The sequence below is a fragment of the Leptosomus discolor genome, chromosome 15, assembly GCF_034619465.1.
Source record: "Leptosomus discolor isolate bLepDis1 chromosome 15, bLepDis1.hap2, whole genome shotgun sequence".
Taxonomy (NCBI): domain Eukaryota; kingdom Metazoa; phylum Chordata; class Aves; order Leptosomiformes; family Leptosomidae; genus Leptosomus; species Leptosomus discolor.
Window position 1 is genome coordinate 15,764,801 of NC_141405.1, and position 121,896 is coordinate 15,886,696.

General features: G+C 44.6%; 1 protein-coding gene across 7 annotated transcripts; it reads right to left on the bottom strand.

Moving 5' to 3' along the window:
• Positions 1–55,395: 55,395 nt before the first annotated feature.
• SPAG9 (sperm associated antigen 9) lies at positions 55,396–120,829 on the bottom strand. 7 transcript variants are annotated; one of them, XM_086473756.1, is made up of 31 exons: positions 120,524–120,829; positions 113,928–114,048; positions 102,285–102,355; positions 93,601–93,695; positions 88,663–88,816; positions 84,397–84,607; positions 83,772–83,871; positions 82,515–82,636; positions 79,885–79,899; positions 79,344–79,401; positions 78,619–78,771; positions 78,480–78,531; positions 77,936–78,066; positions 76,605–76,661; positions 75,561–75,734; positions 74,735–74,864; positions 74,375–74,467; positions 73,928–74,095; positions 72,983–73,154; positions 71,681–71,908; positions 70,756–70,951; positions 69,794–69,916; positions 69,155–69,235; positions 68,592–68,659; positions 67,283–67,431; positions 65,951–66,122; positions 64,876–64,989; positions 63,078–63,116; positions 62,030–62,206; positions 61,104–61,241; positions 55,396–59,100 (listed from the first exon to the last, which is right to left on the bottom strand). In XM_086473756.1, exons 1-31 carry the CDS (start codon positions 120,827–120,829, stop codon positions 58,985–58,987), a joined length of 3,984 nt encoding a protein of 1,327 aa, XP_086329882.1. In that variant the 3' UTR covers positions 55,396–58,984. The 7 variants fall into 7 exon arrangements, with proteins under 7 accessions (XP_086329882.1, XP_086329881.1, XP_086329880.1 ...); XM_086473755.1 differs by lacking the exons at positions 63,078–63,116; positions 79,885–79,899 and adding exons at positions 85,606–85,613; positions 87,506–87,541 and having other exon boundaries at positions 88,659–88,816; XM_086473754.1 differs by lacking the exon at positions 79,885–79,899 and adding an exon at positions 101,072–101,104.
• Between the last annotated feature and the right edge of the window lie 1,067 nt (positions 120,830–121,896).

The window sequence follows — 121,896 nt, forward strand, 5'->3', positions numbered from 1 at the left end:
TACTAGGACTCTCACCTTAGGGGCTTGTCGTAGCCCTCCCCGTGACCAATTCATTGGTCCTTCCCTCCAGCAGTCTGCCATATATACATAATCTTCCCAAAGTAAAGATGCTCTTATGCATTTAGGGGGTCGCTAAAAGACCGAGCACATCTATCTCTCTTCAGGCTGCTGCAGACGCACCCTCTGTTCACAATTCGCAGGTGCCGTTCCCTTGCACTGCAAGGGAGGCAGAAGTTCACAGCAGTGGGATTTATCCACATCCATCCTCTCGCTCCGGAGGCATCACTGCTTCATACTTGGAACTGAAGGGCAGCGTTTCACACTTGTACGCAGTATAGGGCTTATTTTCATAACAGAGTAATTTGGACTCTGCCAGAAGGCCATAGTAAATATTAGCACTAGCCATTTCCTAATAATCTGTAGCAACCTAGAGCAATAAAAACTTATGGTCATCTAAAAAAAAAAAAATCCTTTTCCATTCCATGAAAATTATACAGAACAGGCTGCCCTGCTGAATATTAATGATTTTTTTTCCCCCCTTATTTCATCAGCTCCTCCCACCTGGTCCGTACGCAGCTGTAATCGAGTCCACGACCCTCCTGAATTGCGATGAAGCATGATGGCTTGTGGCCATAGTACTGAGAGTACCGGAACGCAGATAGCTCTCCAACACGCCGTCTGGGAGGCAGCTGGAGACCCTATCTGGTGACCAGACACTCCTGGGTTGTAATGTGGACTCAGTAAAAGCTATTTTCAGCTTAAATGATCTTTGATACTGAAACTAGAGTTAAGCCGTGTGGTGAGCGGAGGAGATCGTCTGCTCTGAGAAGTACACCAAGGGAGAAGGGTGCAAGGAGAAAAGTAGGAAGATAACAAAGGAGAGGGACTCTTTGGGGAGGGGGAATTAAATTGAAATCGTGCACTGATGGAAAAAGGGAAAAAAATATGTTGTTGCATCTCCCCGTCACTACTGATCAGGTCCCTGTCCCCCCTCAACTGCCAGCCGTGCTCGTCATTTGTAATTCTCAGCCTTCTTAGATAGATGGGGCTAAGCAACAAAAGCTGTTTCTTAGCAGCTGTCAAGCTTGTCTCACCTTGGTTGCAGCCAGTTTTGGTAATTTTTAGGCAAATTGGTTTGGTTGTGAATATGGGCTTGATTTTAATTTCGCCATGTACAGCAGTAACTTGCTAACAAGCTGCTCCAGGAGATCTTTATAGGACAGTGGAAAGCAGGGAAAGGAAATAATTGCAGCTTTTCCACCAGGTAGTCTGCTTCAGGGCAGGTATAAATAGATCCATAAGTGTTTGTTCACTTAAAAGCGAGTTCAGCCTAACTGGTTTTTCAATTGCCAGCAACAGAATTGATGTTTTTTTTTTTTTTTCTTAAAAACGAGGGCAAAGATCATCTACTAAATATCACCCTCTCTTCCTCCAGACTACAAGTAGCATTTAAAAAGTTTCAGTATTTTCAGCAAATCCAGATGTCGGGTGTATAAAAGTATGGGCAATTTTTCAAAACCATTAATTTGTTTGGGAAGGGAGCGCTAATTAGATCAGAAAACTCAATTCAGCTTCAGAACTGAGAGAATTCATGAAAAAAAATAATAATTCACATTTCATTCACTTGGTGCATCCAAAAAAGCTCAGGACTGACTCGCGCAAACAGTAACTGCCCTTGGAGTCCAACCACAAGTTTTGAGAAAGCACTTGGTAAAATGTCTGAAAACGCCTCATTTCTTGTCCGTAGGCAGCTGAAGAGCAGAGCGGGCACAACGCAACGCCCAGCTGGGATGGGACTGGGGTCCCAGCAGGTCAGGGGCGGGGATCGATCCGCGAGCAGGGCAGTGGGACCCTTGCTTCTGTCTTGAGCACCCCAGCACTAACGTACCTGACTCACAGAAGGTTAGGAAGCCTCTCCTGGGGGCCCAGCGCACCTTGGTGCGGGAGGAAGAGGAGCCCAGTGCGGGTGGCCCACCCAGGGTGCCCTGGCCCTCCCTCCTGGAGCAGCACTCCCACAGCTCCATCTATCGTCCCACAGCTCCGGAGCCCAAAGCCCTGCTGACATCCACCCTTCCCGGCACAAAATTGTTTAAATAAACTTCCCCACTGTGGGCTCGCGGAAATGCAATAAACATCGCTTATGCAGTCTCCTCAGTAGCTCTGCTAATGGGCCGGTTATAATGGCATTACAAGGGCTTTCTAGGCAAATTCGCTGTACTCTGCCTCTGGCCTTGCGTGTTAAAGCCTCACCTCGGTGCTCCGCAATAGCCCGTAAGCACACAGAGCACGTACTCTGCCACTGCCTATTGTTCAGGCTACAGGTACTATATTTAACCGAACAATAGCTAATAAACAAAAGACATTTTAAGTGGTTTGTGGTGTCTGCTGAGCACCAGCTGCCCTTTTTGTGTTGTACTCTGTCTTCAGTCCTGATGCTCGGGTCTCCTGGGTCCCATTCAGCTGCACAAGCCCAAAGCTACAGGGAGAGGAACAGACTAATCTGATAGGGAAATAAAACAATTGATGGCTCATAAAAGCAAAAGGGAAAAGGAAAAAAGCAGAACAGATTCAAATCTAATTGTGAGTCCTACCACAGGAGTGCTGTAGAAGCAGCAAGTTCCTCCACATTCTTCCCCTCGTGCCCCAAGCCAGCCAGCTTCACGAGTGCCGAGACTCAAACCCGTGAGTCCAGGTACCATTAATAAGGTTTAGAGCTGAATTAAACCACTCCTCTGCATGCCTGGGGACGTGATTCAGAGCTCCGGCCCTGTGGTGTGAGGCAGCCTTGGCTGCTTCAGGCTGTGCTGAAGGATCTGGAGGTGCACATTTGTGGGTCCCAGTCCAAAGCACCGGCACAGGAGGTGCGTGCAACCGAAGGAAGCAAGGTCTGCTGGAGTCTGCAGACAGCCCGAGGCAGGGGGAAGGAGCTGCTCTCAGGATTCCCGTGGGCACCTGACTCCAAAAATCAACTGTTTTGAAGGCAACGACAGCGCAAGCCCCCGGACAGCACAGCGGTCTGTGATGGCTCTAGGAGAGGAGGGCAGGAGGCTGAGCCCACTTACCCAAACCCTCCTTTCCCCCTGGAAGGGTGGCATGTAGAGTCAGCTTCTGCTCTTCAGGGGAAAGAGGACCCTGGGACTGGTTCAGGCACCCCCATGACAGTGGGGGATCATTCCTGGAGCTGGCGGGGACCCCTCCGCCTCCCAGCTGTGGCGCTTGGGGCTGTCACCTCCTGAGTCCTTCCTCTCTCCCCAAGGCAGCGTAACGAGGCCAGTGGAAATCTGAAGTAGAGAGATTCACTTTGCTCAAGGATTCCTATTCAAAGCTACAGCTGTTGACAGGTTTTTTTCTATTCCTACGCTTGGTGGGAGGAAGCTGATAGTATTTATTAAGCTGATCTCAGGCACCAAAGCTCGATCCTAACTCCAGATACACAGGCAATCATCAGAGCCTGTTTTGTCTGCATGAATATACTAATCCTGACTCTGCTTTCTGAATACATAAAGTGATGTATAGGACCATTCATCTATCATAGAGTCTTCTAGATGGCTGCAGAGGACAAGACGGTATTTTTAATGTGGAGAACTCTATGACAAGCTATTTTAGTACCTTAGGATCATTAACATTTTTGAATGTCTGAGAAGCTGCTAACATTTATAAGACTTTACAACCAAGATCCATTCTCCCAAATTGAGAAAGAGCTCGTATTTTTCCCATACACTTTAGATATTGATAATTTTCTCATTTTCTGATATGACAGGGCTTGGGGATTTTTTTCCCCACTGAGGCAAGATGACTGACAGAAGGAGATGAGAATTTCTCATAAAGAGAAGCAATGCATTTTTACACAGCCGAGGCTGGAAGAAAGCAATAATTGTCCTAATACGCAGGCACGGTTCTCCAGAACGGCTGATGATTTATTTCGAGAGACACCGCTGACAAAAATGCCAGGCATGTCATCCCAAGCCAAGATGTGAGCCAGGGCTGGTTTGAACAAACCCTCGCCTCTCTGCCTGCCTGCCAATGCTGCCGTTCGGTGGTGAACGTGCTGTGGCCAGTCTGGAGTGGTTGCGGTGCCAGCCTGGGAGCCCCTGTCCCCGATGGATGTGGATCAGCAGAGCTTCACCGATACCTCTGCCATGGAGAGTCCAACCTGCTGTCGCAGGGGTGGCCCTCGGCACACACTTAGTTCAGTTTTGGGGTCGTTCTCAGCCAGGGCACTCTGAGGTCCCAGGGAGATTTGGGCAGAAGTTAGAGCTGCCACTGCTGAACTCATCTGGGCTCTGCTTTAAAAAAAGAAACCCAAAACAACCACAAACCAAAACCACAGAGAAGCTGCCTCCAACACTTGGGCCAGCACAGAGCCTGGCAGCAGCGGGGGTGCCCGTCCTCAAGGTTCTGCTCCCTACAGCGGCCGAGCAGCTTTGCTTTCTGCACGGCTCCTCTGTAACCATCAGGCTTTTCCCCGTGCTTAGCCAGGCCTTGCAGTGGCTGTAGCTGTTTCACTGCTGCACACAAGCCAAAATTTCCCCCTCTCTACCTGCTTTTCTCCCAACCTCCTCTTCCAGCTGTTCTCTGTCTCCTCTCAATATCTGCATCTCATGTTCTTCTCTGCTGTTCCTAATAGCTTTTATCTATGCCAAGTCCCATCCTACTTATCTCTCATTAAACCTCAGACCTTTTGCAGAGCTTTTCTGCATTGATCTCCCAGCCAGCTTTTGTCTCTGACATCTAGGTTCTCTTCATTTGTACTTTTCTCTCTGGATCTGGGAATAATTCTGTTTCTATTGATGTTACCGAATCCAGGCCCTTATATTTTATTAAACTCCTCGGGGCAAGGGTCATGGCTTCCAAGGGATAGAAGCGTATCTTCTGCTTTGCAGATACGACGGCGGGTATGACTACTCCCTGCACCAGCAACACCCAGGGTGTCACAAAAGCCTCAAGAGGCTGATGTGTATCACAAACAGTAGGAATTTTATCCTGTGCTAGATACTGGCTTGAGAGGGACATTATCCTGGCAGATACCAGCTCCAGAGAGACATTTTCCATGGCAGCCCTGCCCAGGAATAGATTCTGACTTCATCTAAAAGAGGAGCAGGAGCTGGTTGTACAGGGTTGTGCCGCTCGCTGGAGGACGGCACGGCCAGAGCGAATGGGGCAGGGGTGGCCTCTGCCATACCCGTGGTGTATCTACCTTCTCCTCCTCATTTTCTGATGGCATGTTTTGCTCTCCTGCAGCCTCAGATCAGTATCTCGATAGAAAGCTGCAGACAGGAGCCAGCCCTGCCAGCAGTGAGTGCTCCCCAGAGCACGAGGGGTCGGGGAACGCGTGCTCTAAGCAGATCTCTTATTTGGAAAACTAGATGGTATTGACTATTTATAAACCTAAGCTTAGAGCAAGGCAAGGGCAGCTGGAAAATATGCCACTGTGGGTGACTGAAGGTGCTTAGTTAGGAGCAGAGCATTGGAGGTTTTCAGCCCCGAATTACAGAGCAGCAGTGAGCAAGCGGCTTTGCTTTTTTTCTTTTTCCCCTCCCACTGATTTAGTTTGGAAGCATTTCAGAGGGCACTTTCTCCTGTTATATGGTGATAAAACCCTGGGCTCAATAACTGAGATCTGCTGTTTGGCATCAGAGCAATACAGATAACAATAAAAGAAACAAAATAGTGGTGAGTCAGGCTGGATTTGACTTGGAAAAACATCAGTTACCCTTATTACTCACCAGCTCTGTTGTCTCCTCTGGGGGACTCTGCCGGCCACCGGCGAGTCTGCAGTCTAAGAGAGGCTGTATTTAGCTCAGGCCCTCCTAGAAGTGGTTTTCCCTGGGGTTTCAGTGGGTCAGCAGTTGCATACCCACATCATTGGGACTGTGGGCGCGGGCAGGCTGAGAGCAGGGCAAGATGCATTTTGCAGCTGAGCCCAGTGGGATCACGGGGCTGTAGACCCAGCACAGCATGGAGGGGCCACAGCCCAAGGCTGGGTGGACAATCCTTGAGGTGTGTCTTCATCTGGGTGGAAAAAGCAGGGGAAGAAGCCAGGAGGGAGGCCACCGCTGTCCCCAACGCTGGCTGTGGTCACCCACGGGCTCCTGAGCGCTGTGCAAGCCGTGGCTCTGTCGTGCCCCACAGGGCATCGTACAACAGCCCAACACGTCCGAAACATGCACAAGGGGCCAAGTCCAGCTGGAAGCTGATTTTTGCTATTGAGATTTGTATTTATTAGTTTCTAGCCCATTTGCTTTCTTTTGGCACCGTTTTTCTCTGCAAGTGAAAAATTTACCCTGAATCACAGCGTGTTATTTCCACTTGTCAAGATAAAGGTTAATGAAATACCAGTAACTGCATCACCAGTCTAGCTCTGTATCTACCAGAGATTTTATATAGCACGTTATACTGCACAGCCAATGCTTAGAAAAGGCTGTGATTAAAAAAGTCCAAACTGTCAGAGGTCAAGAAATTCACAGTTTGAGCAGCTGAGCCACTGCCCTTCGCTCCTCACCTCTCACCTGTACGACGAGGAAAAAGCCCTCCTGCAATTGGCACAAATAAGCGTGGGCCGAGATTTAATCCAACACACAAGTTTCTGCAGGACTGCGGTATTTAAACAGCATTTTCCTTTGCAAACATTGTCTGCCTCTGGATAATGGTTACTTGGATATTTATACACTATGTAAATAATATATAAATTACATATGTCATAGAATCATAGAATACCTCGAGTTGGAACGGACCCATGAGGATCATCGAGTCCTATAAATATATATAGGATTTAGAAGCAACATAATGCTATTTTTGACACATAGCTGTCTTCAAAGAGGTTTGCACAGAGGCGCAAAGAGAATTTTACATACTTGCTGCAAAGAATCTCCCATGCCCTGAACGTGAAACCGGGCCTGGCAGAAGGACGCACCGCGAGCTGCTCTGTGCCCTGGGACTCGGGAGCCGAAATGAATTTTACAGCGACAAACTCCCCTGCGAGATCCGCAGGCGTAAGACCAGACCTCGATTAAATACGTGGAAACACAGAAGATGCACCCGCTCAGCAGCAGGTTGAGCACATGAGCTCTCAGAAAGGAAGGGAGGAGTTGTGTTGTTTTCTTCCCAGGGAAGGCCGGCAACGGATGGGATGAGTGTCTGAAGCTGCCGTTTGGGATGAGTCAGGAGATTGGCATGGGGCGGTTTGCATTAATACCAGCTTGAACACATGCCAAAGAGGATTTCCAAAATTCACAGCCGGTTATTTCTTGTCATAGGGTTAAAAAAATCCTATAGCCTGTTCTTCCACTCCAAGGCGTGCAATCAAAACCCTGTGGAGATTATTCTGAGCAGGTTGGTTTGTTCCGTAAATATGTTTTTAAAATTTTGAATAGAGATGACTAAGTTTAAAAAAAAAAAAACAAAAAACCCAAGAAGAAAAAAAATAAAAACCAACACAAAAAACCAGCAACCCAAAAACTTCTAACAGAGCAAACCCTCTCACAGAGAATCTTCTCCCTCCTCTGAGGTGGATTAAAAAGCATTGTTATGAAATCCCAGTGCAGATTTTACTATGGGCTAAATCAAAATGCTTTGGAGTTTTTGGAATTCAGATCTGAAGTTCATCATTTCAGCCCATATGCTCCGTATAAAAGTAGGATAAAGAAAGGGATGTACTTTTCTTCCTTTTGATATGCAAAGATTTAGATGAAATACTTACTTTCCAATTTGCTTTTTTTGGTAGAAATTCACTACAGATCCTACCAAACATGAAATGCCCTGTGAAGCCTGAGGAGCTCCTGAAATGATGGGTGACATCAAGAGCCAAAAGAATACGTGCAAAGCATCTGAAGAAAGAGATCCTTAATCACTCTGTGAAGCCTGTTGATTTGATGCCATCTACTTAACTTAAGGCTTGTGTTGTCATATATCTAACTTTAAAATTTAATGAACCATTTGGAGAAAGGAAACCTCTGTTAAAAAAATCAGTCCTGTCCCATCAGCTGAAGTGTGAGCAATAACACACTTCATCGGATGTTCTCGGCAAGTCCCTCATTAAAACAGTAGCACCAGATGAGATCTAATTTTCCTAATATTTGCAGATTACGGTGCAAGAAGGGAAATATTTGAGTTTTTATTCCTGAAGAATAGTAAAAAAACTAGTTCGAGCCCTGCCTCTGCCCTCCCCCCCCACCCCGGTTATTTACTAGACCTCTTTCTTTTACAAGTATTTTACTGTTGAAATTGAATATCAATATTTTTATTTTAAAAAAAACCCTTTTGCCCACTAGATGGCTGTAATTGTTACGGCCATGCTTAATTTTTGGTATCAAATTCCCATCTTTTAACAAAGTCTATACTTCCTTTTTGTTATTCTGGAGTACACGCTCTCGATCTCCAGCACAGCGTCTGAAGCAATGGGCTCCTCGCCTTGCAGTTTTCAGCTGCCTATAGAAAGTTTAGGTGTTCAAAATGGCTACTGCAATGGGTTTGTGTCACATCTGAGGCACAGAAGCCCCCGACCGTTTTGAAGGATAGGGTGGGAATTCGTTTTTCATTATTGAAAGAAATGCTTTGTTTTCTGCTAATCCAAGGAGCGATCAAAGACTACGAGCCCTTCGGAAAGGCTTTTCCGATAGCACGCCATTTAACGCAAGCAGCTTGCGATTACTGCCGTATCACAAAAATGTTACAAATCTGATGGACGGGAGCCCAGAAGGCAGGATTGAACATCTCCCGCGTCCTAGATTCAGTAGAGGAGCTGATGTGAAAAAGAAGCAGAATCTGCTGGAAGGAAAGCTTGAACGACATATCGCAGAGAATACAATTTCCCTGCTGTTTGCCTAGGCTCTAGTCCAGGAGAAGGAGTGGGTCTGCGTAGTCAATTTGCACAGTGTTGGCTGGCTGCAGTTCCCCATGGCTGCAGTCTTCCAGAGGCTCCACCTAAAGGGAATGACCATGTAGGCTCAAGTGCAGAGAAAGACTTTCCTGATTCCGCTAGCGAGCAGGAGACTAATGCTTCATCTAAACAGCCGCCTGAATATAAACATCTCTAGTATGTTTGACAGCTCTAGACTACAAGATACGTGGAAAGGGAATCAGCTCTCTTCTCACTTTCCAAGTCAAATGCAAGTTTGAAGCCGTCTGCAGAAACATTTGCAGCCTCTCTCTACCAAGCATGAGCCTGTACGGGTTCACGAGGCCTCGCCGTAACCCCTCAGCACGGCGCGCGGTTCCGCGAGCAGCTTTGCAGCCCCTGCCCCCTTCAGCTTGCAGATCAACCTGCCCTTAATGGGAATTCTTTGTTACCCGATGATGAGTTTGCCTCCCGGTTCAGTACTGCACCAAAGGGGGTGACCAGGGTCTGTCGGGTTTCATAAAACTTAAGTGCAACTTCTCAATTAAGTGTCTGTAAAGAGGGTTTCTGCTCAGCCGGGGCCTCATAAGCAGCTTGAAGGGAGCAGTGCCTTTGCCGGGGTTAACAGCACCACGCCAATAAAGAGTCCACACCCAGCACCGCAGATAATCTGGAAAAGAAAGCACCTCTGGCAAAGCGGGGGCTGTAATAAGATTTGGTTTAGAAGAAATTCAGGGCTGCTGTACCAGTTTATTATTGGTCAAGTAGATAATTTCACTTATTTCTTGCCCTTGCAGAAACACCACATCAAAGTGCTCGGAGGGTACAGCTGCAGTCAAACCAACGTGTCCCCCTGCTTTAACGGTACTTCTCCCTAATCCAATGCGGTTAAGCACTCTTTTTGTGTGTGTGAAAAGGTCCATGCCAGAACGAAAGCCTCGCGCGCCGTGAGTCGGTCAGCCAGATGCTGGGCACACCTGAGTCCCTGCTTCTCCAGACAGCAGCACCGGGTGATGCCCTCAGCCCCACCTCTGACCCAGCTGCCTTATCGAGGTGGGGGTGTGGGTCAGGTTTGTCTTCTGCCCTTCCCGGTGGATGCAAATCCAGCCGACCTGTTCGTCGCCGTGCTAGCTGAACACCGTATAAAGTGATGTTAGTCAAGAAAGCGTAATGAGCCTTCAAGTTCACCTAAGTTGTAGGTAAGGACAAAGTGCTCAAGTAAAATGGTTCTCATGCTAAACTGGTCCTTATTTCTAAGGCTTCTGCATCTACAAAACAGAATAAAGTACTTTTTATTCTGTAGCAGAACACTCTGAGACTAATGGATGAAAAGAGCTAGGTACTGCTCAGGACAATGGAGATGGTTTTTACCCTCTCTTCCTATTCCCTTGAAAGTAATTCCTGCCATCATCCTTTGAAACAATCTGAATAAGTCCCTAAAACTGAAAACACTTCTTTGACATTCTCTGACTTGCAGACATTTTTCTGTCTGTCTACAGCAAATCTTGCTGAACAGGTTTACCCAAAATAATCTCCATGCAAACATTCTGCAAATAGATCAATTCCATATCCTGTATCAAAGGCCCTACTTGGAGCCCACTGACTAAATGGATGTCACTGCTATAAAATTATAAACCAGAACTTCGTGTAGCGTCATAACCATATAGATTTGAAATAATTTAACTTTCTGAGCGTTGCGAAAGGACAAGTGATTAAGGTCAGTATCCACACATGAGTGGTTTGGCTTTGGTGCCCAACTGAAGGCTATCCAGAGCAGACTACAAAAGGTGCAGAGTGCCTGAGGCTGCCGTTAAACTGTGGTGGTGTTGTGGATGCTTTGTGTTTTGCAGTAATCTCTCTGGAGAGATTTTAAGCTGTGCACACAAAAAAAACCCAGAAGTATGCAAACCTGCAAGATACTTTCAAATAGCAGCAGCTCGCTTGCAGAGAGGATAAGGCTGGTTCAAGACCATAGCATCTGCTCTAGCAGGTAGCAAAGCTCCCTCCAAGCTCCACGTTGTCCGGGTGGAGCACACCCTCCCACCGTCTCGCCTTCACAAAGCAAACCACATACCACAGGGATTTCCTGGGTAAACAACCAGTCACCCCTGCAGTATCAGCGCTGGAGAGAAATAGAGGAAGAGCTGTAATAGGTGCTCCTCACCCCGTGTACTCACCATGGGAAGATGCTCAGATATTTGGGAGGGTGACACGCACAAGACCCTAACTGAGATGCGTTAGGCTGTACCAGACAGCTGTCTGAATTGTGATAGAGATCTCCAGCTCGGAGTCAAAGAGCCGGAGGAAGCTGTGAAGGCTGAGAGCAACCAGGTTGGGTCAGATGGCCGCTCGCTTTTTTAGGCTGAGGCACGTTAGCTCCCGGGTCCGGAGCCAAAGCCCTCGCAGCCAGTGGAAAGGCTCCAGCCGGCGCCCCCGGGTGTCGGACCGGGCCCTGGGGTGGGTCACAGGCTTTCCGAGAAGGGACGTCTGTCACCTTCATTAATCTTATCTGGGGCTTGCTCCGAAACAAAGAGTTTCGTGAGCCTGAACAAAAACACCGGGGAGCGCTCGGCGGCGAATTCTTTTGCACGCTCCCTTTTTGTTTTGTATGATTTCCAACATTTCTGGCAAAAACATTTCCTCTGACTGTTTTCCTTCTAGAAACAGCCTCTTCCAGACAGGGCTGCTCTGCCACTATTTAGCTGGGTAGACACGAGGCTATTTAAAACACAGAGCTGGAACATTAGCAAAACACTTGTCTCATTCCAAGACAAGCAGCGAAGGGGAGGGTGCGCATCGCCGGGGTGCAACCTTGCTCGTCCCCAGGAGGTTTGTGCCTGCGTCACGCCGATTTGTGCTGAATTTAAGGCTTCTGGGGATGGAGTCTGTGACAAAATCTGACAAGATTTTTTAGCAGCCGCTAGTTCACAGCCTTGGGTATATATGATTTTTGGCTGCCGGCTCTCGCTCGCTCCGCGGTCAGCAATTTAATTATTTACCAGGCTATATACAGCACCGTCCAAGCAGCAACCATCAAACCCGACATTTTGATAATGCGAGGATAATTGGGTTACGGGTTCGGGTTTTTTTTTTCCTCCCACCAGCTCAGCCCCCCGGGTTCTGCTGGGAGATGCAGAGTCATAGCTCTGCTGGATTGGCTTCCCGCCACCTCGCTGCTCCTTTAAAACCCCATACCTCCCATTGAAGGAACTCGGTGTCCTGTTCGCCAGGAGGACGTCAATGTTTCTATGGAAACTCTTCCCAAAGATTCTCGCTCCGCGCTGCTGCCGCTGCGTATTGTATGACCGGCTTTGTACACTGCAATTCATTATCGAGGCTGTGACGAAAAGGGAGCAGCTTTCTGCCCAAAGGGAAAAAGCATTAAAAAAAAAAAAAACACCAAACAACAAAAACCCTGAAAAAAACCCACCCACCTTAATATTAATAAAATAAGCCACTAAAACCAAAGGTGCTAAAGCTGTTTGGTATTTGAGTTATGAATGGAATCTGCTCGCCTGTGCTTCTTGCAATGAAAAATTCCCTTTCCTGAATAATTAGCTCAGCTGAAGAAGCTTATAATTTCTACGTAAGGTCCTCTTTCTTCCGAGTAGCTAGGGGAAAATTTTCCACCTCTCACCATGATAATCACAACGATGGATGAGTGTCACGTAGGTAACAAATGGGCCTGAACAGAAAACCTGTGCCTGAACTGCTTTGAGCACAGGAGAGACTCACACCCAGGTTCAGATTTCACGTTTGAATTAATGTCTGCAGAGGGAGCACAGAATTAATAGGCTGAAGGAAGATTCACATTAATTTCCCATTTCCCTCAATAACAGGAAATCTCTGGGACCAGTGGAGAACGCGTTGGTGGCATTTACGTAGTTGCCCTTTCTAATTATGTCCAAAGGTGGCCGGGTCGCTAACCCTTCTGCAAACGTACACCAGGTATTACATGCTAGGAAGGCAAAAAGTCTGGATGTTCCCACTTCTGTCACAGATATGCTGTTGTTTTCTATTCAGAGGTAACACTTAACTTTGAAAATCTGAAACTTGCTGGTCTGAAGGAGCCTGGGACCTGATTTTCAGCAGGACTGGGAAACCATAACTCCCATTGGAAGCAGCGGCGGACTCTTGGTATCTCAGGAAATCACATTGCAGGTGTCCCAAAGCAGATACCCCGAAACCAAGGCACTCAACCAGTGACACTTGCAGAATGGCAACCCCTTAACCCAGCAGAAGCTTGAGACCTCTTGAAGAAAAACATTATGTTCATCTGCCGTGCTGAGAAATGGCACTGAGTAAAAAACCTGAGTAAAGATGAGGATGAGAGGAGACAAGTATTTTATTTTTAAACCTTATGAATTTCTGAGTAGGGCTGCTTTGTCGCTTTCTTAGGGAGGAAGGCAGGGTTGGGAAAATAGGAATTTCAAACTCTGCTAGCTCCCTGATACTGTGCTAAAGACTTGTATTACCTTTAATTGATGTTTCTGAGTGCATCCTCATTGATTTACTCCAGCCGTGCTCTTTATGCAGAGAACATTCTATTCTCAGAGCGTAATCTAGACCCATGCAAACAATATAGATGTTTCCTGATAACATAATTTAGAAAGAGGAGATGTAATTACTGCCTATGCCGAATACACAGCATCTCTGTGCTTGCCAGCGCGCTGCGAACCCGTGACCCCTTTCGGAATCCATACAGGGAGAAACTCCCAAATCCTTCAATGTGGTTCTCATTTTGCTGAAAGCCTTTTCCATCTTATTAAATATGCTGGTCCTCTTGCCTTTGATTTTAACTTCCTAACGATAGCTCATGCTGAAATTATTTAGAAGGCTCTCAAAGGCTCTTACAGATGAAATTCAGGGATCATTCCTGCGGAAATGTGTCTATTCGTGGAAGAGGGGACAGCAGCAACGTGGGCTTTTGCTGCAGAGGAATGGGGAGGGGACCAGATCAGTTCTCCCTGGGGTAGCTTGTTCTTTTAAGTGCAATGAAGCAGGTTCTTGCTTTTAAGGACTTCTCCTAAATACTTGAAGAGGAGGTTGGAACTCATCTGACCTGCTCCAAAAAAAAGGTCTGCTTGTCTATACGCAATCCAATTGCTGTGATTTAAGATGAGTGGTTGGAGTGCTTTGGTCTTATAAATCATCCCGTAGGCACTATGTTTCACTGTCTTCTCACTGATGGAGGGATATACCGGGTGAGACGTTACAATCTGAATTTTCATCTCTAGGGTCAAATCTGTCTCAGTTCAGTAGTGGCTGGAAAGCATTACCCCGTAGTGGGGGTTTATGTGAAAGAAGCACGTGTCCCTCCACTGCATGGTCAATGGAGATCCATATCACAGAAAAATCACTACTGTAATTGCTCCCTACATCAGCTGCCTCAGGAAAAAAGAAGATAAAATAATAAATAGAAAAAAATAATCAGTGACTGAATTGGCCCTGGAGACTCAATAACTCTCCTCTCATTTAAAGAGTGGTCCCTCCTGAAGACTTTTCCACATTGCAAAGCCACCACATAATGGAACAATTCAGCTCAACTGACAGCCTGGGCTAAAATAGCCCCGGAGCTGCACGGGGAGATAGGAGAGGTGTTGTAGGTTAGCGCCGAGGTGCTTGGCAGGATTGTCAGCGGGAACCATGCCCGCACTTAAAAGAGTTTTTCAAATGACTTCAGCGAGACCAGAATTAGCTCGTAAGCCTGATGCAACGATTCAGTGCAAAGCCCTTTTGTATTTTGAGTTCCTGCTCATCAAGTGTCGGCTTCTCCCCATATTCTGCAGCAGCGGTGGCAGCTTCCCCATTGGCACCAGCAGTTAACGAGCAGGGACGCGTTGAGTCTGGGACCTCCTGCCAGAGGAGAAGCCCCAACTCTTAAGTCCGTTTCCTTGCTGGGATCTGATGGAGCCTAAATTTAATTTGTCCTGTGACCCTGGGTAAAGTCCAGCTACAGAGAAAAAACGTGGTCCTAAATAGGTCTTAAGGACCAAAGGTGCCTATTGCAATTATACATCAGTGTCTGGATTGGACATGGGGGGAGCAAAAATGTCCAGCAGCCACTGGGACTAAGAGAGAGTAAGGAGACCGACTTCAGGGGAAATAACAACCATCAAATATGTTGTGAGCCAGCACAAAATATGAGAAAAGAAGAAACAGTTTACACAAATGAGGGTAAATACTACTGGCAGAGTTAATCTTTTAGTCTTCATACCACTATACAGCTGCCCAAATCCCAAGTCTGGTGGTACTGGACAACCTAAAGGGTTTGGTTTAAAACCAGTTCAGCTTAATTCTGCAGAATTAGCCTGGGTGAGACTAAACCATATCGCTCATGACATAACAATTTTACCCTGTTCACAATAAGAAACGAAACTGAAGTTTAATCTGTTAAAAAAAAAAAAAAAGCCATTTTCTAATAAGGCAGAAGGGCAGACAAATCAATGACAGAGAGGAACTAGAGGTGAATGTTGAGAAAAATATATAAAAATGCATTTATTTGTAAATGTTTTAATTTAAAATCACGGGAAAATCATTCACTGTGTACAGTTCCTAGGGTTTCTTTAAACAGGGAAAGAAGATTAAAATACTAATCTCCACCGATTTCCCTGTGTAGCAGAAAAAATGAGCATGGTTAGAAAGACTGACCTATGAGAAAAGATTAAGAAGAGCTAAATTTGTATAGCTTGGCTAAGCAACAACAGCAAAGGAGGGACACGCTGGCAGGGTGCAAAAACAGAGAAAATGGAGTATTATTTGGAAAGACAACAGAGTTAGGGGATGAAAATTAAAGAAAGGTCAGGCAGAACACTAGAAAAATGTCCTTTAAGACTCTGGCATGTATTTTAAGTAATGAAAGCAGCGGTAGTCCGAGCATACAAGCACAGAACTGAACTAAATGCTGGTGTGAGGATTGTCGGATGCGACCAGTGACTTCAAGCACTTCTATCCTTGAATTTCCAAAGCAAATCACCTTTAGAAAAGTGACAGCTCAGCTTATACTATAAATCATTTCTTCTCGAGCTAGGCATCCAGCAGCCACTGATCGGTTCTTAAAATCTTGAGCAAAAAAATAAACCACAAGGAACAATCCTGCGCTCTGAGGGAATGGACAAGCTAATCTAATACATCTTTGTCATCTCTGGTTTCCATGACAGTTGCATAATCAGACATTTATGTAAGTAGAGGTTTCCTCCTTAAATAGCAGCCTGTGATCTCATGTGCACCTACGGTATAACCCATTTGAATGGAAATGACGTGCCAGTCATGTGTAAAACTAAATTTTTAATGCTTCTGTCTTATTTTTATTTATTTATTGTGGCAAATCAGCCTGGAGAGTACTGCTCACACATGACTAACTGTTCTTGTTGTGGTCTTCTTGCGGTCCAAAAATAACCACGGTCCCCAGGTCCGATGAACGCCTGGGCTCCACGCTTGCTCAGCAATTCAGTATGAAAAGCCTGAGCCCAGTGCAGTGCCGAAACCAGCAGCTTTCAAGCAGCTCTAATCTGCAAAGGTTCCTGGTTGCCCTCAGACGTGGTTTCAGGTTTGCCAGGAGGTCGGGATTTCCTCACCATATCCCTCCTGCAAGGGGCTGGAGCGAGCGCTGTGGTGGGAGAGCTCCAAGGGTTTGCCTTGGCCAATTTGGGATTTCTCAGGGCAGGAGGAAAACGCCCAGGACAGCTCCGCTCCAACTGCGGAGAGTTCCTCAAGGCTTCTCTGAGCTCGTGCCTATGCAGAGTATCATAAGCAATGCCAAAAATACAGATGTCTTCCCATATGTGGTATTAATTGAAATGAAGAAGAGCAGAACCGGTCTGTGAAATCTCAGTCCTACTCCCACCTAAGTTGATGTAATGAGAGTGAAATGCAACCAAAGTAACTGCAGTTAAATCTGCTTGCAAAAAAAAACAACAACAACAACAATTTTTAAAAAAATTCAGCTACCTGGAAGAAGTGTCTTTTATCTAAAGGCTGCAGACATCAGCAGTCTAGGGAGTTGATCCTGGTAGGCAAATAGTTCTTAATATGGATATTCTGGGATATCAGAGACTCTTCAAAACCTGTTCAGAAGCCGTGTCCAGTTTGTTGATCCTTAAATGTAAGTGGTCCTATTTAGACGATCCTCTTACTACTTTTTTGCATCACTGCATCAGCCACTGTATGCAAAAATATCCTCTCAGAAGAGGAAAACAGGCAAGAACAGAAATCTAATCCGTTCTGCCAGCCTTCACAGCCTCAAATTTGTGGGGCTTTTGCCAGCCTCTAAATGTTGCAGTGCCTTCTCTCAAAGATCCTACTGTTAGAATAACAGAAAGTATATTAGGGACTATTGTTCCCAATGTCAAACAATCAGCAAAAATATCTCCGCTTCCTCCTCAGCCTAATCTCCCTTCTCCCACTGAAGCTGATTTAGTAAACAAAGACACAAAATAGGGTGGATTGGGGTTTGCAAGCGATTGTCAATTGGATTTTGTAAACCCAGCAGTATCTCGGAGCAGACTTCAATTTTCCCTCAACCCCCTGCAGCTCCTATTAGCCTTGATAACTGGTTCTAATTTTGGCCAGGACATTTGCCCAGATTTTGGAAGGGGGGGTGGGGTGATGGTGGTGGTGTGTGTTCATTTGCTTGTGCAAGACGACTCCTACCTCCGTGCAGCAAACACAGGCTGTGTAATGGCTTAATTACACCGAGCATTACTGCTCCGTGTAGCTGGGCTCTGACGCACGTTACGTAACTGGATTGTTAATGCTTTTTATATGTTGGCGGAACTGAAATTAAAAGAGGAAATTATTCTCCTGATGCTCAACTCTAATCCCCATCTGTCTGTGTTTTTACTTTTCTGCACTTGCAAAGCTCCCTGATCAAAAGGTCTTGAATAGATTCCAGATTTCCAATTTAGTTTGCTTATGCAACCCAAAATATTATGGCAGTCTTTCCTGGGGGCGATTAAGCATATATTTTCAGTTCCTTCAATTCTCTCTGTTCCAAGAGTGCTAAAAATGGCATAAAGCTTTAGCTCATTCCATACCGTTAGCACCACAAACAATTTTTATTTTTTTTTAAAGACTTTTAAGAAAAGATAGGAATAGGCAAGAGCCTTGTGGAGAAGGAATATATTCTGAAAAAAAAAAAAAAAGTGATTTGTTAAATGTCCCCCATGCCTTGGCAAAAAAAAGCAGGGAGTCTGTACTGATAGAGCTGCACAGCCAAGGCAACCGACGGGGGACTAGACAGGCGAGGAGGAAGCGGCATCTTCAACAACCAGGGTGGATTCCTGAATCCAAAAAAACTTGAGAGCTCTTTCAATCTAGACTTTTGCTTTGCCCCATCCTAAGGATGAGCTTCGGCTGGACAGCTGGGAATAGATCTGATCTTTCTTGGGGTACTTGGATCATCCCCATCTGAAAATCAGCATTGATTTTTTTTTTTTATCCTTTTACTCTTCTTTCCTGGTCCCCAGCCCTTTGCCTGGCACTAGAACTGTGTGACCAACAGCTGGTTGAGAGAGTGAGGAGACTCTTTAGGCTGGAAAATGTAGCGTTTTACCCAAAGCACCAGCAAACGGGCCCAAAAAGCACCACTGCAACAGTTGCGTTTCATCGTCCCTTCGGTTGGCAAGCACAGGGTGGGAGCTGGCACCCACAACGCTCATCCGTGCCCCGCGCAGTCTCGGTGCTGCACCGCGGGAGCAGATGGCAGGGAGGATGCTTGGTGCCATTTGTGCTGGGTGTACTGTTATTAAAGAGATTTTTTATTTTAAATACAGGAGGAAAGCCTTTATTTACACACGGCTGATGAGCGCCTGCGCGCATGATGCGTGATGCACCAGCTAACAACACCCGGGGTGGTGCCACCCCTTCTGGCCACCAGTGCTGTGTTTATGGCAGCTATTAAATGGCTGCATCGTGGTGCGACTCTGGATCAAAAGTCTGAGCGGCACTTTTTCCAAATTTGGATTACAGCAGCTGTGATTTAAGGCTGTTGCTGAATCCCAGAAAATACCGATTCCTGGCTCAACCAGGGCTTTGAGCCTTTCTGCTTTCCAGGATAATTTGATTTGAGAGTCCAAGCGTTGCTAATCTCGCAGGTTTCAGAGGAACTCAGCACAGGAGATGCCCGGGAACCAAATGGTGATCTCAAGGGAAGCCCCGCTGATCCCTACCTGCCTGCTTTTGCTGGACTCAGCTTCAGACCGTCTCTGCTGACTATTTTGATAAATGGCCGATCTCTACCCAGAACATTCCCAGCCTGAGCTCTCCCTCCAGTGGGGTCTAGCCTTAAACACACCGACACGCTTGAAGCCTTCAGACAGAAAGGCTGTTGTAGAAATTACCGCCACAACAGCCACATCCAGCAAAGCGAACAGGGCTCAGACGTGCTCAGCAAAGCGGCTCTGGTCGAATCTCACAAGCCATTTATTATCTGTATTTCAGCAACACCCACAGGCTTCAGGCGGGGACCTGTGCTCTGCCCGTACAACAACATCCAAATATAGAGCCAGACGACAGCCAGCACAGCCACAAAGCTTCTCTCACTTGAAAAGCGTCCCTCCCTTCCCTGCCCTGGCTGTAGTCCCTCCAGCCCCAATCTGGGGAGGACAGTGTGGGACAGCCTGTGCCACCACGGAGGAGCTGCCTTTGCTTTTACCAGAAATAAGACATTTTAAGGGATTTTTATAATGTTTTTTAACAGCGTGACAGATCCACCAGCTCTAGAAAGGCAGGAGGGTAATCATCTGCCAGAGCTGCTCAGGTTCCAGGTTTGGAGCATATGCTAAAAATCCCTTGTCTCTGGTTAAAGCGAAGCACGTGTTTAAATGCTTTGCTGAGCAGAGGTGGACTTAAGGACATACCTAGCTTTAGGCATGTGCTTAACTACCTTGTAAAATTAAACTGAAGATAATCAAGTGCTTTTGCTGAGTCAGGCCTGAGTGCTCCTCAAACCCCCGTCCTCTTAAGCAAGGCGTCTTTCATAACATTTAGTTTGAAAACATGCTCGAAAAATACCATTAAAAAAAAAGTTAAAGAACCAGGAGCTATTAGAGAATGGAAATAAATAACTAAAGAAATATCCGAGGAAATCATTAAACTGCACAAACCAGCAGTGGGCTTTAAAAAACCCGAAACTTTGCCTTGTGCTAGTTCAGCATTTGCACACAGATGAAAGATGCTTCAGCTCTGGGGACCTGATTTGCAATGGATTCCCGCCCCCCCCCAGCTCATGTCACAAATGCTGCCGCCAGGTCGGGCAGGTTCAGCCTCACACGTTTGCCCCTCAATCCGGCCCAAAAGCAGGTTATTTTGCAAACCAGGATGGGAGGCAACTTGCCGGTAACCGCTGCGCCCTGGGACAGGCTGCGTGTGTGCCCCTGGGCGCGTGGGGGTTCCGCCTGGGAGAGGTCCCTGATCAAACGCTGCTGCTCTCAGCGGCGAGCGCCCCGCGTATAAATAATCCCAGATCCCTTTACTTCGTGACCTTCATTTCTCAGCCCTGCCAAACCAGCTCTGGGCAAATCCAAACTCACCGTATTCACGCCTCCATCCCAGACAAGCATCCCCGTGGTTTTTGGGCTCCCGTCCTAGCATGGGGTGATGGTGATGCCCCCCCATAGCAACCAGCCCTACTCCAAAGTGGCTGCATGGCAGCGAGGGGACTCGTCCCCAGATGAGCGTGGCTCAACCGGATTCAGCTTCGGTGCTGTTGGGTGGCTTGCAAGGAAATGGAGCGAACAGGAGGGTTTTAACCAGCACGGAAAAGGTTTGGAAAATGGGTTAACACTGTCTCAGAGGTCTTAATACAAAATAGTAAAGTTTAGATAGAGTTTACATGAAGTGAAGCTGTGCTTTGCAAACCTTTACTTTTTTTTTTTTTAATGGGTCTTTTAAAGCTAAACTTACTGCAGATAAAATTATCGACGTGCACATAAGACACAGATCGTGCCCTCTCCCCCTCCCCAGACTTTCATCAAGAAGAGATTTCCTGGTTAGACTTAGACTTTCAAATCTTAGGCCAGGCTGGCAGCGATCCAAGGCAACTTGGGCTGATTTGGAGCTTGGATGCAAAAACTCAGTGACCCGAAACAGAAGGAAACGTGGCTGTTCCCGCATTGGTCTGAACCTAAACCACACTGCTGACCCGGCCACTGAGCTCTGGAGCGAGCTCGCCGTGAGCACGCTGCGAAAAGGCATCCCAAACCCCAAACTCCCAGCCAAATATCTGCCTGAGCACGCACACGCCCTCATCGTCATTTATGGTCCGTGCAGTGCTCCCCAACAGCTCGAGAAGAAAATGTTATTTCTTTAGGAGACTTTGCATTTCCTATGAACTATAATTGACCAAATAAATCTCAAGTGCCAGCACAGCTGATCTGGCTTGTTTTACTTGCCATAAAATGTCTACCACCAGGTGTTTTCCTCCAAATTGGTTTTTGAAATTTTATCAAAACAGCAATGAAAACAGATAACGTATAATTCCTTCCTGAGCAACTTGTTGTAAATGTTGACAGGCTTTAAAAAAAAAAAAAAAAGATTTACCAAAAAATAATACCATTGGTATTGCTGAACCTCACGCCGCACTTCTGTCCCATTGCTGGAGCAGCATAAATCCCCGATTTTTCTTTTCTTCCCTTGTTTTTCTTTTTTTTTTTTTTTTCTTGGCACAGATGCTTGAGGAGGCGCGGTACTGGTCAGCTCTGCGAGTAGCAGAGCACAACGCTCGAGGGCATTTTCACATTTGCCACTGCAGGAAAATCCTCTTTTGAAGTCTGAGTGGTGTCTCACGGAAAAGCTTTTGAGAAAGGTGCTGGCTGAAGACAGCCCTGCTTAATTTGGGACACAAGACCTGTCCTTCAGTGACCCTTTCCATACAGAACATGAGCTTCAACACCAGGGCTCTGGTAAACCCACGGGCCGTCATCGCTTCAGCATCCAAACCCGATAAAAAGTGCTAGGTATCAGACTTTTGAGTATGTGGAAAAGTGAAATATCCAAAACCCGGCCTTGAAAAGTTGATGGACTTCTGGGTTTGTGCCTTCAGCCCCCGCTAACGTGTAACTTGTGCTACATGGTGCTGATCCGAGCAGGGAACGGCTACAGCCGGGCAGCGTGGGTATGCACGTGCTGTTCGGCAGGGCTGCAGTTAAAACCCTCACCCTGGCGACAGGAGTAAGAGCAGATGGTGGCGTTTCCTCCCTGCCAGCAGTTCTTGAAGGCTTAAAAGCTTTGCTTTGGTTTTAAAATGCTTCTTTCAGCACTGTCAATGCCCAGGGACTTGTTTAATTTCTATTTATTTATTTATTTATTTTTAAATAAAGCTTTTAAAAGTTGAAAGAAAAAGGGCAGAAATTCTTTTCCTTCATTAGAATTCCTCATTCAAGCAGTAATTCCTCACTGAAAGAATAATATACACTTTTTTTTCCTTTATTATTTTTAATGGAATGCTCTAAGCACACCATACTTTTCAGATGATGTTTGTTCACAGCCAGGGCTTTAGGGCTCTGCCTGTTTAAGAAACCAGAGCGTTCAGGTGAAGCCTGGGTTAGTCCGTATTTATTTGGACAAGTAGGTTTCAAAAACAGGTATTTTGCAACTCTTCATCACCGTCAGTTTGAGACTGAAGCTGTGCTGTGTTTTGGCCGTGCCTGCTTCTGGCAAGAAACATCAACTGGATTTGGGCAAGCTCTGGTTGTGCTTTAAGCACAAAGTCTTCTTTGCGGGGCTCTTAATTTCTCTGTGGTGGACAACCTTCTGTCTTGATAACACTGATCTGCTGCTCAGTCCCAAACAGCGTCGGGGGCTGGACGGGCCAGAGTTGTGCTCTGCAACTTCAAAGTCATGCTTAATAGCGAGGCTGCTCGTGCTATTTGGGATCTCAGAGGGAATCCCAGCTCATCCCAAAAATATTTCCAGCGCTTGCTCGTCCTGACCACACTGTGAACCCGGGAGGGCTGGCCGGTCCAGCGGGGTTTTTGTGCTAGTGCCAAAGCGGAGGTCAGCACAGTGACACCTACCCAGAGATCGGGTATCGTACAGGGTTAGTTAGGAAAATATTTTCACTTTTTTTTGCCCCAGATAAATAATGAAGGGTCTGAGTTGGAAGCTGTGGCCATCCTCACTGGCTCAACTGTGACATTTTTAAAACGGAACCATGACTTCAGAAAGCTCCCCAAACCCCAACATTATTCAGTGTAAACCTTACTTTGGGGATTTTTCATTCTTATTAAAAACTGCAAAATAGCGATATCTCAGGTCAGACTGTGACAACTGGAAATACTGTGCAGCTGTATCCCAGGTCATTTAAAAATGCTTCCAAAAAGAGATATACAGGATTGAAGCAAGCTATGAAACTTCCTATCGAAGAATTTCTTTGGGTTTTGCTTTCGTCCCCAGGACCGCCACTTTTACCCGGCACTAAACCAGCAGTGAGCAGAACCCCAGCAGCCGATGCGGCGCAGGCACCCCTGCGTTTCCCGGGAGGGGTAACCACATCGCACCCCCAGGGACCTGCCTTGGAAAGGCTATATTTGAAACAGAGCCCTGAAGTAGCGCAACCGCTTGGATAAATATAGTTGTGCAAAGACAGTTTATTCTCCTGCAAGAACAAGCGAAGTTGCAGCTGCCCTGGGGACTTTTCACAGGCTTCAGCTCTGGATTCATCCTTCATATCCAGGCTGACGGGAGCAGCGTGTCAGCGCTTGGGTAAAATCTGTGATTTCCCGTAGGAAAAGCACTGATCCCTCTGGAGAACCGTGATCTGCTTCACACACACCTTTTCTATCAATACAAACCATCGCAGCTGGACACGCAAGATTTGTCACCACCGGTTTTATATATATGTATATCTATATATATATATATATGGAGAGGCAGTTAAAAAAATTCCACACTGCCCTTTGCTGCTGTAAAATAAATATGTCGCTACGAGCTTCTTTTTTTATTTTTTCTCCTATCCCCACTGCCATGTGCACACCAAGGTTAGCAGGAATAGTTAAAGTGGAAGAAAAACAATCTTTTTCCTTTCCTTTCTTCTGGAATTGATTTCCAATGCATTGGGGTTTTAAATTGCTTGGTAGTGAAGTCTAAAAGAAGTATGTCTTCAGGATGGTCTGGGTGTAGTCTAACAGTATGGTAAATCTATCAAAACCAACATAAACTGTTATTTGTATTTTTCCTGTGTTCACAGGGAAAAAAATTATATGCTACGATAAACTGAACTCTTCTCTTTGAACTTTTTCTTTGTTTGTATTAAATACTCTGGAAGCCAGCAAGTTAATCGTACTGCGAAACGCATCAGGTTTGCAAGCTTAGATTTATTTTTTTTTTAATGAGCAAGTGTTCCTTGTGATAACCTGGGGAATTATACTTTCTGAATGGTGGGAAAATACACAATTTTGTCACACCCCCCCCCCCCCCCCCCCCCAAACTAAACACACTATTCAGGAAATACAATTTAAAAAAAAAAATCTTTTTCTTTTCTTCTATACTGGAGAACTTCAGTTGGGATTATAATCCCTTTTGAAATGTTCCTTCTTAATGGTGTTGCTCCTATTCATGTTTCTTTTACAGCATTTTCTGGATTGTTTTAGGTATTTACATCCGGTTTCTTGCCTTGGAAAATGTATTTTTCCCCTTACAGAGTAACACCTTATCTTCACCGAATCACAGACTGTTAGGGGTTGGAAGGGACCTCAAAAGCTGATCTAGTCCAGCCCCCAATCCTAAACCCCTTTGTTTTGATGTCATGAAGCGGGTACTCCTGACATATCTATTAATGCCTCGCGGTGCAATTAATCACCTTGCTGCACTTCCAAGGATAATTGTTATTTCTGACATAGAAAATCACTCGTTTCCATTGATCAGCAAGACTTGGGTGGGCTGGACGTTGGCTGCTCTCCGTTCCTGTCTGCACAATCCGAGCCCCAGCACTGCAAAACCTGCCTCCGAGCCTTGCAAGGAGAGACCAGAACAGCGAGTCCAACCTCTTCCAGTGCCTTCATACCTCTGCCTTTATTTTGTGCCCTTCAGGCACTCCCCTCCTCTTCTCTTGCCGTGTTGACAGCGTAACTTTTTCCCCATAAGAGCCTCAGCTAGGATGCAATGTACACACAAACCGATAATTGGCAACTAGGCTTGATTAGGGCTGTGGGAAAAAGCTGAGCATCTTTCTGCAGAGCTTTCCACGCAGCAGCCGGCATTGTTTAGCTTTGAACCTCTCGGATTAAACTTTTCGGCAAAATTTATTTTGCTGGGGATTTTTCTTGTTGCAACAAAAAGCCATGCCAGCTTCAGGAAAAGCCAACCCGTTCCAATCGGAGGAGAAAAATGTGCAAATTGCAAAACATGGCAAGTTTTTCAGGATGGAACGAGCCCAGATGGATTCTCCTGTTTCCTTTGCCAGAAGGAGGAGTGACTCAGAGCTCGTGCGGTTTATGGTGAAGTCTCGGCACGCTGCCATGGCCGTGGGCCCCAGGGACAGGACTGGGACAAGACGGCTATGGCAGTGTTCAAAATCAGGCACTTTTCAATGACAGGAGACCAAAGAACAGACCCCGTCACATCAAAGTTGAAGGACAAGTAGGGCTTTTGTTGCTCATTAGAAACGTCTGCTTTTTTCCCCGAAATTGGCTCCTTGTTTCCTTAGTAACCCCTCTTGGTAGAAGTAAATGCACCTGAGCGTAGCTTAGCAATGGGAACTTTCTACATACGTTGCCGCATCCATTTCCACCCACTCGCAGTGTCTCCATAAGCTTCCCTGTCAGCCCTGCCGTTACAGGGGGTACGGGCTGATCGCTCGAGGAGTAGGTGCAGTTAGAGACCGAGAAGCCCGTTAACCAAAGTCTTAGTGAAGAACAAAAATAAACCCTCACCAGTCACCGTTGCGAACGTTGCTCCCAAGGGATGGGAAAAATTGTACGCCGAGACGTATGTGCATCAGCCTGCCTACGCCTCTGCGTGGGAGGGGGTTTAATAGAGAGCCGAGAAAGAGCCTGCACGTAGGAGGAGAAAAGAGCAGATGTTGGCAGTGCCTTTTTGTTTTCTTGGGTGGCATGGCAGGGAGGGAAGATGGAAAGGAAAGCTCCCCTTCTGCAGAGATAGAAGCTGAAGGCGCTAGCTGCAGGATACGGGGAAGGCTTTTTCCACTTGTCCAGGTTGGGCTCAAAGGTGTTTGTGACAGCAGCATCCACGAGATGAGGACTTGGGTCTCACTGGCAGGACCGTGCATTGACCGTCCTGGAGCACCAAGGATGGCACGAGCCTTATTCTGAGATGTCAGGCTTTGAAATGACTTCTCACTGCGCTTGTGGGGACTGGAGCAGGTCCCCTGCACCCTCCCCCGGGGACTCTGGAGCTGGACACAGCCACAGACTGCCAGACTCTGTGTTTTAAACCAACAGTTAGGGGGCATCTCCCATCAGGAACCCGTTACTAGGTTTCTAAATATACCAATGGTTCCAGTTCCACTACAAAAACTTTGGTGACTTTCCAAAGAATCATCTCTCTACCCAAAATAGCTGAGTAGGATGCAAGTACATGTGATTTGACGGGTAACACTCGAAGCAGGAGAGGGCTGGATAATTCCCCGCATCAGACATGCACGTTATGTTGCGGGGCCGTATTACTGCATTTAATACCTTGAATTTGATGCCAGGCTGTTTCACGCTCTACAATGCAAATCCCAGGTCGATGGCAGTGCCTGGTGAGCCGCCAGGCACACAACCCCACTTGTCCTGCAAGCAAAGAGACTCCTCCTCAGGAGAAAGGACTTGCAGGTCAGACACCAAGTGCAAAAGTAAGTCAGAAGAGGAGCGAGCTGCGCTGGTGTGGAGCACAGGACTGGAAGTTAGGAGGGGCAGACAATGTTCAGGCTTGCCACAAATACCCTCTGTTACTCAGTTTGCAGTGCAGTAGCTTTTAGAAGCCCTGAAGTTAACCCCCAGCACGGTACTGCACAGAAAATCCCTGCTCGGAAGATTTTTGACTCTGAGTATTCCACAGTTGGTTTCTCTGTGCCTCTGTCACTCAGAGAAGGTCTGGGGCCGCAGAAGTACTGCAGGAGTGCCTAGACTCTACATGCAGAGGCCATTTGGATGTCAAACTAATTGCCCTAACCATATTTTTATATCTACTTTTGTTAACTGTCGAAGGCCGAGCAGGCTGCTCGCCCCATCGTTGGGTGCAGCGGCTTTGCAAGGCAGAGATACAGGGGCCCTTTAAAACGCGCATGAACGAGGCTCTCACAAATCCCGTATTTGAGAAACTCTGGCTGTATCCTTTGGTCATAAAAAGAAATTAAACCTGAATATAACATTCAGTACCCTGTAATCCCGCTGCGCAGCCTTGTGCCTGCATAAATCAGAGCTTCTCATGAATATTGCACTGTACCTGCAGCTGCCTGACCCACATGTTTAAAAAAAAAAAAAAAAAAAAAAGATAAATAAAAGGAAAACAAAGCGACAGTCACGTAAAGGCTTCACAAACAGCACCTGCTTTCTGAAAGCCTGAAAGGTCACCAAAAGCAACCTGAGAAGTGCACGGGTTTCAGGGACCTGATCAAAGCCTTAAAAGGAGGAGAAAGCTTATTTTTTTTTCTTCCTCTCTTGGAACAGTGAAGAAAGCCCTGCAATACATGGCAAATCCTCTGGCAGGAGTTTTATGGTCATGCAGAGGGACAAGCTGCAGAACACCCTGAGGATGGTGAGGAGCAAGGGAAAAATGCTATTTTATAAGCCTGGGAGAAGAAACAACCCAAGCTTCTACAGTAAAGTGCTTTTCCACTGGAAATAACTCATATAAATTTAGGATTTCAAATTTTTGTCTTGGTTAAAGATAACAACACGCTCCATCATTTTTTTTAATCCCAAAATTTTAAAGAATAAAAAATCTACCTTCTTGTCTAGCTCCGAAACAAAGACCAGGGATAGCTGCTATGAGCATCTTCCCCAGAGAGCTAGAAACAATGCGGTGCTCAGGGGGTGGTTTTTGCTGCAGAATCCTCAGTAATGGGCAGCAAAAAATTGAGCCAAGACATCTCCCTCGGTCCCCTCGATCTTACGCGTTTCTCTGCCCAGCAGGTCTCATTCCCAGAATTTGTGCATTGGAACAGCACAAAGGCAGGGAAGAGGCAGTGAAAACCACAGCGTAAATACGTCTTCTCTGAACGGATCGGAGGCCTCAGGCCAAGATTGTCACTCTCTGGCCGTTTACTTGCTTTGCAACCTTTGCCAGGTTAGTTTGCTTCTGCCTCAGTTTCCCCACTTGTGAAGAGTAAAGCTTTAGCTACTCCAAACTCCTTGGTGTTCGCCAAGCACCCTAGAAGATACCTGAGCTTTGACCTGTATGCTTTTCTGTGGTGGTTTGTACAGACCTATTGCATGCTCCCTTCCCACCCAAGAGTGGATTTTTATCTTTAATAACAGCAACCCCCTTTCACCTCCTCACTGCTACTCACATCGCAGCTTCTCCTACATCAACCAGAACCACTGTGCCCTCCCCATCGCTGTCTTGCAAAATCCTGCGTCTTAAAACACGAAGCAAAGGTTTGCATCGTAGCCAGTGAACACTGTTAAAAGGGTATTGAATGCTTTTTCCACTGCCATTAACCGCGTGAAGAGAAAACAGACTCCACTGCTGTCATATCACATCAAAATAATTAGCTCAACTATAAATAGCTCGGCTTACTCACTTTTTTCTTTTCCTCTTTTTTTTAAGGTCAAGACTGCAGCCAAAAGGAGTAACAGCGCATCCCAGAAGAGCATCCCTGTCTTCTGCTTGGATTCAGACGAAACAGTGAGACAAGGAAGTGCATCTGTAATCAATGATCCCAAGGCCACACAATTACATCATAATTAGAGAAATAATTAGTCCCATTTAGGTAAGAAGAGGGGGAAAAGAGCGTTAGCAAGCCCACATCTATGCAGATTTACATTAGCTTAATTAATGAGCATTTTCCAACCCATTTTAGCTAAACTGCCTTTGTTCTCGTTGGGTGATGCGTCTGTATCAAGTTAGCTCGTACTTTAATCACTTCAACATTAGGTAGAGCTTCTACATGAGTAAAATGCATAGAACAAGCTGTGCCACCGAGGCGTTTTCTTCACCTTAATTAAGGGGTTTCAAACCCCAAGCTGGGGGGAGCCCTGCCCTTGCATTTGCTGCAGCTGACCCTCGTCCCCTCTGTCACTCGTTAGAGGTTATATCCTGAATATCCAAGTACCTCTGGATGGCATTATATCAAGATACTAGAAAGAGCCGTAGGAATAAGCAGTTGTAGCAACACTGAGCACGGCGCAGGCTCTTTTACTCTGTTCCTGGACGTACAAAATAGGCGCTGCTGTAAGAAAGATATTTATTGCTTGACCCAAACAGCAGCCGCGCCGTGTGCTCACACCTTTCCTGCGAGATATTAGCTGTGCCATCGTTTCAGAACTGTCACCGTGTTACAGCAATTAATATCAGCAACCAACAGATCAAATCCACACGCTAGGTGTGTGTATTTTATAGATGCATTGATTAGAAGAGGTCTCAGAAGTTTCTGTAAGGGTGCTTTAAGAGAGCTGTTTGTGTGAGGATACTGTTATCCCTGGGGAAGCCCTGGTGCTTATGGCTGCACTTTGGTATTAAACTCCTTTTGAGAGATGTTTATTTTGTGCAATACGCAGTCTCAGTTCCAGTCCAAGGGTTGCACAACGATATATTTGGATCCATCTCTAGCCACTGGATGAAACCTGAAATATTCCTTTTCTTCAGCTTCCCAACGCCGTATAACATCACAAATCACAGAAGCCTCCCCGTGCTCACTCAGGGCCTTACTGCAGCAGCGTGCAAGGGGGAACTGAAGCCTCTCTCTGCTGTTCAAAGCAAAAGAAGATTTTCTGCGATCACTGAGTTTTCGCAGGAGCCAGCGGGAGTTAAATATCCAGCTTGAAAAACATATTTGTGCTCAGGCAGGTCTGGCAGGTCTTCAAGTGGATCCTGACCTACTCACAGATATTTTTTCCTGCCTCGTCTCACGTGCAACCGTATTTTCCAGATACGCTTATCTACCTGCCATATGCAATGATGTATAACCCTGAAGAAAGCAGAGCAGGTGATTACCTTTCCCCAGTCAAGTGCAGTAGAAAGGTCAGATTTAATATGAAGCTGAGGGGCGATGAAATGACACAGAAAATGCACAAAAATAGAGCGTAGCCACGCTGAAAGGCAGGCGGGTCTGCTCGTCCGGGTGAAACGCCCGGCAGCACAAACGCACCATTCATCTCCACAGAGGCTCTTTATTGCACCCTGGTCTTCAATTCGGGACACGGCTCCACGTCCACGGGAGACAGGTTTGGGGGAAGATCCTGTGAATTAAGCAGGTGAATCATTCGCTTCTGTGTGGCCTTCAGCCCCCGCCGCTAGCCCTTTCTGCCAGCGTCCCCCCCGGCCCTGCCGCAGGGCTCCGCGCAGAGCCAGTGACATCCAGCGGCCGCCCGGCTCCCTCGCCTCTCCCCCAAAGGAGGGGACCTGGATTCCACTTGGTTTGTCCCAGCATTTTACGATGGAAAGGATATTTTTCCTCAGTCGTACCCTTCCAATGGCTGGGGAGCTGCCACACGTCGTATGTGCAGTCCTACGGTTACTTATTTTAATCTTGGTAGTGCCTTTGAGTGCTGCTGGCCTCTCGCAAAACCAGGCAGATTGTCCACGTAAATGGAAATGAATGCACAATGCAGCAGCTCCCTACGTTTGGAGGAGTACACTGGCAGTCCCTTTCCATGCCCTAAATGCACTCGGGTATTTCACAACCTCTGTATCTAGACTGGATTTTGCTAGGCACATTTTTTTCTTCAAGTTCCCCCTAAAGCAGGCAGCAGATTTCAAGGAGAAATTCTGACCCCTCACTAGGGTTCAAGCCCCAGATCCAAAGCACTTACGTTAAAGATCCGAGATCAGCCGCAGAACGTAGGAGTGCCTTTCAAAATAATTTCACAGTTGAAAACTAGCTCGTGCTTTTACTCTCCTGCCTCATTTTTTGAGTTCAGGATGCAAAGCGCCTTTCCAAACTCAGCTCCACGCAGACCTGCTTGGGTGGATAAATGCCTTGAAGGTTATGGGTGAGACACCAAACTTGAAAATGGTTGTTCTTAAAGTTTCGAAAGGCAAGTTTCTGAAGCTCTCTATGATAGGCCGATGAGAAATAATGGAGAATTGTTTCTTTTAAATACAGAGAACAATTCAGTCATAGCATGACTCGTGATAGAGACGTTATGAAAGTTATCAGATGAAAGTCTGCGTGCTAAATCTTTTTAATATCGAAGAGAAATGTAACAATTTACTGTCTGTGCTAAAGCCTAGGCTTCCTGGAAGAGTACCCTGCCTTGCTTCTGCTGCTCTGTGTTCCCCGTATCTGCCTCTGCCTTTTAAATGAGCAGCGTGAATCACATTCTAATAATAATTTTTTAAAGAATTACTTCTTTCCTAGGAAGTCAGACCAATCCCAGTTAAAAGTGAATTTTGTGAACGTGCCAAATATTTAGAGAATAAATCTGAAAACCAATAGTGATCTGCTTCCTTTATCTACAGATATTGGGTGTGATCCAGATACCAGAGCTCCCATCATCTCCTGCGGGCTAATGGTGTGCAGCTTATCAGGGGAGTTTTTAAGGAGGAAGAAAAATTACGTGTAGAATGAAAAATGTATTAAAAAAAAAACCCTAACAGCTAATTCTGGCCAGATAGAAAATCAATATATGAACTAAACCAGTCATCTAGACCTTCCCTATCGAAAGCGCTTCCTAGCAGGGCCCCTCTGAGCACAGCCCCCCCACATCCGAACTGTAGCGCCGCTAACCAGCGAGCTGGTTTCAAACCTCTTTAAGACCCATATGAAGAGTCTATGCCCTGCAGCAAGTTTGGCAGTCAGCACTTTAAAAAATAAACTCAGCTACAGAATGATGATTTGCATAGTGCATGGTGACTAAAATTAGCCTGCCTCGACTCCATCTCGAGAGGAAGTCTGACTTGCCGCTGCAGTTTCAGGTTTCTTGGCTTTAAGAGAAATTCATAGCATCCAAGGAACACAGACGTGTCTTCTGTGCAGTCCTGCTCCTCCTGGCTGGCACTATTCTCCAACCCGAGGCGATACCCACCTCTCAAAGCCGTCCTACAGCACCAGCAAAAGCCACATTCCCTAACATGGGAAACCAGAGTACACTGAAACCTGTAAAAGCCCTATTTTCAGTATGAAAATGTTTAGAAGGTGATGTAGTGAGGAGAGAACGTTGCAGGCCACAAGATGGTCTGTCCTGGATATGGGAAGGATAAACCTCTCTGAGAGTTAATCACCACATGAGACAGAGGTTTCTTAAAGCAGAGGTGTGCGGAGAGGCGCTCTGCAGAAGACACACACAATGTCAAGTTGTCTCAGGATTGGTAGGTTAACCTGCAAATGTGAGATACCCCGACTCGATTCTCGATCGTTGCCCCACATCATCCTTGTGTAACAGCTCGTGTCCCTCTGTCATAGTTTAATACTGTGATTTGGCTGGCCAAGCCGCTCACACGCTTGCTCTGTCTCATTTAATTCTGCAGATGAATGGATGTCCATAGGAGGTCATGCTAGTCCACCGTGGATGTCTCTGATGAATTTAAATTATTCAAAAATCAGTCATCAGCTAAGTGCTAAGCTGTTGGGTTTGTTTTTTTTTTTTTATTTCAGCTTGTGATGTGGCTATATCTTCTCTCCCTGAGATGTATAAATAATTCATTTAGTTATGTAGCAGGATCACTGAGGACCTGTGCCGCGGAGCGCTGCACCCACTGCACAAACTCAGCTCGACCATGTTTCAGCCACCCTCCACAGCTGACATTTGGGGTCAGGATCTGGGCCCTTGGACCGAGGTTCTCAGGGGTTTGGTTCCTCTGTCCCCATGAGGCTCCAGATACCTTTGAACTCCTAGCTCCCAGGGGTTCGTAGCTTAATGCTTGTATTAAATTTGTGCAAAATAAACTTGCTGTAGCGACAATGCAGTTATGTATTGGTTTTTATTTTTTGTGTGAATGTAAGCCAGCACCTAATTTCATTTTCTGCTGTGTTGCAGCATTGAAAGGTAATGATTCACTCTTAAAAATACATTTATAATGATTTAGTTAGTACAATATATGTCTTATGGAAGGAGCCCAGAGTAACAGCTCACCGATGTGCAGAGTCCTGGCTGGTTGCAATTAGAAACGGAACAGCCCCATGATACGAAATCCAATGATACATTGAACTTCTGACCTGTAGGAGAAATCTGATCATCACAACCCGTATTCTTCTTCATTTCAGCTCTGTTCAGGAAAACAAAAGTCTTCATTCAACATCCAATTTTCTCCACCCTTCACCACTGGAATTTTTATATGATCTGAATTAAATATGCCAGACATTGAAGGTAAAAGTTATAAGTGGCCAAGTGAAATCCATGGTGTCTTTCTGTTTCTTTAGCTATTGTCATTAAGCCTTGTACTGGTTTGATGAGGCCCTACAGGAAAATGAGGTGCTACTGCGTCCAACTTCACTGTGGTTTAAGCAGAATAAAATACTGCCTCTAGTATTACTGGTTTATTTTTTTTCTGGACTGGAGGCCCTCGTTTCTTTTTGCCAACCCTGGCCACGTTCTCTGCTTCTAAGTCTAAGAATCAGCCCCGAAGTCCTTATTCAGTATTCCTAATATCCAAGGCAAAGTTTGAGCAAGGCGAAGACTGCCCAGAGTTTGATTACCGTGCAGCGGTGGTGAGTTGGGGTAGAAGCACCCAATAATCTGCAGTGTGTCACGGCCGTGGAGCTGACACCTCTGCAGCGTTGTGTGAAGATAATTAGGTCTTAAAAGCCATGCCACCATGCTGGATGGAGTCCAGTTCAGCAGTCCTCCCTATCTGCGTCTCTGCTGGGTTTTACGCGGGAGGCAGGAGCGGCAAGAGGACGACAGCTTTACCCACCCGCGCTTCTGATAAGCTAAAACCAGACTGAAGGTCTAAGTCGATTACTCTAAAGCATGTGATAAAATTCTTTTCTAAACTGGGGCCTAAGTCAGTGTGATCGTAGGGTGGAACTCAAATAACTGCTCTCGGAGGAGGAAGAATGGGCACAAGAATGGCGCCAAAGGTTCTCCTGGGGTGACGGACTGGGGTGAGCGGCAAGAGCCCGAGCAAATGGGAAAAAGGCGTGATCCAAGAGAAGGAAGGATCGTATGACTGGCTCCGTGGCTACGGCCTGGGAGGAGGAATTTCCTCGTGGGAACCTTGCCAGGAGGGTGAGGAAATTGCTTGCTGTTCTAAGCAGAAGCAACTAATAAAGGAGGGCTGAGAACAAAGGTTCTCGCCTGTGTTGCAGGCAGTGTCACTAAGACATGGTACTAGTGGCGCTTTGAGTTGTGTTGTCTAAAATAGCATGCTTGCTTTAGGCTTTAAAAGTAGGGTAAAGTGATAGAATTTGTCTCTCGTAAGCATCTGCGATCGCCATTCAGGAGGTCCTTGGCAATGGCTTGTGTAGTCGAGAATAAAAATAGCCCAGGTCTAAGATATCAGTCCCAGATTTCATCCTAAGTTCTGGAGACCAAGTGTTAGCTGAGTCGCTGGAGCTCCTCATCACACCGAGCTGCTTCTGCTGGGCTGCCTGCTCCCTGTTTCTGCACGCACTTTGGGGCGTTGGGGCCACCTCTCAGTTCCTTGTTCTAAAATACGCTGAAACTTCATCACGAAATAAGGGAGAGTTTCTGTCCTTCTGAAAGAATTTGTGGGGAAGGCATGGAAGGACGAGAACAGATTATAAACACATGTTCCGGCTTTGGTCCCTTTTGGAAAATAAGTAAATTGCAATCTGGATAGAGGTGACCTTAGCTTCCCTGGAAAACATTTTAATACACCAGAAACTAAACGCTGAAATTGGTAGAGCTGTGTGTGCAAGAACCCAGCTTCACCACACACAAAGACACATTAGATAGAGCCAAAATGTCTATGAAAGACAGAACCAAACAACCTCCCAAAAATGACCCACTCCCTCCAAGGGGGCTTTTGGCCACTGTGCTGGCTGAAAAGAGGCTCGGAGCTGTGCAGAAAAGCTGTTTCGGGAGATATTCCTACTACACAGAGGGAAAGAAGACTTCGTGCCTAAAGGATCTCTGTGATTACATCTCCGTTTCGTAGGCGCCATCTACAACTGCTTAGAACCTAAAAATGGTAACTACTTCTGCTCAGAAGAGACAGCAGCATCTTTTCTCCCCTTATACCAGAAAAAATTGTTTTGAACTGACTCTTCTAGATAAATAGCACTTAGAAGTACGCGTAGCGCTCATGATGAGTCTAGTGTAGGGGTTTGCAGTCACTTTTCATGCCAAGGATCACAAATTAATTAAGAAAATCTTGTCGCTTGGAAACTCTTCTATTCACAGTCGCATCAAATCACTGTAGCAGTAACTTACATGGAAAAATAACATTAGGGATATTTTTATTTTTAGCTGCCTTAATGAAATATAGCAGATGGAAATAAAGAGGAGAAGCCTGTCCTATGTGACTAGCCATCTGTCTGGGGATCAGCAACAAGTATCTCATGGATCACAGCTAGAAAATTACTGGGTAATTAATGTCAGTCTTCAAGCTACCTTACAATTCTTCACTCTTATTATTCTACTCTATAGAGTGGCTTTCAAATGCCACTCATAACTTAGCCAGCCATGAGGGACACGCTCACAGCACCACCCTTAGCTTTAGAGTACTAAACCTTGGGTTGAGCACCACCGGTTCCCTGCAATCCCTCCCTCCTGCAGGGATCTGCAATGCTGTCAGCCATCACGTAGCCATCCACTCGCCATGAGCTAAACTACCAGGATCCTAAGGACTGTTCCAGTTGATCTAAATTTGCCTTAAAGACATTCACAACCCACCCTTGGTTCTGTAGCACACTGGGAACACTGGGACTGGCACAGGACCGTCATCCCCCGTACTAGGCATGTCATGGAAACCAGCTTACTAACTGGAACACGGAGTAAAGCGCTATTATAAGAACTAATTTTTTGTGTTGTGTTTCTTCCTGACACGTAGCTTTTCCAAGTTCGTTAACTAGCTAGTTTGGAATCTCGCTCTCCAAACCCACTCCAATTACTTCTGCGCACTGCTCAGTTGGAGGAAGCCTGTCTTGTTTAATGACATCCTAAACAGCCACGCAATCCTGAAGGCTGCTAAAGGTCACGCAGCCCGAGCTTTTGGAGAGGAGATACTTATTCAATGTTGTCATCGTTATACCCTCTCAGTGCTCACTCATGCTGCATTACGGTTGCAGTTTGTTCTCCCTTTCCTTTTGGGGAAAATCAATGCCTTGTCACGAGGAAGTTTTTCTGTTTCACCATTACAAGTATCGCTTATTCTTCTCTGGCAACAGGATATTGTTATCAGCCTGTTTTAACTTTGTTTATTACCTCCATTCTGGCAGCTCCTACAATTCACTTGATACTGTTTTGGTTATTTTTATGCTTCGATTTAAGGACAGCGTGCTCCAAGACTGCACTTTAAGAAATGCCCCAGGGAACAAAGCCAAGGGAGGCATCAGCTTGTTTACTGGACTGTCCCGAGCCCTACACGATGCCTTGGGAAATAACCTCTCTTCCTGGAAATCCACGGCTAGCTGGTAAAACTCTACTATATGGCATAAAAATAATTAATCTTCACAAAACCCTAGACACGCAATATCTGAACCTGACAGAGCGGGTGAATATTGTGTTATTCCTCATACAAGGAAAGTGGCCCCACTGACAGAGCTTATGTCTAGGGAATCCTGTTTGCAGACCTACTAAGTTTTTGGCTATTACTTTTGTGGCCCTTTTTTTTTTTTTTTTTCCCCTTCTGAACGGGTGAGCAGACTCAGTTTGCTGACAAATACCAAATATTTGCAAACATGTTTCAGCCTACCCTTTACAAGCGTGTAGGTACATTTACAAGTCGTGGAAATGTCCCCTCGACTCCGCGGTGATGATTTCACCGTCTCATCCCTCTTCCTTTCAGCTCATCTTAGATCAGCCGCAGGTGCCAGTGGAGGCTGTGCTTGGCAGCCGGGCTTTTCAGCATCGCACCCGCCGAGGGCGCTGGGGTGGGATTGGGGTGTCGCTTGGAGGGAGGCCATCCATCAGCCCCTCCCTCCCAGCTTTCCTCTGAAAATACCTGTAAGGAAATTATTAAAATGCATCCCCGCTGATCCCCCCTGGCCTCACCTGCGGAGGTGTAAATTAGAGGAGATGCGTGAGTGAGGCGTGCGCTGCTTTTTCAGACGAGCCACGGCGCCAGCTCCGCGTCCGTGTGCCGTGCGGCGGCTGGTGGCAGGGCCAGGCTCGACCTCGCGTGCTCCCGGCGAGGGGAACGTGTGTGAGCGAGCGGTGGTGTGCTGTGATAGAGTTTTGTCTGCCTAAAAAATGGGGACTGTGTAGCTTCATAAAGACATCACGAAGATCATCTAGTTAACACGGGGAAGGGTTGCTAGAGAGCTGTGAAGCGGCAGCTCATGAGACGTAAAGTGTCATTTGCCTCTTAATGACGAAATGACGAAGAGAGGATCCTAAAAACAAACACATATGCAGTCCCATGTGCCTTCTGCGTACCCTTTGCTGTAGCCCAGTTTCTGTCGTGGCTGCGTGTGGAAATCCGGGCGCGCACACACCAGCTGGAGGGGGAGGGACTGAGCATCTTCTGCTTTTTGCTTCCTGGAGGCTGGACAGACATAAAAGCAACCGGGCCAGAGATGCTTCCTGCCCAGAGGAGAGCGATCCCTGCTCTACTCCTCTGCTGCGCCATTGGCTGCACTTTGAGAATATGTACAGCCAGCAGACTGGCTTCCCTCGTATTTTATATCCAAGTTAAGGCAGTAAGATAACAAGGTGGCTCCAGATCTCTCCCTCCTTTCCTCTCCTCCTAAAATTCCAAGCAGCCAGAATGTTGCACAGAGGCCAAGATGAGGAGGATTTCTGCATAAGCTTCACCTAAGCCAAATCCTCCAACCATTAACTCAAAAGTAGTTTTGGAAGAGCCGATAGCCCTTCAGCGTGGTTTCCGTTTCGACCCCAGGAATCAGGCTGAGCCTTTTGCGATGCAGGCAGCGCCCCGCTGCCCAGGGGGCTCCAACAGCGAGGCCGGTGCTGCCGGCAGGTCGTAGCACGGCAGAGCTCAGCTCAGCCTGCAAAACCTGCCCGAGTCCTGCGGGGAGGCTGACCCGCCCGGCCGCGCCGTGCCTGTTGTCCGAAACGGCTGGTTGGGAGCCCATTTGGGGGTTTAGGCACACACGTGGGTGCCTGCAGTGCGCCCATCTCCAGTTCGCCTCCCAAGGACCACGAGGATCCTTTGCCAGGTCTTGCGTTACCTTCTTTCCCCCCCCCCCCGTCTCAGCCTGCTGTTGACAGTACTCAGAGGAGCAGTCAGGCAGCACGGAGCTCGTTTCAAAATCCACCTCTGCTTTCTTGGCCAAATTAACCTCCCAGCTATCCAGGAACCGGTAACAAGACCTCGTGGCTTCGTGGGCTCGATGGTCTGTTAGTGACGCACAAAATAATTATCTTCCCTCTCTACGCTGCCATCCCACACAAAGAAATCCAAGCCTTTTTATGGTGTATTTAACCTGGAGCTCTACCTCCCTATAGGGAGGGCTGGGATTTTTCGAATAAGACCACTGGGAGTTTGTTGCTCAATTCCATTTGTGTTTCAGGGGATTTGGAGAATAACTCACAGCCTCTTTTAAAAACTCACAGAACAGCAATGGAGATAATTTGCAGGTTATCCACTGAGGCAGACTGCTCGAGGTTCATTGCAATGCCGGCTGAATGCTATTTATCCTGTTCATTGTCTCATTCTGGTTACTCATTTCCCCTGGAAAGCCAAAGACTTGGAGACATGATTTGGCTGGACAAGGTTCTTCTTTCAACTGTCATTCTCCGTTTAGAAATAATACCTAGAAATATCTTTTTTCTACAGAGTCTTAAGCTGCCAGCCAGGGCAAACAACTGCTTATTACAGGAGCTCAGATCCAAAGTTTACCACCATTCATGGGGAGCTGGATCCAAGGTCTTGGTTTGGCTGACGATGAAGAGAGGCGAGCAAAGCCGAGCAAACCCAGATCCGAACTCCTCCTGGTGCCAGCAGCCAGCGACTGGTCTGCTTCCAGCTTATCTTCACAAAAGCCCATGGCCTGAGCTGCAAAATCAGTTCTGAAGCAGCAGAAGAGAAGCGTTTGGGGAAAAAATACGTTGCTGTTACTAACAATAAATAAATATACGAAGTAAGACCTGCTGGGGTAAAGAAAACTGCGCCGGAGTGGTGATATTTCAAGCACTGAGCTGCACCCCCAGGATCTGCACCCTGGGTTTACCAGGTAGCTGCCACCCCGGGAAGGCAGCCAGCACCCATCCCAGGCTTTCCTGAAAGCTGCAAGTCCTGGGCTGTAATCCAGCCCAAAGGGCTTTGGTCACTGGTGTAGGTGACATGCGGCACAGCTGCTCGGGGCGCTGGAGAGAGGCAAGAGAAACGCGGACGGTGCGTATCGCGCTATTTGATCCGAGGAATCCCAGCTGACCCACCAGCAAGCCCCGACAGGCATCGCTGCTGCTGTCTGTAAAAGGGCAGGGAAAGGCGCTCGGCAGGGGAGAAGATTACCCGGCGCCTCGGCTGGATGCTGCTGCAGTGACATCGCAGCCGCCCTCCGCCGCAAGCCGAATTCTCTCCCTGATCCCTCACCTCACTGCGCAGATACAAATACGAACTGGCCTTTGCAGCTGAAGGAAAAGGGCAACTGGGTTTCTTTGGTCCACCAACCCTGTCCTGACCGTTCAGAGGTTGTGAGTTAAAAATCCCCAGTATTTTTTGAAACTGGAAGGCTACGGAGGTGCAATCAGTTCCCTGCCATTGACCTTTTAATATTAATGTTTTCGCTACGGTTATGGCAAGAAACTAAAAAATTTTTTAAAAATCCCAAACCCCAGATTTTGTTTTAGTCACACGACGCCAGGAGGCAGATACAGAAAACCGACTGCAAGCCTTTCACAGATATAATTACATTGCAGAAAACTCCATCCTACTCCTCAGCACTTAAATTCTCTTCTCCAGTAAAACGTGCCCGCTGAGCTGGGGTGTTTCCCAAACGAAAGCAAGTTTCTGAGCTGTGTTTTCGGATGCCATTCTGATGGGCACGCGCCTGAATGCTCTGCTGAACCTCTGTCTCCCAAAGTACCTCTCAGCTAAATCCCTGGTAGCTGCTGGAGCTGATAGCGTTGAGGGTCCTTATGGGACAGGTCTTCATAACCCACTTAAAAATCGAAACGCGAGGAAGTCAGCTCCTGCTGGTGTTGATTTTACCTGCCCTTCCTGAAACCTCGTCTTCCATTCCTAAATTGCTGCCAACTTTCTTAGGACCAGGAGGATAATTAGGTTCACTAGGCTGGAGGATTGGTGAGTCCAGGCTCTCATCCCTCTTCCTCGGTACTCAGGAATTTCACTCCGTGGTCTGTTTTAGTCATACTCTAAAATAAAAGAGGTAACATATGAAAAAGGTGATAAAAGCAATATCCTTATCCAAACGCCCTGTGCCTAGCAAAGCACGAGGGTCTCCATGTACACACCACTACACCGGCTCTTTGGGAGTTTGGTTGCTGTTTCTCTGGAGATGGGTGCCACAGCAGGTCCCCTTGGTCACCCTCTCCGTCCTGGGTGACAGGCTCCTGCAGCAGTACCTGCTTCCCTTCAGGGCATGCGCATTTTGGTTTTACTCATTGATGAAAAATAGCCAACTTGCTTTATTTTTCACATCTGATTCAGCAGCGAGGGGTCAGGTGGGCTTTGTGTCCATCTCAGAGTGTTGGAGACGAGCCAAAGTCTGGAAGGCTTTGTGAATGTTCTGTGCAATGCAAAAAGTCTGGGGGGGTAAGAGAAGGAGGGACCAAGCCAGGACAAACTCACTGCTGCTTCCAAGCGCAGCTCGGGTGAGGTCCATCATGAACATAACTCTTACCGAATGCTTTTTGTGTTTGGTTTTTTTTTTTCATTTTCAGCCCATGAGCAAAAGTTGGAGTTGTGTTTCCAATCTAGAACAGAACATCGAGTCAGTGCTCGCTGCAGCGCAGCTCCAGGTTGTCTCACCTGCCTGTTTGAACGTGGTTTTCTTACCTACTTTGTACATTCGGAGATACAGGGACATTCTTAGTGGCAGTCATAGAGTGGCTTGCCCAAGGGGTCTGGTGAACCTCCCCGTACTAACCGAATACACATAGCAAGACCTTGCCTCTGCGTTTGATGTGAACCTCTCACGCAGGGACTCTGTGTGCTCAGAGCCCCCCACCTCCCTTCGCTATTTGCAGGCAGACACACGCGTGTGTGTGTGTTTGTGTAAGTCCATCACCAGCCTGCGCTCTCCAACCGATCAGCAGAAACACCACGGTACTACATTTGCTATGATCTGCCTGTCAATCAAGGAGACTCCCATGGACCTTCCTGATATTCATCCCAGGATCGCAGCCGTCCGCTATTTGCTGCTAAATCTTGGGTCTCTGTCGATGAAGACCGATGGAAGCGTCTGGCTGGTAGTGTCTCGCACAGGAACGCTGGGCTTGGTCTCCCCCCTGCCTGGAGTGGCTGTGACAGCAGCCAGCAGCAGGGGAGTTAGATCATAAAAAGCGCCGTAAATAAACCCAATCTTAGCACCAAGGTTGATACAAAAAGCCATAAAAAGCAGGGACAAGAAAACCGAGAAATGCACGGCAAGAACAAATCCTAGACGCTGACATGAAGGGATTTCGTTTGGAAAAGGCTGCCTAAAATTCCCTCTCCTGAAGGTGATCGGCACGTCCTGTCCTAGCAGGATGGTTGCGTGCACACACATGCATACATCAGCTTGTATTCGTAGCCCTAAAACGTTCCTGTCGGTTATACTCTCCACAAACACCAGCAAGATTTGAGTTTCTGCTTCCCTCCTGCCCAACCCACCCCTGTTGTTGTTGCGTCTGCTTGTTTCACCTATCAGTGGTCCCGTCCTCATCTTCACCTGAGCATATGTTGCAGGGGGAGAGATATAATTAAGTTTGGAAAATTCATTTCGAGGTAACCAGATGTCTTGCACCACCTTGAACATGTTTCCCACACCTTAATTAGCAGAGGGAAAGTCATCGCCTGTGGCTGAGCGGCGCTGACTGCAGCGGAGGCCGCGGGCAGCCCCTGCCTCGCCGCAGAGCAGACGGACTTCACTCGGGGAAGGAGCCTCTCTGGGAACGCATCCTGCAAAGGCTTTTGGAGTGCTGGCATGGATTTGGAAAGGACTCAGTTTCTGGTGCTCATCTCCTCTAAGCATCCTGGTTGCCCATCTACGTGCTTAAGCTGTGACTTCCCTTTGTTTTGCCTCAGGGCTCTGTGCTTGATATATTACTGTCAGAGGGTTCCTACACCGAATCTGCATTGTTAATTTGTGTAGTTACTTCTGGATGCTTGCTGGGTGACTTGGTGGTGGATGGGCAGGAGTACAACTGCACCGGGCAACGCGCAGGAGCTGCATGCGCTAAATCCGGATTAGCTGTGTACCTGCAACACAGACATCCACCAGCAACCTGTGAAAATGGCATTTCTAGACTGCTGTTTTACAAGAAATGCCTTGTTATTCTGTAAAACGTTGCAGAACACTCTAGCTTGCCAGGCAGGGCCACATATTTACAGACCAGCAGTTTGCACAGAGCAGCAGAGCTGGTTTAACTCTCTGCAAAGACCTGTCGCTCCTCTGATGAGGAAAAAAGCCTTAAATCCCCCTGATGGCCTTCAGATGAACTCCTGGCCTGCAGAGAGGGAAGGGATTGTGCGGAGGGGATGGAGCTATGCTGGGAAGCCTGGAGACAGCGGGGAGCAGCTGGGAGAAGTGGCGCTGCCGGGAGGGAGCTGGACCTTGCCTGGGTCATTTGCTTCAGGGGAGGGTTTTCCTATCTATGTCCATGCTGTGTGCCCGCTCTCTAGGGACCTGGCTGCCGGCTATTTCCGTACCCCCGTCAGCGGCCAGCAGCGATGGGGTATTCCTTTCCCGGCCCCGCTGTCACCCCCGGGGCCAGGTTTCCTCCTCCGTCCCGTCCAGCTCGCTGGGTCCCTGCCAGAGGCCCCCGGTGCCAAGGGAGGGGTGACGCAGCCCCGGCCTCCCCGGCTGGAGCGGGGAGGACTGGGAGGCTCTCCTCCAACTTGTGCCCTGGTCAGCCCCCTGCTCCCTCGTCTCCGCACGATCCCGCTGCGCTCGTGCCAGGGGGACCGTGCCGGTGTTGCATTTGCAGCAGGGATGCACCGTCCCTCGCCGAGCGCTCGCCGAGCTCGCACCTCAGCGGCGCAACCCCCAAAACAACTCCCCCAAAATGACACGACACCCCATTTCTTTATCCTCAGCCGCGCTGGGAAACAGCCGAGACAGACCCACCGCAGCCTCTGTTTCCAGCAGGAGCGGCTGTGCCCGTCCCCGTGGCAGCTGTGGCAAAGCCGGGCCGGGGCGGCCGGAGGGGCGCGGGTGCTGCCCTGGGACGGGGCCCTGATTTGGGGCTCAGCTGCCACACGCCGCCTGCAGCCCCGGCCGGGTTTCAGCTGCTGGCCGAGCAGAGCTGTACCCGTCCTCCTGCGCCCTCAGAGCCGTCTCGCTGTGCCGCTCCGAGATGAAAATACTTCCCCAGCTGCTGCCCACCTGGTGCCTGAGACAAGTTTAGGAAACAGCAATAAGAAACTGAAAATAAAAGGCTGGGAAGAGATAGATACAGGGCTTGCACCAGAAGTGAGAGAGCTAAAAATAGTGGTGATATGATCCATCAGAGCTGTAGGTCGTAATTAATCGCTCAAGTGTCTTCGGGCATTGAGCAAGTGCCTCTGCAGCAATAGGAAACTCACACGGGTTTAACAGTCGAGACGGCGTGTCCTGGGCGCCCGGCGTGCCACCGCCGAAAATAGAAGATGCGCGGATAGTCCCCTGGCTGGCTGATGCCAGGCACCCGTGCGGCATTACCCCTCTCTGCCCCGCCTTGGGGACCACCAGGCTACTTTCACCCCCCTTCCATGGAAGTGAGGGATGTCCCAGGGGATGAGCCAGCCCCTCTTGCAGGGTGAGTGAAGGCCAGGGAGGAGCGGGCAGGCGCCAGCCCAGCGGCGCCGTCACCCCTTTGGGCACAAGCCCGCTGCTGTATTCCCGGTAGCTCTCAGGAGCTGCTGGGAGATGGGTGCTGGGGCAAGCTGCAGGAGCTGCTCGCAGGGAGCCTGTGTAAGCCTCAGGTGCACCAGCATTTCCCTCACGGTGGTTTGGAAAGGAGAAGCCACAAGTCTGGGCCATCGTTGAGTCTGAAGACAACGCGATCAGTGCTTTCTCGACCGCCCCACGCCAGGCAGCAGCACCTTTTTTGGAGGCTTCCCAGTGCTCCCGCACGGCCGTCTGCCCCTCACTGGGACCAGCACTGGGCGGTTAGCTTGGCTGCAACCCAAGCTTTTGTCCGAACCCTACTTGGTGCTCAAGTGACCGAAACGACCAAAAAGCCAAAGCTCTGGATGTGCCCTGTCCCCCCTGAATGAAGCCCCTTGGGCTGTGCCAGCTCTCCAGCTCCAGCCCCTCAACGCACCCGCGTTGTGCAGAGCACAGCAACGTCCCCCGGCCCGTTCCTCGGGGTGCCCCATTCCACCCGGGAGCAGTGTTTTTAGACCAAGTTGCTTCACCGAGGGATGTGCAGGAGGAGCTTGTGAGAAGCGAGTGCAATAACGCTGCCGCAGAGGTGGGGGTTCAGCACTCAGCCCTGCTGCTGCGCTCACCCCTGCGCGTCCTGGCTTCGTCCAACTGCCTGTACCCGGCGACGTGTTGTAATTGTCACAGGGGTGGATCTGGCAGATCAAAATACCATGGTCAGTTAGAAGGCATCTCTCAAAAGAATTTAGGCCTGATATTTAATTCTGTAAATATAGGATATGGTGCATGAGATCGAGTGGAAATTTTCTTCTTTAATTCCTCCAGAAACAGAATTATTTAACTGAGCTGCTATTCCCTGGAAACATTTGACTCAAACATTACGGCAGCGTGATAGAGGAGAAATCCAACACCACCACAACAACCCTCAGTTAATCCATTTTCTTTTCTGGGAGCAGGAAGCTCTTAGACTGGGAGAAGGATAATTTAAAACCAGTTCAGCTCTACGAACGAGCGGTAGTTAAAACCAGAACGAAATAGGTAAGGATTTTAAAAACAAATACATGACTTCATGTGTCCCTACCCATGGCAGGGGGGCTGGAACTAGACAATCTTTAAGGTCCCTTGCAACCAAACCATCCTATGGTTCACCGGTCACGATCCTCAGTGAAGTTAAAGCGACTACAAACCATAAAGAACGCGGCGGGTTTTGGTGTTCCCTATTACCCGTGAAGAAGTCTGACGTAAGCTGTGTGCTGGGAGCAGCGCCTGCGCGGCAGGGCCAAAGCTGAGCTGCACAGAGACAGCCCGAGATCCAGCCGTGCCCAAACTGCCCGTGACGGCCGAGGCGAGCCCTGACACCTTTGCAGAAGCACATTTCGGCTCACTTGGGCACCCAGGCAGTTGCCAGCCCCCCAGCTGCGCCCCCGGCTCCACAAGCCCGCTTTAAATCCTGCGCGGAGCCTCTCTCCCCTCTCGCGCGGCCGGCCCAGCAGGAGCCCGTATCCCATCCGTTCCTCGGGGTAACGTCATACGGTGGAGACCAGACGTAGCCCGAGGCCTCGGGAGAAGGGCCGGCCGCGGGGGCGAGCCGAGCGCCCCAAGGGAAGAGGGCGGCCAGCGGGGGCTCCGGCGGGCAGATACACAAGGGATTTATCCTGGGTGTGAACAACCCAACGCTTCCTGATGGGCGAGGACGCGTCTTGCTCTCGCGGCTCCTTGTCCCTGTCCCCCCAGGTCCCAGGGCTGCTCCCGCACGGTGTGCCTAGGGCGTACGAGCAGGCCGAAGGGCACTGCAGAGATCTGGGGCTGAGGTTTAGGAGAACTTCAGGTTTCACGGCACAGCCAGCGCAGTCCTGACCAGCACGAGCACAGCACGGGAACTGGGAAGGGGAAACCGATGTCAGCTGCCTGGCCCTGGCTAAGGGTGCAGAGCTTAGACTGGTGCTCTGCTGCGGCTGCAGAGCTAGACTGGTTTGAGTCAGAAGAGCTTGGAAGTTATAATTTTATTTTCTCCCATTCTCCCTATTTTTGGCTTCAGATCCTTGGATGTCTCCTGCCTACTCCCCAAGTATGTGACAAGGAGTAGGTTTGAGATAGTAACAATATTAAATTGAGTCAAAATGCAGCATAGCTGAAAGTTAGCACAAGTGCAGAATAAAACCTCTCAGCAAAAACAACAGCCAAGGAGCAGTCAGGTAGGCAGGAGATGCCCAGGAGAAGACCAGGGAGCAAGGGAGGATCGCAGGCTCAGCACAGTCCCCTGTGCTGCGCTGTTTAGGAAACACCGTGGGGACTGTCACACGTTAGACGTGCTCTGCTCAGGCTGAACAACCGAGGAGGCCAAGCCCAGAGAGAGATGGAAACGATCGGAAAATGGGCTGTGAGGAGAGAGGAAGACATTCCTGGGCCGTGGAGGACTAAGGGAAATACGTTAACAGTCTTCAGAAGTTACTGCAAAAAAAGAAGGGAATAAAACTGGGTTCTACATGCACTGACAGTGAAAAGAGTAAAACTGCCCTGACTTGCTTTGCATGACCTCCTGGAAAGCTCCAGATGAAGGAATGTCTTGTCTGTGACATTTAAATCTGCTCCCAAGACAATGGTGAAAAAAAAAGGTGAGCTGCCTCAGGCGTAACATGGATCCCTCCCGAGCCTCTGTAGGTCCCTCTTCCAGCTTAATTCTCCTTCAGTGAAGCCACGGAGGCCTTCCAGCCAGCTACTGCTGCTTTTAACGTGTCCTCTGTATCATGGTGACCTGACCCAAATAAAGCCCAGCTGTGGCACCCACGGAGAGCAAGTCAGGACCTGATTTCTGCAGAGAGCAACCAGAGGAAGAAAGGAACCAACAGGCTGAGAAATGCTCATTTGCTTCGTGCTGATCCCTCAGCCGGAATGGGTTTGGGGAGGAGGTGAACCATTTTCAGCTTCCAAATTAAAGTGGTCTGTGTTAACAATCACAGTTATTCATCGTCATCTTTAGGGCACAGAGCCTTAGCTATCGAAAATATACGTTCACGCCGAGTGACCCGTTTAAAGGCTCTGCTCTTGAGCCAGACACTGGAGCACGGAGTACTTGAACGGGCAGGAGCTACAGGGCAGCGCAGGGCACAGCACCAGCCTGGGGGAGTACAAAAACTTCATGAACAAAGTGGGGAAGACGGGAAAAAAAAAAAAAAAAAACGAGCCAAATGTTAGAGGGATCGATCAGACCATGGAACAGGCTAAAACGAAGCAGCAGATGTCTCATGGTTTGTGCAGTGCCAGTCGAGTGGAGAAGATGGCAAATTCATAACAAAGTTGGCAGCTCAGACAGGAGAAAAATGGCTTAGAAACCTCGTGGACTACCTTGGTGTTTGCTGAGACGTGTATAATGCTGGGTAACGCCCCCTCACCCCTGCACAGGGCAGTGACACCGCCCAGCATGCTCACACACAGCGAGAAAGAGCAAATCTAGTGTTCATCTGCTGGGAAATGATAAAGCACTGGCTTGTGAGGAAGTCGTTTCATCGAGGAGGAGGAAAGAAAGAAGATGTTTCCCCCATTTGCCAAAGTTTCTGAAGTCTAAAGTCGTTGTTGCTGCCCTTGTCCTTCCTCCATGGTAATAAAGGAACTCACGGTAATTTGGGGGCAAATCCGATTTCTCTCTTCCCTGCTCATGCCCTTGATTTAAGGCTTGCAGCATTCTTAATCCCACAAGAAGCCAAGTGGATGCTTCCCATGGGGACATGAATAGTCCCATTGAAGTCATGTGCTGCGACTTTACGGACGTGCTTAGAAGTTTGCAGGATTGAGGCTGTTGAGCCCAGGGGTCATTTTTGGGAGAAGAGACCCTGAAGCCCCAAGCACCCCACAGGAACTGAACGTACCCAGACCGTGGTTTCAGAGCCACTCACCTGGCGGGTACATTGAATTTGAAGCCTGCTCCAGGAGGCTGGATGCACAGCCCAGTCTGGGTCTCCATCCCTGGGCCACCTGCTCAGCTCTTCGCATTTTGCTCAGCTCCAGCACTTGTCACAGTCCCTGAACGGACCAGGTTACCAACAGAAAACGTTTAACGTCCCTCAAGTGGGTACTTTCGATAAAGACATGTAAGGGCTATACTACCTTAAGCATCCCAGAAAGCACAGTGCTGTCGAGCAAATAAAATCTCTCAACAACTCCAAGCTATTAAAAGCCAATAGGTTCTTGCACCCTCCACAGCCATAAAACCTGCAGAAATAAAGATGCTGACGCTATTTAGAGGGAGGGCACCACCTCGTGTCACCACATGGCGATGTGGCACTGGCCAAGTCCCTCGATTACAGTGTGTATATATATATATATACATGGCAGCGCCTCATTTTTTCCTTGTGCCCAGCTTTCCTCCGGGAGCATCCCTGGGCTTCCCGCAGAGCACACCCCCCTGGCTTGGGGGATGAGGAGCTCTGTCCAGCACAGAATTATTGTTAAAAGACGATCGTCTGGCTTACTCCAATCATGTAGTATTTTTTATGTTTTTAACCAGAAGCTATAAAATCCAGGAAATGTGGATTTATGGCCTATAAAGCCTTAGTTAGAGCTATGACCTATCGACTTATGTAACTTTATTTACCACTGGCCTTGGTTGGGGCTCCTAGTCCAGTGCCCTGCTAAGCTCATGCTGTAGCACTTCTTTATTATGGGCTCTCTTAAAGACACAGTGATTCGGGGCTGTTGGAAGGTTCAGAGACGGGGGCTTGGAGGGCAGGTGGTGCCTGCAGAGTTTAAGCAGCTGGGGCCAAACCACCCTGGGGGGTCAATAAGCCTTGGGACTTGTAGATTTGGGGCGTAGTGGCACAGTCCTGAGAGGAGGGCACTGATTCGTGTCATGGGTACGGTCCAACCGGCGGCTTGGTGTCTGCTCCGAGGCACAGGAGCGGGGCAGCTCCGACGTTCAGCTTCGCGTGAAGAGCACGGCCGCGCTTAGTGGGAAAAACCCACCCCAGTCTTGGCCCGCGGTGTTTGCCCTGGTCCCGAGGTGTTTGCTGGGAGGGATGGTGGGAGTATTCCTTTCTTAGCTCTCGTCCATCCTCTTAGGTGACTGCAAGTTAAAATCTTTGAAGAGGTAAATGCAATGAGGGGGGCTGCATCTGCCTCCTTGCTTGCAGAAGGAACTGGTCCTGCAGAGGTGACCCTGGGCTTTGCAGCTCCTCTGCTGCGACGCCAGAGCTGCAGGGATGACCCCAGAGCATCTTTCCATCACAAGCTGCTGGGATGCCGGCATCACCTTGGAGGCTTCCCTGCGGATTCGCTCCTTGTCCGGCACCAACGTGTTCTTCCATTAAGGAGCAGTGTCCCCTGATTACAGCCAGTGCTGGTGGCTTTGACCCGTGGGGTGTTTCTCCATTTGCCCAGACCTTGCCCAGCTTTACCACCAGCCCTTACCAGCCCCGCACGGGAGCTCTGAGCACTACAGCAGCACCGGGGCGTGCAGCCAGTTGGTCCGTACCCATGACACGAATCAGTGCCCTCCTCTCAGGACTGTGCCACTACGCCCCAAATCTACAAGTCCCAAGGCTTATTGACCCTTCAGGCTGGTTTGGCCCCAGCTGCTTAAACTCTGCAGGCAACACGGGTGCAGGCAAACATCAGCACCTACACCCAGAGCTGGCTGCCTCCATGCAGCAGCTCCCACCTCTCGGCCAAAGCAGCCCGAATTTCAGTAATCCCAATCTCCATCCGAAGCAGCCGCAGGCCAGGATATCTTCATCCCCGTTGCTCTGTGAGTAACTTCGGCACCCTTGAGAAAGTTGCTGCCACGGTGCAGGGCGACTCATGGCTGCAGGGGAAGGCAGGATTTGCAGCACCAGTGATTTATTTAGGTTTTGATGAGAGCTGCCCAAGTTCAGCACATGCAGGGTGTGAGATAGACTTAAAACCAGGAATTTGTACAAACAAGAGAGGAAACTGCAGCAGCCGTGGAGATTAGAAAAACTCCCATCTCTTGCCCACACACCAAAGCCTCCCCGGAGGAAGGCGTGCTGCACCCAAAGGCCAATATTTGGGTATACAGCAGCAAAAAGACCACCGGCACTGAAAAACCCCCAAACTGTGCCTGTCTGATCTGCAGTTCTCACGAACCATGACCACGTCTACTAGCCCAAGAATAGATCTATATTTTATGGCGTGCAGATACCAGCCTAAAGCAACACTGTGCGAGCAGGAAGAAGCACGGTCCAGCTTGGGATCATACAACCCAGCTGCCTGAGGCGCAAGGAGCCTGGCAAAAGCTGCTCTCACCGTAAGAGGAATACGGAAACAAACCATCGCTTTGTTGGCACAGCAGCCAGGGCTGCTGGCCGGCCTTCTTTCACAAGCTGAGAACACTCCTTAGGACCGACTCTGATGTACTTTGCCTTCCTTTGTCTCATTCAAGATCACACCTTACGGTGCTTGCAAAACCCAGCTGACAAAACGGGAACACTTTCAACACCCAAGTGCTGCTGTCAGCCTGAAACACTGCTGCTGGCTCAGGCAGAGCTTTGTTAAAGTCTCTTCAATCCTCCAAAAAAATTCCTCCATTCCTCCTTGCTTCCTTTTGCAGGGTTTCTGACCCGTTTGTATAATTTCCAGGCTGAATGACTAGCGAGGGCACATCCAGGGCGAGGCTGGCTGCCCTGAGCTCCTCTGGGGACCTGGTATGGTGATGGGTCACCCCTCCTGCCCTCTCTGCTGCCGTCATGCAAGAGGGGCTCAGATGCCTCCAGCATCTCCGATAAACCCCTCAGCAGTTACAACAACTCCTCCTCATGAGAAAGGGCCAGTTGCAGGCATGTTGCCTTCCCGATGCCAAGCAGCTTTTGACCGCCAGAGCCTTGAGCCTCTTGCAAACTGGGGCTGTGGCAGAGCCCAGACTGGCAGGGTCTGAAGAACCACAACTTTCCCTGGAGGACCAGCCCCACAGGGACGACGGTGCAAGCTCCACCTCGCCTTGCACCCAAGCACAAGCTACGCCCCCACCTCTCCGTTCGCAGCTCACGGCAGCAGGTGGGCTTTGGCCTAAAGTCGACAGCGTGGGCTTTATTGCAGATGCGGGTCGCTACAGTGAAACGACCTCCGAGCACCCCGAAAAGTTCAGATTTGGCTGGGAAACGACTCTTCAAAATGCTTGCAAAAGCCGGTCAGCTGACTCGCTGCGTTGAGCTGACGGCAAGTCGCTTTGACAGCACGCCGTCCCCCAAAAGGCACCAAAACTGCTTCCTTACCCCCACGGTATGAAGGCTTTACTTTCTGTCCTGGTGTTTTACAGCGATGGCACTGCCGGCTGGACGTTGCCATAGGTGTTCCTGGTGCTGCCTCCCCGTCTTGAGATGTCCTTTCTGAGCTTCTCTCCCGACACGCGGAAAACCGCAGCCCCCTGCAGCACGGCAAGGCTGGGTACCTCGTGTTTGGTGCTCTGAGCCTGCAACACCGCTGCTGGGGGCTGATCCTGCTCTCCCCGCACCTCCGAGGTCTGGCTGGGCACAGGGACCCCGGCTGCAGCATCCTTCCTTCCCAGGAGGGCTGTGATACAGGCACATCCGCAAAGGCCAGGAGAGCTTTTTTTGCCAGTGAGCACCCACACAGTGTTTATTTGCAAGTGAGTCAACCGGACCCTTAATGGTTTTGTGGATGCTGCATAATTCACCTCTCTCTTACCTCAGGGATTTTCATTACCTTTTGGGCAATCTTGACAAGAATTCAATTCTCCCTGCCCACACACACATCCTGCTGTTCTCTCATTGAACACATCAATTAGCAGCCAAAAAAGTCCTCAGCATCTTTTCTTTCCTGGATTCAGCCTCCCCCCTCACCCTTTAACACCATTTCCCCATGCAATTACCCACCCCAAACTTGTGCCAGGTCTGGCATGAAAGGCTGAAACTCTTCACACCTGATCCGTGTCTTTCTCATCCCTGCAGATGTGCCTCTGCCATCCTGGTGAGCAGAAACCCCTGCCCCAAGCGAGCAGGGCCAGAGCCACGCGTGGCCCCCGCATCCCTGCGACAGCATCTGCCGGGAGCGCCTGTGCAGCGGCAGGAGAAATGTAAGTGGTAGAAGAAACGTAAAGCTTTCTCTCATTCTCATCTTTAACCACATCTAGAGGAGTATAGAGAGATATTCCAGCCACCTTTGCAAAACAACAAGCTGTTTTCCTGCTTTTTATTCCTGCTGGGATGCAGAGAGCTGCACCATTTCCCTTCAGTCCAGTTACTTCCACAAGATAGGAGCTGAGTTTTCAAGCCTGAATGTACAGCAGGCTGCGGGGTGACCTATGGGTTTGCCCCTTTCTTGCTCTTTTCTCCAGGCGTTTGCTTTCAGCTACCATCAGACAGAACACCAGGACATGTGGTCTGACCCAGTGCAGCACTTAACCACCTTTTTTTCTTCCTTAAAGTCAACACAAACATCACCCTCGTTTTCTTTTAAAAGGAGACCCCGAGAACCATGCCTGCAAGCCAGGCCACGAGATAAGCATAAGGATAACAACATAAAGCGCTGCCACTGGGGCCACGGCTGGCAGCAGCTCCGTCCCTGCCAGCACAGAGCCAGGGCAGGACCCTAGGGCCACCAGGACGCAGCGCTCCCCCTCTTGGCCCTGCACACTGAAAGGTGGAAGGGAAAAGCAGATGTCTGGGAAGGTTTCCAACACGGGGTTTGGGTTTTTTTTTTTTGTTTCTTTCTTTCTTTCTTTTCCTTTTCCCCGCCGCCTCTCATTTAAGCTCCAGACCCAAGACAGCCGTCAAAGCAGGAGCCCCTGGGCCCAGGGCCATTCTGTGCAGAGGTGGCAGCAGCAGGTGACAGCAGGTGACAGCAGCAACCTTCCCTTTCACCGCCAAAACCACCTGCACGGCCCAAGGCCCTTGGCCACAGAGGGGGAAGAGGGAAGGGGAAGGTCTGTGGCCCGATGAGAGGAGCACCAGCCCCCTCGCCGTTGCAGCCAGGGCCGCTGCTCGCGCGCAGCTTCTACACGGCTGTTGCGAATTCAGGGGGTCCTTCATGCCCCCCCCCCCCCCGCAAACCCGAGCGGGGCTCCCCCGCAGCTGGAGAAGCGGCAGGCTGGGGGGGCTGTAAAGCGGCCGCTCGGCCCCCAGGGCGGGCTGCCGGCAGCACCCACCCTGCGCGGCTCCGCGGCGGCACCGGGGGCTGCTCAGCGCCGCTGGTTTTCAAGCGAAGCACTAGGCGCAAGGGGCTGCAGAGGTCCCAGCACCGGAGCAGCCACCTCCAGCCTGGCCTGGTGGCTGGGGCCACACCGGGGGCAGAAAAACACCCACAACACGACTTAACCACCGCCGAGGGGCGAAGGCACGGGACAGCCATCTCCTGACCCTTGCCGTGATCCATCACCAACGCTCCTTTCCTTTGGGTGACCGCTGACCCAACAGCTTCACCTTCAAGAGCTGGTAGAGGAAACCTGAAACGTGGATGTCGAAAAGCAGGGAGAAGAGAATACTCCAGCAGAGCTTTCCCTCTGGGTCTCCATGTTGTCTTCGAACTGTAAGAGCACCATCTGGTGTCTGAACGCAACACAGGCTGCGCCCAGGCTGGGGGGTTCCGTCCCCTCTAGAAGCACCAGTCCCTCCTCACCAGCCTCTGTCCCACCACCACTGCACAGAGCGTTTTGAAAAGCAGGAAAACAATTTGCATACTTGGGTTTGTCGTCTCAAAACAGCTTTTTCAGGAAGTTAACTAGAACCACGCGAAATCGCACCAAGTCCTGAAGGCCGCGCCGTGAATTGGAGTACGGTTCGAGGCCAAAAGGCCGCCCTCGAAGCTTTTTACAGTAGAATTACAGGGCACTCGTACCTCAGAGATCATCACGATGCTAAATGACATTTACAGGCTGCACTGCCAACCTCTACCATGCTGTGATTTTGTGAACAGCTTACAGGATGCTGAAAAACAGGGGTGATGGCAAAAAGAATCTCTCGTTTTGCTTTGCTATTCCACTGTAGAAAAAAAAAAGGAATTATCTCACTCTCTCTAAGTTCGAGGCTTAATTTCCAGCAAAAAAGCATTTTCCAATAAAGAGCATTCACATGGAAACATTTTCACTTTCTGAATAACATTTCACATGTTCTGATTTGAATACCTTTTTTTATAGGAGACTAATACAACATTGCAGAAGGGCTTGGGTATTTCTAAAGGCTTAAAACTTCACTCCCCAAGTGCCATTTGTAACACCTTAACCTAGTTCACTATTCTATTAGCACTTCTCTCTCAACACAGCATCTGAAAAATTAAATTACTTACCCACAGACCTGAGGGGCTGTCAGAGGAGCTTAAACCTTTCCAGAATAAAGATTTATGATGTTTCTTCCTATTTAATACACACACAGCCTCAGCGCAGTGGCACAGCGCAACGACGTGACATGCATGTGAACGGACACATCCCGAGAACCAACACTGTGGAGAGGGAAATTGGTCGGGACATCTGTTCTAGAGAGGCAAAAATCTTGCAAGGAAAGTAAGTAGAAGAGCAAAAAGATTTATTTTTCTTTTTGAAGCACCAAGATGATAAAATTCCAAGTTGACCCAACACTAGTAACAGCACGCTCGGCATTCTCCGAACCATGAGTCGCTCCTGTGTTCGCACGTGCGAGTACAAAGCGTTGGCATCCCAGAGGAGTTCAAAAGCAACAACTTGACGTGGGCCCTTCCCTTCTGCCGGAGAGCAGCAGCAGTAACACACGCTTGCCAGGCAAGGGGCCAGGCGGCACCACGCCCCGGCACACCAGGGGACGAGGAAGGGCCCCCCCCCCCCCACCGTGCATTACAGCAGAGGTGAACCCAACATTTTCGGTGGCACGGCCGCTTGTTACACACGGGTCAAGATAAATTGCTGGGACAAACGTGGTGAGAAAAGCCCGGAAAACAATAAACAATAAACCCCTGGCTCTACCCAAGCGTTCTGTTTCTGCAGAAGAACTGACTCTTGTCCCCAAGTCCTCGCTCTTCCCTGACAACTCCGCCATTCCTGTGGCCGTGCAGCAGGCGACCGCCGGGCACCTGCGCTGGGATGGATCTTTGGGGAGGTGCTGGGAAAACCCGAAAAAACGTATTCCAGCGCCCCGTTCACCCGAGCTGCCGGGAAGCGGGTCTCCTCTAGAGGCCTAAGCTATGGATCGGCAGGTTGGGGGGCCAGGCAGGAGGCGAAGGCAGCGTGGCATCGCTCGGGAGCTGCTCAGCGAACAACGTGGTTCTTCAGGGTTTTTGCTCAGGCCCAGTACGAGACAGCAGGACTACACCAGCTGAGGGCTGACCCAAAGGTGTTGCTACCTGTATTTATGACGGAACGTTTGGCTGCTAGTGTAAAATGCCCAATTATTAAGCCTTCCGGTAGCATCAAAACCCTTTGGACTTAACATGAGACTACAAAGAACACACCAATCCGATGCATGTTTCATATACATATTTATATATATTTCATGTACAAAGTTACATTCTGAACCCCATGGATTCAATAATAGAAATAAATACTGAAATAACTACACTGCTATATGAGCTTTTCAGCTCACAGAAAAGAAGCCTCAAGTTTTAACAGACAGCAAGTTTAACGCTGTAGTATCCATCTCGGATTGCAGAGGCAAGTAAAATTCAGCGTAAAGTGTCCAACAGACAAAACTTTCAAAAATTACAGACCATAAAATGTTTAAAATATATGCTTAAAAGATTGAGAAATGTGCATCAACGAAATTAATAAAGGAAACTTAATCTTGTTAGAGGGCGGGAGAGACATTTAGTGTATAGAAAAATGCTTTGAGGTGCAACATAGGTTGTTACAATATGGCATAACCCTGTTAGAAAACACATTTAATTTCCCTAAAGAACTGTATTCGAGTTTACCATGTCTCGTTTTACAGAGCAGGGCCTTCACAAGACCCTGTCTCAACAGGGCCGCTTACAAGAGTGCTAAGTCAGGTTTAATCCTTTGGTAACTTTTATAATACTCACATGGAAATAAATATTCAGTTACACAGCATTTTAAAAGACACAGGTTCTTTAGAACAGTTAGTATAATAAAACAGATTTAACATTTGTTTGTTACTAAGGCAGCCTATGATAAAGTGTCTACGCTCTGCCAGCTCTATCTGATCCAACGCAGGAAGACCTTTACAAGAAATGGACGATGCAGCAGCTTATACAACGCGTTTCACCTTTACCATGCAAACACCCTTACCCAGGCAAGTAATGTGCTGCATATTTTGTGCTCGAAATGTTTCCAAACTATTAACAAGCTGTAGCTATCGAGAGATGAGCTCCTATTTCTATGATGCTTTAATCACACGAGTGTATGCATAAACACATTCTCGAGACGGGTTTGTAGGAGGGCATTGTCATCCCAACGCCTGGGGTTTGACGTGCTTTATTCACCACCCCAAGCGACCTTAAGCAGCGTTTATAAATGCCAGCGCGCTGCGATGACAACAGGGACCCATTTAATCTACTGTACCTTAGGACAGGGGATAAAGTTTTAAAATGAGAAATACAGAGAAGTGCACATGCCTTTTATCTACACCCACAGTGGTACACAGTTAACCTACCGTTTTCTTTAAAACCCTTCCGCTTTTGGACAGAAACAATCATTCTCTGAAAAATTTGCAAGAGTTGGCCCACTGAGGTGGCTAAAATGGCACGGTGGACCAGATACATTTGGCAAAAGACCAGGTACACACTTGCCAGACTGAACTGCTGTACTGGACAGCAGTGAAGCCATTCAGAGAAAACAGCTCATCACTAAGTACAAATAAAATGCTATACAAGAACCGAGGAACAGAATTGTGCGCTTTTTTCTGAGAACATCAGAAAGTGACAATCGACCGGTGAGTAAAAGCTTTGGAGACTGTGTTTTCCAAAGACAAAAAAACCCACAAAAATTAAGAAAATGGCAGGAGAAGCAATGAAACTGCACCGCTCACAGTGAAGATTCTGCACAACAGTAAAAGTTTAGACAGCATTTTTCTTAGACATCCAATTCCGTAAGTTAATTCAGATGTGCTTCAGGTTCAGCACACATGACTATGTAAGTTTTAAATTGGTCTTTCGAAGAGTGTTTACTCAGTTTATGTCTGTATTTGTATAATTTTTAAAAGGCTCCCAGACTTTATAGTTAAGCCAAAGTACTTCAAGAGTGACGTTAAAGATGAATTTGGAAAGCAAATTATGAACACCATGCTCTCATCACTTTTGGCATTCTGAAGAGAAAAATACTACCAAGATATTAGACATCTTTAATAAGGATTTTTACTACATAGTTCATGTCCTAAATACATATTTACGAGAGGAACAGCTGTGTACAAAATATGTCGCTTAAAAAGTATTTATACATATAAATCTAACCAATAGACCTGAATGGAGTTTTTCTGGTTTATCAGCTATGATATGCATTTGAAAAAGCTGCCTAAATATATATTTACACAATAGACCTCAGCTAAATGTGTTCATTTAAAAAATTAAGAAAATATATAAACACATGTTTGCCTGATAGACCAGAACTGCTCCTATTGCATAAAAATGTTTAGGCAGTTTTAAAAAAGTGTTTTCTTTATTTACTCCTCTAAAACTGTTCAGTTCTCTCACACAACCAAGTTACTAAATTTCTCTGCTAATCTGAACAGAACAGTCCCAGCCTTTTGAGGGTAAGTGCTGGATGTTTATTAAAACCCCTCAAAACTTTTACTTTCCAGAGACTAAATGAAAGAGCGAATCTGGGTTTTAAAATATTCTGAAGCACAGAAATCATGAAGTGTTTAACTCAGGTCTGATACTAACGTAGGAAATTTAATGTAAAAGGAAGACAGTCTTCAACTCACACTTATGGTTAAAAAAATAGATGGTGAGTAGACAGAATGTCAGCCTAATGTTAGAGTCTCCTGACTTTCATCAATTTACTCATTCTTAGTGTTACCTGCTAACATTGTCACTAGACTTTTTTTCTTTTTTTTTTTTTTTTTACTAAATTGGGGTAGACAACTACAAAAAATACATTTTGTACCCAATCATCTGGCACTAAAGTTCTTTTACAATCTCACTTGGGCAGAATGCATTTTTCCTGTACACTCTCAGTCTTTTCTCATGCTCTAATCAAGGTCTCTAACCTTCACACAGGTAGTGCCTCATGAGTTTGACCAGCTAGGCAGAGAAGATCATTCTGGTGCTTAGGACATCGGGAGTTAAGACAAGAACAGAACAAACATATCCCCTGTTCAAGAATCGTTACAGCTACCTTCAAATTTAAATCATCCTAAGAACATCCTTTGGAACCCGAGCTGTTCCACGTCAGGGAAATGGAAAAACACTACGCTCAAAATTGCTCGTTATGGAGGGCAGCAGTTCTCAAACTTTAAGGTTCAATAGTGAAAAGATGTGATTTTATTTAAATATTCTCATCTTAATTCCTGTACAATCCCCTCTTCCCCTCCCCCCTGAAATCCTGATGAATGTAACAAATTAAACCGTATACACTACGTAAGCAAGATTTTCCAGGTTTGAAAACAAAAGCTGAAAGTTACAGTTTGCTTTAGCCCTCACTGAATATTCGGATGCATCTTAATAATCCATCTTACAATTTGTCAATTTCTTAATACTCTGGGAATAACTTTGCTGTTTTACTCAATGCATTATACAACGAAATGAAGCTCAGTTGTAATAAAGCTGAACTCAAGTGAGACTACCAAAGAAGTGAACTACATTAGATTGCTGTGGTACAGTAAAACTAATGTCTCTGTTGCTTACTATGGTGTGCACACCAGTTTTGAGAAAGATCTGATTTCATTATACTGTTCCATGTAACACGGGTGCAGTAAAACAGCACAAGCTAATTCCTGTATAGTTAAAGGTATGACAGGTTTGCAATATAAAGTTAAACAGCAAAGAAATGCTTCAACATCATGTAGTGGAACAGGTTTCACAAAATAAAAAAACATGCAGAAGCTTTTTTTTTTTTTCTTTTTCTTTTTTAAGGTCTCCAGCTGCATCCTACAGGCTCACTCACTGCCACACATTACTTGCCACACTATCAAGTGACTCCTCTCAGCTTTGGCTACAGAAGGTTCAAGTTGTAGAGCTTCTCCAAGGAGTTCAGATTCTCCACCTTCATCACCTGAAAAACAACAGCGTTGACTCAGACAGACAATAAAAAACGTATTAACACTAAATGGGGCAAGACACGTGACATCCAGGTTTACAAGGAAAGCACTATAAAAAGGCAGTAGTTGCTGTATGCTCATATAAAAGCATAGTCAAGATTGTGAGCACACGCATTACAAACTGAAAGTCTGTGGCATAGTTATTTCAGTCAGTTCGTGTTCCAACGGTCATATTCTTCAGTTCCAGCCCCAAAAGTAACTGCAGTTTCCCAAGTATCCATATTCTACCCAGGTCATTACTTGTAACTCTTTAAGGCAGAGAAACAACCACCTAATTCGCAAACTTGCGGTACCTCCCCGCCAGCAATGGAGATGGTTGTGCTACGAGAAAGCGTGCTGGAATAAACACAGGGGCCATATACAGAGCTCTGGAAAGAAAAGGAGTAACTGAGCACAAGGGAGACAATGCAACATTCCCACCTCCGACGGACCTTTCCCCTTCCTTCCTCTCGCTCCAGGCCCCCTAGCTTGTCACAGACAGCCTCAAGCCTATTCTCCATTATCGCTCTTCAAAGGAGAGGAGCGGTTCGTAACCGCGTCTCAACTCTCAGTGACACGAGCCTACTTGGATCAAAGGTGACAGACTAAGCACTGAGCAGACCTGCACGTAGACAGTAATAAACATCAACACAGAGCCAGTCTTGTGGTGCAGAAGGAGGACAGTTTAATCAGATGAAATGGGAACTGACCTACAACTTCAGGGAGGTTTCAAGTCGCAGTCTGGCTGGTTTTCTGGTTAGACTGCTTTGGAGGGCTGAGGAATCTAAACACTGAATAGCCTGAACTTGCTCTTGAGCCAGTTTGCTGCCCTGACGTGGTAATGGCTGAGCTAACGCAGCTGAAGTCCACGGCTTTGCAGCGTGCCACAAGGACACGAAACGCACATCTGGTACGTGGCCACACCAGCTCGCTTGGAGCGAGCGCAGAGTTTTTAGTACTCGCTACGGCGTGGCACAGAACGGCCGCAAGTCCTGCCTCCCGCCTGACTCCGCTGGGGTTACCAGCAGGAACTTGTTTTTCATTGACCAGTGGGATGACAGAATTTGGGCTGGCCTTCACGGGTTTTTCTTTGTAGTGGGTTTTTTGTTTGTTTGTTTGTTTTTGAAAAACACTATGGACAGATTTAGGCAAAAGATCAAAACCAGGTCCAGGAGTTAGGACTCCCTTTTCAGGCATATTTTGTGAAGCTCTCCAGCTGCAGATTCTAGGCACGGAACCACAACCACTTTCATCCTGTTCTATTTCCCCAAAAACATCAATTAAAATGAACAAATACATTTACACAAGAAATCTTTTGTGGGCTAGATCATGCAAAAGTGCTGTCCAAGAAAAGCACCGATCAAGAGTCTCCTTCTCTGGGGACAGTCAAAACCCGCCTGGACACGATCCTGTGCAACCTGCTGCAGGTGAACCTGCTTCAGCAGGGGGCTGGGCTAGACGGTCTCCAGAGGTCCCTTCCAACCCCCACCACTGTGTGATTCTGTAAAATTAACAAGGGCATGCAAAGGTAACAGTGAGCTACTATTTCCCTTTTCACTCAAAAGTGAGTAAATTGCAGCTGGAGTCTTCTTCATGAAATACATGACTTTTTTTACAGTCAGTCTGCATATTTAAGTACCTAAGGACATGTTTTCCAGCAGTTCGAGATCCAAGACTAACCTGTCAAAGACTGAACACAGACATGATCTCCAAAGTTGAGTTTCAAATCAACCTTTTTACAGAGTCATCTCACAGATCATGGTTTATTGGGAGGAGGAAGAGGAAGAGGAGGAGGAAGAGTGGGAGGGGTGGGTGTGTGGGGAGATAAAAGACACTTCTATCCTCGCATTTACTTAGTAGAGACCACATAGTGACTGACCCCACAAATGGACTCTGCAATTGCAATCGTAGTTATTACACGGTTAATGACCTTTCAGTACGAAGAGGTTATAACTGATTTGAAGCTCAGTTTTCTTACCCATTCTGAAGTCAATATATCCTTCTCCACCACTTATCACCAACATTGATTTTAAGGGACTCTGGTTGAAGGACTCTTGGGCCGGTTTATCAGCCGTTAACTCTGTTCCACCACTACTCTGCGGGCAAACAACCTGACCTGGATTAAAAACAGAATACATTTTTATGCCACACCTTGCAGAATACTACCACCTGTATTTGGCCATCAGATGACACACTTAATGCCTAATGAAACACTTAACTTCAGCTTCTAGTATCGCTTCAGCAAGGGACAGAAAGCTAGCTTCGCTCCGATTCCATCCCTCTGAAGAGACAAAGAATCTGTTCAGCTCAGTTCCACAGAAACGAGAGAACTAAATGCCTCTCGATAGATTTCACAGAACAGGCATGCCGATCTAGAGAATGATATTGAAACAGCTTAAAGACTTTCAGACACACAGCTGAAAAGGTTCAGTGCATGTCAGCCCATTAGGCAAATTTCTACCACGTACTCCCAGCACAGGAGGTGCACAGAAGCACTGACAGCGTATTCAGCCAGCACTGCAGCTTCCAGGAAACTCTTTAAGATTTTTTTTTCAGCCGAGATTCTTTCCTTTGGGGGCTTCTCCCTTAGTATCTCAGCCTTCCTGCAGGATGTCAGACTCGCATCAATTAGCAGCTGACTGCCTTAGCAGGCAAGCACTCACTCACCACAGTACCTCTTTCCCAGACAGAAGCAAAGCACTTCTTCCTTTGAGACCAGACCCCCTTCCTCCCATTAAGCACCACCACACTTAGGAGTCAGACAAGTCTTGTAAACACACTGTAATGAATTGTTTCTGAACGCACAATTTCTCACACTTGCTCTCTTTGCCCAAACACGATGTTTAACTAAGCAAGTAAGGGCGAAAAAGAAACTTCATTTGAAGAATGGAAATAAAGCCTCACCGGGTACTGCGACAAAGAATTTAACAGCATCACGGTGCCCGTGGAAGCAAAGCTGTGCGTGTGCCATCGAGCAATACGGTATGAATGTTCCTGGAGTCACTTTGTCACTGTTCTCGTCTCCATACACACGTATTACACTCCCCGGACGGTTTCCGGAGCCTGCTGCTGCTTTATTAGCTGTAAAAAAAGAAAAAAAGTGTTTTCTACTTGAAAATACAAATTACAGAAACGGTTATTTGTTAAGAAACCTTATGGTACCATCTAAAAGCTAAAGCCAACTTAGGTAAAAATGAAACAGGAGGGCAGCAATGCCAATTCAAGACAGAGCTGGAAAGAAAAAAGATTGCATGCTTCGTTATTTTAAGTACATCAGAAAATGGAGCAGGATTCTTATTAGTCTAGCATAAACACCAGATTTTAATATCCTACTTTTGAAAAAAAAATAATTTGTGAAAGGACTGTATCTTTCATAGAAAATAAGTACCTCTAATGTGTTTCAGTATGAGCAAATTCCATGTACTTAAACATATAATTAAAGACAGTTTCATTCCAACTAATCATAGGGTATCCCCTTGCCAGCAAATATTCTCCAAAAATAGCCACCTGTGGGCATGAAGGAGCTACCCTATTATAATTCTACATCTAGTTTTTACTGGGACATTTTAAAATCCATTAAAACAGAGAAGTACTCATGCTAGACATACAAGCCATCTCCATTCCAAGGACTATCAAAGTAGTGAAAGAAACGGTGATTTGTAACAAGACAGTAAATGATGTGGATTAATGACAAAGTTATAAGATATGGTACCACATTGGCTGGAAGAAAAACAAAGTCTGTATGAAAGTTCAGCTGCAACACAGGATGATACGCTAAACTGCTGAGCAGATTGGTGGCCATTTAGCAAACATAAAACTGCTGCAATGCAGTAACTGCAAGTGGAAAAACATTTAGGAACATACAAAGGGTAAATCTATAAGGAGTGGGAAACAGCCTCGAAGTGGCTATTAGAAGCCTGGAAATAGATTTTTGTTCAGGATCTGCACTTACCCCTCAGCCCCAGTAAACGTCCCTGGTGGAGGATTACAGCTAAAGTGAGAAAGGAGGAAAGGGGAAATGGATAGGTATGACAGTAGAGGAGAAGGATTAATGAGAACCCACCACTCTTATATTTTGGTTTTTGACAAGGTAGAGCTTAAAATTTTAGCTCCTAAAACCAGTAAATATATAATTACAGAAGATTCAACAAGAAGTCACAAAAACCAGCATCTCGTTATGAAAGTTTCAGCACAAAATGGACAAGGAAAGCACTGCCACTGTCACGTGCTTTATCGTGATGAAGGTTATTATTGATTAGCAACGTTTCCCCTTTCTCTCTTTCCTTGGTGGAAGGCTACCAAAATCATCTGTAACAACTCATGTTTTCAAGTGCCCTGGTGCAGTATCACCTGCAGATCTGGAAGATGCCCTGCTATTGAGACCCAGGGAACTGGGAGATACAACTGCTTATGCAAGGATGCGACTGTTTCTGAAAGCCATGAACATTTGTAACGAGGGTTCTCAAACCCTCCGTCAGGCCACCCCCAAACGGTTGGCGTGATTCACGAACAACTAACAAAACCGAAATCGAACTGAATAGCTTGAATAGGGATTTTTTTCATGGTCACTACTATTTTAAAACAAACTCCGACAGAAACATTAAATTAAGCTTGATGCAAATTAAGAGCTATAATTTTTGAAAGCATGATTTAAACTATTTCAAATCCATGACAGGAAGTCTAGCCTTCCTTCGGACACTCATGCAACGCAAAAAAAGACATTTACTGAATGGATGGACAATGTAATGGAACAGTATGAGAAACAACGTATGTATGTGCTGTTCAACAAAGCAGATACAACATGAAGCGCTTTTACTATTAAATTACCCTAAAATTTCACCTGTCAGACTGTACTACTTTTCATATAACACCACCACTATTACGACTATCAAAGTTCTGCATTTTCTGAAACTTCTGTCCGTGTGTTTTAACAGCAGTCTCAGGCAGAAGTGTTGGGTTTTTTTGGTTGCTGTTTTAAATGCAATCAATTTACACACAGATTCTTCCCAAACTTGAACTATTTAAGATTTGTTTTGCCCTTGAACTGGACTATTCCCTTCTCTCTGGGTTCAACCGCCCGTGTCTGAACGCTTCCTCTCCCACGCCCAAGAAATTTCACCCTATGATAAGAGTCTGGGATCTGTTCTTAAGCAGATACCTGGATTTGCATTATTGAAATTTTACCTACAAGTTAGTGCCCTATCTGTAGAATGTGTTCTCAACTCCTGTAACTTTGAACGTGTCCTTGAAAGCAGTCACTACTACTGCTGCTGCAGTCTTTTATACCAGCTTTGTGATGAATTCTCAAGAACTAAAGCCAATCAAATTGTATTAGCAACAATACTAAATTGCTCAACTCAAACAAAAATCGACTTTGCTGATCACATGGCAATCAAAAATAAGATTAATTAGAAAACTAAAGCCATCTCGTACAAGCAATAAACTTCTATAAATGCTGCTAATGCTCCAACAGCTTTAAGGCTTCAAAGTGTCTCTTTCAAGCCACAGCAGCTCTGCTCAAATTGACATACAGGAGATTTTGGAGTCGGGGTTTTTTGCTCAGAGTAATTGTAACCATGTACACAGATCAGGGGCTAAACATCACACAGGCCCAATCTGTTACAAACCTGAAAGATTCAGACTAGGCAGTAAAGCTTTCTATCCATTAGCAAGCATCTGAATGGCGTTTAATATTCTCTTTTTGTCTCTACAGCATATTGCACAGTGCTATTCATTCATATTTTACTTACTTTCTGTTAATGGAATGGAGATGATGACACCATTTCCTGTTCCTACCCATAAACGATTACAAGACACCATAAGAGCTGTGATTCTCACAAATGAGAATCCCAGTTTACCAGTACCTAAAAACAAAAGATGCTTTTCATCAAAAATTATGAGCAAGAAGAATTTTAGTTCCATAACAGAGAATCTTAACTCCAACTCCCAAACCACGCAGACAAGTAATGCCCTCCCACTTCTAACAGAAACAAGGTAGAAGAGTACATTTAAGTTGTAAAGATAACCTAAAAGGCTAAATTAAGTTGTGAACCTATACAGAAAGAGGCTATGAGAAAGCACTAAAGGTGTATGGCTCCATAATGCTGCACAATATAACCTTTTGGGGCTTATAGCACCAGGGCAGCTTTTCAAAGAAATAAAAAAAAAAAAGGTGGGTTTACAGATGTAAGATAATGGTTTCTCAACCATTAAATTTAATTTATCATCCATTTGCACTATAAGAGGAGCAGAAGGCCAACCAGCTAAGCACAGTAGTTACTTGTGAGTGATTTCCCATGGCCCAGTTACCTGTATTTGTTCTGTTACATAGGTGGTCAAACTGCTCGTATATAAACATTAACAAAAAAAAAATCAGAAAGCTTATTAGCTTCAACAGCAATAAAAATTTGCTATTTTGCATTTGTATTATCTTGAAAAAGCGGCAATTTTTCCAGGCAAGTAATGGATTCTTCCCACTCTTAGATTGAAAAAACCGCATCAGTACAGTAAAAGAGAAAGATTTTAGTGTGTCTGTTGATGCCCGCCCAACCCAACCACCATTTTCCTCATTAGTTTGAGTTTTTTTAGGGACACCTTAGACATCAGGTAGGATCAGACTGTATCTGAAGACCTACCATCCTCACCACGCTTCACAGACTGACTTCGGCTTCTACTGCCAGATTCAAGTTTTCAAACTGGATTCGACTAGCCTCCCACCCACCCTTCCCCCGAGGCTGCAGTGAGAACTGCCTGACCCATAACAGGAAAAGAAAGCTCCAGACAGCAAAAGGTGTAAGAATACAACAGCTTTTCTTATCAACTTACCGAGCATTTTGCTTACATAAGGTTCAATGTCCACATCTTGTAGATGCTGATACGTGTGCGCATGATAGAGACGCAGGGTGGAGTCCAAACGAATAGACACCCATACCCCATCACCCACCCATGCCAGCTGTCTCACTTGGCTTTCTCTTCTTGGATGTGCATCAAATGACTTCTATAAAAGATCGGATTTTAAATTAGAGGACGAGACAAAGGAAAGAGTAAGACTTCTCTGTTACTGTCACACTGTCAATATTGGCAATTTTCTTAAGTCATCTACAACCCTCCGGCTTGCAAATTCACTAGCAGATACTGTGTTTAGCTTAGTTACAATTAACATATGGTGCTGGAAAAATAATAGTAAAAATGCTGATTCCCTTCACTGGAGTGAGACGTCAACGCCGTAGTTTCCCACCACGTCTTCATTCACATATCATATCCCAGCCTACTCTGGCTTCCATCTCCCTTTAACCCAGCGCCTTTTTGCTATGAAGTCCTCCTGTCACAGCACAAGATACATGTGCCCAGAAAGTCTTTCTCTTCCTAGATCTGTCAAGCCTTGCTCTTGCTCACAAAACCAACCGGGCACAATACAGACTATCCACCAGCAAAACAATTAATTTCATTGTTGTATGAATTCCTTCATTTCAGTCTTCCCATCTCTACACGGCCTTCTTCACAAAAATAGATTATTAATTGGGTGCTTGATATTTTCAGAAGAGCTGAGTAGTCACCCTCAAAAGGTCCGGCCCATGTCTGAGGCCTATTAGCAGAAGCTGAAGTATTAATATTGCTAATGGCTTTCAGAAACCTTAGCCACTTTCTGTACTCGAGATGTCACGTACACATACCTCACTGCAAAAACACCGGCTTACACACACCTCACATAAACAAACTACTCTATAACTGGAGAGTATGTTCAAGATTAACACTTACAAACCTCTAAAGTATGCAAACAGAGATTATAAAGAAGGTTACAGGTGGGTGGAGAACGTAATGAGCCACGCATGTAGCGAACAGGCTGGAAACTGGCCTTACAAGCTCTGTGCCAGGATACTTTCCAGTTCCTGGCCAGCTAGAAGTGGAGAACTAAGCCCCCCTCCCCGGCTGGTTTCAGTAAATGAGAACTGTCACATCATGGCTTAAAAATCTTCCAAAACAACGAGAACGTCTTTAGAAAATGTAATAGTATTTCCCAAGACAAATTTGTTTGGTTGCTTGTTTCTGTACTGATGAACAAATAACTTTCTCTGGAGTTACTCTGGAGTTTGAGCTCTAGCACAAGATGGCATTAAAATGTGACATTTAATATTTTTAAAGACCATTTTAACTCGCCTCTATTTTCATGGCCTTTGGTTGAACAACATAGATTTTGTTCCTGTAGCCACACCAGACTTTGTCGTGTACCACTGTCATGCACCTTATCGAATGATGCGGCCGGCCCAGGTCTAAGAGGTGATAGTTTGTCAAATCCCACTGACCATCTTTAAAAACAGAAGGAAAAGAAAAAAACAAAACAAAACATGGGTTCCTATGAGTTTAAGAATCATTTAAAAGTACAGGCAAGTATCTGAACAGTCCAATTTTTTCAAAGCACTGTAATAATTTGGATAAGTCAATACAAATTTATGGCTAGGCTCCTCATTAAAAGAAACAGCAACTAGTTATACGAACTACCAACATCCCAAATGATACTTTTTAATGTAATAAGGTTGTACGGTGACTCATGTTCAAAACACATCACAACATTTTTAAAAACAGCAAGTTACCTAGTTCTAAATGCTTTACTTGGATAGGCATCAGGATACATTACAACAGCAACTACCCACACAGCGCTAGGCACTTGCTGCTCGACCGAACATAGAGATGTTGGCCAGTGCATAAGATATTTTTTTTTTTTTAAATATGCTGCAAGATCTTAAAAAAGGCACCTGAAATGTACTAAAATCATACTAAATTTGGTCATTCAACACCAAGTAAAATTCCACAGATATTTAGGATTGTAAGCCACTGGAGTTTAACAAACAAAAAGCCAAACCAAAACACTAAAACCGTAACTTCATTCCAGATGCATCTTTCCCAATATTTGCATTAGCGCTGTGCAACCTCCTAATTCTTCTAAATGCTGAGCACAGGGATTTAAACTCCACAAGGAAAAGAACAAACGAACACGGAGTCTGTGGAAACAAGCCAACAGGTAAGTTCCAGTTAAGACCTTCCCCTCCAGGTCCTTATTCTGGAGGCTGAAGAACGGAGCTCGTCCAGGAGTGGTTTGGGCAGAAATTCTGAAGGGATGCTTACGAAATTCTCATTGAGGGACTTGGCCACAGACAATTATTCACACTAATAGCAAAACAGAAGACATGACTATTGATCATGATCAAAGCAGACTATCAACGGGCTTTTCACTTTCAGCTCAGATCTATGCCATTCTCCTCCTCAGAGCAGGAAAAATCCAGGAATGCACCTGGACAGTGCAAAAACAGTACTCGAAACCAACCAAAATATCAGAAAGTTTTCTCAAGACAACCTGTAAAAGGGCCATTTGGGGAATACATTTTCAAAACACTATTTATAAATGGCACATTTATTTCCTAAATACTGTTCCAACGTCACTGGTTTCAGGATTTAACAGAATGCTTACCAACTCCTCGGTGAAATATTGCTAGTGTTCCATCAGCTAGTGCAACTAACACTATTCCTTTTACATGTCTGGGAAAAAAAGGAGGCACAAGAATAAACATCGTTAGACTCAGTTCTCAAACTGCAAGTTTAAAGTAAGGCATAAACATTTTACATTTCAGCATACTTTTTATGTTCGTGTTAGCCCTAGTGTTTTGATTTCTACAATATAGCTCAAGAGAAGGGACAGTAACAAGGTGTCAAAATCCAGTTCAGAAAGCTTAAAATGCATCTAGCTAAAATGCCTGAAGAAAACATCAAGGGTAACAGCCTGTAACTGTTTTGAGCTACCAAGAACACCAAGTATATAGCTACAGCTCATCATTTGAGCTATAGTTTTTCCAACAGATACAAGATTCCTTTTATTTTCCTTACTCCCCAAACATTCTCCACTGCCCCTCAAAGAATATGCATGCATTTATGGCAACTGACATTCCCAATATCCAAGGAGGAAATATAAAACTACTTTGAAAGTATTTCAATAAAAGTTCATTACGATTTACATGACATTCTTTCAGGACTTACACAATACTGAGAATAGAATCTTTAAGTTTAATGGCATGAACACATTTCCTCCAGTGGGCCACTGACGAATGAACATACAGGCTGCAAAGACAAATCAGGAGGGATTAAAAGCACTAGGAAAGGTCTACTAGACAGGAGAGAAAAAAAAAACAAGCAAAACCCCTATAACTGAAATCCACAATCAAAGGGAAAGTGAGTTTTCATCTTCCACTGAAAACTATGTGTAGACTGAAGGAAAGAACTACACGAGCAGCAGCATGGTTTTTCAGAGGCCTGAATCATTACCAACTGCTTTGCAGATACATCTGCAGTAGAAAGGGCAATATATTTTTCTAGCATAAAAAAACATTGAAAGTTATTAAATGATCAGACCATAACAAGTTCTTTGGCTACAAAAAACACCACCAAAACTTTTCTGCAGATGAAAGTGTTATCTGCCAAAAAGAGCTTGCTAATGATCTACACTACTTTCTTTGAATTCCGCGATGCCTACATGTAGCAAAGCATACAAAGTTTTGGCTCTCTTGAGGTCTTCTTGCACTGAATCTTGACTCGAGACAGTTATCAGGCCTGTAGGCACAAGAAGCAAGTTTAAAATAATTTTTCCAAATCAATTTAACTAGATTAGCATTTTCTTACCATCCATTCTGTGCTCCAAGCCACATTGTCGGTAAAAGGCTACTCATTTTCTGTGCTTCTTCTCTCACTAGATCTTGCTCATTTGGCAAAACTGCAACATCTTTATATAACTCTGACTCAGTACTAAAAAAAAAAAACACAACCAAATCAGTTAAAACACATTGAATAAAGTGCACAGATTACTCAGATTATAACCTAAGTATTTACTTCATTGCTGCTAGTTTCTACACTGGCTTTTGAAGTGCATAAGGTATTTAAAAAACAGTAACTGTGCATGAAAGTACAACAATACAGGTGAAAGTCTCAATAACAATTAATTTCTTCAAGTGGACATTTCCTTATACAAGGAAATTCAGGTTCCATTCAAGCCTGTCAGTATTGCTGATATCTGAGGAACGGCAGAAGAGAGTTGCAACATCAGAGGCACATGGTAAGAGAAACACTTATAGAAGAGCTGCGTGATGCTTCAGCACCCGTACGCGGAAAGCGAAGATTTGAAATACTGATTACTTTCAAGCTTCTTCTCCACTCCTGTAACTACTCACAGATTTGACTATTCTGAGAAAAGAAACATAACATTCGAACAACCAGTTGATTGGAAGAAAGCACAATTCTTATCTATGTTGACATAAGAACAGGGAACTTAAGTGGGCATTTCTAGATCAGCACCATTCACATTAAGTCTGCGAGAGGACTTCGGGACAAACTGGTAGACGCACTACTCCATCCTGGAGGTGTCTGTACTCAAGGGACATGACACAGACAAAAGATTCTGTACAGAGGTGACCCGTTCATGCAAGCAAAGTGTAGAGCAACTTGTACCAAGACTACTTATATAAACCTCAAAATACTTAACGAGGAAAAAAAAAAGTAGTAATTCGCCCCCGTGTTTGTGTTCCTACAAACATTATATTTTTCTTTTAAAATCCATTTTAAGAGGTACGAGGATTGAGTCTACGTACCTAGGCTGGTACACTGGAGACGCCTCTGTTGTATTCTGCACTCCCAGAGGATCTGTAAAGACATGCTCTGTGTAGACTCCAGTTTGTGCAATATCAGCTGTGTCTTCTCCTGTCCCTGCATTGACTTCTGTTGCTTCTGTCGCCTCTTCTGCTGTTGGAATGTTCTCATCTACTGAATTGCTTTCAGTTGCAATATCTATGGAACAAAAAATTTGAAAAACTGCAAGAAAATTCTCAATTACTTAAAACAGCCAGAACTTGACACTTAAAACTTAAGGGAATAGCTGTAGTAACCAGAGACTCACAATCCAGATATTTCATCTAAGAAAGTCAGATCAGAAATACCCAAACTTTAGTGGGTTGCACTGTATCAAGAAGTGTCAAAGGCACTTCAAGTATCAACCTAGTGACTGATGGTACAGATTGCTCTTTAAGTGATTAACTAGAATAGCAGCGAACAATCCCAACCACCACGTATCCATTAACAACCAGATCAGCATACAGCTCTCAAGGGCACACGACAGAAAACACTAAGAATGCCTATAAGGTAAGCAGCTTCACTGAAATCTCGAGTAAGACTTTACAAGATTTAAGGCATATATCCACATTCTCTCTAGTCATGTGTCAGCAAGATCTGCATTTCAACTACTGAATAACTTAAAAGCTCTCTTTAGACCATGCACAAGATACAGGTCTCACAAAAGTATCTGGCAGAAGCAATTGTCTATACTCATTTAATATCACCTCCACAAAGTGTTCAGCTACAGTTATACAGTGCAAGTATGTCACACTTGGAGGCCGTTTCCCACAGAGCACTCATTTTATGTTATCGCTGCTTACAGACATGAAATACGTAGACCATTCATTTGCCAGTAACACCCACTGGTGTTTGACCACCACTGGCATACTTGTAAGATTTTCATACCTGACTGTTTCTCTGTCACAGGGGAGCCACCATTCACGTCAGGAGCTACAGGCACCCCCGTGATCCCCTCTGCAGTACAGCCAACCACTGTTATTCCCCCTAACAAGCTATCCGTTTCTGCAGAGCTGTTGCTAGTCATACTTCCGCACAGAGATGACTTGTCCACTTGACTGGGATCTCCTTCTTGAGACCCTTCTTCTCCTGCAGGATAGTCTGTTTCCCTTGCCCCTGAAAGAGATTAAACTCACATTTCTTGTGGAGACAAAGGTGAATCCCTTTTCTATCTAGTAACAAACCAAACTTCCAACTGAATGAACTCTGAGATTTAACATGCAGACACCCATCTACAAGCTTATTTCGACATGATCAGCAGACATTAGAGATGCTGTCACAAACCTCGAAAAGCAAAAGCAGTATCTACACATGCTGCATTATCAAAATGTCATAGGCCATATTTTGATCTGCAGAGTTTTCCAACTAGTTTATTTCTCCATTAAAACTAGATTTCATAGCAGTGCATATATGCAGGGATACCTGTCTACACCTTTATGAAGAATTTAACTGCAATAGATCCTTTCTCAAAGAAAAGCTGTTTTTCTCTCGTACGACCCTCTCATACTTTTAGATTATTATTCTTGGTTTCTTGAAATTTTTATTCTATTTTATGCTGTTTTGATTTTACAAGTTAAACATAGTTTCAATGGAGCAAAACCTCAAATGTCATTGGAAAAATATTTCTTCTGAGCTTATTAAACAAAACTACTTCACTGGAACTAGTGCCACCGACTTCTATAGGCGTAAGCCAAGAAACAAGAAAGCCAAGAGCACAATTAGTGTTTCTCCAGAATCATGCTAAGCTCCTATTAAACTTCCCTCAATACGCCACACCCACATGCACTCTCAATGTAACACGGATTCCCTCTACAGGAAGCTGCAAGGCTTGCTACTTATCTTCAAGAGGCCAAAGAAATCTAAAAATCTTAACATATTTCTCTTCTGCGATGTTCACAGTTCCATAAAACATTGGCACTATTGCACAATTTATAGTGCAGCACACAAAACACTTAGTCTCAGCAGCTGACATCTCTCTATCTTTGAGTTAATTTAAGTCAAGAGCCAATTGAAGAGTGGAACAGTTGAGCAAAAATCCAGCAGTTTTCCCTACAACTAGACACTTTTTATTGCTGTCTAACAGTAACATTTTATCACACTAATTAACCAATCTTTGGTTTTTCACTGCATTAGAAAATCTGAATAAGATACAGTTAAAAAAGCAGGAGCTAAAACATCGCAAGTCTTTACCTGGTACACTAGCAATACAAAGCACGTGAGAATTGCAAACAATGAAACTGTCCAGAATATTTCCTGGTTGATTAGCATCAATAATGATAACTTTTGTAGCAGAATGTGTGCTAGTACAGATCCAAACTAGACTGGATAATTCTTCCTGATGTTTCAGCTCCTTCTGCTGGTCCTGAAGGAGAATAAAGGCAGAACAGAAGTCAGCAGGAAGGGGGACAGAATAGAACTATTACCTTTATCTTCTATGTTCTCACATTATCAACTACAGAAACATACATAAATATGTGATAAGTTAAACATCTTCAATGGCCTCGTAAAATTACATGTAGTTACTTGTTCCCTACATATTTGCAATATAAAACCCCCTCATATTTCACACCTGTGTAGAAAACTACATAAAATAATTATACTGCACAATTATACAGTTAGACAAGAACAAAGCTACGTAAGAACACTATTTACATGCCATCTACTATAATCAGTATTGCCACAGATTAATGTGATAACCCAAAGCACTTCAAAAATAAGCCTGTTTTTATGCCCTTAGTATGAATTCCATTCATTGCTTCTTCATAAAAACACGAAGACTAACACGTGTTTTAACAATGGCACAGACACCCAAAAAAATCATTTTTCAAACAACGGTCAGAACGTGAACAATCCTGTCACAAATGTTTTTTAAAGTGGGCAGCACTGGTATAAGCAGTGCATCATTTTGATGTAAAGTTGATTTGCTCCTCAGATTCGCCAACAAGCTGGCAGACAGGAATCACAGGGTTTTTTGTAGCTGGATTCAATAACCCAAATATCTTGCGTTGACGACTACCCGAGAAAAACCTATTCGTTACCAATAAACCCAATTATAAACTATTTTATTAATCTACAGATATACAGTAAAGATGTTTAAGTATATAAACTGTTCAACACGTCTTACAGCGACCTTACCTTGAGCTCCTGGTCTAGTCGGTCTAAGCTACTTTGAGATCCTGTTTGCTGCTTGTTGCCATCTGCATCCATACCAGTCACATCATTGTAGAACACACTAGCACCAACCACTGACCCACCATCTCGTGTTTTCCCTCCTGACAGGTTTACGCCTACAGCACACCACAGCTGGAAAGAAAAAGAAATACTTCACTTAAATGTTAAACAAACAAACAAAGACAGACACGCCCATTGTTAAATATGCTAAGCAATATCAAAATTATCATGTATCTGCAGTCCATTTTAAGGAATTAATTGAGACTAAAGCCACGTACATTTCTACTGAAGCTTAATTTCTGATTCACCTATGCTTTGAAAAGAAACAACTTATTCCAAAAGGAAAACAATCGAGTCAAAAATATTCAGCCTACAGCTTGTCCAAGTCTGTCATCACTGTAAATAGCCTACCTTCATAGAGGTATCCTTCTCATCTAAAGGTCTCAGGTAAACAGGTACAGGCAAGTTCTTCATCTTATTGTCCCCCTGGCCACCATTTGCCACCTAGGGAAAAAAAAACCAAACAAACCAACCACCCAGAAATCCTTCCCCTTTAAGAGGGGTTTAATCATCTTTGGAATCAGTTGATCAGACTGTTTAACATGATTAAGAGTTTTGCATTGTGGTTTTCCTCAGAAAGGCTCTTTCAACTGCGGAACTTCAACAAAAGAAATGCTGGAATCCCTCAAACACCAGCTGTGAAATTATACTCTCTTCGAATTTCACAAAACACAAAGTTGTTACCACTACCCTTGAAAAGAAGCATAATACCTGTTTGTACTTTTGAGGTAGACTCCAGCCAAATGCTTGCACTCTACCATCCTCTTTCTGAACATGCGCTTTCACTTGGCGATACTGCTCTCTCTTCTGCTCTCTGCGTGAGGCTAAACTGGCTTCAGTTCTAGGGAAGAATCATTATTAAAGAAGCTGTTATTTATGCTCTTTAGAATTCTCCGTGTAACGGGCGTTGCTACTAAACTCAATAGACAAGATCTCTGTGAGAGCTTTGGATGCCCAAAGAGATCACTAGTTTTTTCACACATCACCTACAGAGCACCAGGTCTCCTCTGGGCTATTTCTAAGGGACCTGTGAAAGACAGGCAAAACCAGAAAGCATATTGTCGGTATCCTTAAAGAAAATTAACTTGGGTTAGGTACCTCTACTAGAAGCTTTAAAAGCTGTAAACAAAAAGGATATATGGCCAAAAAGAAGTACAGGATTAAAAAAATTACAGACAATTAATTTTTAGCCTGACTCATGTTGCTTTTCTTCCCATTGAACTTAAAGTGAAAGTATCCACACAGTTACTGCTTAGCCACAACACCTGCATATAAAAGTGTACTAGGTGCTGCCTCCTGTGCCTAAATGCACTTTTGGGAAAGGCAGGGATATTTACCAAACAGAACACTACTGCCGGGTACCCAGAGCACTCATCCACTGCTGCACACTTCAGTCTGCGCTACGCTCACTCCTTATGTATCAACATTCACTTCAGGAGAACGTTATACTTGACTTAGCAGCACGCTATTTATCTCAAATATCTCAAGTAAACACTTGATAGGGTGTATCTAGTACTATAAAACCAAGAAGTCTTACTCTTCACTGAGGAATTCAAAGGCTTTAGATTTGTCACTCGGTAATTGAGATAAGGTGCTGCTTCTTTTCTTGACTGATGGAGTAATATGCGAGGTTGGAGCATTATATTTAACATTGACAGGAGGTTCTGGTTTCTTAGCTGTATTGCTAGATGAACTGAAGAGTCTGCTAAAACTAGAAGAAAAAAAAAAAACACGAAAGATGAGAGTTAAGATACGTCCAAATTTGACTATGCAGGCAAAACACTGCAATATGCTAGCCTGCTCAAGCCAGTTAGACCAAGAAACTGGAGCCCAACATAGCAGCAGTCATCACACACTCAGCAACGCTCTCAAAGCACAGAAACTCATGTCAAGAAAAATTCTCAAAGAATTATCCCATTTGTTTATCAAATTTAATGGGATCTTCATGCCGATTTAACATCTACAGGGAACCAACAAAATTAGGATGTGAACATCACACCTGAAAGACAGATTTATGAAGCATATTAGTTCATGCATAGAGCACTTAAACATCCCACCATTTTCTTGGGCTAAAAAACAGAATAATTATCAGCAAACCACAACAGCTAAAGGATTATTGGACAAATATCTTGTTGTGATTAACACTGGTTTAGATTTAAAGAGCTTGAAGTTAGAAAGGAAAATTTCACAATCAGTGAGCCGTACTTCATAGAGGAAAAGGAAGCTGAAATAAATGCAATCCACACAAGCTATTCAGGTTTCTATTTTTCATCATAAAAAAAGACTCCAGAAAAATGTTCAGAACAAGAGTCCTGGTGCATATTCAGCTAGAAAAAAAAAAATTACAGCACTTTGGCATTTAACTTCACAAAGTGCACAGCCATTCACTAGGTGATGCAGCTTACGATACATTTTGTCTTCGAGAACAGCCTTACCGAGCTGGCATGCTAGGTAACAAGAGGAGAACAGTTAAGACATCTTCATCTGCCAAAAGATAACTAGCTAACATACAAAAATGTGCCAGCTACGTGGTTAGGGTCTTTTATTTATTTTTGCCAGCGAGTTGTGTTTCAATACTTACAACTGCCAAATGCTTGATCTCTTCTTTTCTTGCATGGCTGGATTTTCTCTTGATGCTCTACAAGAAATGAATTCCAAATTCACTGAGTAAGCATTAATTAAAAAAAACCCCGAAAGGAACAGAACTGTGCATAACGCTTATTTAAAAAAAAACCAGGATAACACATCAGAAGTATCAGAGCCTGTTTCTTCACATTGCCACTTCTTTTCTGATCAGAGAACCATTTGAAATTATCACCAGAGGAACTGAAGTTCCATTATAAACATTATCCACATTTATTTATATCAAACACAACTGGTGAGCACTTTTCAGACAGAAGAGACAAATCTGTGTAACCCTTTGCAATGCAAACAGGTAGAAGAAAGCAGCAAGCCATTTCAAACTCTTCTGCCTCCTTTTTTTTTTTTTAATATTTTAACCATTGTTTTTTTGTTAAAACCTCTTATTCTTCACCACATCAGTAAACAGATGATAAAGTGATTGTTCCTGAAGCCACAGATGGATTAACAGAGATAGGAGAGGATTTCTATAGGAGTCAATAGCTACAGAAAATCAAGCCACGTCTGCTTGGCAATATGTATTTTTCCTCTCACTGACTCAGAGTCAAAATGGCTCACAGGGATTGAGGACGATAGAAAAAAGTTAGATGCCACCATTATACCTGACCGGCAGGCGGCACCAAGTGACATGGTCACCTCTGGACAGGGACACGGCTCGGGGGATGTGACAAGAACGAGCTGGGCTGAGGTCCGAGGCAGAAGACTCTTGTTTTTTTTAAAATCGTACATTCCAGACAACTCAGTGTTCAGGATGCAAGTCAGACCAGATCACCATCTTTACAGCTTGGATTTGACAAACCTCGCACAGTTTTGAAATTGTGTTTTCTCCTGAACAACCCAAGTCCTTACACACAGATTACGCTCGCTCCGAAGACTGTATGTCACTTTTGTGACTCCTGTTTTGACATCTCAACTGACAACGGGTCCCACTGCTTTAAGGTATGTGCACATATACACACAGCAAATTTTTCCTGTCCACCAAATGAGCGATAGATACAATTACCAAGTTTTGTAACTGTTCCAAAATACACACGTTTCTTCAAGGGATTGTCACTGCACATCATGTGAAACAACACGTCTTCTCTGAGGTCTCACCAAGAACCAATTTCGACAAGGTTTGCCCATAACTTAAAACCAAAGTTATTCATGGGCATGTATGGAGACAAGCAGAAGAGCAAGTAAGGCCTCATACACTAACCTACAGATCAGATCACTCTGCAGCTAAAAATCAAAAGCTTGTAAAATCCAAGGAGCTCTATCAAAGCCTTTTACCTTATCATCTCAGTCCATCGGACAGCTTCCTGAAGCTCCATCAACCTCTCTTTATACTGATTTCTTTCCATCAGAACACGGGCCATTTCAACACGAGTGAAACGCTTCCGCTGCGCGGTGGGGACATCACTCTGAGCACACAAAAAAAGCAAACATAGGACGAACAAAGGAGCACAGTAGGGCCTTGCAGAGTCAGCCGCTGCCTTCCGACAAGAGTCAGTTTAGGGCACAATTCCAGATTCCAAATCATTTGGGGCTTTGTAAAACTAATGCAATTTTACCTTCCTCTCCTCCCATCCTTTGCATGTAGTATAATCTGAATAAAAACAGTTCTTCAGAAAAAATGTGATGCACAAGAATGGGCAGAGAGGAAAGAAAACTAAGACATGGTCAGTTTAAGTTTACTTGTGCTCTTTAGATCTTCCGTCTAAAAGCAAAGTTTACCACTTTACTACGCAATAAAGTTTAGCAGCACTCACTAAACACACGTGAACTTCTAACGTCCCGTTGTGAATTATACATATGAAACCACACATACACCTACATCATCATCCTCTTTAGCTTTCTGTCTTGCTTCCTCTGCTTCTGCACGAGCTCTAAATACAAAATAAAAAATAGCTGCGTTAGATATCACAGTGGTTCCCCTCCCCCTTTCTTTGTCACAACCATGGAATTAAACTTACTTTCTCAGCTCTTCTTCCAGTTCCTTATTCTTCTCTTCAAGCTTTTGTTTTGCTTGTTTTACAGCTTCTAATTCACCTTGTAGTACATCCTTCTCACAGGTCAACTCATCCACCTTTGCTATCAAATCATTCTTCACTACATTCAGTGCATTTCTACACAAACATTTAAAATACACCATTAGAAGGATGACTACGGTCTCCTAGTGCAGCTTCAGCCCGATTTTGTTCTTGAAGACCTACAAATTTCTTAGGTAGAGCTGCTGTAAATACATGCAGCTTCCTAAAACAGGTCAACCCCCCCCAAATCTCCAATGCTCAAACACATTCATACCTCTGCACTAGAAAAAAGTACTGATAAATCCGAACAGTTTGCTTAGAGGTGGGATTCCTCAACAGAGCTCCAGTCGATTAGCTTCTGCAGTTACAGCCGTGTTTCTAACGGAAAAGGCCGGGAGTTGATCTTATCTTAGGACATAACACTGCATTCCTTATAGCCTTACGAGGATAAAAGCAGCTTTTACTTCTCAGGTCCTTAATTTCTAGAAGAATACCAACTAAGCTATATCTTTAGCCAAATACACCTACCAATTCAAAATACTTATACCAGCACTACTCTTAGACCTAAAAGCACATTTGTATAATTTCAGCTTTCTGCGTACAAAGATACTGAAGACAAAACAAAACAACAGAGAACGTCAGTATTTTTTACACACATTCTCACTTACTTTGTCTCCAACAGCTGAGTGTTTTCCAAAATAAGGTTTTCAACCTCACGACCCATTCCTTTCCAAAGGAAACGAACACAAGAAATTAGCAGATAAAATGGATGTTTTTACAAAACCTATGTTTTGCCGCTGTCTAAAACCAGCTAAATTTTAGGTATGACAAAATTTGTCAGAACAACTGTGAGCTATCTGAAGATTCAGGACCAACTTGCCTTCTACAATTAGCTTTCCCCTCCACCTTCTTCCCAATCTCACTTCAGTTAAAGCCTAAAGGCAACCCTGGCTAACCACAGGCAGTGGCTAGTGCCACCTCCACCTGCTCTATGTATTTTGAAGAGGTCACAGTACTACTAAGTCAAAAAACAAACACAGCATTACTGGGGAAGTATTAGTCCACAACATGTTAAGTTTAAAATGCTTGACTGTCTTTTATACCATGTTAGATACAAAAGTATATCAGTTATAGACACAAGACATGCTGAATTATAAAGCTCAGATTGTGAAAGCCCTGCAGATTTCCCCAGAGCAAACGATACCTTACCAAAGAAATTATGGTCTTTAAAGCCCATGCATTCCATGTAGAGCAAAAACAAGAACAAGAAACATTTCATGTAAGGTGTAGTATGAGCGAAGAGCAATAAAAGTTTTAGACTTATGAAGTAAAGAGTGAATTAAAACAAAGCCGCCACCAAAAATTTGAAGTGGAATGTGATGTGACTAGAAGCAGGATTTATATGAAAGACAGATGTCAAAAAAGTTAAGTTTGTCACAACCATTTCTATTGACTAGACCTCTTATAAAATCAGTAACTTAATAAAAGTCTCTCTCATTTTCTGTGAAATAATTTAGAAGCACAGTACTTGGAAGAAATGCTAAGCCATTCGGTAAAGTTTCAAATGAACGTGCTACTGCAGGGAAAAAGTGAACTTAACTCTTCATGTAACTACTTCAGTATTATTTAAATTTCTGGAAATTTATTTCTCAGCCCATTGTTTGTAGGATTTAAAAAAGACAAACTTTCAGGCAGAAAAAAATTATTTTGCATCTTGCACAGCAAAATAATTACCACACTGATCATGGCAGAAGTTATGCTACTTCAAGATTAACACAACAAATGAAAAAGGTATCTCAATGGTGGAGGCCTTTTAAAATACTCTATGAACACAATCTTCTAAGCAACTGCGGTAACTGAAGTCGTAAAGGATATTTGGATAACAAAAAAGGTATTTAAAAACAGACATGCAAGTCAAAGTTCCCTCTTTTGGAATTTCTCTCTCTGGGTTTTGGATTAAATGACATTTAATAGTGTAGGAACTTAAATCAGCTATTGTTACTTGATTAACATCTGGAGAAATCCCCTACACCACAGTCATCAAGAGGTTTTATTAAAGTGGCTATAGCTTTTTAAATGTTTCCAGTATCCACATATAAAAGTACCTAGGATCACTTCCCACAGGTTTCAGGATCCTTTATAATGCAAGAACAAAAACTAGAAAGCCAGAGTGCAAAGGCAAAGAAAAATAAATGTTACCAAGCAGGGAAAAATGCAGAGAATGTATTTTATGAGAGCAGCAGCCAAGAACGCCTAACTGTAGAAGCAACAGATTTCAAAGAATTTTTTTTAAAAAAGAAGCATACACACCAGAATATTCCCCTGGGTATGCAGCCCAAGAGAAAACAAATTAGAGAATCCCAATTAACTACTTTCACAGAACTCCAAACTAAAGCTTAATGCTCACTTAGAACAGATCTAAATGATGAAACACACCAACTATCCTGATGCAGATGTGGCTTTTAAGTAACACACAGTAACTGGGACTATGGTTGTGCTCAAAGTGAAATGATGATTATATAGTAAAACTTTCAGACCAACACATTCTGCATATCAAACGCAGTTATAACAATGTGTTCATTTTGCACGCGCCGGTGTTTCCAGCCGTAGTTTTACAGAAAATGGTAATGACGTCAGTGACAAGCTTTTGATACATTATACTAAAAAGTACATTATTTTTGCCCATGGAAAACAAAGAATCTATTATTAGGAAGTACTGAAAGTACTTGGATTTCTTTAGACAATTTATCAAATAGCTAAGTGATTTAAGTTGCTACATGTTAATACTTCGCCAGTATCTATATTTTTGCATGCAGAATATGTCATCAGTTGCCTCTGTGACAACAGAGTGCAAGAGTTTTGGATGAAGGATGTTCCCACAAGGATGTGGTGGTCCTCACTGCTCAGGATTCAAAGCAGCAGAGAGTGACAGCAAAGGAAAACCGTCTCAGACTGGAGGTAGGCCCATTAATCCCAGTGAGCAATACTTCGCCGAAACATCACCTACTTGGCGTAAAATAAGTTTCTGGTGGAAGACTGAACAACCAGAAATCCAGATTGCATACACAAGAGTTCTAAATAATGCTTCTAACAATCTGTATTTTTGCCAGGTCAGACAACAGAAGCAAGCAAACTGCTGATTTTCTGTACCCAACCCATTTCTAAAACACACACGAGTTGCATCTGCATTTTATACGTTCTGTAGTACCAGATTTCATTATTTCAAAATGAGGCCTGAACACTGATATGGCCAAAAATATCTTGTTGCGTTGTTTACAGAAAGATCTTTCTTTTAACGACCTTTTTGCTCCTGATCAACCCACATTCCCAAAACTTGCATTTTGTTCAGTCAGCACACAAGCAGCAGCCAGCTGCTTAGCGGGAAGAGAAACGTGGGTTCCCCCTCCCCTTTCAATTAACGGTTTGATTCTCAAATTACCACCATTGCATTCTGCTGCAATTCTCTCTTACAAGTTAAATTCCACAGAGAAGGGATAAAGCCAGGCCACTACAGATTGGGCACAATCTGAATTAAGCTACCTAAAGCTAGCTCAAGACAAAAATCCTTGCTCAAGATCAAAATCCTTGTATCAGAGAACATATAGCGAAAACTGAAATAGAGAACAGTGTAAGAAGTGCCCCAAAAGATTAAGGCTGATATCATTATATTGAAAGAAAGAAAGAACAAACACTTCCTCCTGTGTTTTTTGCATTCCAATAACCACCTTAGGATGATACTCAAAAGATTTTAATGCAAATGAATCCTAACAGTAAATCCAGCAAGGATAATTAAGCACTCCACTAACAAGGAAAATTCCTCTTTAAATAACCTTTCTTACCCAGTAAATCTGCACCTTCATCCACATCTCCAATTAGGCCAGAACCAGCAGATGACAGCTCTTCAAAGAGTGACTCTGTATTACGGTCAAATGCTTTGTTCTCTATGCCTTTGGTAGGAGTGCTATTCAAAAAATTAAAACAAGACATAAAAAGGCAGAAAGAAAACATTCCCACATTGAAGAAAGTTTTCTCTGTGTTTTTACCAGCAGTTCATTTGCTACTGCCCCGCGCCCCAATAAAAAGCAAACCAGAAGTGAAATTGTCAGAAGCTTTCAGTTGGTTTGCAGTACTAGATTCTATTTTCAGATACTATTTTGGCATCGAGATCCTGAACTTCAGGTAGCTGCTGAAATTGAGCTGGTCAGGATTTAAATAAATTAAAGCATATCAAGTTTTGGCATACAGAAATTCAGCCCTGTCAGGACTTAGTCAGCCCAAATGCCTAAAGAACAGACAGCTCAAGCAAACTGGAAGTCATTGAATATTACAAGAACGCAAGCGGACCACGTAGTCAGAGATCAAAATATTCCTCTGGCCAGAAAAGGGGCTCCTTTCACACAGAGATCTTGCACCATTAACATTCACTATAGAAGGTCTTTTCTTCCATCTCATCACAAGAGTGAGACACACAAACACATAACATACTTGAAGGACTACTGGCTAGACCCTAAATTGTTCCGGGCTTGCCTAAAAGATCAGGCACTCCCTCCGCTACTAAAACAGCACTTGTTTATTTTTGATGGCGGTTTAGAGCTTTTGAAAGAAACGTTATCCTTCGCAAGCAACGGCCTGCAAGGAAACCAGCTTAGGCAAAAGCATTTGGCCAATGCTGGGATTCCACCATCAGAACCTGGTAAATGCATGCCTTAACACTTGCAAAGTCAGTTCTAAGTCCAGATTTTAAAGATACGGTCCAGCTTGGAAAAGCTAGTACCTTGAAATCCAGATTGAGGGAGAAAATGCACCTCTGTACAGACCTTTTGCTTCAAATATGGAAAGAACATTTAAGCATTCATAAGCTGCTGTACTACGGAGCACACTGAGCATTCATCAGTTGTAGCAACAGAATGAAGTACTGCTGTGGCACTCAAAGCCTCCTGAGGAATTTGGGGAAATAAGGTCACAGAAGTACAAGATTCATTACATAATGCATGACCTCAGTCTGGTAAAATTTCTGAACACATCATGAGTTCAGAACTCAAGTCTGGTACCTTCTAAAATCAGTTTTCCTACTCAAACCACAACACACAACTTACCTGGAACCCTTATATCCACTGAGATCTTTATCCATATCCAACTCTGGAGTTGACTCAATGATTGCCTGAACTTCAGATTTTTCTTCATTTTCATTTCCACCTAAGGAAAAGCAAGTGGTACATCTCCATAAACAAAATCAGTGACGTATGACACCACCTATATGTAGTCGTTATTAATCAACCATCAATTTAGTAGGCTTCTGTTCAAAGACTTATCAAGGGAATTCAATGAGAAGACCTATGGATTCTGATCCTCTAGGGCAGACACCCAAATTTCTAAGCAAGTCTCTTCTGAATTTAACTTTAAGTCATCCAACAGTAGTTATTCCCCACTACTCCTACTTCTCCAAGTAGATTGTCTGCCTCATCTTGTGACTTGTTGTGTCTAGAGGAGTGCCGCTCCTTCTGTTTACAAGGAAATGTCATAAAGAATTCTGATCCTAGGACTAAAATAAGGACTAAAGCCACTTATAAACAACAGGCTTATATCTCTTATCAATATTCCGTATTCCTAAAAATGAGTCAAAAGCATTTCTCACCTGTGGCACAACAATTAAAGATATTTCATAACAGATTAAATATGAGGTCCATAGTAAGCATATACTAAAAAGTTAAAGCAGCTCACCAGTAGACACATTTCTTGTCTCTTGAGCTACCTGTACTTCAATATTCTTGCTTACGTCCAGCTTCTCATTCGGCATTTCCGTATCCTTTGCAAGCCCTTCAACATCTTCCTTTTGAGGAGTTTCAGCAGGCAGTACAGGTACATCTGAAGCAGCTGTGGATGCTGGAGTAGTAGATTTTGAGCCTGCTTGGCTAACATCAGAGAGCTCATCCTAAAATTGAACGTTACCATTAAGAAAACCAAACATGAATTTAAAATATTATTAGAAGAGGTAGGCATCTAAACTGAAGAACAAACACCACAATCATATTTTGTAATTTGCATTTTACTGAAGAATATGCAAATGCAAGGAAACAGGAATGGAAAGAATACTTTAAGCTAGTACTGCCAAATTTCTCTTTAGACTACGGCTGTTTCACCTCTGTTATGGAGGCTATAGCTACAGAAAGCTATAGCTACAGAATAGCTACAGCCGTTATTTTTAATACTAATGTTTGATCTCAATAGTTATAGTCACAACCTTAGGGTGCTTTTCTGTTAAGTCTTCCGGACACAGGCAGCATTCCCATATTGATAACCCTCCTAGCTGCACAATGAACTGCTGAATCTTCCCAAAGCTGTTATAAAATTAATTGTTCAAAATGTCTATGATACCTTAAAACATCCTCAAGAAGTAGACATTGAAGCGCTGACGCAGAACATGCATTTAACTGATATAAAAGTATAGTATTTGCAAGCACTTCACTCAAACTGTTCTTCAGCGTTTTCCAGCCTGAACTTAAGCCCTGGATGACATGGGGAACGAGACACTGAACCGCAGCGACGACTTGTCCGGTTACATTTCAGATCAACCATGGAACATCAGTAAATAGCTCCTTCCTAGAAGCTGCATCCTGGCAACAGTCACATTGCCATGACACCACACCAAGACCCACAAGCACGGCTATTAATCCAGCTGCTGGCCTCAGGATCACAACCGGTACTCAGAGAGGGCTGCATCAGGCCCTGCGTTTGAGGGCAGTCCGGCCTCTGTTCCATCTCACTGGGGCTCCTCCCTGGGAATACTAATGGCCCTTTCCTGGATCCTGGCTCCTTCCGTTCACATTTTACCCCTCATTCATGACCAGAGCCATAGCAGCATCCACACGTCTTACCTATGACCTGAACAGCACATAACAGTGAACGAGAGCTCACTGCACATACAAAGACAAATTGGTCTGTTTAGGCCAGTATTTTCTAGCACACGTCGTTAGAGGAATCTCCTTGCGAAAAATCAAGATGAAATATTGAGGCTGGTATGTGCAAAACAAAGGCAGGATGCTAAGTTTTGATAAAAAGTCTGTGACATTTAAAGAGAATGTATCTGTTAGCTCAGGAAACCTAAACTTGTCAAGAATGAAGCAAGTTCAGATTTTGTGGAGCACAAATTCATCATACTGCTAGCATCCATTTTTGAGAAGGAAGTGAAACTGAATTTTAAGGTTAGCTAAAAAAAACCAAGAGAGACCCAGATATAGACACACACTCTCTCATTTGTACTTAGTGTAAAACTACTAAGCATTTTAGTTTCTAAATTTTTCCTTTTAGAACTTCCTGGAAAGGTAAGTTTTTAATTCGTGGGGGCAGGGAAGAAAACACACATTTATGTATATCAGCATAAATGTAAAGCTTGCATCCTATAGTGACATCCCCACATGGAATCTGCAAGCCCCAGAAACAAAATTCAGCACTTTCAAGACCTGCCTATCAATTACTTCCAGTTTTCATCCTTTTTTAGTAAATTCCAAAATAACCAGTTACTAATATTTGATGTTGTGACAAAATCATTCAGAAGTACAGTCGACTAACAGACACCTCTAAAGGCATGGAACATGTACACTCTCACACTTACACAAGGCAACAGAACCAACACATCAAAGTGTTACACGAGATACGTGTGTCCATTCAAAAAAAAAAAAGCAGCGCTACACAATTTACCCAATTGCCCTTTGAATTGGTGAAGTTCAGCTGCTGGGTAATGATTCATACTTCAGCAAGCAGATACAGAAGAGAGGAAACGGTACCCCTTACCAAGGGAATCCAGAGTTCACACAAACAAGGAATAAAACCTCAACAGAGCTGCTGGCTCTGTTCAAACATTTCTACATCTTTGTATTCCGAAAGCATCCGCTAACTGACGCAGCACAGACTGATCACTGACTTCCCCACACAAAGCTCAAGAAAAACAGCTTGATAGCAAAAGAGAAAACGGTGAAGAGAACGGTCCTTTCCTTAAAGGAATTCTAAATAATCCCACCTATTTTACATTTCTGACTTTATATCTACTGTGGGGGTTTTTTTAGCTAACTCTTGGAAACTATACTGATTCAACTATCACGAATTTGTTTGTTCTAGAACTAATGAAAATGAAAAGCAATTCCACTAAGTGACAATGAATTAATCAAAATATCTCAAAGCCTAAGCATCTGAAAGTCAGTGCTGCGTTGACTTAGCAAATGTGACTTTATTGGCCATGCTGCCAAAAGACTTTTCCCGAAAAAAAGAAAAATTAGTTTAAAAATTAGATATTTAAGCCTGAAGTAGTAGCTCATCTGCAATGCTTTGCAGAAATAAGCAGAAGAGAATGAATGGTACCTAATTGAATGTTGTCTTACAATGATATCCAGCAATGTCACTACTGCACCAGCTACAGAACACCCAATCTTTTTCGTTTCTCTGACACCTACATTTGTGATACTTTTAGAGGAAACACTGACCACTAATGAAATGTTCATGAATGAATGGACAACAGATGCCTGAGAGGTGCAGAATCTTGTTTGTACCTTGATGGTCAAAGTATTTAGAGGAAACAAAAGTATTAGAGAAAAAAGTTTCACATTCTGGTTATGACTGCAATACACCATCTTATTCAACAACCATCATACTTATTTCAGAAGTAATTTACCTTCACAGCTAAAAAGCAAAGATGTTGCTTTGGACCTAAGGAATTTATTCTGACTAACTAGGTTTGGAAAATTACAGTCTGGGCTGTTTCATAAATTCTGTTTTAGCAGTGCATTCTTTTTAGAAGAACTATACTGGGAAGCCTGTTTTGACAATATATAGTAACCAACAGCTTTCTGAGGGGACAGGATGGGATCAGAGACTTCCCTTTACACCTCATTTCTACCTACTCTTAGTCATAAAACTAAGTCATATTTCAGTCAGCTCTCCTAAAGTCTGTCAATTTATTGATGTTAACTGGCACAGGAAAGGGAATAGGACAAATTTAAGATCCAAAATGGCCCTAGCCAAGAGTTTAAGTGAGAAATTTTTAGATCCAAACTTCTGTTGTCACTGTGATATGTTTATAATTAACCATCACTTACACTTCCATTATCTCCATATGACCTCTAGGCAAAAAAATAAGTCTGGGTTCCAATTATTTCTGGACAGCTTTTTAATTCTTACCAGTTTAATGTTCCCCCGCTAGGCATTAAGTTCACTTGGGAGGAAATTGCCCTCAGCTGTATGCCTTCTCAAAAGCAACCGTACATCCACACTCTTCCAAAAAATCTCATCAACATAAATATATAGGGAGGCTTTACACATTCTGGAGGTCTTCACCCTGCAGATCCCTCCTCCCGCTGTGTTGTTAGCGCGCCCTAGTCCTGACTGCCAGAGTCACCACACTCCAACAACACTCCCCCATTTTTCCATTTCTGCAGCTTGTTCTATGCCACCCTCTCTCTGTTGGAACACAGAACAATTGCAGGAATTACAGCCAAGCTACATGTAAGGGAAATCATAATCCCATGCTAATTTCGGAAAGTTAGGTCATTCTCAGCTCTGTGGTATACCTACGCTACACGCCTGGTAGTAGGCAGAGGCTGCATAAGAGTGCTGCCTCTGTAGTAAAGCTTTCCTTCTAAAACAATATTAAACTAGCAGACCTGTTTACACTATCTAGTTACATATCTAGCGCGTAAAGAACAGCAACTGACCTTTGGAAAGGGTCCTCAGTCAGAAAGAAAAACCCCACTCCTGGGAGTAAGAGGAGAGCTACCCTGTAACACCACTCATTTGGAAAACGCAACCCAAACGGCATTTCTTCCAGTAAGTAAGTTGCTTCAAAAGTCCTTTGAGTAAGCCACATACTTGGCTTACACAAAGATGATTTAGGATTTTCCCTTCTCCCTTTCACTTGCTTTTTCTCCCCACCAAGGCTCTTCAACCTGTTCATGGGAGTTTCTCCTAGCACACAAGGCAGCCAAGCTGAGTGCTCACCTTTAGGCTTGTGTGGGACCGTGGCTGGCTTAGCTCATGGAATTTCCAGTGCTCTGACCCAGGCGTTTCCCCGGCTTCTCTCTGAGTTTCAGGCGTAAGTAGTGCATCTCCTGGAGGTAATGGGAAGATGCCCAGGGATATCGGACGCTCCTTTCTGTTTGAGAGAGATGGGTTTCATCAGCCATTTCAGATGTCACACAATTTGTTTTCCTGTACACCTCTGAAATCAGCAGGGAAGTGGTAAAATTATAGGCTCAAACATTCATACGCTGTGCTCTATCACATAATCCAATGTAGCATACACAGTTTGTATTACAGCACCTAATAATTTCTTATTTCACATTATTTGATTGCAAATAGTCTATTCCATGGTTGTAGACAGCAGTTATTGACTGCACTTTAGCTAATCTACAGTAAACAAAAGTTTTACAGAAATGGAACACAAACAGGAGTGTAAGATGAAAATGTTTCCTTATTTCAGACTAAATTCCGCCACTTAAAAAAACATTTTGCACTTTTTTTTTTTGAAAGGTACAGTACCACGTAACCTCTACAACAGCTAAATCATTAGCTGAAGCATTTGGGAAAGTTGTAAACCATCGGCTTGAAGTCCAACTTCTCAAAATGTATGGTATTTTTCTTCTGAAGATCACAGGACTTACACGGATTTGTGTAACTGAAGAAAACTGGGTCAAGGAATTAGCGATGTTAAAACTAGTCCAGCCAAAAACGGCGTAGTTTTAACCAAGATCAGTTCAACACGCTACTTCACCCTAAAGCTGCACAACAGCTTGTGCCAGTAAGGCAAATTACCTCACCCAACTCTTTAGCATCTCCGCTATCTTTATCACTTCCCTATGGCAAACAACACCTGGAAATGCCAAAGCTTTGTATATTGGCCCTCCAAAAACAAACAAACAAAATCCCCAAGTCAATCTTGCCACCAGTAGTACGATCAGTGAACAAAAAGATTAATTCTTCCTGCAAGCAAGAGACAACAACATTGTGTAGAATGCAATTCAGAGGATGCTACAGCCTGAAATTAAAAAATATCAGCCAGGCATAGAATTGAGATAAAGCAAACTATTTGTTCAGTCAGAACAATGAAATACAGGAAAAAGGACTGTAATCAACTAGCACAGCCTTAAGTGTACTGAAGACAGAAGAGTATGCACAAGCGATGGCAGAAAGTTATGCTTCTGGAGAGAAAGCATTGCCTGTAAATACCCCTGCAGAGACAATCCAGACAAAATAGTAAGATTTGAGAGATCTCGCATTTCAGCACTATAAAAAGTGTAATCACAACCACATATACTTTCTTTTGCGAGGCTTTTCATAAATTCAACTAACCGAGGCAGAATTCTGTGCAGAATGAGTATCTGCATGTAAGTTACATGCAAAAATTGACAGGGAGTGTTGAAAAGCAAAAGGAAAAGCTAACCATTTTTACACTTTTTTGTTTGATTTTGTTTACCGTGAAGCAAATGTAGTCAAGAAGGGATTGTATTTAGCAATTAAGCAGTAAGCTCCTTTGGGTAAATTTTACATCACCAAAAAAACCCAATGTTCAAATAGCAAACAATTCTAATTGGCATGAACCTTTCCAGTACAGGTGTACAACGATGCTCCTTGTCACACATCTTTGCAACTAACTCTCACATTGCACCTATCTTGGAATAATATTTATGAAAGGCCAAGATAGGTCCTTAATTTGGAAGTAGTTCAACAGAGCAAAGTAGGCAGCAAAGCGAGTAAAGCAAAACCGGCCAGGGTTACAAAACAAAAAGCCCCAGACACTGTTCCAGCATCTGCAAACCAACAGTGCTGCAAAGTCTTCAGGAAAAACAGCGACCGAACTACACAGCGTCTGATTCCGACGACTCCCGCTATTGTAACAGGTTCTGCTTTTCTTTAGATTTCCCACCACTCCAATGCGTGTGGGGAACAAAAGACACACCACATAGGCTTAGATTATGTCAAAAGACAGACTGGAACCATTTCATTGGTTAAGAAGTCCAGTGACCAAAAAAAAAAAAAAAAAAGAAAAAGGAAAAAAGCAGCCCTTGGGTGGGAAAGCAAGCGGGTGATAAAGCCTGCATTGTGAAGGGCCCTTCGCTTTGGAAAACGCCTCCCGGAGCAATGGTTCAGAGCAGACAGATTTGCTTACTTGCAGGATATGCCACAAAGCTTATCTTCTTTGCAGGCTTCAGAAGGGAGAATTTAAACAAAATGGATAGGGGGAAAAAAAAAAAATTCACAACTGACATTTGCTTTTTTGCAGAATAGTTTTAAATTAATTTTATACAGAACATATTTTCATGAGCTAAAATACAGTTCAGGCGCGTTGTAAGACTACACAGCAAATGGAGTTTGAAAAGGTTGAAAAGGGGGCTTATTTCAGAAATGAAGGTTATTACGTGCTTGTCTCCATTAAAAAATTCTCTCATTAGACTGATGCAATTTCAACTTATTTCCCTGGTTGTTGACCGGAAAGCAAAGGACCCCTCTACCCCCCCCAATGTCTAAAAAATGCCTGAAAACACAACACTGAGCAGAAGGCGGGCACGTGTTTTAAAAGCCTAAATTAATATTCCAAAGTGATGTACTGAAGCACTTACAGGAAGCTTTAGGATAAGCAACCAGATGCTCTGTTCTAAAATCTGACTAGGGTTAAAACAATAGAAAATTCTTCTAAAATTAGATTCCTTCATTCTATATTTTTATCCTTTTTAAATGAAAAAAAAGACTAAGGAACTGAGTTCCAACTCCTGTAATTCCTAAAACAAATTACTAGGGGTGGGGAAAAAGCATAGCTTCCCCAAACCCCTCAAATCCAGGGGAGCAAAAGTACATTGCAAAAAGCCTATTTCTTAAACCATCTGACTGCTTAAATATGTATTAAAAAAAAAATTCTGACTTTATTGAACATGAAGTTCAATATTTTGCTTTCTATTTTTAGTCAGGGGTTATCTGGTTTGGGTTTGGTTTTTCCCTCCCCTTTTCAACAAGCACAGCCTTACTAACTAGATCAGCCTATAGAGTGACACTATTTCTTTGTTTTTAAATATTCATACAGATTTATTATCAGTTATTAATAACTGGTATTTCTTTTATCTATCGATTGGCTTTAAACCTTTGGAACAACCCTTCTGTGCTCAGAGACCAAAGTTAAAGCCTACCACTGTAGGAAGTCTACATGCACCATGTATTAAGGAGAAAAAGTCACAAAGCTCTTTCAGAAAACACTTTTCCAGCATCTTTCCCTTTTTGAATAAAGTTTACTATTAAATTTACAACCACAAGTAAAGTATGTCAAGTTTTAAGGTCAGAAAGCTATATTTTAAAACTTTTTCAACTGTTTTCCATTTGTAATTATAGGACTAACACACACCATTACTCGTGGTCACAATATTCTAACGCATCTCTCTGCTACTGCTCCAGGCAACTAGGACAAACAGAACGTAACTTGAGGGGGGACAGACAGAGTTGGCAGCTTGCCATACAAGTACAGAAAAAGAGGAGAGGATAACATTTGGTTGAACAATAGTGAATAGGCTTTAAGGGCTCAAATGCTTAAATAATGAAAGATTTTTTTTTCCCCACCAACCAATAATCAGATTTTTAAAAAAATAACATGAACAACTGATTATTGTGGTTTTGAGACCAATTAACTGATCTTGCAGATTCTTTTGATGAAAAAATTCAGATTTAATAGTACGAGGCCTCAGACTGCACACGTTTATGGCTACACAAGATCAGCAAAGTACCTGACAATACACTGAATGTGAGCTTTATCCATGACACTATCACCGCAGGCTTTTTTGCGGGTTACAACAAACCATGTAATAGCTTTCTAAAAAAAGAAAGAGATACATAAACCGACCTTGTACTTGCTTAAATAAAAGACAATGAAATTTGTGTATAAAAAAAAATATATACTGCCATACCCCAGTCCATAAATACTACGTTTACAAAAGAATTTGAAATTTATACTTAATTTACATCTCCAATTTATCCTTGCTCTTTCTGTTTGAAAGGAAAACAGAAAGCAGAGAAAAAGAAAGAGCACACGAAGCCAAGGTTCAGTAGGTCAGAGTACCTGAGTATCCTTGGTAGGTTCTGCGTCAGAGCTGGCACACCAGTAGAAATAGAAAAGTGCACTAGCAGCAAAACAGAGAGAGACACCAAGATAGCCGAATTAATGACCACCGCCCCGCCAACGAAGCCAAACACAAACAGCAGCATGCATCCAGGATTCATGGCGCTGTGCTGGCATGGTGAAACGCCGGAACGAAGGCGGCTACACAGGGGCCGAGGGTGTATCTTTGTAGGCAAAGTCTGTCATTCAGCCGCTGCCACAAAAACAATGCCATCAGCAGCAGCTTTGCACTCTTCTGCAGCAGCTCCAGAGCAATGACATCACCGCTCTCCTCCCCCTCGCACCGCCGGGCTCCTCGCAGCATCTATGCAGCGACGCAGAGGCACAGCCAGCCCTGGAGTGATTCTCCCCTCCTTCCACGCTGAGTTCATAGGCTAGAAAGCTTCAAAATCTGCATAATATATTCACATCGAGCCCTTAGAACAAACGGGTGCCACGATCCACACCTTCATCAACCCGTACACAAAGCCACGGCAAGGTATCAATTCTTTTGGGACAGCTGTTGACATTTTCCCTGCCTACCTGAATAAAAAACACTCAAAAAAGCTGGAATTGTTTAAGGCTAACGTACAAAGTATATCTCAACATTTAGCACCACAATAGCAAAAGCCTCTTTCTACTGATTTCTACACTATTCTCTTACCGCATTCCAATCATACAACAAATCTTTCTGATTCAGCCGAACTGTTGTTGTAGGATTAAAGAACAAAGTCTTGCAAACACAAATGAACGGATTTTTTTTCTTTCATTTGAGGGTGAGAGCATAATAAATAGCTTACCTAATTCTACTGTGTGTTGTGGATTCTAGCTGATCACCCCCTGTTAGCTGATGAAGTTTGGTTCTTTCCAAGTGCTCCATATAATTGTGAATCATCTGTTTAAAATGACAGAGAAACAGCAAGAAATATTTCATTACATTTACTTTTACAACTGCATAATGCTTGGCCAATACAATGTAATCTTCCCCTGTAATGCTAAAAATAGTAAAAGCATTCAGAAACAGTGAAGAAATAGATAAAGAAAGAAGCAAAATTATGCAGTGTGTAAAACCACAAACCAGAAGAGAAGCCCATAATAAATAAAAAAATTGGGAATCTTACTTGTGCATTCATGCACAGGAAACATCCTAAGGGCACACGAAGTGCATGTGATATCACAAACAAGAGTTTTGAACACAAGTACCATGTTCAAATCCATTCTGGAGGCTGTTTAAGACCTCTGCGTCCAGCAGATATTAAAATTTATTTTGTCACAGTACATTTCACTACAGCCTAATTGCAAAGTACTGTGAAGGTCACACAATACGCACCTAAATATTGAACATAATAAATCCACAAACTAAGAATCAGGTAATTTCTGTAGGCAGAAATATGAGGTCAGCATCTCTTCTTTTTTTTTTTTTTCCTTCTAACATTCAACTAAATTTAAGCTTTCTGTATTTTCCAGAAACGAAGTTTGGTTTTAAATTATCTAGACTGACATCTCACAAAAAGGACCGAGCGCCTGTGGACTTTCAGGACAAGAGCAGCTTTGCTTGCTTGCTGTCTTTCTTTTCAGAGGACAGCCGCAGGCCAACATGCTGACTCCTGCAGTCATGACTTATTTAACGAACCCCGATGCCAATCGGCCAGAGGATGATGCTACTCAGCATGTAACTGATCCGGGACATGCATGGGGAGAAGTAACAAGTATCGCTGCATCACTCCAAAAGGTTAATTTGGATAGAAGTCTTTGAAACGAAAACCAGGAAAGCCTACATGACATTTGATATTATTAGCATTTCTGCACTCACGTTCACAGATGAACAGGGCACTCGTAACAAAAAGAAGACAAAGAAAGAAGGAAAGAAATCATAGGTGTACTGCAGAAGAATTTACTGTACTTTTTTTTCCCCTCAGACATATTCAGGTCACATCTCAAAGGCCTCCTCTAGAAAAAAAATTACTTATTCTGTAAAACTGCAATTTCCTCTGCTATTCTAGAAAGGGTATAGACACACAGTTTCAGAATAGCGCGATTAACAGGTATTTGTACAACCAATATGGCATAACCTTTTCTTTTGGGGGCAGTTGCATACATTAAGATCGAATTCAGCAGGACCTGGAAACCTACATGTACGGGTTACTTCCAAGCCAGGGTTGAGGTGAGGTTGTCAGGCCAGCAAGGCTGACCTTCGGATGCTACTAACTTCAGTTAACACCCAGGGCTCCACAAACACTGCTTGCAGCATTAGCTAGATATGAATATCCCCAGCCTGAGACTTTTCTGCTAGAGTGAACTGGCTTAAGATATCCTGATTGAAGGATGTTCTATAAATCAGTAACTTACACGGTAAGTACTGGTTCCATACAGATCCGGGTTTTCCCAGCATTCACCTGAACTAATTAATATAATTCAGATAGAAAAAAAAAAAACCTTGCTATTTTCAGAGAAACATTATATAATATATTTTAACTTCTGTCAAAAGCTTACAGAATTTATCCTCCAACAAAATGAAATAGACTAAGACCATCTCATTCGCTTTCTGTATTTTTTTAATGCTTGCTCAGACAGTGAAGCAATCAAAAGATTTGAAGTCCCCGCCTGCAACTATCCATATTTCCTGGTTTCTCCATTTCCACCAAGCAACCAAAACTGGGTGTTCCCATGGTTCCTGTGCATAGTTTTACACCACAAGGTCATTATAATCCAAATTAATTCAGAAATTCCAGGAAAAAAAACAATGCCTAACTTTGAAATGCACATTAGACCATTCTGCCTCCTGTTCATGTACTCTCTCATCACAGGAGCTATTACTGAACAGAAGCTGACCTACCTCCAAACACTTCAATCTGCAGCACATCAATTAGTTTCTCAAAGTAAAATTTTAAACAGGACATCTGCTGTGCTTTTTAGCTGGTGAACAGAAGCCGAGTAACTAGTACCTTTCCAGGTAACAACTAACACACGGGGGTGAAAAAGCAGGGTCAGTAAAACCCGCACAACTTCCACGCTTTGCAAAGTACACGGTTTAACCTACTTTCTTCCCTCCTCTCAGTCTATTCTTTTGTTTACTGAAACATCACATTTGTTACCCACATACAGAGGCTAGAGGGCAGGTCAATTTAAAGGACTATGTAGTTTAGTACTGCTCTGCAGATCAAAGTGATGCTGACGGTACAATACGCAAGTCTGGAGGCCACGTACTTCAGCATGAAGTGCATAAGCTACAGGAACACAACAACAAGATGAAAACCCAAATGTATGCACCATGTGCATGTGCAGTGTGGCAATTTAGAGTCACAGAATCGTATGTTTCTATGTGCATGTGCAGTGCAGCACGGCAACTTCTCCACAGATCCAGGCTATACATGCCTGTGGTGTCCCAAAAATCAGAAAACCAGTGGTACCACCATGTAAAGTCCACGCACTGCCTTGATCCAGGGTCCCAAGGATAAAAGCTGACAATACTGGAATACTGTCCCCAGGGTGCAAATTTCCTCTCGCTCCCCATGGGACAGAGGGTCTACAGCTGGTGCTGTAAAGTCATGAGACATAGTGCATCCTCAACTTCCAGACACCAGTTAATCAAAAGGTTGAAGTAATAAATTAAATACTGTAGCTTATTGGGAACTTAGTTCACTGTGACTGCTCAGCTACAATAAAATTTCAAAGGTCTCCTCCAAAACCACTGGGATTTGAACAAGATGATCTGCAGAGATCTTTTCAATCTAAATTATTCTGTAACCTCAGCATATCCTTGAAGTGCCATACTGATTAAAAAAAAAAAAATCTAACGAATTAATGCACCAAAATTCTCAGTGCTCAAAATCTGATCAAAAGTTTTGCTATTTTGAGATTACTCAGCTATCCAAAGAAAAAAAAAAGTTTTAGTATTACTGACAATTTAAAAACAGACTTAAATGGATGTAAGTGCTCTCTACTCAGCACAATTCTTAACGAAGTGACACTAAAGGACTACATCTACTACCCTTCTCTTTAATAGAAGTTGCAGTCAGTATTTGATCACCCATAACCTTTTACTACTGACATCTCACCTTGCTGCCCTTGAAGTCCACAAGCATTCTGAATACGACCAATCGTTCCAAGGAAGACATCATAAATACTGACCACTTCAGCATTATTGTAATTAAATATATTGTCAATCACCATTAGCTGAGGTAACTGATAGAAGATAAACTGAGAACTTGGAAGAACTACCTTATTTAGTGAACAGCATTTCAGAGTTCATGTGTTAGCTCATTTTAGGGCACAGCACGTACAAACTGACTACAATGAGCTTTTGAAGACATTACAGCATGAATATGAAAGTAATTCCCTTAGAATGCAAGTGACAACCATGCGGTGTCTCTCCATCTCAAAAAATATTCAGACTGATTTCCTCATACGGCACGTGACAAGTTCCACAACAGCAGGAAGTGTTACAGGTTTTTCTACATCTTAAACTTCAGCATTCAGTGAAAGACAACATTCTGTCACTAGTTTCTATTCCTGCCTTCACAAATACGACCACTCCCAAGGTCACAAACAAATGTGTATACACCATGTTGTGGTTATTGTTACCTGCAACTTCTCCTCAACCAGGTTGAGAGCATCTCCTTTATACCTTCCTTTCTTTCACTCCTTCCTTTTTGTGTCAATGCTTTAACTCCCCCAGGACAGGTTTTAGTAATTCTCTTGTCTGTCAGACCAGGCTCAGTGCTACAGCTCTCGCTGTTCATCCTGCAGATCCAATCAGGTTTGGCACAGGCAGCTCCTCCCTTTGGGAATGTGCGAGCAACTGTGTATATATAGATCTCTCTGTGTCCCACATAATCTAGATTTATTAAGGCAACAGACATTTCTAGAATCTCCTTGATTCAGTACAAAAGTCCTAAACATACTTCCATGTAACTACCTTTCACCTTTAAGAATTCATGGTGAGCTCGTCACCCAAGCAAAATCCTCTTTCCCTCTGTTGATCTCGATGCATCTTTATCCACATATAAGATTATGGTGCTGGCAGATACAATAGTACGTAAAGATGTTAAATCCAGGCTTTATACACCAAGCTGTTAACGCTTAGCCTAAGGCTTTAGAAAGACTATTTGCCTGAACAGATATCTAAAGTCTAATCTCAAAACCACTATGACTGGTACCCATGGTTTAGCCACAGTTGTAACTAAACATCTCCACTTAGGCTCCTCTTCCCGTTTCCCTATGGAGGGGATATCTGTTTATCCAAATAAACCCCTGTTTGTTGCTGTGGCTATCTGTTTATCCAAATGAACCTGACAAAGTACATTCCCGATGCCAGCGACAGGCTCACTGTTCTGTCACATTGTATCAGTGCACAACACTGAGAAACTTCCATGGCCCAATTATGCCTCATTAAACTAAGCCCAGTTGTGTGTGTCGGGGAAAGAGATATCGAACCATCTTAGCCTGGTGTTTCCGAAAGATAAAAAGAATCACCTCCTTAACCAGAAAAAAAAAGTTTTACTTGGGAAATCTGTGCAGAGAAGTGCCACAGGCGTGAGCCACCTCTCAAAGTAGATGCTAAAGTACTGCTTTGCCTCAGTTTCTCAACTGAGTAATAAATGTAAAACAGCCTTCACCCAAGCCTTTAAAAAGCCAGCGCCATAGCTATGAAGTGTGCCCCACTAATTATGCAGAAAAAGAAAGTAAGACCCTTTACCTGCTGCTCATGGGGTTTGCTGTGAAAGCGGCACTAGCAGCAGCGCATCATCTCTCTGCAGCAAAGGCAAAAAAGCACCAACAGGTATGTATAGAAGACAGGAGTGCTTTTAGACAGGCAATATAACAAGGCAGTTTCTACTGAACAGAACAGTGTTGGAATATAAAAGCTGTAATCGAGTAACAGAACTCCTTTCTAAGTCTATACAGCAAAGGTACGAAGAATTTTGGATTAGACCACTGTCAACCACTCAACTTTCTGCTGAGCTGCCCTTGCGGCTGTACGGTTACTTCCTGCAGCCATTCCTTCGTAGCCAGAGAAAGATGGAATTGAGACTTTGCATCGTTACATTCCTGAAGCTCAAGTTCAGGAACTCCAGCACACTGCTGTATTGCTCATCTGTTCTGAGCGGCAGAACAGAGGAAGATCAGCGCAAGACCAAAATACGCTGCAAGCAAAGGGAAGACAAGGGACCGGAGCACACTAACTAAGCAGGGGATCACGACGTGGATGTAAGAGAATGTTCAGGCTGCACTCGTACATTCTGTTCTGACTGAACAGTTTACCCTCTTCACAACCTGCTACAAAATGCCTAGGTACGCTCACCTTCCAATCTGCCAACTCAACCGCTCAGGTTATCACACACTAATCCATTTAAAATCAAGCCAGTTAGCTCAAGCACAGACTTACCGGGTGAGGAAGCTTAAAGGGATATATTCCACTCACACCCATTAGCTCATCTCCCACTCTACAGAGAGCAGCAAGAAAGACAGAAGCTAATTTAACAGAAGGGCAAAGAAGGCTAAAGCCTCTTCCCAGACCTCTAACGAGCCCAGGCAGCCCTGCTGTCCCCGCAGCTGCAAGGACACGCTGCTGCCAGGGCAGGCTGGCGCCCTGGAGCTGCAATGCAGAGCCCCATCTCCGGCAGGCTGGGCTCCAAGGAGCGCTCCCAGAGCCCGTCACAACGCACACTGCGGGCGAGGGATTCCGTTCCCTGGTTCGCATCGCTGCGGTAACTTCCCATGGCTTAATCAGTTTAAGGAGGTCTCGGTCCACTTTGGCTGAGACTGTTTAGGTGAAATTCCTGTCAGCTACCAAGCCAGAGATCTCCAGCAGAGAGGTAGCCGTAGGCAGGTTGGGTTAGTGCTGAAAGAGGACATGGTTACAGAGTCTCAGCGAAGTCAAGAGTTGGAAGAGAAATACATCGACGTCTGAAATACCCAGCTGTGAACTACAGACTAAGGGGGGAACGGAGGGAAGCAAATACCAAAAGACAGGCAGAACAGAGAAAAATTGCTAGAAATCAAAATTGCAGAAAATGCAGTCAAGTCATATCTTCAACACAACATCTGTCAAAGTAATCACTGCCAACTTCTTAGAGATAAAAAAAACCCAAACATATAATCTTTCTAATGCTCTGCTCATTATTTGGTCAATTGAAAGAAAAACAATTGCCATTTCAGTAAGTACCAAAGATGGACCACTTGCAAAAACAGTGGTGAAGCCAATTCAGCAGGGAAAAAGTACTCCTTCCTAGAAAAACGTGGAAGAAAGAAAGGTTTCAGAAACAAGTACTGTAATAAAAATATTTAAGCCAATAAACTCAGTAACTAAATGCTTAAAGTAGGTTGGATATTTGCCAAAATACCTTGCTTTAAAAGAAAAAAGTTACTACACAGCCCTAAAACCCTAAAACACTAGTATTTGTTGGGAGAAGGGGAAGCAGGATGTCACAAAGGGGGTGGGGGAAAATGGGCACTATTATCAGACAGTCCTTTCCAGTCCCCAAGGGTTACAGTCCCTGAGTCTTAAACACACACCGGCTATCAGCACTAAAATGCTGACCTCAGACAGTCTGTGACTCAAGCAAGGTACATCAGGAAGTTCGTACTTTGCAAGATTCACAACGGTCTCTAATTGTGCTCAAAAACGTCGTGGCAAATGAAGATAAGAAGTATCTAGTTAACTTCCTGAGGTTAGTCACACAGCTGTTAAAAAGGCTCCCAACCTTCCATGAACAATCACGCCCCTGGTAGCTATTCATTGCCCTTAGTCCCCAATCCAGAGCTGGGCCTTTGCAACACACAAACCCAGTGCCCCATCAACCCTCCATATCCTATCTTGAATATACTGTTGTATTTCAGCAGCTGCCAGCTGGTGGGCTGAGAATTTGGGGTACCTCTAAGTAATGTGGACACACACTTGTCACCTAAAGACAGAGATCAAAACCTTCATAGGCAAACCTGGAAATAGCCTAAGGTAAAGCTTTTTGGGTTTAGAAGCTATGTAGCATAAAGGGAGAGAGGCGAAACATTCAAAAGGGAAAAAAAAAAAAAAAAAGAAAAATACTGAGACTGGGAAACAAAGAAAGAAGGAAGTAAACATGCTGAAAGGAAGGTGCACAGAAAACGTGAGACCTGATGTTAGGAGCAGAGAGATACCACGTTGCATTACAACTTTATGAAGAAAGGACATAGTCACCTCAGTAATAATAAAGCCCAGGAAAACACCTCTCCCTACACCAAAGAAAGTGGATTTAAGATGTAAAAGCATTTAATAAATTGGAATCAAACCAGCAGAGGCTGTTGTCCATTTTGGAGCAAAACCTACGTAAAAAGATATTTAGAACATTTCATTAGCATTTCATTGAATGAATGGTGCCCAATACATTTAGTTATCTTGAAAAGCTTTGTCACTTATTTTACTTAAATTTCCAGTTTTCAACAGATGCAGCATTCTGGTTACTATTTAGTAACAAACGTGATCTTAAATACATCAGGATTTCAGTAAATATAAGAATATTTTTATTTAAGAGCTGCAGAAGTCTTGTCACGCAATGCTCAAGAGCTACATGCTGGTTGTGGTTCCAAGCCACTGTCAGCTGTTGTCAGTGCAACACACTCATCCTAAGATTGCTCAGGAAGTATTAAAGGTAACCAAATCCGACATCTGTATTTGCTTTCCCTCTCCCCACATGCGGTCTTTTGAACAGTCAGTATTGCATTCCCCTCGTTGTTAGTGATGATCTAAAACCAGCTATCTGACCTTTCAAAGGCAAAGCAATCAGAGTAAGAATACTGGGACTTCAGATTAATCAGAATTATTCAGAGAATGTAGCGATTTCCTCACTAAAACAAATATACTAGAGAGGCAGTAAGCATCCCTGCATGGGAAAGGCAACCTGCTACTAAAAATCAAAGCATTGCAAGTCCCTTTACACTTCAGAACTAACTTTTTTAAAGCGTGGCTCTTATTTATTTAATGTAACAGTCAACCTTGTCCCATCTTCGTTAGCAAATACAGTTTTCAATAGCTATCAGTAAGCATAGCAGGGACTTTTAATCATGAACCTCAGTAGGCAGCCAGGTTTTGAATGTATTTGTTCCTCCAATGGTACAGGTAAAGCCAACACAGAAAACTGATGCAAAGAGTACTGAGACTGCAATTTCATTTCTATTTCTTCGAAGTTTGTTAGTGTGCTTTGAAGAATTGCCTTTGAAATATGACAAAGCAAATTCCTGTTTTTTAAATCTTCTGAGTATCTGACAAAGCTATAAAATCGACAAACGCGTAATCAAGCTAACACAGAGAAAGAGACACTTAGATGTGAATGAGAAAAACTACACAGCCAAGCGAAACCTGGTTACAACTAACATTAGCAATACAAACATCCAAGCATCAGAGAGCAATCTAAAAAGTCCAGTGATTTTCCCAATTGCTCACAAAGTTTTCCATGGATTAACATTTTTACAGATACTCTGAATTTGTCTTGGCATAACGACCTACCTCTGTGTGTCTTGAATGAAGTGCATTGTATTCCTTCTTGAGTTCTGCCTCCCTCTCCTCAAGTCTGCTAACTAGAAGAAAAAAATAATAATTAAAAAAAGAATTAAAATTAAGTTCAGAGTTCCAGTAAGTGAGATTGACTTGCCCAGGACTAGGAAACCAGATCAGAGATGAGAGTATTATTAGTAGTGAATCGCAAAGAGCGGGATAAAAAGTATGTTGGTTCTTAAACTCTCACCACTTGAGCTTCCTAAGTACATCCACAGCAGAACAATCCTATGATTTGCAGTCCCCGTGAAAAGCCCAAGTACTATTTTCCCCAGCTGACTGCCAGTCGAATGAGAGGGGATTTTTATGTTCAAGGACAGCTCACTGCTCGCACCAATCCAGATTGCTTCACACGTGCACATGGAAACTGTAGGAAGAGGCAGAAGCCACATCACATTGCCAGACTCAGTCTTGGATGAGAGCTGTGAGCTCCAGTTAAGGCTCTATATTGGTTTCCTACAACATACCCACACATAATCTCCAGAGGTGTTTAACTAGGACAAACATAAACAAGGTATTTTTTAAATAGCTTCAAGTCATATGTTGTGGTACAGAAATTAAGACTTGTGCTGGCATTCGCTCCTGTTCCACTGAGTATTAAGGCAACAGATTCGTGGAAAGAAAATATTTGAATATTTCTGTAGGTATTCCAAGAAATTAAAAATATATCTAGCAGACTTAGAAGAACTTTAGACAATAAGTTCATATTAAGAGGAGATGAAGCTGGAACAAACTGTGATATCCCTGTGCAATTAATTTGCAGAAAACCTGAAAGAATTCAGAACTTTCTTCACACAACTTTTTCCATTCAAACATAAACCGGTTTTTGCTGTTTAGATGTGAATGCCATCTTTTTGTTTAGGTATTTTTGAGCACGGTATTTGTGTGATATAAGCATGTGTTTCGAGTTCTGTAACTAAGCTTCTCTTACTCCACTTGCCATGTTTAAAAACTCCCGGGAAACTTCAAATTTATAGTTACCCGTCTCCAGAGACTCATTGCCAAACACACATTATCTCAAGATAAATGCCAGCATTTTCTCTGCTATTTGCACGTTTTGATATTGCCAACTGGGTCTTCTGAAAATTAATTATCAATACACCATCTCTTTTTTCTCCATATGTCTGTATTTCAGCACAGTCTTCTACTGTAAGTACATCTCAATCAAAAAAATTTTCGCCAGAGTCAAATGCTGGAACTAAAATACATCATTATCTGCTCACTCAATTCTGTGTAAACATTCTTAGCTCTTAATCTAACCTTGCTCTTATAAGCACATTAAGCTCCTTAACACAACCTTTTGCACTCCACCTATAAACATCTGATCAAACTTATTATGTCAAATTTTATTTATACTAACGCAAGACTGAACACCTTGATTTCTGCACTGTTATCAGACTGAACAAGAGTTCTTTGGGTCAAATAGCAGTAAGGGACGTACAAGTGTTTACAGCATAATATATATAAGAATATATTTTACAGCACAACACATACATAAATATGTATTTTTGAGACGCAACGCAGGACACAAAAACGGTATTTAATGAAGAATTTAGTTTATTTTTTTTATTTTAGGCAACAGATGTTTTAAGCCTCCTCGTGGATTTAAAGGGAGGTTCTATGGAAGCTTGTGGTAAGTGCCTACAGAAACAAGTGTCAGAATTTATAGTTACAAAGCTTGACATGACAAAACAAATTTTATCCACTTAGACTGACCAGTATTTTCGTCAGACCTAATCACATTTTACAACAGTTGACCACCAGAGACATCCTGGCAGTAACCAGTTGGTAGCTACATGGCAGAGCTCAGCAGCTTTGGCTGCCCGCACCGTGCCCGGCAACAGCCGCGCTCACGTGTGAACCCACCACCCCCGGGCTTCGTGCCACAGCTCCCAGCGTCTCTCCCTTCCTTCCCCACAGACCGAGGGCCTGGTAACCTTCCCCGGCGCCAGCCCTGCTGCAGGACAGGCAAGCAGCCTGGAAATCCGAAAGCGCACCCTGCGCGACTAATCCGCTTCGTGTTTTGTGAAACCTGCTCCCTCCCTCAGAAAGGGCGTCCCAGCGCCCGGCGGGCAGCCCTGCCGCAGCGCCGTGCCCACGCTGCCGCCCCGCGAAACGCCGCCGCTTCACGCTGGATGGTGAAGTCGTGGTTCAATGCGGCCTCACCGGGAACCCACAAAGAAGCCACAGCGACGCACCCCGATGTCGATCGGTACGCTCCGGTCTAGACGGCGCGGCCAACTCTGGCTCCTAGAGATTAATTTTATCTGGTGGACTCTGGGTAGAGTACCTGACATAGTGCATTTAACGAAAACAAACGCCACCCTGGGTGTTACAAGCACCCTTCTTCCTAGCTGCCCATAACCCACCTCCCTGAAACAAGCAGACGTACACCAAGTTTATCCACCCTCAGACACCGCAGTGACACTCTTCAAAACAGGCTTTTCCACTACCAGCAGGATGATACACAACACCAGAAGTCTGTTCTGCCCCAAATATGCCTCCTATCCAAGATAAGACATTGACAAAACAACCAACAGAACACGCTTTCCAGTTAAACACTGGGAAGACATCAGATGTTCTCCAAGGATCGGAGATCACGATGGACTTGAACACCAAAGATACTTGAACCTAGTGAGGAACAGTCAGAAGGATTTTGAGGAAGACCACAAGATTCTCGCCCTAAAACCTTGGGGAAACTTATTAAGGCACTACTAAAGGTAGCTTCCTGTTACTCCTGATGGGAATGTAACAGCAATGAAATAGAGACAGAAAAAAACCCAAAACCTCTTCCACCGGCACACATACATTTAAAAGCAAGCTACTGCCAGTTCCATTTTTCTCCATCAGTACACAGAAGGGTGGAAGGCTGGAACCACCCTGATAACATCCCCCCAGGAGGAATAGAGCTGGGTGCTGGCACTGCCTGCCACATGCAGGGTCCACAAAGAGGCAACCAGACAGAGTTGCCATCTATTTGACTTCAAATAACAATATAAAATGCTCCTCTGATATTTCAGTTTAAGACTTTTTTCCAAGAAAACATCAGATTCTTTATGGGTAGATGGTAAAATCAGCTTGATGATATACATCCTACAGGAAAATATCCCTCGTCTCTGTTGTAATATATCTTTATAAAGCTATTATAATTCTTGTTATACCATGGAAGACATGACATGCGCAAAATATAACATACATCAAAAAAGTTTCACTATTCACGGTTACAAGTCTACACAGAAAAACTGTAAAGGTCTTCAAGCACCTAAGTATGAGCACAAAACGCGAGTATTCTAGGTTTTTTAGGACAATGAGAAAGCATCCCACTGGAACACCACCACAAACTCATGCTCAAGGTCTACCTGCAACCTTCTCCAGCACTCTCAACATCTTAACACATTCAATGACCTGAAGTACCAATCCTAATCAAAGCTCTCTCAAATCAAACCAACCAAGCCTAAAAACGGGAAATTAAATACTATAGCAAACTAGAGAGAAGCCTCTGGAGTTTCTGCCTCCTGACAGCATTACAAAGAATCAGGCAGCAAAGCTGCCCACCCTGCCTGTTCAAAAATCAGAGCTTACCTCCCAAGTCTGATGGCTTATAGCAAGATGGGAACACCCTCCATCTGTATGTTGTCCTCTGCCTCAAACTGCTGATAAGCCTGAGGGGGAGAAAGAGAAACAGACCTGCTAGAATGCCAAATCCAACCAGCACGAGGGTCTGGGACAACTCTCCGCAGCCAGCTCTCTGCGGGGACAACTCTCCGCAGGTCGGCAGATCCTGCCGGCGCTCCCCACGGCCCGGCGAGCTCCGCAAAGCCCTTGAACGTCAGCGGGGGCTCCGCGCCGTGCCACAGGGAGCCCCAAGTGCCCGGCGGGGAGTGGGCTCTCACGGGAAGCCAAAAGGGGAGCACCCCTGAGCTCGCTCCTGCAGGGCCTGCAGCGGTGCGTTACCTGAGGGGCAGGGGGCTGCCCGCAGGAAGGGGGCGAGGGGTGGGAAGGTGGGAGGGAAGCAGTCTGGGGAGCAGCTCCGGGGGGGGACCACAGTCCCCGCCACCGAGGCACTTCTTTCCCATCTGCACCAACAGCGCACGCAGAGGAGCAGGAACAGGACTAGGAGAGTTCAGCAGGGCAGCGCTCAGGCAGGCAGCTCTTGCCCTGCACCCAGAGCGGCCCCCGAAGCTGCCTGCCCCCCTGCCTGCGCAACTCCTCCTTCCCCCCTTAACGCAACTCAGACTGCAGGCCCGGCAGGAATGAGCTCACGGGCCGCGCCCCCTCCCACGAGAGACCTGCACGGAGTTGTCCGGTGGAGAGTTGTCCCATTCCGCTATCTGTCAACTCTCCTCGTACAGCCTTCATCCAGCTCCATGCTTACCAGCAGGTCCCATACCAGAGTTAAGATCTAGATCAAGCACAATCACTGCCGTGATCCGGTAGGACCTTATGACCGACTAAGTAGTTGCTAAAGAGCACACACATCAACCATGGACTGAAACAGGGACTGAAGCTATCAAACAAGTATTTAACCTGAAAGTGGTAAGACCTGGAAACAACAGCACAGAAAACTGATCTATTCCACTCCTTGGCAAGACTGACATCTTCAAGTAGCCGTTACCACTGTGAACCATAGGTCTAGTACTCAGTTGAAAAAGTAGGGCGCTTTAAATTATGAAGATAATTTTGCTGCCAAGAATGCTCTGTTGATAGCAACTATCCACACATACAGCTGTGTGGTCTTATCCCTGACACATCTGAACTGTTCAAGTATCCACTATGTCTCAGACTCACAAATCACTGTAATTTATCACCAAAAACCTGACATAAAACTTTAAAAAAATCTCCTTAAACATTCTGCTACAAGCATTTAATATAAAGACAACCATATGCCAGGAGATCCCTCGGAAATGTTGAAATTCAAATGAAGAAGGATATGCACATGCCAACTTTACCCAAAATCAAGTTAAAAATAATTTGGATATAGTACCAACTCCTCATCTAGTCTCTGGCCAAAATAGTTTTCACTGGGATAAGTTTTGATTGACTGTTTTGAAAACAGTGGGATGCTTCATTTATACATTCACTTACTGAAGTAAGTAATTTTTTGAGAAAATCCAACGTGAAGTCTGCACGAACACAGAAGCTACAGCAGACTGGATTTGTTTTTAAAGCCAGATAACCAGTGACAACTCAGGAATGTAACGTTCTAAAAGACATTTAAAGCCTTTTTCTTCACTGCTGCAACATTTACAGCAACAGAATTATTATAACAATCAAACTCCATCACCTAAACCACTAGCACGATACTCCCTTAACTTAAAAAAGTACATGAGCAGTTAATTATACGTCAGTAGCTTTCAACCTCCTCTCACCACTTTTGTTCAGGTATATTAATAGACAAGTTTAAAGCAGGCCAATCACTGCTCTAATTTTCTACTCCATTTTATTTTCGCCTCCAGTCCTGTAGCATGACTCGGTGCAATCTCCCGAGCTAACTGTACCCTCTGCTCCATCTAGTGGCACTGAGTCCCACAACACAATGCAGAAACAGCAGGTACCCTTAAGGCAGCCGGGAAAGCACCTGAGAAATGCTTTAGTCAGAAACAAAGCCTTCCTTGGCAGCACACCTTGATGCCCACTCTTCTCCTTACAGAAAGGCTCTTCAAGGTTAGTAACGGTACCTGAGGTACGCTGTAGGGAAGGGCAGTCGGGGAATCGGCCTTGTAAACCAACTAATGTAGATGAGAAACAGTTGCACTGGGGAAAAAAAAAAGTGGTAAACACTAAGCTCCAAATTGGTTAATCAAGAAATTCAAGCAGTCAAGCTGTTCTGTCCTTCTTTGTTGGAAATCAGATTAGTTCTGCTGTTCTCAGTCTTTGAAAAAAAAATGTAGGAACAATCCAGACCTCCACTGAACAACCCTTAACTTTTCAAGTGCTTTCAAAGATCTATTGAAAAGCTTTCTTGTATTCCTTAGAGCAAACACTGCAGTGGAGCCGTACCTAGAAATAGCATTACTGACAGATGTACTTCATACCAGTTCAGTTATTCACATCATCATGTGCGCAGACATGCAACTCAAGACAAATCTCAAAACAGTGTTAAGCTTCACTGCCGAAAGTTCACATTAGAGTCTCCCTGTTAACCAGGCAGGTCTGCGTTAAATTGCTGCTGCAGCTCTACGCCGGTGTACCTCAGGGTATTGGATGCTGGTACCTGGAGAGCTCGCATGAAAATAAAATACCAAATAACTTAACACCTGCAGAAGATTCACAACAGAACCTGGACTTGCATTTTCTCTTGAAGCCAGTGAAAGCAATAGTTCTGTTTAGCTTCCAAGGAAAATAAATCTGCTTTTTTAGGTCAGCTGCCAAAACGTTTGTCTCATATCCCAAATAAAACCTACAGCAAGCAACAGCAATTGCTCCATGGTGTCACCTGATGTGGGAAATACAATCATCCCAACAGTTGTGTCCCAACATTCGCAGCTCTGAAGACCAAGAGTTGTTTCTTGGTTGTTTTGGTTTTTAATGTTTTTTGTTGGGTTTTTGTTTCTTTTGTTTGGGGGTTGGGGGGTGGTTTTTTTGTTTGGGGTTTTTTTATATATAGATGTAGTTTTCCCCAACTATAATCTCACCTGAGCATAAATTACAAAGCTAAGGTATGGAAATGTGTCTGTGCCTTGCTTGTCCTGTCAAATGCAGTATGTTACCTCGGCTGCACTTTAGCACTAGGCAGACCCAGAAATGGAATCGAATCTTTCAACTCCCACAGCCTACCACCTCCACCAGAAAGCACTTCAACCATGCAGACACCATGTTTTTCTGATTCTCTCGTAAATAAGTTACTCTGAGAAGGATTCCTCCAGAAAACATACTCCAAAGCTGTTCCGTTCCTGTATTAAGTCGAAACACACCACACTAGTCTTATTCCAAAAAAATTTAATTAACTTACAGCCTGTAATACATAAGAACAACTGACATTCCCAAAAAGGGAGGCAAGGAAGGGAAATAAATTAAACCTCCATAGCCCCCCCCCCCCCCCCCCCCCCCCCCCCCCCGAATTCAGTGGCACATCATGTGAGCACTGAAAGGCACTTATCCTGTTTGGTAACTGGAGACCAAGCAGCATCATGTGCTCTCGTGGAACGCTGCTGGATAAGCGAGCTGCGTATTGCTATTACAAGTTTTTAACAGCTCCAAGTGCCTAGTTTTCCCCATTCAGGGTTGAAATTTGAAACATTCTAATGCTGGATACTAATTACAAGCAGAGCTAGGGGTCTCGCCCCAGCAAAGACTTGAAATAATGTGAAAGCTCTATTCAAGCTCTTGTAACAAACGTTTAAGATTATATCAAAGACTGGTGTCTGCCTCAGACACACCACTGAAATGGAAGGGAAGGAGAAGAGAATAATTTGAGTGTTAAAACTTTTATTTTTTGGAAACCTGGCATTTCCACGTTTGGTGCACCTCCACAATATTCAGGTGCCCTCTGCTGTTGAGAAAAAAATATAATGCATGGAAGTTCAGTTGAGTTGTAAAACCAAAAAAGATATTTGTTCACACTTGGTAAAAGTTTGCTGAAGACCAACAGCAAGAGCTTCTAAAAACTCTGCCTGTACCAACACCGTCCCTAGACAAACCTCCAGGAACTCTGCGATATTTCATTTGCTTTCACTTCCACCAACCACAGGCCCCTGAGAACACAGGCACTGTCTTTCCTCCATTCCCTACATGGGTAATGCTGACAGCCAACGCACACCAACCTGAGGGCACAGGCAAACTGGAAAGTTACAGAGAAGAGCAGCAGTGCAAAACGAGACGAGGTGATGGATGATGGGCTGAAGAGCCTCACCACCGCAGCACATTCCCGCATCGAAATAGAAGTTGCAAATCCTTACGCCTCTGCTCTCCTTGAAGCAGCTGTAAAGTGACCAAAATATCCCAGGATGCAACACATCGCAGCATTTTATGGCATCAAACTTGACTTGAGCAACCACCACAACCACCAAATACCAGGACCGAGCGCTATACATCACGCAAGAGTGGCAACTCAACGTGCACCTGTCCTCGCCATTCAGGATTTCATCATCTACTGTGGCTCACGATCCTCCCAGCAGTGCCACCAGGTCACGCTATCATCTCTCTCTCTTTCCATTTCCTCCTATGAAAAAGCAGAGTATGCTAGTTCACTCATCTAGGAGGAAGCTGACAGCCACTGTTTAAATTCATAATACAGGGGGGGAAAAAAAAAAAGTCAGTGAACCACAGAAACTTTGTACCTGGTGGACACAACCTAAACAACTTCACTTCTTTAATTCAAACGGCAGATTTATTCCCACACCTAGAGGGTTGAATATATGGCTACGAAAGTAATCCCACACGATAAATTTAAGCGCAAGGAAACATTTATTTAGTGTAACAATCACTAAGACTGAGAAAACAAGCACTTCAACAATCCAGGACATAACAAAACTATGGCCTCTTGAGCAATTTTAACTGGCACGCGTGTTTAAGCATATACAAGCTACCACGGAACTGAAGAGCTGCCCTCTCCCGGGGTTAACTAGTCTTCACTAAATGCTCAGAACAGACAGTATTCAAGAGAACGAGTCCAAACTTTTTAATGGACAAAACTTGTTCTCACAGGCCTTGCTTATTTGAGGAAAATAAGCATAGAGCACAAGAAGTAGTCTACAAGAGCAAATAGTCTCGCAGTTAAAGTACCACGTGGGACCACGTCTTACCTGTTTTCTGTTCTAAACTACTAATCATGTCAAACTGATGTTCCTATCTCAGAGACTGTACTATGACATAAAAAAGCAAAGCCAGGTTTTGTTTGCTTACTTGCTCTGTGCCAGGCATTTGCAATTCCCATTATCAATGATAACACTACCACAGTTTTGAATGTCCATGTGGTAACAGTTGGCAATACCACAGACTCATTTCGATGCACATGCAGTAGTATAGGAAGTAGAAGAGAAAAAGAAACATAGCTAAAAGACTTGTAGCTGAATTGAAGTGACACACTGGTATCTTTGATATCGCAGGACATTCAAATCCCCTTGCCTATAAAACAGAAAACAAGGTAATGCAGTAGGGTTAGACTACTTCAAGGGTATGTACACTAGTATAGTTTTCATACCCTAGAAATTTAGAGCACTAAAAAACCCCCAACATTTCACTTGCATAATATTCATTAGGTGTTCAACAATTGTGCTTATGTCCCCTTTGATCTTGCTCTGCATTATCAGCACGTCAGATCTTCATAACGGTCTTTCATGTTGTCCCAGACAACTTCTCAATGCAAATCATAGGCAAAACTCGATGTTCAACACAGCCCTATTGTTTTTCCAAATTCACATTTTTGCTATCACTAAAGGTTTTTCTCCAATATAAATATTTTGGAACTGTTTAAAAATCAATGCTCTTAACACCAGAACTTTATGTCGTTACGATAACTGTTCTCAACAGCACTATTTCTTACAAAAAAGTAGTTCTAGCCAACATTCAGCGGTTCTACTGAAACAACCGAGTTTCTCACGCAAATACCTTCATTATGATGATATACACACAAACAATGTAACTAAGAGTTTAAAATCATACATATATTTGAGGGCTTAATATTCAAGGCAAAAAAAATTTCACACACAGATTCACAGAACGCTATAAAACGCTGTTACGTACAGCAGTATACGGTAAGTGTAATTCCTGTAAGAGAAACTCCAGGTATGCTGCCACGCACACTGCCAGGAATCCAAATGATTCTTCTGGTTTGTGCAACTAATTTGTACTTTTCATTGTGTTAACAGAAAAAGTAACGGCATATATGACATGATGCAATCTTGATGCCATAATCTTGTTGTCAGAGCACAGGGTCTCCCATTAACAAGTTGTTTGGGCTGTGGGCTTAGAGCACAGGCGTTCAGGAAACGGTGTCCTTTGTTACCAAAACAGACGACTCAACTCTTGTTCCAATGTTTTCTTTTCCCCTCTTCTGCTGCTTTTAAACACACACACATTTCCATTCACAACAATCATAGCGTTTCTGACCCAAGTCTCTACAATATGCTTTACGATTATCCATTTCAGCTTGACTTGGTCTATAAAGATACACTCCTGGAAATCAATCATCCTGGTTTTCACTGGAAAAGCCTGCTTGAAGTGTTCCTCCATCACTGTCTATATGGGATCCGACAATATTTTAACTACAATGGGCCTGAAGAAGTACATGACTAAGATTTGCCAACAAGATTCTAAATCACTCAAATTTCACAAAGATTCAGCTCTCCATGCCACCTACACTAGTCTCATCACTAGTGCACTAATACTTCTACCCTGCTATAGACTCACTCACAGGCCACTGCAAACCAAACTTTACTGAAAGATTATTATACCTCAAGTTGAAAGAGAGCTGTAACTTGTTGTGTTACAGGCAGGAAAGGTGGTCAAATAGAAATAAAGGAAGAAGGAACAGGGAAAAGGGGCTATTTTTACAACTGGCACTCTGCTTTTAGAAAATGATCTTATCTCAACCTTATCAGACTTGATACAGCCTTACTTTACATTTCTGCATGGCCCAGCAATAAAACCTGTATACTAATTGACAGACAGGCTAGCCTTATGTCAATAAAGTTAGCTTAGAAGCTTGACAAAATGTTGACATTCATTCATATTGATCATTATTTACACACTGTGCTAAAAAAGGTTAAATGAAAACAAAAATAATAATCTTCATTGCATGTTTAACAGACTCACAGCAAAAATAATATTATCAATCCAGCAGCAGCAGCAGCATAGGCCTTTTATCTTCAATTTAAGTCTGCGGAGTGGGGAGGATGAAATGAAAAGAGAAGATTTCCGTGGGTTTGAGGTTTTTTTTTTCCTCTACCCTTCACTCAACTAGAAGTAGAAATACTGGTGATCAAGTTTCATTCAACGACTATGTACCTGATAAGTAGCTTAGACATTCTGCTGGACTACAATACATCCAACATGGTAACCTTCAGTATTTTGGGAAAACCGAGCAGTGCTATCTGCTTCCAAACCTTACAGAAGTTTTCACAAATTACACTGAACATCTCTAAAAGTGGAAGTGTTCTTCCTTAACTCTTTTCCTGTAAAAACTAAACGCCTTCGAAATAAATAATTCAGCAAGAATTATACAAAAGCAAATGAGAATCAGCATCAATTGTATTCTCATCCCAGTAGCGTTTCTAAACATGGAGGTTAACCACATTTTTAGCACAGACAACAGTTTAACGGGAAGAAAAATCATCTTATTTTATGATCGCTAACAAGGGAGTAAGTTCTAAATATCTCCTGAAAAAGTTGCTGAACTTGAAAATAGCATGGTGTGAAAGGAAAACAAAACAACAAGCAGGATACTAGAAGAATCAGATTCGAGTCACAAGCTTATATCTGATTTGTCTGCCTTAACTCTAAGGAAAACAAACTCACACAAGAGTTAAACCCAGTAATCGGTCAAAATACAGGAATCGGAGAGCACAGGTATTTAGCATACGTATTATCATTTTACAGAACAGAACTTAAAATGCACTAACAGCACTTAAAGGGAGCGCAGTATGTTTTACTCACTTTGATCAGCATAGTTTTTTGCTTTTAGTTCAAGCTGTCGAGTTTGTGATTCTAATGCTTCCACTCTGGTCTGCAAGTCCTTTTTCTCTTGTTCTTGAGAATCTTCAAACTCGATGAATTTCTAAACAAAAAAAGTGAAGTTAGAGTTGACAATTAATTACAATTTTTTTAAAAAGCCTGAGCAAAGTTGTTTCTCCAAAGAGAAAGAGCAGATATGCAGTCATCCCTAGATTTATTTTTTTTTTTAAAAGCCTTTCACTTAAACAGCACGTAGGAAACAACGCAGCAGCCCTTCACAGCAAGGAAGGGTGCAAGCAGGTTTCCAAAACCACAGACCTAGAGCCCACAGCTAAACATGCAGGCCGCTATGTTACTCCAGTGTCTGTCAGTCAAACATCCCACCTAGGTTGCTCTGGGTGGCAACTACTTCAGAGAAGCCTACCCGGCACTCACACCAACACGAATTACTTCACTCCTCCCTACCTTCACCCGCTCGCCTGCCGACACGGCGCGTGAATACGGGGAGTTTGTGTGTGCTTAGACGCGAGCGAACATCGGTGCAGCACACCTTCACCTGCGAGCCACAAAGGTACGGACATGCCAGAAGCAGTGCCAACCAAAATTATACGCTATCTTTCCATTGCCGCTCAACTTCTGTTATCATTTGATAGGTGATAAAAAGCCCACAGTCTGCATCAAGTATTTAATCACTATCTCCTACAATCTGTCAACTGCACAGAGAACTATTTACAGGCACCCTGCAACTGCGCTGATCATCGCTGTCTTCTGCTACCTTGGTCTACCAATTTCGTGTCTCACAGCATGCTGAAGTTCACTCATGCCTGTACCAGTGTTCACATTTTATAACATTAAAGTTACCAACTCATCATTATAGCAGTTTTAAAAGGTTATTTTTTGCTATTTATGTTAACCAAAGACCTAAGAAATTCAGTTTGCACTGGTAGCACGAAGAATACTCCTAATAGCCAAAGATGTCCTAGGTCACGTAGCACTCTCTATTCCGCATTGCAAAGAGAAGGCAAGGCCACAAACACAAGTGACGCAGAAAGATCACCGTACAGGGAGGAAAAGCATACCAGAAGCCTTTGCAGAAAAAAACCCCAAACATCCAAGACACCTGAAGGGCCAGAAAGCAAGCTGCAGCTGGCTACCACATGGAAGCAGAGAGACAGACGAGGCAGGAATTTAAAAACACTAACGTTACAGGCTATCTGAATATTTTTTTTTCCTGCATATTGCTAGGAAAACTTAGTGGGGGAAAAATACTTCAAATGGTCACACATCAATTTTTAATAAGCTACTACTAAGACTTAGCCAATGTGTTCTATAGCTTTTACAAAAGCAGAAACTTGTAAGCCTATGAAAAGAGCTTGAGTTTACCAGGGTCATAAGAAGAAGTTCTGCTTAAAAATTACTTCAGATGTAGAAATGCATCAAAATCCATGAAGTGGAACAAGAGATCCTTTCAGAGAAGCTCTCCACGGCTATCACAGGACTAGGCATGGTGTTCATATGACTGTGCTTGAAGCTAAATCATGAAACAATTGAGAAACAGCTGACGCTGGCCCAGGTAGCACTGCTTAGGGTTCTGCGATTCCAAGTGAGTTCTCCTTCTTCAAAAAGACAGATGTGCAAAAGTCTTCCTACCCCCTCAACAGAAAGTTTAAGAACATTAATTTGTCAGTGTAACACTGGAAAACTCAAACTTTAAACTTGTTTCATGTCTCCTTTGTAGTAAACGTTACAAGAGTTTTGCCCCTTTTATATCAAAGATTCAAGTCATGTCTCGCTTACTCTTAGCGGACTCCCTTTTTAAAAAGGGCTTCAAAGTTTGACACAGATTTGGCACTGGGGCTAAAGACCGACAGGGTTTGTTACATTAAACATGGGAAAAAAATGAAAGAAGAATTCTCAGACTGTAACATCTTAGTTTAGTTGCTTCTCTGATGACTTCCCAAAGTCAGATGTGTCTCATCACTTGCGAAAGGCCAGTGACAATCACACTTTTGAATAAACAGCCCTTCAAAGCCATCAGTGACATTGTCACTCACAAAACTAAAGATAGATTTAATTTTGTATTTCCTCAAGTTCTTCAACTGCAAGTATTAAAACTGGTTTTGTATTAAATGCTTTTGTTACCTTCCACTAGTTTACCTTCATTTTGTTCAAGCCAGAACTCAAGTTACATCTCTTCAAAGCATTTTTATACTTAGAGCTGGGTAATTTTTTTTTCCTCTGCTGAAAACTATACCTGATCAAATCATGGATTGAGTACTTCAGACTTTGAATGTTTCATCTCTCCTTCCGGTGATAGTATTAACATGGGCAGAGCCCTGGGAGATTGATCACCTCATCCTGACTAAGCCTGGATGACTACAATGGAAGGACTAGTCAGATAAACCACCACAGCAGCCAAGGACAGGCTCAGCACCCATGTTAAAACACCTTTTGGGGTTTTTATTTACATTGACAACACACTCAAATATTGCACATCTCCTGCATCGTTTAACATCAATGCAGCAGTACACGTAGGAACATGTTAGCCACTCAACATACGGATACTAAACATTCTCTTATTTCAACCTGAGCTACTGGTTACACAAAAAGACGACGCAGACAAAAATCTCACTTTCCTCATTTTAAGTGACACCCTGTCTAGGCCACAAAGCCATAGCTGGTAACTCTAACAAGAGGTGAGGCTTGGGTTGGGGTTTTTTTTTTTTTGCACCTTTTTTTTTTTTTAAAGGACAAGCTGAAGGACACCAACACATCTTTAAAACAATCAGACCAAATACTGCAAGACTCCAGAAGATACAGCTAGAACAGTCCTTAAAAGGTCATCTTGCTTCAAGGCTCCGATGCTCAGGATTGACGCTCGGATCCTAATTCTGATTAGGACACAGGAGGTGTAAGCACAGGATATGATGCACGCCTCCTCCTGCACTGCTGAAACCCAAGCCTGTGATACCTTCATAAACTATGTTTGGCAACTCCCCTTTAATCCTTCCCATTTTCTCCAGGCAGCATCAACTGTGTCATTTCGGACAGACATCTGTCTAACCTGTTCTTAAAGGCCCCCAATAAAAAGTATGAAAAAGCACTTCACAAATAAGATTCAGAAGTCTCTATGTAATGAATTTTAAATCTACTTGAAGCTCACAGCAATCATCACCGCAATAAACGTGAACTCGGACTACAACGGAGCAGCATGGCGCACACGTTTGGAGCCCTCTCTCACACATAGAACCATTTAATCACTCCCTAATTCACTACTAGCCAAATGAAACCTTTCTTCCTATATTTATGTCATCTTCTGTTTCCCTATATTTTAACTTGTTTTCCCGGTTTCCAGGTGCAATACCAAGCATATCTGATGTCAGAGTTCCACCTACTTGGCAGTCTTTATCACCCTATGACATGCCCTTCAGTAACTTCTATTGCAATGATGCCAGCTTTTCAGCCAGTGGCATGTTCCTCCTGGAGTATGCAGAGAAAATTAACTACAAAGCCAGCTCAGCTGGATTTGGGGAAGAGAAAAATATATGTAACTGAAAACAACCTAGTAACTCCTACACTATTTTAGCAAGTTAAAGGATCTCAATTTTGTTCTCATAAATTAAAAAATACTTAAACTCTTACTGCAGAGAGTTTACTTAACATACAATCCTAAGGGGGAAAGTTAACTTTGGGAACAGTAAGAAAAGGCAGCCATCAAGTTCACGCTATTACTTAAACTAATGTTCATGGTGGTAAATCCTTTTTCACGTTTGCAAGAGTAGCAACCACGTATTGAACACGAGATTTCAAGAACAGCTTAATGCACCAACAGCAGAAAAGCTAAAAGATGTATTAGATAGCTTGACACCGCTAAAAGGAGTAGATTTTATCCTGTTTCTGAGTCCACACAAACCACCCTCTGCTAGCCACACCCCCCCAGGTATGGAGCAGTATACTTCTACAGAAGTAAAACTTGCTAGTGTACAAAACAGCAGAACCTCAAATCCTCCTTCCTCTCCCACTTCTTTGTGGCCGGGCACGCTGCCTGACATTCATGAAGTGGGAAGATAAATTATGCAGAACTGTAAGCAGAACAGCAGAATAGCTGGTTCCTCTATTTCTTTAGCTGTATCACAAAACGTACCACGTTAAAAGTCAGACAAGTGACTTCATAGCACCTAAAAAGATCACGACTGTTACCTAGAAGACTGAGAAGTTGGCCCAGAACTCCTGAATTTTTTTTTTTTTTTTTAAAGTCATCCTATCAGAAGTCCACAGGCCACAACTTCCAAGACGTTTCTTTAATAACAATTTTTAAGTACAGGAAATAAAGAAGGCAAATTAGGACAATGGTGTAAGGAGATTCCCAGTCAAATAGGAAACTATTAATATTCATCAAGATACGACTGGAAATAAGAATTCCTACAAAAGCAAACAGCAAGTAAAAGAAGGTATATTAATTCTTCAGGACAGTCAGAACAGAATAGATACAGAACATTGAACTTAACTCAAAATTCTCCATTTTGCAATCAGATTACACAAGCAACCTCCACAATGAAAGAAAGCCAATAACCTGTTGTGCAAGAAAAATACTGCAATACTCATACTCCTTCCTTTTGTTTCAACCATGCTGCAACCCCTCAGATTAGCTCAACGTTCAAAAAAAAAGCTGCAACAACCAGCTCTGAATAAAACCTGTACCTCTCGTGAGCATACCATGCTTTATGCGTGACAGGCGTTTTCACGTATGTACAGCATAACCGACCTCAGCCCATAACAAAAAGACGACCTTTGCACTTACAACTGAAAATACGGTCTTTGGTCTAATTGCACTTTGGAAAGCATCTGTCCTGCAGCACCAGCACTAGTTTTTAGACCGCATAATGCTTGTCCCCTCAAGTTAATTTATTAGGACACAAAGAAGCGGAGATCACAGTGAAGAACATTACCAACAGAAGTATGTCCAGCTCCTGAGGAGCCACAGCTCCACAATGAACACCGTAGTCCATCTCATCATGCTGTTATGGTTTCTGTTCTGATGCCCAAGGCCTGCTTTTTTCAATCTGGCAAATGCTGCCTGTGTTTCAAGCCCGATTGATTTTCTCATGAATTAGTTCAGAAAATATTTATCGGTCCTTGCCTCTTAGCTCTCTTAATAAAAATAAAATATGTTTTCCAAAAAAGCCCTTTACATGCAGCTTGTGTCATAACTAGTGAGTAAGTCTTTATGGCAACAGTCCCCAGACTGAAGCCCACGAGGCATCGTAAAACAACTACATGTCTGACAAGGAGGATGAACGGTCTGTTGGTCCAAGAGGTGGTGGGACACCATTCACACCACATTACTTCATAACAAACTAAAGAAGTCCTGGAACAATTTGCAGACAACATTTTGTGCTCACTTACGACCAAAACGCATATACATACTTGTACAGGGCTAGCGTTTTTCAAACATAATGTTTTTGTTGTCAATATTGTCTTCGCCCTCAGTGTCACTACTCTTCCGATTTTTGGAAAAATTAGAAGGTAAGCACAACCATGGAGATAAGCACAGGACATAAAGTCTGGAAATAGACTTGTAAGATGGCTTGTTCTATTACAGATAATGCTGTCAATCCAATTTCCTACAGGAGTTTGGCAAGACAATGAGCTGGAGGAAGTTATCCTGCACAGCCCCCTTCTATTGTATTGCTTTCTAATCTCACAGAGAAAGAGCCCTTCACAAGCTTGTTTATTCTGAGGTAATACTTAGATATTTTTATTTCAATTTTTGTAGTAACATCCAGAGTCAGAGTTTCTGACATTGAACAGCCTGCACCACCTGTTGCCGACTGCAGCTTTTATGTACCAACTCTGGGGAACTTCAGTCTAGACAGCACGTATTTCCACATTTTTTTGCAAGGCATTCTCACTATTTTTTTGTAAATACCCTCTACAACTGATCTGAAATGGACAATCCACCTCCCGCCACAGAGAAAATCCAGCGGGAAAGTAAAGAAGCGGAGCAGGCAGTACATGGTTCCATGTCTGCTGTGCAAAACAGCGCTGCTTTTCTTGTAGGGACCTGGGGACTAGAAGACCAGCGCTTCAGAGGAGTTATTTAAGCGTCCTCCAGGAAGAGCCACGCCGAGCAGAGGACTCGCGGGGACACAGGACAGAGCTCTGCCATCGGCTGCGTTCAACGACCGCACGACACTGCCCGGAGCAGCACGTACCGGCTCCTTCGAGGCCAAGCGAGCGGAGCCGGCAGGGTCGGAGCGCTCCCTGCCTTCCCCCTTCCCCGAAACACACCGCGACCTGACCTCGGCACCCGGCGGCTCCCGGCCCCTGCGACAGGAGCCCCCACCCCCCCCACGGCCTCCCTGCGCGGGAGCCGGCAGGAGCCGCCCGGGGCCCAGGTGCCGCAAGCACCCCGCCCTCGGCGGCCCCGAGGGAGGCGGCCCGACCGCCGCGGCGGGCAGGAAGTCCCCCCGCCTCCACGGAGGAAGCCCGGAGCCGCCGCCCGCCTCGGCAACGGGCCCCCGCCCTCCACCGGCTCCGTTCCCGCCTCAGCCCCCGGGCCCGGCGCCCGCCCTCACCTCCTCGGCCTGCTTGCGCAGCGCCTTCTCCCGCTCGTACTGCGTGAGGAGCTGCTCGTTGTCGTCCCGCAGCAGCTCCAGCTCCACGCTGGTCTCCTGGCTGTGGGCGCACACCGAGTCGAGGTTCTCCAGGACGGCCACCACCAGCGGCATCAGCTCGGCCACCACCTCCTCGTCGTAGCGCCCGATGAGCCGCTCGAACTCGCGGTAGATGGAACCCGCCAGCCCCGACACCCGCTCCGACATCATGGCGGGGCCGGGGCCGCCGGGGTCCTCCTGGTACACCACGCCGTCCGCCAGCTCCATGGCTGCCGGCGAGCGCCTTCCCTCTCGGGGCCCGGCGGGGCGGCAGCAGCTCAGCGCGCTCCCGGCGCCGCCTCCTCCCTCTGCGGCGGGGCCTCGCCTGCAGCCCGGGCGGGCGGGCGGGAGGGGGGGGGGGGGGGGGCGGAGAGCGGCCCTGGCGCACGGCACTGACCTCACCCGCCGCGCCGGGGCGGGGCCGCCGCGTCACGCGGGAGGGGAGGGGAGGGGCGGGGCGGGGCGGGGCGGGGCGAGCCAGCCGCCCGCAGCAGCGGCGGGAGGGGCGGAGCCTGGCGGTGAGGTCAGCGGTGGGCGGGGCCGGGGCGGGAGGGAGATGGCGGCCGCCGTCTCCGGTCGTGTCACTGCGCGCCTCCCGCGGGAGCGCGGCGGCGGAGGGCCGGAGCGGAGGGCCGGAGCGGAGGGCCGGCGGCGGGGGGCGAAGGGGGCGAAGGGCCGCCGGGCCTTCTGGCAGGGCGCTGCCTGAGGGGCGAGGCTCAGGCCGCGGGGGTACCGGGCGGGCAGCGGGCCAGTTGGGCGATGGCGCTGGAGAAGCGGCGCTGAGGCCCCCGGGCCCCCGGGGAGGCGGCTCCCGGGCCCGAGGGGTCGCACGGGGAATCTTCGCCTCTTTGAACAGCAGGTTTAAGGCGCTGCTGCCTGGCAGCTCGCAGGAAAGCTTTGCGGTTTATTTATTGCACCCGCCGAGGCATAAATAGCTCGGGTGATTCACTCCGGGGTGACTGACAGAGCTAAACTAGATTTTAGGGCTTGACAGCTCCCAAACCGCGCTTGGGTCGCTGCGTCGGCTCATCTCTGACGGTGACAAGACCTTTTATTTCTAATAAGGCCTCCAGATAAATTAATAGCAGAAATGCGGTTTTATTAGTGATAACTTAGGAAGCAACTTGCTCTTGCTAAGAGACATCAGTTTTCCTAGGATTTGGAACAGCCAGTTTGATTCTGGATCGTGTGTTTTGTCACGGGAGTAACGTGAGCTGTTCTAGGCGTTTACAGTAAATTTGAAAACATGAACCGAGATCGGAAAGTTCCAGGGTTGCTCCACATCCCTCATTTTT

What these genes read in the sequence shown, in the direction of transcription:
- SPAG9 (XM_086473754.1), bottom strand. Translation starts at nt 120,829, where the DNA reads ATGGAGCTGGCGGACGGCGTGGTGTACCAGGAGGACCCCGGCGGCCCC. An exon ending in CTGGAAGAAGAGCTGAGAAA is followed by an intron (nt 78,532 to 78,618) that starts GTAAGTTTAATT and finishes TTTTGTATTTAG; the next exon opens with AGCTCGTGCAGAAGCAGAGG. An exon ending in CAAAGGCCATGAAAATAGAG is followed by an intron (nt 66,123 to 67,282) that starts GCGAGTTAAAAT and finishes GATCTTTTATAG; the next exon opens with AAGTCATTTGATGCACATCC.